This window comes from Triturus cristatus, chromosome 8, assembly GCF_964204655.1.
Source record: "Triturus cristatus chromosome 8, aTriCri1.1, whole genome shotgun sequence".
Taxonomy (NCBI): domain Eukaryota; kingdom Metazoa; phylum Chordata; class Amphibia; order Caudata; family Salamandridae; genus Triturus; species Triturus cristatus.
This window is the reverse complement of record NC_140591.1, coordinates 1,598,724,538-1,598,868,716: the sequence shown is the minus strand read 5'-3', so window position 1 is coordinate 1,598,868,716 and position 144,179 is coordinate 1,598,724,538. Positions and strand designations below refer to the sequence as shown.

The following is a 144,179-nucleotide window of genomic DNA, read 5'->3' as shown; positions in this document are numbered from 1 at the left end:
AACTTTGCAGCACACCTGCTTTTGATCTTAAACATTCCCGCCCCACGTGGGCTTTCAGGGCAAGTGCATTATGGTATCGGCAGTTCTGCAAAGTCCGTAGCTTGGAACATCATTTAAAACATAACATACCCCAGTGGGTTGATTCAAAGTCCCATGCTGCTCCATTCACCATGCTGTAACTTCAATCCGGGCTCACCCATTCCGACCGCGCCTCTATTAGACGCACCAGATCCGCTGTTGCTCGCGGCAAAGCATTCACGCGACCGGGGCCGGCCGCTTATATGAGAAGAAAAGGTTGCCCTTGCAGTGAGAACGCTCAAATAGGTGAGTAATCCTCTCTTTATTGAAGTCAGAGAAACGGAACAGCACTCCACTTTGCTTCAAATTTCATCAAAGCCTGACCGGTTTCGGACTCCCCGTCCTTGTTCACAGGCAAAATCAAGTAACAGAAACTTTGCAGCACACCTGCTTTTGATATTAAACAGTCCCGCCCCACGTGGGCTTTAAGGGCAAGTGCATTATGGTATCGGCAGTTCTGCAAAGTCCGTAGCTTGGAACATCATTTAAAACATAACATACCCCAGTGGGTTGATTCAAAGTCCCATGCTGCTCCATTCACCATGCTGTAACTTCAATCCGGGCTCACCCATTCCGACCGCGCCTCTATTAGACGCACCAGATCCGCTGTTGCTCGCGGCAGAGCGTTCTCGCGACCGGGGCCGGCCGCTAATATGAGAAGAAAAGGTTGCCCTTGCAGTGAGAACGCTCAAATAGGTTAGTAATCCTCTCTTGATTGAAGTCAGAGAAACGGAACAGCACTCCACTTTGCTTCAAATTTCATCAAAGCCTGACCGGTTTCAGACTCCCCGTCCTTGTTCACAGGCAAAATCAAGTAACAGAAACTTTGCAGCACACCTGCTTTTGATCTTAAACAGTCCCGCCCCGCGTGGGCTTTCAGGGCAAGTGCATTATGGTATCGGCAGTTCTGCAAAGTCCGTAGCTTGGAACATCATTTAAAACATAACATACCCCAGTGGGTTGATTCAAAGTCCCATGCTGCTCCATTCACCATGCTGTAACTTCAATCCGGGCTCACCCATTCCGACCGCGCCTCTATTAGACGCACCAGATCCACTGTTGCTCGCAGCAGAGCGTTTTCGTGACCGGGGCCGGCCGCTAATATGAGAAGAAAAGGTTGCCCTTGCAGTGAGAACGCTCAAATAGGTGAGTAATCCTCTCTTTATTGAAGTCAGAGAAACGAAACAGCACTCCACTTTGCTTCAAATTTCATCAAAGCCTGACCGGTTTCGGACTCCCCGTCCTTGTTCACAGGCAAAATCAAGTAACAGAAACTTTGCAGCACACCTGCTTCTGATCTTAAACAGTCCCGCCCCACGTGGGCTTTCAGGGCAATTGCATTATGGTATCGGCAGTTCTGCAAGGTCCGTAGGTTGGAACATAATTTAAAACATAACATACCCCAGTGGGTTGATTCAAAGTCCCATGCTGCTCCATTTACAAAAGTTGCAGGTCAGGCGCGTTCCTCCAGACCGAGTGGGCGTGTCACTTGGCCAGCACCTGCAAGCTGGCAAAAACACAATGTCCAGCCTCCCTTTTACTAAAAAAAAGAGTGTGACACAGCTCCGGGGGAAAAAACAGCAGCTTTATTGATTTTTGATTTTCTGCGCTGGTAATGCAATGTCCCTAAAACGCTGGGCAGACGCATTTCAGCCTTTGATGGCCTCATCAGTGCCCGTTTCAGCTGCCTCGCTGTTCCTGGGGGTCCCTTATGTCGATGTAGAAGACTGTGGCCACTCCTACTCACGTGGTCACTTGCCCCTCCTTCGCCTCACAGGTGTAAGGCATTTCGCGCTGCCTGCAACACCAATGCATGCTGGGCAACTGAGTCCTCCCGTTGGAACCTCTACAGTGAGAGAGTTACCAAAGCAGCAAGTGATGCCTCCAAACGTTGTTGGACGGTAGTCCCACGCCGCAGTAGCCGGATTGCAGGTAAGTCCGTTCTTTGTCCCCCTTCTCAGGCAAACGCAATTTGCCTCCTCTCTCCCCTTGTGTCAGTTGCCTCCAAATGGGAATCACACACCGGGGGGGGGGGGGTACGCGCTGTATTGAATACTACCACAAAAGTTGCAGGTCAGGCACGTTCCTCCAGACCGAGAGGGCGTGTCACTTGGCCAGCACCTGCAAGCTGGCAAAAACACAACGTCCAGCCTCCCTTTTACTCAAAAAAGAGTGTGACACAGCTCCGGGGGAAAAAACAGCGGCTTTATTGATTTTTGATTTTCTGCGCTGGTGATGCAATGTCCCTGAAACGCTGGGCAGACGCGTTTCAGCCTTTGATGGCCTCATCAGTGCCCGTTTCAGCTGCCTCGCTGTTCCTGGGGGTCCCTTATGTTGATGTAGGAGACTGTGGCCACTCCTACTCACGTGGTCACTTGCCCCTCCTTCGCCTCACAGGTGTAAGGCATTTTGCTCTGCCTGCAACACCAATGCATGCTGGGCAACTGAGTCCTCCCGTTGGAACCTCTACAGTGAGAGGGTTACCAAAGCAGCAAGTGATGCCTCCAAACGTTGTTGGACGGTAGTCCCACGCCACAGTAGCCGGATTGCAGGTAAGTCCGTTCTTTGTCCCCCTTCTCAGGCAAACGCAATTTGCCTCCTCTCTCCCCTTGTGTCAGTTGCCTCCAAATGGGAATCACACACCGGGGGGGGGGTACGCGCTGTATTGAATACTACCACAAAAGTTGCAGGTCAGGCGCGTTCTTTCAGACCGAGAGGGCGTGTCACTTGGCCAGCCCCTGCAAGCTGGCAAAAACACAACGTCCAGCCTCCCTTTTACTAAAAAAAGAGTGTGACACAGCTCCGGGGGAAAAAAAGCGGCTTTATTGATTTTTGATTTTCTGCGCTGGTAATGCAATGTCCCTGAATCGCTGGGCAGAAGCGTTTCAGCCTTTGATGGCCTCGTCAGTGCCTGTTTCAGCTGCCTTGCTGTTCCTGGGGGTCCCTTATGTCGATGCAGAAGACTGTGGCCACTCCTACTCACATGGTCCATGTCATGAGTGATGTAATATGTGACGTCATCAGCAGTGCATTGCGGGGGCGCGAGTTATAGTTAGCTGAACTAACTATAACCGGGGAATTTCTAGGGTTTTGTACGAGGGAAATGTCCAGCTAACTATAACGCCCCTGAAACCTATGGTTTTTCCAGTGAATTTCTAAGGTTTTTTAAATGCCAATTCCTAACTATAACGCCCCTAAAACCTATGTTTTTTTCAGTGAATTTCAAAGGTTTTTAAATGCTAATTCCTAACTATATCAGGCCTGAAACCTATGGTTTTTTCAGTGGATTTCAAAGGTTTTCTAAATGACAATTTTGAATGTATTAATTGTTATACTGATTTTTGTTATACTGATTTACTACATTTTTAAACTATTTATTTTTATATATATATATTTTTTTATTACATTATAATTACATTATACATTACAATACAAAATACACTTTCTCAGAATGAATTACTTTAGTTTAAATACTTTGCAAATAGGCAACAGACTTTTAAGTACAGTAGTTACAGTTGTTGCAATGGGCAACACAATTTCAAACACAAAGCAACATTGAGCTCAATGTGAATTTCTAGTTAAATGCAATTAGTTACTTTATGGATTACTTTTCTAACCACAAGACTGGATCCTAGATTCAGTCCTTGGACATCTCCTGTAAACAGTTGAGTAAAAGCGCTTTGGTTACAGTAGTGATTTTTAAGGAATATTATTGTTGACACTTAGAAACTTTTTCCCATAGAATCACCAATGTTATCCTATGGCAGAAAATTCACTTAGCAGGTAAGTAGTGTTATCGTTACTTTTTCTTACTCAGTGGTGGATCCTGGATCCAGCACTGGCCAACCTCCTGTAAACAGTTGAAAGAATGTGTTTAAGTCATACAGACGATTTTTTAGGAATATTTTTAGTTTGTGAAAATAGACACTTAGAAAATTTTCTGGTGGAAACCACACAATGGATTCCTATGGAAGGAAATACAAGTTACTGGTAAGTACGCTTAGAATTACTTTTCAGGGTCAGTGCTGGGCTAAAAGATGCAGCCCTGGGTTCTCTCCTGATAACAGGTGAATAAATTGGAATTCGTAGTTAGGCTGATTTTAGAGGAATATTTGTACATTTCAAAAATGGACACTGAAAATTTTCTGGGGAAAACCACACAATGGATTCTTATGGAAGGAAATACAAGTTACTGGTAAGTACGCTTAGAATTACTTTTCAGGGTCAGTGCTGGGCTAAAAGATGCAGCCCTGGGTTCTCTCCTGATAACAGGTGAGTAAATCGGAATTCGTAGTTCGGCTGATTTTAGAGGAATATTTGTACATTTAAAAAATGGACACTTTAGAAAATGTTCTGGTGAAAACCACACAATGGATTCCTATGGAAGGAAATACAAGTTACTGGTAAGTACGCTTAGAATTACTTTTCAGGGTCAATGCTGGGCTAAAAGATGCAGCACTGGGTTCTCTCCTAATTACAGGTGAGTAAATCGGAATTTGTAGTTCGGCTGATTTTAGAGGAATATTTGTACGTTTCAAAAATGGACACTTAGAAAATTTTCTGGTGAAAACCACACAATGGATTCCTATGGAAGGAAATACAAGTTACTGGTAAGTACGCTTAGAATTACTTTTCAGGGTCAGTGCTGGGCTAAAAGATGCAGCACTGGGTTCTCTCCTGATTACAGGTGAGTAAATCGGAATTCGTAGTTCGGCTGATTTTAGAGCAATATTCGTACAATGGTGAAGGAAGGGGGAGGGGCCTGAGGTGATGTGTGCAAACACGCCCTGTGGCGCGTTTTAAGTTGGGGAATTAATTCCTCTTCAATCCTGAGGTCCCCTGGGGGCCAACTAGCCCACCAGGTACCTCCAGTATGCGCCAGGGAGCTGCATTGCAGAGAGGTATTCAGAGGCCACGGCCCTTTTTACAACAGTCTGCAACACAGCTCCGTGGCGCTTACTGGAGGTACCTGGTGGGCTAGTTGGTTCCCAGGGACACTCAGGATTGAAGAGGAATTAATTCCCCAACTTAAAAAGCGCCACTGTGCATGTTTGCACAGATCTCACCTCAGGCCCTGCCCCCTACGTTCACCACTGTGCAAACGCGCCCCGTGGCGTGTTTTAAGTTGGGAGATTAAGTCCCCTTGAATCCTGAGGTCCCCTAGCGGCAAACTAGCCCACCAGGTACCTCCAGTATGCGCCAGGGAGCTACCTTGCAGAGAGGTGTTCAGAGGCCACACCCCTTTTTACAACACTCTGCAACGCAGCTCCGTGGCGCTTAGTGGAGGTACCTGATGGGCTAATTGTCCCCTAGGGGACCTCTGGATTGAAGAGCAATGAATAGCCCAACTTAAAACGCGCCACAGGGCGTGTTTGCACAGTATCACCTCAGGCCCCGCCCCCTACCTTCACCACTGTGCAAACGCGCCCAGTGGCACGTTTTAAGTTGGGAGATTAAGTCCCCTTGAATCCTGAGGTCCCCTGGCGGCCAACTAGCCCACCAGGTACCTCCAGTAAGCGCCAGGGAGCTGCGTTGCAGAGAGGTGTAAAAAGGGGCGTGGCCTCATTACACCTCTCGGGCACATACTGGAGGTTCCTGGTGGGCTAGTTGGCCCCCAGGGACCCCCAGTATTGAAGGGGAATTCGTTCCCCCTCTGCAAACGCACCAGGTGGCGCTGTTGCAGAGTGATGAAAGGAGGGGGCGTGGCCTCCGGCCCGATCACGTCGTTTTATTTCTTTTAGGAAGGGGGGCTGTATAGCCCCCTTCTTTTTCTTATTTTTTGGCCCTGGGGACCCCATCCCCCAGGGCCTGCCCCCAATTTGTTTTTTTATTTAAAAAAAAAAAAAAAATCAGGAAGGGGCCGCGGGGCCCCCCTCCCGAGGCCATAATTTGCCCCGGGGACCCCATCCCCTGGGGCATGGCCCTTTTTATTTATTTATTTTTATGGAAGGGGGCTGCGTAGCCCCCCTCCTGTGGCCCATTTTGGCCCCGGGGACCCCATCCCCCGGGGCCGTTTTTTAACATTATTTTTTTATTTATTTTGGGAGGGGGGCTGCGTGGCCCCCCTCCCGGGCCACTACTGTCCCCGGGGACCCCATCCCCCGGGGCCTGACCTTCATGTTGGGGATCGTGGGGGGGTCCCAATCCCCCCACGGCCCTGCCGGCTCCCCGCGTCCTGCGGGAGCCGGCATTGCTTTTCCACATGGGGAGCAGCTAACATGCTGCTCCCCGTGTGGAAAAGCAATCGTCTTTGGTATTTGGAAGAGAGATCTTCCAAATACCAAAGCAGTTTGCTATGGCAGGATGGGAGCCGCGAGGCTCCCACCCTGCCATAGCAAATAGCAGTGTCCTGGGGGTGGGCACCCCGGGACACTGCAGGAGCCGGCCCTGGGGGCTGGCGGTCCCCAGGGCCACGACAAGGCTCCAGGAGGGGGGTCGCGCGGACCCCCTCCCACTGACTTTTAAACCCCGGGGGTGGTGGTCCCCGGGGCTTGTGGGGGGGGCTCGAGCCCATCCACAATGGTATATATTTTTTTTTTCAAAACAAGCCCCGGGGGGTGGCGGTCCCCGGGGCTGGGGGGCCCCTCTAGGCCCCCCATTATGTTAAACACATTGCCCCCGGGACATGGCCCCCCCGGGGGCTAAATAAAAACGAAGCGCGGGAATCCTATGGAAAATAGGTCCTAACTATAACTACCTACTGGCGACTGTCAGTAGGTAATATATACATATATATATATATATATATATATAGTTATAGTTATAGTTAGGACCGTGTTTCCATAGGAAATCTCAAAATTCTATTTTGAATAACTTTGGCACCGGTTGACGAATCCTCGCGAAAATTTCAAAACTAATGGGGCGCTACGCTCCGCTCCTACCCTGAAAGTCTCGGGGTGATTCGTCAAGCGGGGGCTGAGAAAAAAGGGGGTCCCTAAACGCATTTTCCCCATGCATTTTTCCATAGGACCTTTAGACACAGCTACAGCCCGAACGGCTGAACAGAATTACTTGTAATTTGGCAGAGAGGTAGTCCGCAGGTCAAGGATGTGCCTTTTGTAGGTCTGGTGTAAATCTGTTCAGTAGTTCCTGAGAAAATAGCATTTAAATCAATATATATATCTGTAAGCTTGCTCCGTGCGCTTACGGTATGCTTACCGTACGCGTACGGTGACGTGCGCGAGCTCAATTCTGATTGGTGGTTACATGACTGTAAACATTCGAATCGGTCGAAATCAGGAAGTATCGGCCGCCATTTTCTGTCTCTCGCAGTGAAAAACAAAGGCTGATAACATGAAAAGGGGGCAACGAAGAGAATTGCAGACCCCCTAGCGTTCGTCAGGGGGTTCACAAAGGACCAAAAAGTATGACAAATAAATTTAATAATTTGAAAAAAAAATCGCGGATTGCGCGTACGGTAAGCTTACCGTACGCGTACGGTAAAAAAAAAAAAAAAGAATTAACAATCACATTTAATATATAAATCTAAGGACCCCCAGGGGAGGAAAAAACAATTGATATTTTGTAAAAAATGGCGAGGCGTGCACGGTACGAAATGCGCAACGTGGGCGCTCGGTGCGCGAAGCGCACCGAGGGCCAACAGCGCGCGCACGGTGCGCGAAGCGTACCGTGCGTGCAAAAATTACAAATAAATACATAACTTGGCATTTAAAAAACCGTACAAATTCACTGAAAAAACCATAGGTTTCACACACGTTATAGTTAGGAATTAGCATTTAAAAAACCTTGCAAATTCACTTAAAAAACCATAGGTTTCACACAAGTTATAGTTAGCTGTACATTTCACTCGTAAAAAACCAATGAAATTCCACGTTATAGTTAGATCAGGTAACTATAACTTGCGCGACCGCAATGCACAATGTGTCATTTCAGATGTCATCATTGATGTCATGAGTGATGTCACTGACCATGTCAGAAGTGATGTAATATGTCACGTCATCAGCAGTTTATTGTGGTTGCGCAAGTTATAGTTACCTGATCTAACTGTAACGTGGAATTTCATTGGTTTTTTATGAGTGAAATGTACAGCTAACTATAACTTGTGTGAAACCTATGGTTTTTTAAGTGAATATATATATATATATATATATATATGTCTTTGTGAGGATATGCTCTGAGAGTTCCCAGAAAATAATCCAGCGGCACACCCAGGACAAAACAATACGTTTTTTTATTGCTTTAAACGAACAGAACTCACAAAGACGTAAAAAGCGGAGTTGCGACTGTGGCTGGCACCGGCGTCGATAGGAAGGAGAGCGGGGATTTCGCAACAATTTTCTGGAAACGATATATATATATATATATATATACATATATACATATATATATATCTACATGCGCAAAGTTTTACCTCAACGAAGGAACCCAAACCACGGGTGAGTGCTGCTATTCAAATTTTAATCAGGGCTGCAGCACAAGTTTGGTAGGATCACAAGCGGCATGTCTATGAGCCAACGCATTTGAGGCCTCTTCCCTTTGTCACAGACTGGTGGTACTGGCATAACAAAGCGAATGGTGCACCTGTGGTCTATTAAGTATCTCGTCTCAGTGGTCGTGGCCGCATACACGGCATCTCGGTACTTGAAATGCTGTCCGTTTTGCTCGAGTGAGCCGCCTTGCTGTCAGTGAATAAAACATATTAAAACCCATGTGGGTTGCTTGGAGTCTCCTTCACTTGCAAATACACCTTGTTGCCCTGATTATTCAGATCCCGTCCTGTACTGATGTCGACCACTGGCGTCATCCAGGTCTGCTTTGATGCAGCGGGACTCCTCCATGGCTAGGCAATAGCCGTTAAAATATATCCGCAAAGTCTCACCTCAACAAAGGAGCCCAAACCATGGGTGAGTGTTGCTATTCAAATTTTAATCAGGGCTGCAGCATAAGTTTGGTAGGATCACAAGCGGCATGTCTATGAGCCGACGCGTTTGAGGCCTCTACCCTTTGTCACAGGCTGGTTGTACTGGCATAACAAAGCGAATGGTGCACCTGTGGTCAATGAAGTATCTCGTCTCAGTGGGCGTGGCCGCATACACGGCATCTCGGTACTTCAAGTGCTGTCCATTTTGCTCGAGTGAGCCGCCTTGCAGTCAGTGAATAAAACATGATAAAAACCCATGTGGGTTGCTCAGCATCCTCCTTTACTTGCAAATGCACCTCGTTGCCCTGATTATTCAGCACCCATCCTGTACTGAGATAGATAGATAGATAGATAGATAGATAGATAGATAGATAGATAGATAGATAGATAGATAGATAGATAGATAGATAGATAGATAGATAGATAGATAGATAGATAGATAGATAGATAGATAGATAGATAGATAGATAGATAGATAGATAGATAGATAGATAGAAGACAGACAGACAGACAGACAGACAGACAGACAGACAGACAGAAAGACAGACAGACAGACAGACAGACAGACAGACAGACAGACAGATAGAGTCACACCATTTTGGTCCAAGATGGAAGGAAAGGCTCTCTATATGACTTCTTTTATTTTATTGTTGTGAGTACAAGCACCCAACGCAAATCAGTCTGATCTCAGACTTTTGAGAAATTAGCAGCAAATAATATATATAATAACAATGTTCCTGAATGAACTACTTAAAGGACTGCATTTCCCAAAATGCTTTGGACAAGTGTGTAGCTACAGCATTGGAAAAAGATGTGAACTATATTCATTTCAGAACGCTGGAAGTCAAAACGCGTCATAGGGCTCTGAAGTAAAGACGTAATGTACCAAGTTTTCGGAATACAAGTTGTTTTAATGTGCAGGAATGCCGGATCTGCTTCTATGGTTACCCCCACTTTCTGCTTGATGTGATGTTGTTTTTGACTAGTCTGACTGGGATCCTGCTAGTCAGGACCCCAGTCTATCTGCTTTCTCCCTAAACTGTTGGTGTTAATACCTAAGTACAATCACAGATTGGATACTGGGGTACCCTTATCAGTCCTGAGTATATAGTACCCATGTACCCCAGAGGTCTCCCATGGGCTGAAGCATGCATTATGCTACCCATGAGAGACCATGCACAATGGAACTACAGGCCTGCCATTGCAGCCTGTGTAAGTTTGTCCTGCAGCACTTACTAACGGTATAGGTTAGGTTAGGTTAGGTTAATGACATTTGTTAAGCGCATGGTTGCACAGAGAACAGTGCGTCCCCGCGCTGACAGCCCTATCTACATCTCATCAGCTGGATCACAGAAGGAGAGCCTGGCCTGCTATGCTGAAGTTAGCTTGGGGAAGAGGTTGGTTTTCAGCCTCTGTCTGAACCTGGTTTCAGACGGCTCCATCCTCAAATCGATGGGTAGGTGTTTCCAGTCATTGCTGGCATGATGTCTAAAGGAACGACCTCCCATCCTTGCTCTATGTATACGAGGCGCCACTAAAAGCATGCTGCCCATCGACCTCAGAGGACGTGAGGGACGATAGACTGGAAGCAGGTCCTGAAGATAAGGAGGTGCTTTTTTGTGAGCTATACGGTGGGTTATACACATAGTTTTAAATTTGATTCGATTGGTTCTAAGTGAGAGAGTGCCCCTGCATGAGCAGGGCACCCCTGCAGCCTACAGGGTCTATTCTCCTATTTTGTTATTGGAGCAGCCATATACTATATAGAGGGGCACACAGTAATTACGCAATGACCATCTAGAAAATAGCTGCAATTAATCCTATCATGTTTGGTATCAAACATGTTAGAATCATACCCCAACAACGTAAGCGGTGTGGGAGGTATGATTTCAAGCACCAGGAAGGCCCTTCATGGGGCCCTCTGTGTTCCCGGTACTAGCCTTCTTGACCCAGACTGCAAAAAATGGTTGCTGCCGACTAGAGACACATTTCTGCCCTCCTGCTGCTGAGCCAAGCTCGAGCAAGGGAAGGCAAAACAATAGGCATCTTGTCACAGGAAGGTGTGACTACCTTCCAGGCAGGATGTAGTGTATTAGGGCTGGGTGGGTGCACTTGCAGAGCACCTGAAAGTCTGGATGAGGAGCACATTTTGTGTCCCTGTGCATATTCCAGTTCAAACCAGTCCTGGGAGCCATTGGCTCCTGCTCTGGAGTAAAACTGGACAAAGAACATGGGAGTAACATTTCCCTGTCCAGATCCTCCCCTGGGGGGGTCCCTTGAATCTTTCCAACCCTTCCCTAGGGTACTTAAAGGCTTACCTGGTTGTAGGTCCCTAGATTAATTCTGGGATAAGATTCACATCAGACACCACTGCACTTCTACCGTCTGGGCACTCAGGACTTCGCTGGACTTCGTTTAGCCTGACTTTGTCTCCCTTCCAGTCTGTTTCATCGTCTGTGCCTGCACATCATACAGGAACCTTCCAAGGACTGTGAAGTATCGAAGACACCTGAAGTAATCTCCCATGGAGTGAAGGAGTCACTCCCCTGCATTTGCAGGCACCGCAACTAAGTCGACTGGTCTGCAGATCCTGAGCTCCTCCAGACTCCATGGGCTCTGCAACACAGGTGATGGTTTTCCACAGCTCCCGAGAACTGCCCTGCCCTCTCACCAAGTTTGAGGCCAGTATCCCTTGTGGGTTGCAGTAATTGAACCCCTGTGAACTGCGTCCAACTTGCAGTTGCAAAGACTTGTTGGCTTCTTCGCAAGAAGATCTTCAGGCTCCAAGTAGCCCCAACCTCGAGCACCTCTAGTGACCAGAATGCTCAGCTTCACCGCATGGTGTGCAATGCAGCCTGCATCTTTTGGTGAGCTTCTTGAGGTCCTCTCGCAACTCCTGTGTCTCCGGCCTGTGGGTGTTCTTGAAGGTCACACATATTACCTCCAGTGATTGCTCAGGGCTTGACCTGACTCCCCTACCTTTGGTGAGTCTCTTGAACCATGATGGTCTCAACTTTGCACATTCTCGACTTCCTGCGTGGGTTTCATTTGCCAAGGCTGGTTGATGCTCCTGCTGGACACGGACCCCTCAGCACTCAACATCCTTTAAGGGACTGCTCATACCCAGGACCTGGCCTTCCTCAGCATCACCTGGTCCTCACATCTGCAGAGTTCAAGGTCATTGTCATCTTCCCTGAAGCACCCGACTTCGGAGGGCATTCGTCTTCCCAGTCTTCTGGTCACTCCTAAGTGACATAGACTCTGTCCTCTCTGCTTTAGGTACGCCTCTTCAAAAGTCCATGTTTGGATTCCCACGGACACTTTCTCCTCTTCCAGCAGTGGCACTTTCCTGAAGTCCTCCATTGGGTCTGACGGCGGTTTCTTACACCAGTTCACACATATGCACCCGGCTTCCCAGGTGTAGGTAACGTGGGTACTAGGATATCCATGGATGGGGTGGCTCTCCAACATTCTGTTTTACATGGGGTTCCTCCAGGGTCCACTGGGAAGGGTCCTTAATCCAACCACGACGTGCACATAGATTTCTACAGAGCACACGGTTGTGCTCACACACTGATCACGCTCTCCATGGGGTCCCTATCTACACACCTTGGGTGATTCTGTGGGTCCCCAGCAGATCTACGTCCTCTCGACATTGTGCTGACTCAAGTCGTGGTTCTTATACCACTTTCCCAATATATGGTTTGGCCCCCCGGGGCCCTTTGTGTATTTCATGCTATTTACTGTATTTCTTGCTAAAGCATTGTGTGCATTGTGTTTATCTCCATATGGGAGGTACTTGAACGTACTAGAGAGTATTCCATAATAAAGATATATTTTTATAAATACTTGGTGTTGTTCTTTTCACTTAATCTATACTATAAGATTGCATTCTGGTAAAACAAGCTGTTTTACACTCCTTCTGGACTAAGCCTGAAGGCTGATCACCACAGCTACCACTTAGAGTGCTTTCTAAGGTTGTCTAAGACCACTTAATTCACCATAAGGGTTGTCTGGACTGGTGCATGGTGCCCACTTACATTAGTGCACATCATATACTAGGCCAGCTTCTCACATAATGGAACTCATTGGATGCAGTATTATATGTTTGACAAATTACAATATGAGGGGTTTGTGGTCTTTGTCCTATAAAAGCCGCACCAGCATCCAGAGTGTGCTACATTTAAGGACCACTTTGCATAAACTTTTCAATTCACTGAAAAAACGAAGGGTTTCAGCAGTTATTTGACAATTATAGTTATCTGAGCTAACTATAACTTACACCCCTGCAATGCACTGCCTATAACGTCACATATTACATCACTCATGACATGGTCAGTGACATCACTGATGACATCACTGATGACATCTCAAATGACATCACTGATGACATTATCCCCAGAACCACTCACACACCTACTCACACCCCCTTACCACCTCTTGTATGCCCACTCAACCACCCATACAACTGAAATACCCATTCCAGACCTATAACAGTACTCACACACCCACTCACTTCTCCATAGAGCCACTCCGATCACTTCTTACCAATCCTGCTGTGTGGGAATTTTTTGGGGGTAAGTGGAGGGGTAGTTGACCCCCAAGGACATCTTTGGGGTCCAACTACCCCTCCTGTTACCTCCAGTAAGTCCCACACAGCAGGATTGCTGAGATATCATAGGAGGCCAAGGCGCCTTTCTCCATCACTCTGCAAACGTGCCTTGTGGTGCACTACTGATAGGTGGATAAAGTCCTCTTGGCTATTGAGGGTCCATGGGAGCCAACTACTCCTCCTGTTGCCTCCAGCAACAGGAGGAGGTTTTTGGTGGCCAGACCCTCATTCTCCACCACTCTGCAAACACGCCTCCTGGCACACAACTGGTTGTGGGATGAAGTCCCCTTGGCTCTTGAGGGTCTTTTGGGGACAAATACTCCACCAGTTACCTCCAGCAAGCCCCATACAGTGGGTTTGCTGAGACATTTTCAGTGGCCACACCTTCTATCTTCTCCACTGTGCATATTTGGGGGATGAAGTCCCCTTGGCTCCTGAGGGTCCTTGAGGGCCAACTAGCCCTCCTAGTACCTCCAGTAAGGCCCACATAGCTGTATTGCTGAGAGGTGATCAGAGGCCACCCCCCCCTTTCACCCACCGTGACACTTTTTTAGCAAAATTTCATGCAGATAGGTCAAATGACACCAGTGTTATAGCCAAGTCAAAAAATGCTTTGCCTATGGAAACTAGGTCCTAACTATTACTACCTAGGGGCAACGTTGTCTATGCCGCAACTCTTGGAGCAGTTAGGTACGAGAGTGCCAGAATGACGAGACCCTAGATCTTTAATTGGAAAGAGGAATTGGAGGCATGGGTCACGGTGAAGGTGAAGGTGAGGACACGGCGCAGGAGAATCTGGCAGTTCTTAGCACAGGAACATGGTACTTCGCATTGCACCTCTGACCTCAGAATGCCAAAACGAAGATCTGGAGCTGGGCACTGCGCAACTTTCCAGTGGTGCGGGGTGCTGTTTTTATACGCTATGCTGCTGGGGGCATCCCCCGACCTGATAACTAGTGGTTGATGGCTGTGCCGCTTTCCAGGGAGGAAAAGTGATAACCTCCGATAAACAATGGACTTTTATAGATTCACCATTCTCTGGGAGCTGGGATTATGGGTACGTTCTTCAGTGGCACCTATTGTAGAAAGGAATACAACCGCGGCGTCTTTGTAGCTACTGCAGTCGGGTGCACGTTTCTGTTGCTCAGGCATGAAAGTCACACGACAACAGAATTATACATTTAAATGAAGTGCTGCCAGGAAGCCATCTGTACAATTGAACAACTTCAGGGATATTTCAGGCTTGTGATTAATAAGGGGGCCTGGGACGTTGAAATGAACTAAATGCTTGTCGAAGTCTCATCACAATTACGGCTTCACAATAACGCGCAGTCAGGAGTTACATGAATCAAAGCAGGTTTTGTTTCATTAAGTGTTTCTTTTGCGGTTTTATAAAGGGAGCTTTTCAGTCCTGACGGCAATTATGTCTGTATTTATTAGAAAACTGTCCGTGTAATGTGAAACACTCAATTATTTGTGTATATATCTGACATTTAACATATTTATGAGACTACTGACAGGGTTTGGAAACAGTGAATGGCGCAAAGTATTTTGTCCATGTTCATCATATGGTGGGGCATATATTGGCTTTTTAAAATGGCGCTCAGTGGATTGACAAAGGGTGCTGTGCAGCCAAAACGCGTTTCTACATTGTGCTATTCGATGAAGGGAGGCCCCATGCAATAAAGATTTAATTTCCTTGCATCATCGGATGGATCGGGAGGCCAGTTAAACAGTACCTACACTCTCTGCATGCACGATTTCTTTTTAGCCCTTTGACTAACTGTCTACCTAGATAGCCATATTATGAACTGAGTGGGGTGAGGTGCTGTGAAGCAGCAGTAGTTGCAAAGGGTACTGATTTAATAACCCCTATCTGATAAGTTGATTCCACTTGTCGTGTTTCCTTGCCTCAACGCTTATTCGTGTGTTGCAGAAGGCTTTAATCGCTTTAAAAGTAATGGCATACACTAGAAAATAGATAATTCATTTACCAGTCTTTGAAGTTCCATTTGAACTAAAACTCCCTTTAGACTGAGGTTGCTCATAGCATCTAGAAACTGCTCTTTATTTAGTCAAGGACACTGTCCTTCTTCAAGCGACAATATCATAGAGATCGCACCGCTATTGCGTCTTATCAGAACACACTGTTATCGATTCTTAGTGCTGGGAGTGACAGATGTCACTACTACATCTGTATTGGCACCAATTTACCATCTGAAAGAATGGAATACTGATTCTGGCATGCTGGGAATTGTACAAGTGGCCTTCACATTAGAGCTGTGCTTAGTTTCTACTATGCAAGTGTAATGTCACTACAAACATCTTGAAAGATTTACCTCTCATTTTCAGAGTTAATCCATTCCCTGCTGTTATGCAGTCCAGTAAGGTTTTGTGTAATTGGTGTTTGTCAAACTTATTCTGGTTTATGTCATTGTCCCTGAGTAGAGTTCAGATACAGCATTTTTTTTGCGAGGATTTAAATTTTCTGTGTCACAGGAGTCATTTTATGTCATAAATAGATGATCAGAAAACAAACTGTGGTCTGGGAATCACTGGGTGTCTGTGATAAGTATTCAAGGGGGTCCACAACTGCTTAAAATAACATTAAATGATGAATAAAGTGTATATAGAGAAGGAAGCAAAATGTAAAATTGAACATTTTAAAGCATTCTGTAAATATGAAGGAATTGGAGGCTAAACATTAAGTTGGTATCTTCAGATTGATTTGTGGGAGCAGTGCAAATGCATTAAAAAGAATAAAATAGAGATAATGGGTGGCTTCAATTGAATTTAGAAAAGCCCCAACCTTCCCAATAAAATGTAAGTTTTATGTGGTATATTTATTTGCAAATATCTGTGGTACAAGTCATCAAAATTACTAAGGCAGGGGTCCCAGGATTCCAATAATAACCAATTGGGGGGGCGGGATTCCAATAATGATAATGTGGGGTTCCAAAGAAGTCAGAAGCTTAAGAACTAGTTCGGGAGACAAAATAGGACCCTTATTTTTAATGCCACAAAAGAACGCTAACAAAAAAAATGGAGTAAAAATGACCACCTTACAATATGATCAGGCACAACATTAGAGGAAAGTGTTTGCACCACAAGACAGATTAAGTATTCATGCCCAAGGACCGGTGCTTCTATATGAGGTTTGCTGCTGTGTAGGGAACATTTATACTATTCTGTCATCACCAAAAGAAATAGTTTTGGGACATGTGCAAGCCATTCATTCCTGAATATACATCTCTCTTATGTAATGGTGTTATCTTTGACCTTGAGGGCAGTGGGGTATATTCTGAGACCTTGGAAGTTCCCAGCCGGCCATCTAAGTGAAGCATGCATTTGGTTGTGGAAAATATAGTGAAATGAATGGCTAGAAAGAGGAGGAAGAAATATAAATTATGTAGAATAAAGTTAGCATAAAAGTGGAAGAAAATGGTAGAAGAAAAAAGTATAAGAAATGTAGGGTAGGGGCAAATGAGTGAAAGAGGTCTGGTAGTATGTGGAGGTGCAAACAACATGGAAAGTGGAAAATGGATTTGTAGAGCAAAACGGGAAGAAGATAGATGGCAAAGCAAATAGAGAAGGCAAGACATGAAGAGACAGAGAAGATGGAGGGAGAAAGAGAGAGAGAGAGAGAGAGAAAAGAGAGAGAGAAGGAGAGAAAGAAAAAAGAGAGAGAGAGAGACAGAGAGAGCAAACCATTAAGGTGAATCCTATAGTATCTGGCAGCATAAGACCTAATTATCTTTTAAACCAACAAGCTGTGACATATTTCTTAGTGAACATGTGGTGTACAATACACTACTCTTCCTTCTATTCTACATTTTCTTGGGGGAAGGTGGGTGTGAAAAAGTGGTTTATTAGTTGGAGTGAATTGAGCTCCCCTACAAGTAAAAAAGACAGTATCCTGTTAGGCCAAGTAAAATGGTTCAGTAATTTAAACCTTAACTCTAACCTTGGTAGCTCTGGTACAAAGCAGACAGGCTTAACATAGAGCAAATGAGCAAGGCATTAAGTAGTACAAAAGTAGTTAAAAAGTAAAATATAAAACGCAATAAAATCCTACTCTAATGTATGGAAATAGAAAATAGTTTAATGAACAAAACAATCATAAAATTCCAAACATCCAATAACGGGAACCAGAGATAAGAATTATTGAAAGATATAAGTAAATGCCAAAAAGTGCAAAGCGCCAATGGTAGTCAATAGTCACGTTAGACCCGCACTCAGGTGCAATTTCAAGCAGGCTGCATTGGATACACCAACCACAATCAACCCAGTCAGAGGTTTTACCTTGGGACTTAGGGCTTAATTTAGAGTTGGTGGAGAGGGTGCTCTGTTGCAACATCTCCACCAAACTGTAGGTCTCCCTTCCTCATTCAGAGAGGACCTTCATTGTATCGACAGTGGAGATTGGTCCATCTTCCCCGCCGACATACACCTCTGATGGCCTGAAAGAGTGATGGCCTTAGAGGTTTTGCAAGATGTCCTACCACCCTATTTAGAAAGGGCAGAAACATGGCAAGCTTTCACTATCCAACAGTGCCAGGTATACCTGACAGTAAGGGACACTGAAAACTGTAAAATAAAGAAAACTCGCATTTGGGATTGTGGTGCAATTTTTTTAAAAACACTGAAGGTTTGATGTATAGCGCCATCATGTTGATGATCTGTCTGTCAAACTTTAAATACATTTTCGGGGACTGACTTGACAGCGGTTTCTGTAAATGAAATAGATATCTACCAGGCTGGCAAAAATCTTTACATTTGGTTGGTGGAGTACAGTCACCATGGTGGAAGTTAAGTTCTCCATCATTGTAATGGTGCATACACCCTCCACCAAAATATAAATCAAGCCCTTAGTCTCAAAATGGAATTCAAAATCCTTCAGAATGGCAAGGCATCAGGTTGTAGATGGGGTCGGCTCAATGATATCAAAGAGACCTTGGCCAAGGTCCCGGTGAAACAGATGGTTTTGGCGGGAGACGCTCAGAGCAGATAAAATTAAATGCCACACCTAGGGAAGTCCCCTCAATGGTCGGATACGTATGATGCCTTCTCCTGGTCAACATTCTTACCTTAGGACTTAGTCTCTTTTTCGGAATCCTTCTGTGGAGCAGGCTGATCACTGTGTCCAATGAGATGCAATCCTTCCTGTGCTCTTCCACAGGTACAGTATTGTTCTGAAGAAGGTACCTTGGAGTGCCTGTCCCTAGCATGTGCATAGGGGGTGTTGTCTGACCCCTCCCTAAACAGTGGGGTACATTTTCTAAGGGATAACCGTTCGCGCTTTTGCAGAAGTTCCAATGTGGCCTGCTGCAAACCATCTTACAGTGCCCCTCACTCAATAAATTCAAGATTGACAAACCCTTCTCCATTTGTAGAGAACATGTGTGCCCAGGCAAATGTATGGCCAGGGTCATTAGCATGCTCTTCTCAGTCGTCATGCCAAGCCAGTTCTGGGGTTACTTTTCATGGCACTGGGGTTTGGTGCTTGCCTGACTGGTTCTGACAAAAGAAGAGATCTGAGCAGATTTCATCTGACATCTGCTTGTGACAAGGGAGGCCCAGTTGAAGTAAATTAAGTTCCTCAGCACAGTCCAACTTTCCTTCCTGCCAGAGGAGTAAAAACACCCAGGCAATTGTCTTTGCTTTGCTCTGGAAGATGTTTTCAGATCACATCAGGGCAATTCACCTGCTGGGTGAAATCTGGAGGATAAAGCTGCATACAAGGAAAGTGTAACTTTCTTAAATTTGCTTAATATTTCTAAAATTCAGAGTTTACCATTAAGTTGGGTGCCTAATAGATATTTTAAAATTACTTGAATTATGTTTTATTTAGTTCCTAGTCTGAGATATCAGAATTCATGTTTAATATTGCTTCATAGTGTTTCCATATGTGTCAGCCACCCGTCCTACAGTGAAAATAGCTTTTAGGGGCTAATCACTATACATTTAAATATCTTCATGTAATACTATAAAATACAATACACCCTGTCTTGTGGGCTACAAGGCATACATAGGAGTAAGATAATATCATTCAAAAGGAATGTTTTCTCTTGTTAAAAAGGGTTTATTTTAAAACTTCAGGTTGCAGTTTTAAAACAGCAGTAACTAGGCAACAGTGGCTAGCCTGGAATCAGGTTTATATTGGTACACTAGTGGATGGCTCAGTAGTGCTTTATTCCAAAGGTCCACTAGGTGACATTTAAACTTCCACGTCACAGGAGAATTTTGGGGCACCATTTACTAGGGCCTTATGAGAAAGTTAAGAATGGCAGTTAGAGTTTAGCCAATTAAAAAAAAATTAGTGGTCAGAGCACATGCACTAGGGCGGGGTTAGTAGTGTTCCAGTGCACAGAGTAAAAAGAACAGCAGCATTAGTCCACTAATAATAGAGGTTGCATAAATTATTTTAAACAACTATAGTCCTAACGGTACCGATAGGAACTGCTGGGAGTTTACAATCCAAACTGGTGCTGATTTCAAACTCAAACTTTCTGGTGGGAGGCAAGTGCAATCAACTAATAGACCAGTTTATCAATAGAAGTTTTAAACAAAACATAATTAAAATAAAATGCAAAAAGTATTTTAAAAATCAATATCTTGAAGAGGGTTGCTTAATGATTGGTGAATTTACAAGCCAGGATCTAAATAAACATGTTATTTTCCTGTTCATCAAACCAGATCAAGAGTAGATAATATCTTTTTAAGTAAAAATATCACACAACCCTTGGCATACGCTGAAGTAGAAGCAAATTCTAATCTATGATCATGCTTCTGTTATTGCAGTTGTAGATTTGTTGTTAGAGTTCACATGGTGAAACACATGGAGATTAAATAACTTCCTACTTCATGACCAATTAAGAAAATTTGCTAAGGAACTATTTGACATAAATACCACTAAAGATTCTAAACTCAATATTATTTGGTACTCCTTCAAATAACAGTTAGAGGTTTTATAATTGGTTATGTTGCTGTTAAAAAGAAAATAGCCAGGAAAGTTTTTTCATGTCACTTTCAATTTATTAAAAAATTGTAACACAAATAATACTCTTCTAACCATTAAGACACCCCCTGCATATCGCACCCATGCAAAGCTATAATTCAATGATGGGTGAGCTACATTTTTGACAATTAATGCTAAATATTATGAGGATGTGAAAAAAGTTAGGAACAGTTAGATAATTTTTTTAAAAATCAAAAAGAAAAATCAAGCATTACTGTTATTACTCATGCAAATGGAAATGAGGTATAAAACGATTCTGAATTTTTCAATTGTTTTGCAGATTATTATAATGTTTTTTACATATCTGAGGACATTTCATCAGAGTTTTTTTTTAGAACACAGCTATTTGATCTCTACTTTCAGGAAACTGATATGGGCATGAATGACATAATACATGCAATTTCTAATATTTTAGTTTTAATCACATTTTTCTCGATAATTCTGATTACTGCTATTTGAGGACTTCAGTGCTGGGGGAATTACTATTAGTTCATTTTTAGAATGCAATTCTAGGTCTGATACCAAAAAAGATCAGGACTTTCTGAATATAAACATTTTAGACCTAATTTGCTAATCAATACTGATTGCAAACTATTTGCCAAATTGGTTGATATGTGAGTAAATGCACACATTCCTTTATGGATTAGTCAGGAACAATTCAGTTTTGTAAAAGGCACATACATTAATGTCAACTCCAGAGATCTTTTTTGAATGTCATACTTTGGGCCTCAAATTATTGGATCCAATAGCAGCATTAGCACTTGATGCTGATAAAGTATTTTACCGATTAGGCTAGGAATCTATGTTTAAGGCACAAAGATGGCATAGATATGGCCCTAAAATTATTTAATATATTCAATTATTGTAGAGTGCTCCTAAAAAATCAGTTTTTGTTACTGACATTCGATCCTCATAACTTGAACTTCAAAGAGGCACCAGCCAATGATGCCCTCTTTTGCCACTACATTTCATTTAATCCTTCAAACTATTTGGGAAATAAAGAGTTTATTGGCTATATGTGAAAGAAAGTTGAGATAAAATTCACTGTCTATGCGGATGCTTTTCTGAGGTTTCAGGTTATAAGCTGAACATTAAAAATTCTGCAGTTATGCCACTTAACAATCTATGGAAATCTAATAATATTAGGTGTTTGGGCATCCTTTACTCTAAAATTTGAAAGAGACAGTAATTGTTAACCTTGAGAGATCAAATGTAAGATCACTATGGTATCTGGTGAAAGGTCTCCTTGCCTCTTATTTTGGCATGGTAGGCTTAAGCACCATTAAACGTATGTTTTACCAATTGTTAACTTTGCTTTGTCAATGCTTCTGATTAATCTTCCACGATGTTTCTTCAAAACAATTGATAGTCATTGAACCAAAGTTCTTTGGAATGAAAAGAAAATGTATATACCTTTAACAATGTTAAACAGAACCAAACTGAATGGTGGAGTTAATGTCCCAAATTGTAATAATTATAACTCTGCATTTACAAGTAAGCAAATTTGCCTCTTCCTATTAGACGAATATGCAGAAGATCTCAATATCTGGCAAAAGAAAAGGCATTCCATTACATAACCTATTTACCTTTAAAGTATTAATTTATATAACACAAAAACATTTTCTTTCCTCTCCTATAATAATTTTTTTACATTATGGACCAGGCTGTTCTTACAAAATTCCGTCTCAGAAAAGGTAAAGTGTGACATAATTTTCTTATCCACAATTGCATATCCAGCAATTGTTTGTTTTCAGCCTTTGTCTTTTTAGTGATCTCTCTAGCAATTCTCAAATTAAGTCCATGACTCAATATTGGCAGTAGCATGTTAAAAAGGCATTTAGTCATTTGTAGGAATCAAAGCACATTCGGAATGACTAACCTTTGGGTCATAAGCAGTTCTTCTACATAAAAAGCAAGTATTCTGTCACTTGAACGGTACCTGTATGTGTCACTGTGTTACATTAGGTCGATTCCTGGGGTTCATATCTCCTTTTAAGAGCAACTCCTATTTACAACAAGAAGTCTTTTAAAACCTGCATTCAAATGAAGTAAAACAGGGTACTACCTTGACATCCAAGCACTCAATTCACGTAGATGCATTCTGGCAAATGCCGTTCACAGTAACCCTTACTCAATTGAAAAACGCTTTGGGGCAGATTTATGTTCCCTGGCGCATCCCTGCAAATCAGCATGGATGCACCAGGGAAGATGCGTCACGCAAGTTTGCCCTTGCGCCACCGCAGATGCGCCGCATTTACAATGCGGAGCATCGTGGCGCAAGGACAAGCAGATACGTGACGCATCTGCCGGCGTAAGGTTGGCACAGTGCTGAAGTTGCGTCACAAGCACTGTTCCAACCTTTCCTATCCCTAACATGGCGCGTCAAGCCTTACGCCTGCTTCAAGCAGGCGCAGGGTTTTGACGCATCAGCGTTGGGAAAGTGACTCAGTGAAATCTCATAGATTTCACTGAGTCACTTTTCAGGGGCGTTCCTGCGACGGAACGCCCCCCCCTGAGTTGGAACACCCACATGAAACCTGACGCAGGTTTCATGTGGCGCAGGGCTTTACAGAGATGCGTCACGATGTAAATGGGGCGCAACATGGCGCTGAGTTTACGCCACCGCTGCATCACAAAAGTGACGCAACGGCGGCGTAAAAGTGGCGCAAGTCCGATATAAATCTGCCCCTTTATTTGCACCATGGTTGGTGCAGCCAGTGATGAGGATCTCTATACACAAGCTCATGCTTCAGCAGCGGCAGCTCCTCGCTAAGGCAGAGGAGTGTCACCCCACTGCTTTTCACAGTGAAAGAAAAGGAAAAATAAAATTATAATCACTCAACAATATTATCATTTTATTTGTTCCCGCTGCCGCATCTTGGTGGGCGGATCTGCCAAGCTCGCAGAGCAGGAGGAGGAATGGTTGGGCCGGCCAAACATTAATGCGCACTTTGCATGTTACCCACCCAGGCTGCATTACAGCCTGGGTGGAGAATATGCCCATGCTCCCATTCCCTGGGTGAGCGCTGAACCACAGTACTCAGACAATGCACAATGCTGCATTGCAGAGTTTTGATTGACTATGGGGAGCCTGGGAACCCTGGTGATTCCTGTTTGCAGAGAATACGCTAGGAAGAGGATGGAGAATAGCTGGTGGCTGGCCTGCCAGCTGGCCGGTAGGTAAGTGCTTTTTTTACCCCATCCCATTTCCCCCTCTTCCCCCCTTCCCACCACACTGCTGCTGCCCGGGGGCAGCCGCCACTGTGCTCCAGGCTAGTTGTCCTTCATTAATAGAGAGTAACAGCTACAGTTAGAGGTGCTGGAAATGCTGTTCAACAGTCTTCAGGTCTGAGGATCAATCTTTGAGCACAGGTGCATCACTGAGAGTCCAGTTCACTCAGATGCATTCTGGTACATGCGGTGCATCGTAACACTTACTTCTAAGAAATTACTTTTTGTTTTCACCATGGTTGGGCAGGTACAGGGATGTCAAGGCAGTGTGCTCCCACACTGTTCTTGTTTGATAAGACTCACTTGAACTGATTGAGCTGAAGAGCTCTGACTTTAGGAGAAACAAACCCCGCAATAAATGACTGCTGAAGCATAACAGTATAGAGCTAGTTTGCCTATATGGTCTTTTTTTCATGTAACGGAGGTTAGTGGTTATAACCTAGATGCAGTAACTGCTAGCCACACTTTTTATAAGTTGTGATTGTTGTAATACTTGTTGATCTCACTTTACAGCCATAAATGCCCACAGGAGTCCAGGTTGTCAACAATCCAGGAAAACATTCACATTTTTCTATGTTCAGAAGTTACGACTTTCCAGTCATCTCCTGCTTCTTGTAGAGAACTTAGTAATCTTGATATCCATCAGTCTGCTCTACCATTCAAAATAACAAAATTCCCTTTGATTTGACAGTAATTGAAGGAGCACAAAGTGGAAGAAAATGCCAGTGGAATGAGGTGTTTATTATAGTGTTACATCACAAGCTGTCACATCATCATATATCAAAATTATACACTTTTATCTTTCATTAATTCATATTTCTATTATTTTTTTCTAAAACAATATAATATTAAATCACACATTTAAATATAATCAAAATATTTTAAAAGCAGCAAAGCAAGAAAAAAACCAATCGCTCTTGGATGCACTAACTCACAAACATAATAGCCAATCACTCTTACAACAGTTCACATGGATACTCTGCTCTACTTTATCAATGCACAGAATATAAGTTATTCCTCATTAATATATTGCACAACATAAGAGTGGTAGTACATCTATATGTGTTGATGCCGCAGTTTGGTGTTTCTATTGATTAACTCCACCTTCTTTAGAACCCAAAATAAATGCAAACCTGTGTAGATAGTCTTACAAGATTACCACACAATAATGGCTTCCAATATTTTCCTTTGGCTCTACAAAAACATATGACACCATTGATACATCTACAAAACATAGTATATTTATTAAAAATCAATACCTTTTTTTTTACTTGTGCCCCTCAATTATTCTACCTTGAAAATGTTCTGATTCAAAAATCCTGCATTGGTTTATGTCCCTCACATCATGTCCCTCCACGAATCATGGGAAATGTTTCTATAATTTGTTTCTGTTATAATGTTTAACTAAACAAAGCTGCTCTCATTAAATAAAGCTTCAATGTATTCATATGCATGCGTTTTTAAATTGCCCATCAGCCTATAAACATCATGGCCAGCTATAAATTATGGAGTATCTTTTCCCTGTCATTTGATAATGTTCTAATGGTTTAACTAAAAGACCTCTTATTATTAAATAGAGCATCCTTGTTTACACAGGACCAGAGGGATGTACACAGTCTGTATGGAGATATGATTCTGCACATTAGAATTTTGTGTGCTGTGTTAAAAAGAAGGATTTTAAAAAACCAAATCAGAAGGGAGGACGCTGGGAGCGACTCATCTAAATGCTGTGCAATTCAATGGAAAAGAACTCCTCCAAGCCAGGATGGAGTCCACAAACGGATCCACAAGTATCCGTGATGATACGTCCAGAATTCAACAAGGGGAAATCATACTGAGGTTCACTGTGAGATAGAAACAGGATTATACAGTGAGCGGTAAACCTGTATCACGTTTAATGCTTAAAAAGTACTCAGGCAGGGCACTAATTGCTCACCTTTCCAAATCTTACCATGAACTCTGTATTAAATGCATCAACAATTATGAGGAATATTTTTTTCCTGGCCCCCAAGTTATTTTTAAAAATTAAGTAATACACTGTAATAATCAAAAGGATGTTACATGGTTGGAACATTAAAAACATTTATAACTCCTGTGAGTCCATGAAGATCAACTACCCAAGGTTTCATCCAAAAGCAAAGTCTTCCTGCGCCGCGTGAAAGACAGCCCAAGAGATTTGCTTTGTCATTTAAATAAGAGAAAGGGGGCACTGCTTAGGCATGCACATCTAGTCAGGCAAATACGTGAGTTGCCAAAAGCCGTCAAGTAACTCATCTGATACATCATGATATAGAATTTATGTTGAACTATGGATATGAGAGAGACCAACATTTCTTAAAATAATTTCTCTATGTATATCATGTTCAAATCAGTCTTTGTCTACATTGTGTAATAATAAATCTATTTTTTCACTGTATGTCACTTTATCAGTCTGGGCCTGATTACGAGTTTGGTGGTCTAGCATTGGGCCGCCACGCCAGCGCCTCGCTGCAAGGTCGCCAAACCCGTAGTCAGACCTCCCGCCGAAATATGACTTTAATTCTTGCAGGCAGTCCCAGGGACGTTTTAAGGATTGTGGGGGCCCTGGACCAAACATATTTTGGGGGCCTCTATTCGGAACAGTTTTGAATTTATGAACCAATTTCTGCTCTTTCATGCCCTCTTTAACTAGGTCACTGACAGTGCACGGGTGCACTTGTCCAAATTAAAATTGTATTTCCATCTAATATTCAGGGATAGTGATGTGTGTTTTCAATATTGTAACACAGCAGCAGCTCACTAATATTACAGCAAATAATCTATGTGACTCCCTCCCACTTCTCATATGTGAGGACCTAAATTGATCTAAAAGAAACGTTTGTAATAGATGTTAAAAGAAACATAACTACAACTTTTCTTTGCAAAATGTCTGTAAAAGAATGTCACATATCACCCACATTAAAAATAAATTAAAGGAAAGTGGTTGTTTCAAGGAATCTGTTTAAGAAATATTCAAGGTCATCAGGGCAAGACTGCAGAACGGAGCTGGCTCTATCAGGGGGCCCCCATGAAAGGCTTGGGCCCAGGGCCAGAGCCCACTTTGCCCATGCCTTAAAACGTCTCTGGGCAGTCCTATGGCGGCAATCCCACAGTGATGTCTTTCTAAGGCTCATAGGAGTGCCTTAGAAAGGCACCCCCATGGAAGCACCACAGCCCATTCCTACATGGACAGAAATGCACAGTTCTATGTATTTCAGTCCGTGCAGGAACGGGGGGTGCATAAATGGTGCAAAGACAGAATATTGATGCAAAAATATCGACTTGCATAAATATCGAGGTAAAAAAATTGTGGGTCAGAAATATCGACAGACAAAAATATTGATGTTTAAAATATCGCAGTGTTTAATATTGTTTGCAAAAATATAGTTGTTAAAAATATCATTTTTTTATTAATGTTATGTATTTTAGTATATATTTTATATGTATGGGATGTATGATTTTTGTATAAGAATTAAATAATCTTAAAAACAAATAAAAAATATTTTAAAAATATACAATTAAATATGTTAAAGGAACACATTTTATAATGTTAATTACATATAACAAAAAGGTACAAATATTATATATAATAAATCAATAAATACATTTATGAACAATATTTATTTAAAAGAAGCAAATATTAGCATTATTTTAAACATAAATCTATTTATTTTATGTCCTACACTATAACACCACACCAATAACAAGACTTCAACATCTGTATTTACATTCATTTCCATAATTAACATAATTAATAATGAATTTAAATTAAATTTGAATTAAAATGTTGCACTCAATAGAGTGGCAATAGTATATTTTACCCCTCCGCTATCCAACACGTTCCCTACTGTTGCACTCTTTGTAGTGGGAATAGTAATTTTACCCCTTCTACTATCCAGCACTTTCCCTACTTGCAATCCCTGGAGTGGGACTTGTAATTTTTACCCCTCCGCTATCTAACACTTTCCTTTCTGTTGCACTCTTTCAAGTGGGAATAGTAATGTTTGCCCCTCTGTTATCCAACACTTACCGTACTGTTTCACTCACTGGAGTTGGAATAGTAAATGTAATTATTTTGCTATCCAACATTTTCCCTACTGTTGTATTTATTGAATTGCAAAATATACATTTTAATTTTGTTTTTATAGTTTAAAGTTTTAATTAATTAAAGAATGTTTTTTGTATTTTGAATTTTTGATCTATGTATATATGTTTATATAATTTAAGTGTTAAAAAATGTAATAAAGATGATAGTTAATAAATTATTTTAAAGTAAATATATGCATATGTATAAATTATTATATTTATGTTTTATATTTAGTTAAAATGTATATTAAATGTAATTTATTTCGTTAAAGATAATATTCATATGTTTTATATTTAATATATATAATTTTATATTATTTATATTTTAATCGATATTTTTTACATCTATATTTTTAACTTTGATATTTTTTAATACATTGTTTGTACTTACAGATTTAACTATGAGTCGATATGTTTGCATTCTATATATTTTTTTCGATATTTTTTACATCGATGTTTTTAGCATCTATATTCCATCAGTGAACCTGCAAAAATACAGGAGGGAAAAACATGTGACCCCCTGCATGCACCCTCATGCACAGAGGCACAAGGGAGTCCTGTAAGGACCTCCTGAGTTGCCTCACTGCAATCCTTTGCAAGGTGAGGCTTACTGCCGTGGATAGGGTAGCAATGAGGTTACTCGTAATATGTTCAGTGGTGCCGCATCAGCACTGCCAGCATACAGCCTCTGACTGCTGCACCACCACTGCAGGATCTATGATCCCCAGCAGGTGTGGGAATCCTGAGATGATCCAACTGCCAAACTTGAAATATGGCGATTGGACCAACGGTGCAGTGGTTGCAACACCGCCACCATGGGTTTGACGGTCTTAAGGACCACAAAACTCGTAATCGGACCCTAAGTCGCGACTTTTTATTGATTTTTGTGGTTTTTGACAGCTGTATATGAATAAAACATGTGAACATATTATTTATATATTTATATATAACTTCAAATATACTAAATATTCATAACTGTTTGTGTGTGTTGTTTACATAGGTGTTATGTGTTGTTTTTTAAGTGATGTACTGTGGGGATGTTGAATAATGATCAATATAGGCACACATTCTCCCTGCCTATTGGAGAACATACGATCACTTCTCATATAGGTGTGACATTTTAGCACCTATTTTTCATGCAAAGAAATTGCGACACCCAACAGAACTCATTGTAGTTTGTAACATTGAATACCCAGGGTCCGAGGACCACAGGGTAACCACATTGTGTTTGATGGCTCATCATTTCACACAGCACAGCAAGGTGTCTTGTTGCATTGTTTTGAGTGAAAGTTTGATACATCTGGGCCTTAGTGTTTAGGAAAGATAACTGAAACTAGGAAATTCTGACATAGTGCTTTATGTAGCCATCTTATTTGTGACACATTAGCAATCAAGACTTTAGTGAGAGATTGTATCCAAATGTCTGTACTTTTGCTAAATTGATGAATGATACACCTAGTTCAGCTCTCCTAATCTTCTTTGTTTTTGTTATAGCAAGTCTGTCATGTCTATGCCTATGTAATCAATATAGAGAACAGTTGTTAGAGGTTAATTAACTGAACACTGCATGGCTGTATCAATAAAGTGTAAGGTATTGCTGAATAGGGTGAGGGAACTCAGTGGTACAAGGCATTGAATAATGTTGTTGAAATATATTCCCTCTGGGCATAAGCCATGGAGTTAACTGGAAATGGCAAGATGATTTTCTTTCAATCTCCATAAGAGGAAAACATTTATTCTTAATCATCTTGCATTACCATCATACGTTACTACTTAAAATCCACATGTAGTGTTGCAGTTGTTTCAAGATATGTGTTTTTTTTTTACCTATCAATGTAGATCTGCCTTTATTGGTTAATAAATTGATTATTGGTTTGATTGTGATTTTACAACCCAAACGTCCACCATTTATCATAAGTTTACTATCTTTCTTCATGGAGAAACAGATTCTATTGTGGGAAAAAATTAACAAATATAGTGGCATATTCACCAAACCTTTTTAAGTATGCAAAATAGTACTCAAAAGTGCTATTCACTAAGGAGATAATTTACAAAATAGCCAAATCATAAAGGCATTTTTTAGTCTATGAGGTTGTACTCCAGTGGCACTACTGTATTTAGATTGACTGTTTACCTCCATATGTGCATACCTAAATGCTATATGTATTTCCAAGGTATGATGTTGAGTATATCTATGCTTGTCTCTTATATGCCTACTTTCATCATATATTGGTAGATGATATTCTAGATCAAATGTTTTTTGTAGATTTATATTTCTATTGATGACATTTTGACATACCTTGTTATTTATGCACCACATACACTGCTGAATTGCTTCCTGATGCCACTGTTGATATTTTTGTTTCTAACGCCATACACAATGGGATTCAAGGCAGGTGGCACATTGAAAAGGAATACACTGAGCACAACTGCCTGGTAGTTCATCATTTCATCTTTTGAGCCATGTGTAATAGCTAACACAACTATAATTGCATATAAAATGAAAACAACTATTAGGTGGGAGCTACAAGTTCCCAAAGCCTTGACAATGGCTCCTGGAGCATTGAGCTTCAACACTGCACGGAGAATCAGGCAGTAAGACAAGAAGATCAACATCAGGTCTGTCCCTAGCAGTGAATTTGCCATGGTCATTTGGTACATGCTATTCAAGCTTATGTCATCACAGGCTAGTTTTGTTACAGCCAGATTGTTACAATAGGGGTATTTAATAATATAGTCAGAGCAATAATTTAACCGGGCAGCAAGCAAAGGCACTGGCCCAGCAAAGGAGATGGACCTCAGAGTGATTCCCACCATAAATGTAACCACTAGCTTGTTATTGAGAATTGAACTGTACCTTAGAGGACTATAGATTGCAATGTAGCGGTCGAAAGCCATGGCAACAAGAATACCTGACTCAAACAGGAAGAAAAGGTGGATAAAGAACATTTGAGTGAAGCAAGCTGTCCAGCTAATTGAGCATGCATCAAACAAAATGATTGCTATAATTTTAGGGGCGGTGACCATGCTAAAAATAAGGTCCACTACAGACAGCTTGCAGAGGAAGTAGCACATTGCATCATGAAGACTTTTCTCCTTGTATATTGTTATTATCAGAGTAACATTGCCTATTACTGCTAAAAGTAAGAGAAGGGCCAAAGGAATGGAGAACCAATGCTGCCAATGCTCGAAACCTGGAAAACCGTAGAGGATGAATTCTGCAACCTGCTTGGTCGTCGAGTTGATACTCAGCAACTTCATGGTAACCAGCATCATTTTAAATGCTGAAAAACAAAGACAAGGCAAAAAGTCATGCATAACACGTAATATTTAAATGTAACCACAGTTTAGTGTGTGATGGTGTATCCATGGTCACACCATTGCAATTGTTCAGTTCTGCCTTTGACAGGACTAAATGCATATGCATTTGATGGTGACAAATCGCTCTCAAATATGTGCTGAATACAAAATGGTGCACTAGTTTTGGTTCCAAAATCTGCTGCTGGACAAACCAAGGAACATTCTGAATCCTGCCCCTGTAACTAAATTTGCGCCCATGAAATATCACAATCAAGGCAACATTTCAGAGTCAGCAAAGCCAACTTGTAACAGTAAAGTCCTCTTTCCCCTGGTCTCCAGGGGCCATATGTATCAAATGATTTTGTAGTCGCAAACGCTGCGAATCGCAAAAAAACAGCGTTTGCGAATACAAAATCGCAAAATGAGATGTATGAGGCATTTCAGCAGCGCATTCTTAAGGAATCGCTAATTTTGCGATTTCTTAAGTTTGTGTAAGCATTTAAGAAATCGCAAATTGCGATTCCTTAAATGCTATGTAACACGCACTCAAGTTGTGCGATTTCTCCTTAAGAAATCACAAATTACCACCAACTTCAAGTTGGTAGTAATTTGCGATTTCTTTGAAAAATGCACTTTTTGGCATTTTTCAAAGTGCCATGTGGCGCACATACATGCCCTTAGGGCATGTATGTGCGCCATATGCGCACACATGCTGATTTCAGGGGTGCATCAGGGTGTCATCATGACACCCTTGCACCTTTGAAAATCTTCTCAATTTGCGATTAGCAAAAAGCGAATTGAGAAAGACTTCCCATTCATTGCTATGGGCCTCCTGGCCCATAGGAATAAATGGGAAGGTATTCCTTAATTGTGATTTCGCAATTTGCTAATCGCAATTAAGGAATTTTAAGAAATCGCAAAATTTGTGTGAATTTTTAGATACATCCCGTTTTGCAATTCTCAAATAGCGATTCTCAAAAAATCGCTATTTGAGAATCGCAAATGGAGGTGTTGATACATATGCCCCCAGGTATCCAAAAGTGAAGGTGAACTCACAATAATTTTCACCTGCACTTATTGTTATCCTAAGGACAGAAATTGATTTATGGATTTGACTCTATGGTCCAGATTTACCAAGGCTTTGGTAAAGCAGGTCTTGGAATTTTCAGCCCCAGTATCACCCCTTCAGTTAATGTCAATCTCATACAGTGGGCATGTGTGCTGTTTACCCATATTGATGAGAATAAATGTAATGTCTAAAAAACTATCAGTGGGTGAAATATTTCAAATTTCACAGGTTTTCAACAATTACACACACAGTTTATAACAATGCTACATTTGTTATAGAAGTAGTGTATTCAAAAATCGCTTTTCAGGTTTGTGTGAAACACCTTACCTAACATAGAACATGATCAAAGGTAGATGATAAACAATCACTGTGAACTAAATACAATACATGGTGCAATTGTCCCTTAGAGTGAGGCATGAAAGTAAGCACTAGTTGAAGTAATGACATCAATACCAAATCTAGGATTCTGAATGTCTGCTTCTGTGTAAAACCATTATTTTGCCTTCCTATTCCCAGTCTATGGGAAGCATTAGTTAGATCAGTGCACCCAGGTCAGTATGGACAAAGATGAGGAAAGACATTATTGCCTTCATTACTCATAAACCATTGAATTTTGATATCTGAAGTAACTCCTATTATAACAGATATCAAAAGTATGTGTTTGGCATATTTTACTCCACTCACGAAATACTGGAAGTGAAAAGAATCAGTGCTGATATTTGTGGACAGAAAAATGGTTGGTAATGAAAGGCACATGGGCATGTTAGCACGGTGAGCAGCAAAAACAACACATTATTCCTCATTTTTGTGTAAAACATGTAAAATATGCTGTTTATTTTGCACAATAAATACCATACACAGAGACAATGACATTAAATATGATATATATTGCCCCTAACACCTAGCCACTCATTCTGAGGGCCGACTTGCTTTGAGAAGAGTCCGTGTTTGGAGTGTGGTTCACAATATTTATATGTTTTGGCAGAATGACACTTACAAAGATTTCAAATCTTTCTAGATATTGGTAGATACTACAACATAATTTTTTAAGAATATTGCATTAGGCTTTTTACAGGGAGTTTCTCACAGACTTTCTTGAATTTGAATTTCCACATGCCAAAGGTGTGACTTAACCAAAATCTGTCATCTGGAAATCAATATCCCTGGCAAATTGGCAATGCTGGATGTTACTTCAACCACAAAAAATACCCCAATAGACCAGCAAGTGGTCAGTAAAACAGATTATCTAACTGTGAAAAAAAGGGGAACTCTCTAGTGTAAGGTTGCACCTAACTCAACCTGAGAGGGCGGAAGGAAAACACTCTTTGTTTTATTCCCCTCACACACCCTAGTGGTGTCATGCTTCATCATCGTGTCACCCCGACGCCTACAAGTCAGGGTGGGCTCAACAACAGTGTTGGGAGCTCTTTTGATAAATGAAAACTAGGGGGATTAAAGATTAAAAAACCTCAGGTAGACCCCCGGTATCCCTTTTATTTTTGGGTCTGTCTGGGTTGTTAAAAAATCTTAAAATGTGTCTGTAGGAGTGTTATGGTCCTAAGACCCTAGTGCCAACATGTTTCAGTCCTGGGTTGGCCATGTAGGTCCTGGACTTTCTTCAGGGCAAAGAATACCCCCCTGGGTGAGACAGAGATGAGAGTCCCTATCCTGTCAATGAAGCGAGGGCAGAGTAGCTGCTCCTCGTGTGCATGTAACAGATAACTTATCTGTTATGTGTGATCCTCCATCTGTGAACATAAGAAAGGACAAAGACAGACAACACACAAAATTAAAAATAGCATTTATACAGTATTACTGTTGTGCTTTTTACCATATAGGTGCGTGGTAGAGACCAGACATATAAGATGCCATAATTATGTGCACGTCCATGTCACCAGAATCATCCCCTTGTGAGCCACTCATCTCTTTTTCTGTAACACACATATTCTATGTGCCAGGTTATAGTGTGGTGGTGACTTTAATTGCATGCTAACACTATCTGCGTGTTAGGATGTGTACATTCCAGTGTGCCAACACCGTGTTGCAGTCTCTACAAACTGCTAACCGCATCTGTCCCTCCAAGAGTGTACATTAAAAGTGCAAACAACTCAATGCGTTCCTCAACACTCACACATCGACTAAATGTATTCGAAATCATTCATTCAGTTTTTACTCTTCTTGGAGAGGTAAATCGATTTGCACAGGACTGGTAGAATACTGTGGGTGGTCCTTTGGTAATTATCGTTGTTAAGAAAGTTTTTGAAAGGTGCAAGAAAGGAGATCAAGTAGAACCCTTAGTAATGGGGATATGAAAGAAGTCGATCCTTTTTCTTGCCAAGTTAAGTAGACACATGGTGTGCCTGTGCGCATCGCATAGTACTTACTTCTTTTTAAGTTTTCCCCCCGCTTCTCATACCTAATTGGTACTGGTCCTCTGCTTCTGCATAGAGCCCCCGGGGATTGGTGTTTAAATATTGAAAGGTAGCGCGGAAAGAGTTACGGATTGATAACAGAACGCCCACACTCTGCAGCGGGAAATTACATTGCGGCGTCATCGCTTGAGCACCGCGATGCGTTAGTAACATTCTTGGGTATTGTTTTTTTTAGCAGGACCTTGTAGTTCTGTATGCCGCTATAGTGATAGTGTTCATTTCTATACCGCTGTCTCATTCATGTTCGATCTTCTTGTTGCGCGACTTAGACCTCATTATATAGCATATGAAAATATATATATACCAGGCATAATAGAGTTTTTTAGAATTTAAACCAGGAGATCTGATTGGAATTAGATTCATGGGATCTGTAGTTCCTTGAGCAAAGTAGGTGTCTCAATAAAATTGGAGTGTGTACAAATCTATAACAGTTATTGAGATAGTTAGTCTAAGTGGGCCAGTCCGACCCCGCTACTTTACTTGTCTCGATTTTGTGGAAGCACTCTTGGTTACAAAAAAGAGAGATGTAGTCTTCTTTTTGGTGATATTACTCTTATGAGCCTGGGTCTAATGGTGGCTATTTCGTAAATATAGCAGTCAAAGGATATCATGTTTCTTTCATTTGCTTAGTTGACTCCAAGGAATGGAGTCATTCAAGCAATCCTCATAAGTTCTTAGACGGTACACCCAGCGTTGCTCTCAATCCAAGAGTTTTTTCTGCAGGTTGCCAATGCCTTTCACTTTTTCTATCACTGTCCATTTTATGTCTGTGTCCTTATGTTGTCTCTCTCTATAGTGTGCTGTGAGTTTAGTTGCTGTTACAGCACGTCTGATCGTGCTCCTATGTTCGCTGATACGAATGTTAACCTTTTGGCTTGTCATGCCCACATAGAACAAGTCACATGGGCATTTTATAAGGTAGATCACTGAATCCGAATTACAATTTGTGTGGGACCTTTGTTCCCTTGGGGAATGTAGGTCTAAGTCAAGACTTTTAGTATGTTCAGTGAATTGGCAGACAACACATGCTCCACAAGGATAATGTCCTGTGACTGAGGGAGTGTTCCACAATGTCAATTGGTTGTTATCTCTAGATTTATATGTGTCAGTGTGTACCAATGTATCTTTCAGGCTTTTATTTCTTCTAAATGAGAACTAGGGTTTCTCATAGGCGAGTTTTTTTGATGTGAATATCGGCCATTTCTTGTAAATTATTTTCTTTACATCATTAGAAGAATAGTTGTATGTAGTGACACAGACTATTTGTTCCGGTTGTGTCTTCTCATGGGTTTCAAGTAGGGCATCTCTTGGGGTATTGGGTGCTCTCTTTCTTGCTTTTTCAATGATCTTTACAGGGTACTTTTTTTGTTTCAGATACCTGTGAGTACCCAAGCCTCTTTCTTGTAATCTTGGAGATCAGAACAATTTTTCCGTATTCGTAAAAATTGGCCTAACGGAAGGTTCTTCTTGAGGGCACGTGGGTGTGCGCTGTCAAACCTTAATAAGCTGTTTCTGTCAGTGGGTTTAGTGTACAGGGAGCTGACCAGAGTGCCATCACTATCTGTTAAATTGATGTGTAAAAAACAGATCTTCTCTCTGTTCATGTTCATGGTAAAGCGTAGATGTGGGTTCAACCTGTTGATCCAGTCTGTGAATTGATTGAGCCTGTGATTATCGCCTTTCCAAATTAAAAACACATCATCGATGTATCTGTACCATTTGCGAATGTTACTTGTGCATGGGTTTGTTGTCCAAAAATATTGGTCCTCGAAGTGGCTCATATACAGGCAGGCAATGCTAGCAGCAAATGTACTGCCCTTTGAAGTACCATGTACTTGGAGGTACAGCTGGTTTTCAAACTTAAAAAAGTTTTCAGTGAGTGCAAAGCGTATCAAAGCGACAATCCAGTCTATTGGTGCAGTCCATTGCCATTCTTCTTGTTTGAGGAGATTTTCTATTACCTTAATACTCTCAGTCTGTGGTATACTGGTATACAGTGTCCCCACGTTTAGACATACCAAGATGTTTTCTTCTGGGTCATATTCAATATTAGTCAGAATAGAACATGTGTGTTACAGAAAAAGAGATGAGTGGCACACAAGGGGATGAGACTGGTGACATGGACGTGCACATAATTATGGCATCTTATATGTCTGGTCTCTACCACGCACCTATATTGTAAAAAGACAACAGTAATACTGTATAAATGCTATTTTTAATTTTGTGGGTTGTCTGTCTTTGTCCTTTCTTATGTTCACAGATGGAGGATCACACATAATGGATAAGATATCTGTTACATGCACACAAGGAGCAGCTACTCTGCCCTCGCTTCATTGACAGGATAGGGACTCCCATCTCTGTCTCACCCAGGGGGGTATTCTTTGCCCTGAAGAAAGTCCAGGACCTACACGGCCAACCCAGGACTAAAACATGTTGGCACTAGGATCTTAGGACCATAACACTCCTACGGACCCTTTTTGAGATTTTTTAACAACCCAGACAGCCCCAAGAATAAAAGGGATACCGGGGGTCTACCTGAGGTTTTTTAATCTTTAATCCCCCTAGTCTTCATTTATCAAAAGAGCTCCCAACACTCTGGTTGAGCCCACCCTGACTTGTAGGCGTCGAAGTGACCCGATAATGAAGCATGACACCACTAGGGTGTGTGAGGGTAATCAAACAAAGAGCGTTTTCCTTCCTCCCGCTCAGGTTGACTTAGGTGCAACCTTACATGACTAGAGAGTTCCCCTTTTTTTCACAGTTAGATAATCTGTTTTACTGACCACTTGCTGGTCTATTGGGGTATTTTTTATGGTTGAAATTCTGTCTTGGGGGGGCATACTCCGACTGAGAAACCTCTCAACCCTCCAGGTAAGGGGAGATTTCCCCAATACCTTTTTGTACATACATAATGGTGGATGTTAGACATTTCAGCCCTGGGGTGGTCTTCCCCCTAACATGTTGCCTCACATTTTGCTGATCTGTTTTTGCTGGTCTTATGACTGGTAACCTTTGCTAAAGTGCATGTGCTCACTCCCCTAAACATGGTAACATTGGTTTATCCACAATTGTTGTATTTAATGTACTTCCCTAGTAAAATGCACTATATGTGCCAAGGGCCTGTGAATTAGATGCTTCTAGTGGGCCTGCAGCACTGGTTGTGACACCCACCATGTCTCAGGCCTGCCACCACTGAGCATATGTTTGCAGTCTGACTGCCATGTCGAACTGGTATTTAAAACCCCTTGCCAAGCATTAATTTTTCCTTTTCTTTCACATAAGTCACCCCTAAGGTAGGCCCTAGGTAGCCCATAGGGCAGGGTGCTGTGTAAGGAGTTAAAGGCAGGATATATGTTTTTTAGTTTTCTTGGTAGTAAAACACTCCCATATTAGTGTTCTACTACTTTGAGGCCTATACCTATAATAGGTTAACATTGGGAATTCCTTATTACATTTAATACGCATAATTTCTGATTGAAAAGGAGTAGATCTATCATGATTTGGCACCTATGACCTTTTAATAATTAACACTCTTTAGTGTAAAGTGGGATTTATAATTACAACTTCAAAAATGCTACTTTTAGAAATTAGACATTTTTCTTCTCCTAAGATCTGTGTGCCTGCTTCCTGTTCTCCTAGAAATTAGGATTTTTTTCTGCTCTTAAGTTCTGTGGGTCTGTCTCCAAAACACGCCTGGGGTCGGTGACAGCTGGGCTTTGTGCATTCCCTCCATACAGCCAACACATAGGAAGTTTAGGTGATGGGCCATTTATAATCCATATCACACACAAAACACTGGTAAACCCCTGTAGTGAGTTTGGAGCCAAGGCAGGAAGAGAGGATCTCTGAGCACTTCAAAGTCCTCTTTGAAGTGTACCCCACTTCAAAGACACCACTGGGTATACCAACTCAGCACACTTCTGGACCTGTCGATTTTCTGCCAGGAAGAAGGATTGCTGTGCAGCTGGAGGACTGTTGTGCTGACATGCCTGCTGCCTGCTTCCCTCTCTTTCTGGGTGAGCAGGACTGTACCTACATCACTTGAACCCAGAGTGACTTAAAGGGCTTCTATGCTTGCCTCTGGTTCTGAAGTCTTAGAGACATCAAAGATTTCCAGCTACCCTGTAACAGCACCTGGACTCTTCCAAACTCTAATTCTTGCCCTGCCAAGTGGTGCCAATTTAGTCCTGGGCCCTTAGAAGTGGTTTTATCTATGCTGTACCTTCAAAATCCATGCATCACTATCATAACGCCGGTCAGAACTGAAGCATCTCCTTTGGCGCCAATGCATTGCCTGCTGCATGGACATCCCATCACCAACTGCGTGGCTTGCTGATGATGCATTGCCTACATCAAGTGCTGCTGGACAGCAACACATCTCCATGGGCACGGCTAGATGAAAATGTAATGCCCACGAATCCTAAGGGTTGGAACAGACGCATCACCTCCCTTCTCCCTGAATCTCGCCCTCGATGTTGATGCATCCTCCAACCAAGGAACGTTTTCAGAGGGACAAGGTTGGTCCCTGTATACGACCATGTTCCACCGCATTTGGCCTGATTTTTTTGATTTGTCGCAGTTAAGAGTGACCAGATAGCCCCATTGGCGCTTTTTGCTTTTGAGCACTACATTTAAGTTTAATCTTTACAAATTCATTACTCCGGTTATACTTATGGGATTTCTGTGGTTGTAATTTTGTTTTATTTATTAAATTAATATTTATGTTGCTAAGCTGATGTGGATTAATTATGTTTGTGTTGTTTTCACTGCTTTATTGTTTTAAGGGTTGCACAAATACTTTACACATTGCTTCCTAATTTAAGCCTCACTGCTCTGTGCCAAGCTACCAGAGAGTGAGCATAGGATACTTCAAGGTGTGCATCTGACTTACCCTGACTAGGATTGTGGTCCCTACTTGGACAGGGTGCATACCTCAGCCAACTAGACACCCAATTTATAAACTTTCCTAATCCCAAAAAAATCAGATATCTAAGATCAAGCAAGTACATTTTCTGTTTCCAGGACTACCATGATTACAACACAATGACTTTCATTGTGGCACATGACCTAATTACTCCAGTACAGCAATTACAAAAAATGCTGACTAATACAACAAAGACCTAGTTGTATGTATGAAATAGATGCTGATCTAATAAGAATGTTGCACTTGTTCATGAATGTCTACCAAGAATATAAGTCACTGTGCCACATTTCCACAGTTCCGGCATATAGCAATTAACGCATCAATTGGAGACTTAGGCCTAGGTGAAATACATTTTCATGAAATGCAGTACAGCTATCTAATTTGCTACACTGCTTTACACAAGGTTAATTATGTAGAGGCATATTCATGAACTACATTTTGTAGTAGGTTTATTAGTAGAATAAAATTACTACAAATTTACCACACATTTATGTTCACTAAACTACTGAGGGCGGTCTACGCCTCTGCTGCTTCGATCTTGGCTCCGACTGTGGAGCCCTCTGCAGGCATAGGTATATGTTTTAATAACAAATGTCAGAAAGACTGGGGACTGGCAGGAATATGGGTGCATTGTACAACTAAATGAGGCGGGTTTATGGGGAAGTACGTATGGATTAAGAAGGATAGGAAGGGGCTTAGTAAAGGAACATACATCCTTCCATAAAAACTAAGCCCATTAATATTCATAAACTGACCTTCTATTGCTCCTATAGCCAAAAAAGACCCAAAACATGTACACCAGACCAGAGTTGGAGTATATCCAGCCCCACGGATTACAACAACAGGTCCTGCAACGCCTTTCTTACAAATTATTGAGGTAGGGGCTTAATATAAACTATTATGTACTAGTGTTTAAATAAATTAACAAATATTAGTTTCCCCTCAAAACAAAAAACAATATATATAAATATATAAATATATATATATATATATTCACTGAAAAAACCATAGGTTTCAGGGGTGTTATAGTTAGCTGGACTTTTCACTTGTACAAAACCATTGAAATTCCCCTGTTATAGTTAGTTCAGCTAACTATAACTCGCGCGCCCGCAATGCACTGCTGATGACGTCACATATTACATCACTCATGACATGGTCAGTGACATCACTCATGACATCACTGATGACATCTCAAATGACATCACTGATGAGATCACTGATGACATCATCCAGTGAATGTTTGTTTTTCTGAAAATTAAATATGTTTTATATATGTATATCTCAAGGTCGATGGAAGAATAAATGGGTATATAAGTGTCTAAATGGATGATTTGTTTTTGAAAAATTGATTGTGTAACTGACTGATTAAGTGTATCATAGTGAATACATGGCTTAGTGAGTAATGTTTAAATATGTAAATATCTGTATCAGTCTCTCACTTTGTGTATAAGTGGCTGCATGGGTTGGTGAGTAGCTACATGGGTGTCTATATAGGATATTAGTTGGTTTTTTGAGTATCAGTCTGAGTGTCTGCATGGTTCGGTGGGGGGTATTACGTAGTGCATAGGCGCATGAATGAGTGACTCACTGTTTGTATGTGTTGAAGACAGCATGTGTGCAGGACTGTATGGGTGGATGAGTGTGTGTATGGGTGTGTTAGTGAGTGAATGACTGTCTCAATAGTGTCTTTATGAGTAACTACATATGTTTTAAACTAGTATATGTGACTATTGGTGTATATAAGTGAGTATATGTGAGAGTGAGAGATTGAAAGAGTTCCTGTATGAATAAGTATGTGTTTCTATAAGTGATTGTTTAAAAGACTAAGTATGTGTAAGTTTCCGTAGAAGTAAGTGTTGTGGTGTGTGTATAACTGTATATGCACGTAAATGTATGTTTGATTCTTTATTAGCATGAGTGACTATGTGTGTGAGTAACTCTATGGATGAGTGGCATTGTGTAACAGGATGTATAGGTGTATGAGTACATATGATGAGTGAGTACATGTATAGGACTGTTGGTGAATGAGTGGATGTGTATGTGGATCTTAGAATTACTGAAGAGGTTGTTGTAACCTATATTGGTATGTCCATTGTTTTCAAAATTTTAGTCTCTATTTTTGAATGTGTGTATCAAAGGTTATATTAGGGTGAGAGGAGGTCTGCCACTCTATCACAAGGATGATGTAATCAGTGATGTCATCAGTGATGTAATTTCAGATGTCATGAGTGATGTCATGAGTGATGTCACTGACCATGTCATGAGTGATGTAATATGTGACGTCATCAGCAGTGCATTGCGGGCACGCGAGTTATAGTTAGCTGAACAAACTATAACGGGGGAATTTCAATGGTTTTGTACAAGTGAAAAGTCCAGCTAACTATAACACCCCTGAAACCTATGGTTTTTTCAGTGAATTCCTGAGGTTTTTCAAATGCTAATTCCTAACTAGAACGTGCCTGAAACCTATGGTTTTTTCTGTGAATTTCAAAGGTTTTTTAAATGCTAATTTCTAACTATGCCTACAGAGATAGGACATGTGAAGAAAGAAGAAAAAATGCACAGAAAGAAAAAAAAGAAGTGCAGAAAGAAGCAACAGAAGTCCTCAAAGACGAAGAAAAGTGCAGGAAGAAGGATAACGTGCAGAAAGAACAAAAAGAAGAGCAGAAAGAAGCCTTGTTGCAAAATCATCCTGTACCCTCAACTTTTTCAGACGGATACTGGTGGTAACTGAGTCTGACTAACCAGTCCTAGAGCCAGTGCTATGTTAAAAGACACTTAGAATACAATGAAAACACCTACATACACTAGGGAACATTATGCGTTGGGGTCCCCCTGTGATTAGCATGACCTCCTCTGTAAGCCCCTAGTATATAATAGGGCAGGGGGATTAAAACTACCTCTTAAAACAGGTCACAGGGCGCTTTTGCACACGTTAACTCAGGCCCCGTTCCCTCCCTTCACCACTGTGTAAACACGCTCTGTGTCCGTTTTTAGTTGGGAGATTAAGTTAATTTAAATCCTGAGGGTCCCTAGGGTCAAACTAGACCACTAGGTACCTCCAGTAAGCGCCACAGAGCTGCGTTGCAGAGAGGTGTAAAAAGGGGCTTGGCCTCAGAACACCTGTCTGCAGCGCAGCTCCCTGGCGCATACTGGAGATGCCTGTTGGGCTAGTTGGCCCTCAGGGACCCTCAGTATTGAAGAGGAATTAATTCCCCAACTTACAATTCGCCAGGGGGCGCGTTTGCAGAGTGCTGCAAGGAGGGGGCATGGCCTCCGGCACGATGCCAGTCTTTTATTTATTTTAATTTTTTAAGAAGGGGGGCTGTGTGGTTCCCCTTCTTATTCTAATTTATTGGCCCTGATGACCCCATCCCCCAGGGCCTGTCTCCTAATTATATTTTTTTGACCCCAATCCCCAGGGCCGGCCACTGTTTTTTATTATTTAAAAAAAAATTATATTAATAGACACACCTAGGACATGCTGGACAAACCGTACGTACCTATCACCATGACGATTTGCGTGATATTCATTAAAAGGCGACTATGCATACAATGAATCCACGTTGAATGTATTTACACCACCAGTGAAGCTCTGACATGTCTGATGCCCTACCGTGCCTAATCCCGGTAGACACCCTTGTCGTTTATTGATACAAACATGGGTAGCTATTGACGGGCACATTTAATACACATGCACACCAAGCCATTCAAAGGGGATTCGACAAAAATTCGACCAAAACTATGCAAGAAACCCCCCTCACGGTTAATAAAACACACATCCACTACCGGATGTGTAATACTTTTTATTTTACTCTCTGGAAAGGGGACGAACATCACTTGAGAGTCACAGCGCGCTCCTGGCAGAGCCCAATGCTGTGTTACACCCACCATTGCCTGCTGAGTGCCACACACCTCTGTGTTGTATTCCACTAGCTAGTGCATATGCTATGACACTCTCTAGCCCATGTGCACTGTAACACCACCCCGTGAATATTTCATGCCACACTTGCCTCCTCCCTCCTGCCATGCATGGTCTGATGTGCCGCCACTGCCCTCAATTTAGTATGATGTACCAATCCACTCCTCCTGCCCTCCATTGCCAATTCTATGCCCCACCATTGACCTCCTGCTTAAACTCTGTGCTTAGCTTGCTGCCCCTATTCTCCTTCCCCCTGCCCTCCGATGTCTTTGTGCATGCCCCTGCTCCATCCTTTTTGCCCACCATGTTCCATGGACCTGCCACTCCTATCTACTCTGAGTGTTCTGTTGAGCTGCCACTCCCCTCCCAACTGCCTAGCATTGTCAGATGACTGTAACCTGTCCCTGCCACCTCCACCCTGCCTGTCCACATGCCATGCCCCTATCCTCTTCCTCCTGTCCTACATGGTCCATTGTACTGCCACACCCTTCTGCCCTCCCTGGTCTGTTGTGCTGCAACTGCTCCTCCTGCCTTCCCCTGAGCTTTCTTGTCTGTGCACAGGTCCTGACCCTCCCTTCTATCCTCCATCGTCCTTTGTGCATGCCCCTGTACCCTCCTTCTTGCCCATCATAGCCATTGTGCTGCCACTGACCCTCCCACTTGCCATGCATGGTCTTCTGTGCTGCCATGGCCCATCCCACCTTCCCTGTGTGGTCAGTTAGCTGCCCCTGACCCCCTCCCACCTTCCCTCCATGGTCTGTGTGTATGCCATCACAGTCTCAGTGTTGCTCTTCATGGTGAGTCTTGCTTCTAGTGCCCATCCTGCCTGACCTCCATGGCTATCTTGCTGCTCCTGCCCTGCCCCCTTGCCCCCAGCTCTCTGTTTACATGTGCAGACCCCTACTCCCTCCCTCCTGGCTTGTCTGTTCCATTGTAATGCCCCTGATCCGTCCCTCCTGCCCTTTATGGTCTGTTATGCTGCAGCTTTCTCTCCTGTCTGTCCATTATGGTCAGCTAGCTACCACTGCCTCTTGCCCCTCTGTTCTCTGTTGTCCATGTGAATGGTCCTGTCCCCTCCCTCTTGCTTTCTATGGATTGTTGTGCTGCACTCCCGTCCCGCATGCCCTGTGTGGTGTATTGTGCTGCTGCAAACCCTGATGCCTGCCCTGCAGGGTCAGTTTGGTGCACCTCTCCATGTCCCTCCTGTCCTCTGTTATCCAAGTCCATGTCCCTTCCCCATTTCCTTCCATGATCCAATGTACCATACTTGCGAACATTTTGAACTTGGTAAGAGGGAGATTTTTAAAAAAAAAATGGGGTATTGATTTTCCCCTTTCAGTTACATTGAAAAAGAGGAGATTGTAGACAGGAGACAGATCAAATAAAGCCCATTTGAGCTTAAAAACATTGGACGTTTCCTGGCTGAATCGGGTCTGTTGGCATATATGGTTGTACTACCATTGCCTCTTCCTTCTGCCCACAATGGTCTATTACATTGCCACAGCCTCTCTTTCAAGTCCTGTATTGTTGGTTTGTTGCTCCTGCCCCCCTTTCCACTGCCCTCCATAATCTGCTATGCTGCCACGGCCCTTCCTGCCTGCTTAGTGTGGTTAAATTGTTGCCTTTGCACCCTCCTACCTGCCTTCAATTTTCAGAGTCCGTGCCCCTGGCCTCTGCCTCTCAACAGTATCCTAATGAACAACTAGATTGCTAACATTCTATATTTATTACAAAAGTGTGGAACGTCTGACGTCATCTTGATGCAAGCAAAACTGTAATACCTAGAGCATTTCCTTTAGAAATTACATATATGAGAGGGTCTTATTGGCATCAAAATTATGGTTAGTGCTCTAAAAGACTAAAATAAGGACATATTTTCTGAGTTTTCAAATAGCGACAAAGCACTTTTAAAATATTTGTTATCTTTATGTTTTTTTATCCAGTTGACCACTTGATTAAATGTTGCACTTAGGGGAGAGGATGTGGTGTTACTTCCAGAACTGCAGACTTTGCAACTGGTGAACCAGGTTGGAGTTTCTGCTTCACCTCGACATTCTGTGATTCTGGTCAAATCACTTAGTCTCCCCATGTCTACAACCAAAATGAATTTGTTCTTGTGTGATGTAACCAATGCTTATGTAAAGCACTCCAATACCTGACAGTCTGCACTATATAACACTGCAAAAACACAAAATAATAAGTGTTTTGCACACTTCTGTCATTGGGCTATATTTGGGCTACATCTGGGTGATTTTGGGCTACATTTGGGCTCTTTTGTCTCCGGTGGCCATCTTCGGAGATTTATTTGTTATGAAGTTTCCTAATTTCCTCATGTACTGCAGTCTCCTCAGTAGGAAATGCTTTCGGTTTTTTACTTTGATTCCATCATGAAGGTATTTAGATATGTCACACATTTGCCATAAATTCTGAATGTTAGCACTCTAGTTGCTCATTAGATCACTGTAGTAAAACTACTGTTCAGCATGGAAGTCTGCTCCTGGTATTAAAAGTGCATGTTTCAGTCTGCATGTCAGAAGTTTTTAATGAAATAGAAGAGGATTTGAGAAGTCACTCAAAAGGTGCCCTCATTTTCTTTCTTCAGCATTAATCATAATTTCTATGCAAAATGAACCCCCTCATTGTGTTCCTTTTTAAATTAAATGTTTTAAGTTTTACCAGTTTATTCCAATCAAGATGGCTTCAGGTGTGCCATACTTTTGTCATAATGAAGACAGTAAGCGCTCTAGTTGTTTTTAAGAACACTCTGGGACATTCTGTCATTGGGCTATACTTGGGCTACATCTGGGTGATATTTGGGCTACATTTGGGCTCTTTTGTCTCTGGTGGCCATCTTGGGAGACTTATTTGTTATGAAGTTTCCTAATTTCCTCATTTACTGCAGTCTCCTCAGTAGGAAATACTTTCAGTTTTTTACTTTGATTCCATCAAGAAGGCATTCAGATGTGTCACACATTTGCCATAAATTCAGAATGTTAGTACTCTTTTTGCTCATTAGATCACTGTAGTAAAGCTACTGCTCACCAGGGAAAACTGCTGCTGGTATTGAAAGTGCATGTTTCAGTCTGCATGTCAGAATTTTTTTATGAAATAGAAGAGGATTTGAGAAGTCATTCAAAATGTGCCCTAATTGTTCTTTCTGCAGCACTAATCATACTTTTTTTGGAAAAATGAACCCCCTCATTTTGTTCCTTTTTAAATTAAATGTTTTAAGAGTTACCACTTTAATCCAAGCAAGATGGCTTCAGGTGTGCCATATGTTTATCATAAGTAGGACTGTTAGCGCTCTAGTTGTTCTTTGGAACACTCTGGGAAGCTGCAGTAGAACACAAAGGAATCAACTGACAGTCTCTGCCCTTGTTGGATGTACATGTTTTACTGAGAATGTCAGACTTCATTCTCACATGACTGTGAAAGATAATGTGAATTTACAGAAAATAAGCTCTCAGTTTAGCTTATAGATCACCTTCCAAACCTCTGTGGGAAAAGCATGAGAAAATATTTTTCTCTCAATCATGATATCCCAGCAGAAGGCTTTTTCACATGGTGAAATCACCTTAGAACATACCACAATTCCTAAAATGAGTATGGTACCATCAACAAATGATTTATTTCTACTGCAGCTTCCCAGAGTGTTCCAAAGAACTACTAGAGCGCTAACAGTCCTACTTATGATAAACGTATGGCACACCTGAAGCCATCTTGCTTGGATTAAAGTGGTAACTCTTAAAACATTTAATTTAAAAAGGAACAAAATGAGGGGGTTCATTTTTCCATAAAAAGTATGATTAGTGCTGCAGAAAGAAAAATTAGGGCACATTTTGAGTGACTTCTCAAATCCTCTTCTATTTCATTAAAAAATTCTGACATGCAGACTGAAACATGCACTTTCAATACCAGCAGCAGTTTTCTCTGGTGAGCAGTAGCTTTACTACAGTGATCTAATGAGCAAAAAGAGTGCTAACATTCTGAATTTATGGCAAATGTGTGACACATCTGAATGCCTTCTTGATGGAATCAAAGTAAAAAACTGAAAGTATTTCCTACTGAGGAGACTGCAGTAAATGAGGAAATTAGGAAACTTCATAACAAATAAGTCTCCCAAGATGGCCACCAGAGACAAAAGAGCCCAAATGTAGCCCAAATATCACCCAGATGTAGCCCAAGTATAGCCCAATGACAGAATGTCCCAGAATGTTCTTAAAAACAACTAGAGCGCTTACTGTCTTCATTATGACAAAAGTATGGCACACCTGAAGCCATCTTGATTGGAATAAACTGGTAACACTTAAAACATTTAATTTAAAAAGGAACACAATGAGGAGGTTCATTTTGCCATAGAAATTATGATTAATGCTGAAGAAAGAAAATGAGGGCACATTTTGAGTGACTTCTCAAATCCTCTTCTATTTCATTAAAAAATTCTGACATGCAGACTGAAACATGCACTTTTAATACCAGGAGCAGACTTCAATGGTGCAGTAGTTTTACTACAGTGATCTAATGAGCAACTAGAGTGCTAACATTCAGAATTTATGGCAAATGTGTGACATATCTGAATACCTTCATGATGGAATCAAAGTAAAAAACTGAAAGCATTTCCTACTGAGGAGACTGCAGTACATGAGGAAATTAGGAAACTTCATAACAAATAAATCTCCCAAGATGGCCACCGGAGACAAAAGAGCCCAAATGTAGCCCAAAATCACCCAGATGAAACCCAAATATAGCCCAATGACAGAAGTGTGCAAAACACTTATTATTTTGTGTTTTTGCAGTGTTATATAGTGCAGACTTGTCAGGTATTGGAGTGCTTTACATGAGCATTGGTTACATCACAAAAGAACAAATTCATTTTGGTTGTAGACATGGGGAGACTAAGTGATTTGACCAGAATCACAGAATGTCGAGCTGAAGCAGAAACTTCAACCTGGTTCCCCAGTTGCAAAGTCTGCAGTTCTGGAAGTAACACCACATCCTCTCCCCTAAGTGCAACATTTAATCAAGTGGTCAACTGGATAAAAAAACATAAAGATAACAAATAATTTAAAAGTGCTTTGTCGCTATTTGAAAACTCAGAAAATATGTCCTTATTTTAGTCTTTTAGAGCACTAACCATAATTTTGATGCCAATAAGACCCTCTCATATATGTAATTTCTAAAGGAAATGCTCTAGGTATTACAGTTTTGATTACATCAAGATGATGTCAGGCGTTCCACACTTTTGTAATAAATATAGAATGTTAGCAATCTAGTTGTTCATTAGGATACTGTTGAGAGGCAGAGGCCAGGGGCACGGACTCTGAAAATTGAAGGCAGGTAGGAGGGTGCAAAGGCAACAATTTAACCACACTGAGCAGGCAGGAAGGGCCGTGGAAGCACAACAGACTATGGAGGGCAGTGGAAAGGGGGGCAGGGGCAACAAACCAACAATACAGGACTTGCAAGAGAGGCTGTTGGAGGGAAGATCTATTACGGGTCAAGGAAGCTAGGGGCGGTCCCCAGATCCCCGGGAGCCACCACAGAACTGAGCAGGAGAGTGAGTCAGGGACAAAAGGGGCACCTTAATTTGAGCCGGGGTGCCTAGGAACGCTTGCTCCAAAAATGAAGAAAACAGACATATGAGACATGGAATTGGAGGCAGAATACAATGGCAGTTTAATGAGAAGATGCAACTTCAAAGAAACCGCAGAATAGAGACATAAAGTACAAAATACAGAATCCAGATAATCATACAGCTGTCATAATATTCTCTGTATCTCAATTAATGTACTGACAGAGAGAGAGAGAAAACACATCTATAAATGCATCATGGGAAACAAGTTACACCAAGGAAAATGTTACCTAGGAACACTCACGTTTACTCTTAGAGCAAGCATTCCTGCAATTACAATACAAAATCTTTTAAATGCAAAAGTAAAGAGAACAATGGTTAAACATAACATGACATTTCATATAGGTAAAATAGAATAAGATACTTCAAGCAAAGCAGAGCAAGACATTTTAAGCAAAGGAAGACAAGAGCTCCCAGCTCTTGGGGAAAACCTGCACTGCCTGTTAACCTACATACAGACGGCGAGGTAGTCCGTCGATATCTGTGGGTGCTCCCTTTTTATATCATTTTGTGGGCTCCTTTGCACGCTACATCTACCTACGTATGCAACCCAAAAGCTTCGTCTGCAGATTTTACCAGACATTTCGTCATTTACCCACTTAATGCTGACAATGGACTGGGTGAAAAGGTCAGTCTCTCAGGCCAATCGCTTATCGTAAGTTCCATAGAGCAAGCAGAAAATAATGGGTATTGTACGGGAATTCAATATATTCATGTATAAAATCTCCTCAGTTCTCCTAACTTGACGCTCTGCGGTTGTCACTTCCTTAAAAGCGGGAAACCTGCCCAGGAAGCAAGTACCAATCCAGGATGCAGCCTACTGTATGTCGACAGCTTCAGGGGGATGTTGAACTTTGATACCGAGCACGGAGCACTCGGGTAGGGTGGGGGCTACTAGTTTGGATCAGAAGGCCTCGCAGACCTGCCTTCAGACTGCTATACACTAAAATTGCAGAGCTATGGTCAATTTAACAAAGAGGCCTACATATTGAACAGAAGGGCCTACACAGGGGTTTTATGCTGGCTGAGTGGTAAGGATGTCTCAGGATAATTATATAGCAACACAGGACCCACTGGTCAATTTAATACGGCCTACAAATGCAGCTGGCAGGGCAAGGACAAGGGTCTCATACTTCAGGTGTGGACAGAACGGGCCAGGGGCCCCCTGTGATACAAAATCTACCCTCCTTTAAGGCTGTGGCAATGTAATAGACCATTGTGGGCAGAAGGAAGAGGCAATGGTAGTACAACCATACATGCCAACAGACCCGATTCAGCCAGGAAACGTCCAATGTTTTTAAGCTCAAATGGGTTTTTATTTGATCTGTCTCCTGTCTACAATATCCTCTTTTTCAATGTAACTCAAAGGGGAAAATCAATACCCCAGTTTTTTTTCAAAATCTCCCTCTTACCAAGTTCAAAATGTTCGCAAGTATGGTACATTGGATCATGGAAGGAAATGGGATAGGGACATGGACTTGGATAACAGAGGACAGGAGGGACATGGAGAGGTGCCCCAAACTGACCCTGCAGGGCAGGCATCAGGGTTTGCAGCAGCACAATACACCACACAGGGCATGCAGGACGGGAGTGCAGCACAACAATCCATAGAAAGCAAGAGGGAGGGGACAGGACCATGCACATGGACAACAGAGAACAGAGGGGCAAGAGGCAATGGTAGCTAGCTGACCATAATGGACAGACAGGAGAGAAAGCTGCAGCATAACAGACCATAAAGGGCAGGAGGGACGGATCAGGGGCATTACAATGGAACAGACAAGCCAGGAGGGAGGGAGTAGGGCTGGGGGCAAGGGGGCAGGGCAGGAGCAGCAAGATAGCCATGGAGGTCAGGCAGGATGGGCACTAGAAGCAAGACACACCATGAAGAGCAACAGTGAGACTGTGATGGCATACACACAGACCATGGAGGGAAGGTGGGAGGGGGTCAGGGGCAGCTAACTGACCACACAGGGAAGGTGGGAGGGGCCATGGCAGCACAGAAGACCATGCATGGCAAGTGGGAGGGTTAGTGGCAGCACAATGGCTATGATGGGCAAGAAGGAGGGTGGAGGGGCATGCACAAAGGACGATGGAGGATAGAAGGGAGGGTCAGGACCTGTGCACAGACAAGAAAGTTCAGGGGAAGGGACGTCACAACAGACCACACGGGGCAGGCAGGAGGAGCAGTTGCAGCACAACAGACCAGGGAGGGCAGGAGGGTGTGGCAGTACAATGGACCATGGAGGACAGGAGGAAGAGGATAGGGGCATGGCATGTGGACAGGCAGGGTGGAGGTGGCAGGGACAGGTTACAGTCATCTGACAATGCTAGGCAGGTGGGAGGGGAGTGGCAGCTCAACAGAACACTCAGAGTAGATAGGAGTGGCAGGTCCATGGGACATGGTGGGCAAAAAGGATGGAGCAGGGGCATGCACAAAGACATCGGAGGGCAGGGGGAAGGAGAATAGGGGCAGCAAGCTAAGCACAGAGTTAAGCAGGAGGTCAATGATGGGGCATAGAATTGGGCAATGGAGGTCAGGAGGAGTGGACTGGTACATCATACTAAATTGAGGGCAGTGGCAGCACATCAGACCATGCATGGCAGGAGGGAGGAGGCTAGTCCATGGATTCACACAACAGAGGATAGGGAGGAAGGGGATGGGGCAGCAAGCTAACTGTTCAGAGAAGGCGGGTATTAGGAACTTTATTGTTTTTAAAACATTGTGTCTGTGCGAACTACTTAAAATATGAACAAGTATGCAGCATAATCTCACTTTTATTCAGGAAGAAGAGGACGTTTGTGACTGTGACTCTGGGCTCACTTGGCAGAAACACCCCCTGACCCTCCACCCCCTATCGCAAAATGTAATGCCCGTGAAAAGGGTAGGTGAACACAGTGTTATATAGAACATAGTCCTGAGAGCACGATTGAAAATGAAAACTAGATATAGTGTATGGTATAAACTATGCACCAAAAAGTGTGATATAAGATGAATCGGGCGTGAAATATAATATGCAATACATTGTGCGCAATGACAGATTCATTGGAGAGCGCGAGATAGCACAGGCACTAGCGCGTGCTATGCGATATGCGCCTTGGAGTGTAATATGCACAGGGCAGTGTTGTGTAACCTAACTAGTCTCTAAAGTTGTAATATAAAATATGTGCTGGGGAGTGTAACGTTGCATATGCACTGTGACAAAGATATGGATCCCAGATTGTAATATGTATGGCATAGCACTGTGCGTTATAACATAGGCATCGAGAAAGGCACGTTAGATGGGGCAATATAACCCGTGCGAAGACAAGTGTGGCATGACATATTCACGGGGTGGTGTTACAGTGCACATGGGCTAGAGAGTGTCATTGCATATGCACTAGCTAGTGGAATTCAACACAGAGGTGTGTGGCACTCGGCAGGCAATGGTGGGTGTAACACAGCATTGGGCTCTGTCAGGAGCACGCTGTGACTCTCAAGTGATGTTCGTCCCCTTTCCAGAGAGTAAAATAAAAAGTATTACACATCCGGCAGTGGATGTGTGTTTTATTAACCGTGAGGGGGGTTTCTTGCATAGTTTTGGTCGAATTTTTGTCGAATCCCCTTTGAATGGCTTGGTGTGCATGTGTATTAAATGTGCCCGTCAATAGCTACCCATGTTTGTATAAATAAACGACAAGGGTGTCTACCAGGATTAGGCACGGTAGGGCATCAGACATGTCAGAGCTTCACTAGTGGTGTAAATACATTCCACGTGGATTCATTGCATGCATAGTCGCCTTTTAATGAATATCACGCAAATCGTCATGGTGATAGGTACGTACGGTTTGTCCAGCATGTCCTAGGTGTGTCTATAAATATATATTTTTTTAAAATAATAAAAAACAGTGGCCGGCCCTGGGGATTGGGGTCAAAAAAATATAATTAGGAGACTGGCCCTGGGGGATGGGGTCATCAGGGCCAATAAATTAGAATAAGAAGGGGAATCAAACAGCCCCCCTTCTTAAAAAACTAAAATAAATAAAAGACTGGCATCGTGCCGGAGGCCATGCCCCCTCCGTGCAGCACTCTGCAAACGCGCCCCCAACAGGCATCTCCAGTATGCGCCAGGGAGCTGCGCTGCAGCCAGGTGTTCTGAGGCCAAGCCCCTTTTTACACCTCTCTGCAACGCAGCTCTGTGGCGCTTACTGGAGGTACCTAGTGTTCTAGTTTGACCCTAGGGACCCTTAGGATTCAAGGGGACTTAATCTCTCAACTTAGAACAGCCACAGGGCGCGTTTACACAGTGGTGAAGGGAGGGGACGGGGCCTGAGGTGACGTGTGCAAACACGCACTATGGCACGTTTTAAATTGGGGATATAATTTCCCTTCAATACTGAGGGCCCCTGGGGGCTAACTAGCCCACCAAGTGCTTCCAGTAAGCGCCACTGAGCTGCATTGCAGAGAGGTGGTCCAGGCCGTGCCACTTTTTACACCTCTCTGCAACGCAGCTCTGTGGCACTTACTGGAGGTACCTAGTGGGCTAGTTGGACCCTAGGGACCCTCAGGATTCAAATGAACTTAATCTCCCAACTAAAAATGGACACAGGGCGTGTTTACACAGTGGTGAATGGAGGGGACGGGGCCTGAGTTAACGTGTGCAAAAACGCCCTGTGGCCTGTTTTAAGAGGTAGTTTTAATCTCCATGCCCTATTATATACTAGGGGCTTACAGAGGAGGTCATGCTAATCACAGGGGGACCCCAACGCATAATGTTCCCTAGTGTATGTAGGTGTTTTCACTGTATTCTAAGTGTCTTTTAACATAGCACTGGCTCTAGGACTGGTTAGTCAGACTCAGTTACCACCAGTATCCGTCTGAAAAAGTTGAGGGTACAGGATGATTTTGCAACAAGGCTTCTTTCTGCTCTTCTTTTTGTTCTTTCTGCACGTTATCCTTCTTCCTGCACTTATCTTCGTATTTGAGGACTTCTGTTGCTTCTTTCTGCACTTCTTTTGTTTCTTTCTGTGCATTTTTTCTTCTTTCTTCACATATCCTATCTCTGTAGGCATAGTTAGAAATTAGCATTTAAAAAACCTTTGAAATTCACAGAAAAAACCATAGGTTTCAGGCACGTTATAGTTAGGAATTAGCATTTAAAAAACCTCAGAAATTCACTGAAAAAACCATAGGTTTCAGGGGTGTTATAGTTAGCTGGACTTTTCACTTGTACAAAACCATTGAAATTCCCCCGTTATAGTTAGTTCAGCTAACTATAACTCGCGCGCCCGCAATGCACTGCTGATGACGTCACATATTACATCACTCATGACATGGTCAGTGACATCACTCATGACATCACTGATGACATCTCAAATGACATCACTGATGACATCACTGATGACATCATCCTTGTGATAGAGTGGCAGACCTCCTCTCACCCTAATATAACCTTTGATACACACATTCAAAAATAGAGACTAAAATTTTCAAAACAATGGACATACCAATACCAGTTACAACAACCTCTTCAGTAATTCTAAGATCCACATACACATCCACTCATTCACCAACAGTCCTATACAGTCACTCATACATGTACTCACTCATCATATGTACTCATACACCTATACATCCTGTTACACAATGCCACTCATCCATAGAGTTACTCACACACATAGTCACTCATGCTAATAAAGAATCAAACATACATTTACTTGCATATACAGTTATACACACACCACCATACTTACTTCTACGGAAACTTACACATACTTAGTCTTTTAAACAATCACTTATAGAAACACATACTTATTCATACAGGAACTCTTTCAATCTCTCACTCTCACATATACTCACATATATACACCAATAGTCACATATACTAGTTTAAAACATATGTAGTTACTCATAAAGACACTATTGAGACAGTCATTCACTCACTAACACACCCATACACACACTCATCCACCCATACAGTCCTGCACACATGCTGTGTTCAACACATACAAACAGTGAGTCACTCATTCATGCACCTATGCACTACGTAATACCCCCCACCGAACCATGCAGACACTCAGACTGATACTCAAAAAACCAACTAATAACCTATATAGACACCCATGTAGCTACTCACCAACCCATGCAGCCACTTATACACAAAGTGAGAGACTGATACAGATATTTACATATTTAAACATTACTCACTAAGCCATGTATTCACTATGATACACTTAATCAGTCAGTTACACAATCAATTTTTCAAAAACAAATCATCCATTTAGACACTTATATACCCATTTAATCTTCCATCGACCTTGAGATATACATATATAAAACATATTTAATTTTCAGAAAAACACACATTCACTGGATGATGTCATCAGTGATGTCATCAGTGATGTCATTTGAGATGTCATCAGTGATGTCATGAGTGATGTCACTGACCATGTCATGAGTGATGTAATATGTGACGTCATCAGCAGTGCATTGCGGGCGCGCGAGTTATAGTTAGCTGAACTAACTATAACGGGGGAATTTCAATGGTTTTGTACAAGTGAAAAGTCCAGCTAACTATAACACCCCTGAAACCTATGTTTTTTTCAGTGAATTTATATATATATATATATATATATATCGTACAGTCCCCTGAAAAGATCCCAAGGATGACGACGCCTTGTCCTGGCTCAAACTTCTTTATTAATCAGTCAGCCGGTCGAACGCGTTTCGCCTGACCTGCAGGCTTGTTCACCAATAGTCAATATAAACTTGAAGGCATTATTTACATATTTTTGTGCTCGTGATGTGTCACGTGATGTGACTACATCCTTAGTGTAATGAAAAACAGACTCGTAGTTTCAGCGGGAGATTTCGCCGTTTTGGTTGTGACTTGTTACCTAAACAGTGTTAATAAATTTCGTAACTTATTCAATTTCAATAAATGAACTAGCATGCAAGTTATCTTGAATCATAACATTTTCGTGCAAGAGAACAATTCATTCCACAATTGTCCGTCTATTAATTAGAGAATATCTAACCAACAATAACATATAAACCCCTGTGGGTCTTATCACACGGACAAAATGTAGATTGTCTACAGCACGCTTACTATAATATGCGTGGTGGTCAATTATGCCCAAGTGGGCAAAAGTTCATTTTTGATTGGACGGTTCTCCCATTGCCAACAACAAAAGACTAAAAATAATGTGTACAGTGCACAAACTAACAACAAACAAATCAAACATTAAAAACAATAACGCGGGGGTTACTGCTATTGTGCTGCATCTACATTCATCAGGTCTTTAAAGATGTGTTATTAAATCTTCCTCCATATTGAGACCTGTGGGGGTTCGTGTATTGAGTACAAGAATGTAACATGATTCAAGTTTCCTTAATTTTTTCTCTCGGTTGCCCCCTCTTGCATTTGGCGGTATACAATCAATGACAAAATACGTTAGACCCTTCTCATTTTTCTCATGGTGAGATTCAAAATGGAGTGCCACAGGGTAAGACCTGTCCCCATTTTTGATGGCCCTCAGGTGCTGCAAGATCCTCTTGTGAACCGGATGAATTGTGCTACCCACGTACCGCTTGCCACACGGGCATTGCAGGACATAGACAGCAAAATCTGTCTTACATGAATAGCACCCTTTGATCTTCTTTGTTCTTTTCGAAAGACCTAGTGTGAAAGAAGTGGTGTTTTTGCCACAACTACAGGCCTTGCATTTGGTACATTTCATAAAACCAATTCTTCTCGTTAACCAGGCACTTCCTATTGAAACCTGTTTCTTAGAAGTTAACAAATTGGTCACTAGCATCTGTTTGAAGGAGTGAGCTTTCCTAAAGGTCATCGCTGGTTTTTTTTGGACAATTTTACCCAGCAAGGGGTCATTGCGAATTAGGTGCCAATGTTAGGAGAGAATGCCCCTAATTTGTTTGTGGCTTTTATTATAAGATGTAATCATACGTATTTGGTTATTTTTACCTTGTTGACGATTGGTTTTACTACGACTCTCATTAAAGAGAATGTCCTCTCTAGTTCTTTTTTTGGCTCTTGTTATTGCATGCTCAATGACCTCGTCTGCATAACCTCTAGCTTTAAAGCGATTATGCATACAGGTAAGCTCTTGTTCAATCACTGCCTCCTCACTGCAATTTCGTATTGTTCTTAAACTCTCACCATAAGGGATACTTCTGATCAGACTGTAGGGATGGAAACTCTTTGCGTGCAGTAATGTGTTACTCGAAGTAGGTTTCCTAAACAGTTTAGTATGTACTTTCTCCTGTTTGATGTAAATCGTGAGGTCTAAAAAATTCACCGCAGTTTTACTGATTGTGCTTGTAAATTTAAATTTAAGTTTAAATCATTGATTTGCAATTTATCAATGAAATTCTGTGCTGTAAGTTCCGACCCTTTCCAAATAATGAAAAGGTCGTCAATATAACGACTCCAGAGCAGCACATTTTCCTCCCATTCTCTCTGATAGTTGACCCTGACCACCTGCTCCTCCCACCAGCCCATATGCAAATTCGCATAGCTGGGAGCGAAGCAGGTGCCCATCGCTGTGCCGCAGATCTGATGGTATAGTTGGTCATTAAAGAGGAAAAAGTTATTTTTCAAACATGTGGAAATCATTGACAGCAACATCTGGGTGTGTGACCATAATTAGATTGGGCGATTGCCCAGGAAATGTTTGATAGCCTTAAGGCCATCCTCATGCCTAATGCTGGTATACAGCGTGGAAACATCTATTGTAACCAGCAATAGATCTTCTTCCCAAGGGAGGTCATAGATATTTTTCAAAAAATCTCCCGTGTCCTGGATAAAAGCTGGAAGAGTTTGCACTAAGGGACATAAAAAGGAATCAATGAATTTGGATGTGTTTTCAAAAGCCCCTCCTATGGCAGAAATAATCGGATGGCCTGGGGGGTTCTGAATGCTCTTATGTACTTTAGGGATCAGATAAAATACTGGTACAACAGGGTTAACAATTTTGAGGAATGCTAATTCGTCTCGTGTTAACAAACATTGGCTGTACCAGGAATGAAGCTGTTCATTGAACTCTCTGTAGCTTGAGTGCATCACAGTTTCCTTAATCTTGGCATAGTTACTGGGATTGTTCAATTGTTTATAAGCCTCTGTGAGGTAACTACTCCTGTCCCACAGGACAATATTACCCCCTTTATCGGCATTACGAACTATGCAGTTGTCATCTGTGGCAAGTTTGTTGATCAGCGCAGAATATTCTTGTTGGTGTTTAGTCAGCATTTTGTATTTAGTACTCGTACATTTTTCTAAGTTCTTTAAGTCATTAATGACTAATTCATTGTAGACATCCACTGAATCTCTAGTAGTTAGCGGAATGAATCTGGAGGGTGGTTTAAACTTTGTCGGATCGCTACCCCCAATATCAACTTCCTGCTGTCTGGCTATGCGGCGAAATGGGCCATCGAGCATTCCAGAGGCCTACTAAAGGAATAAATATGCTTTTAATAAAGGATGTGCCAGAACCTACAAAGGTATCATAATAATGCTCCTTTTTTGGACTTCATGTCCCAGCATGCTTGAAAGAACTTCCGTACCACACGTGAACTCAATGAGGGTAGCATGATAATAAAAAGCGAAAAGGGAGCTCTCTGTGCACATCCCAAGCTGACTGTGACAAAGAGGCTTGTTGCCTCGAAACGCGTCGGCGAAGATTTACAGAAATACCTATACTGGAATGAAAGCTGGCCGCCAGATGTACTTACTTTTCCTGTCGAGTGCGCCTTCAAAATAGCTTTGGGCATTTGGAGAAAAAAAAAAAATATATATATATATATATATATATATATATATATATTCACTGAAAAAACCATAGGTTTCACACACGTTATAGTTAGGAATTAGCATTTAAAAAACCTTGCAAATTCACTGAAAAAACCATAGGTTTCACACATGTTATAGTTAGCGGAAATTTTACTGATAAAAAACCTGTGAAATTGCCCCGTTATAGTTAGTGCTGGCAACTATAACTCACGTGACCGCAATCCTCTGCTGATGCTAATACTGTATTTAGACACTTATTTGCCCATGTCTTCTTCCATACATTTTTAGCTATACATATATTACAAATATTTTTTTTTCATAAAGACACATATGTCATCAGCAGAAGATTGCGATCGCGTGAGTTATAGTTGCCAGCACTAACTATAACGGGGCAATTTCACAGGTTTTTTATCAGTAAAATTTCCGCTAACTATAACATGTGTGAAACCTATGGTTTTTTCAGTGAATTTGCAAGGTTTTTTAAATGCTAATTCCTAACTATAACGTGTGTGAAACCTATGGTTTTTTCAGTGAATTTGTACGGTTTTTTAAATGCTAAGTTACTTTACGCCATTCGAGGCGTGCGCGCCCACTTAACGCAGTTCGTTCCGTGCACGGTTTTTATCAACTTTAATAAGCCCTGTACATTTGGTGGCCTTCGGCCACCAAAAGCACAGGGGGTGGGGTCAATGTGGATAGTGTTTTTTTTATTTCGATTTTATAATTTCATGTTGCCAAAATTTAGTTTTTTTTACCTATTAATAAGCCCTGTACATTTGGTGGCCTACGGCCACCAAAAGCACAGGGGGTGGGGTAAGTGTGGATAGTGTTTTTTTACTAATCAATAAGCCCTGTACATTTGGTGTCCTCCGTCCACCAAAAGCACAGGGGGTGGGGTAGGTGTGGATAGTGTTTTTTTTATTTTTATTTTTTTACCGTACGCTTACGGTAAGCGTACGGTAAGCGTACTCGGCGAAATTGCCGAAAAAAAAATAAAAACGTTTTTGCACTTGGGGGATGTTTGGGGACTCCCTCAACATGACTATGTGGGAGGGAGTTGTCAAAACAGCCCCGTAACATGTTTTTTGCCATCATGTTTGTTAAACAACACTCAGTGCGAGAGACAAAATGGCGGACGCCGCTTCCTGGTTTCGGCCGATTCGAATGTTTACTAAGATCTAAGAGCCAATCAGAATCGCGCTCGCGCACGCCACCGTACGCTTACGGTAAGCGTACGGTAAGCGTACGGTAAGCGTACGGTAAGCGGGCTCAGATATATATATTGATTTAAAGGCTATTTTCTCAGAATCTACTGAACAGATTTACACCAAACCTACAAAAGGCACTTCCTTGACCTAGGGACTACCTCTCTGCCAAATTTCTAGTAATTCTGTTCAGCCGTTCGGGCTGTAGCTCGTTCTAAAGGTCCTATGGAAAAATGCATGGGAAAAACGCGTTTTGGGACCCCCCTTTTATCTCAGCCCCCGCTTGACGAATCCCCCCGAGACTTTCAGGGTAGGAGCGGAGCGTAGCGCCCCACCTATTTTGAGAAATTCGCGAGGATTCATCGACCGGCGCCAAAGTTATTCAAAATAGAATGTTGAGGTTTTCCTATGGAAAAGGGGTCCTAACTATAACTACCTACTGGCGACCGCCAGTAGGTAATATATATATATATATATATATATATATATATATATATATATATATATATATATATATATATATATATATATATATATATATATCCACAATAAAGAACCTGTTGGTAACTGCTGCGAATGCGCCCTTTGAATGCTTGGGACTGCGCCGCATGCTGGAACTTTGCGAGAAAGGCCACGATCAGTGCAGCAGTTTGGGAGACACTAAAGTCATCGTGCCAATTGGGGGCCTACAAAGGTAAACAAGACTCATTTACAAGCAGCATCGCATGTAGCTCACTGTGAGCAACAATGTTCCTCTGATTGGGACTCAAGATCCCAGCATGCATCATACTAGTGAACGCACTGCGCATGACCTACTGGGGGTCCCTGCATGTTTAAATAATCTAATTGGAGCCATCTGTGCGGTGCTGGAGTTTGCCCATGATGAAGAGGCTTGTCCTCGAAACGCATCGGCGATGAACTCACCTGAATTGGAGATGCTGACTTTCCCTTAATAAAGAACCTGTGGGTAACTGCTGTGAGTGCGCCCTTTGAATGCTTTTGGGCCATTGTTGAACAATAAAATTCCACACGGCTGCCCTACCGTGAAAGGTCGCACCGTCTCCCAAGCGTGGAGGGACTGCGCGGCATGCTGGAACTTTGCCAGAAACGCCACGATCAGTGCAGCAGTTTGGGAAACACTAAAGTCATCGTACCTATTGGGGGCCTACAAAGGTAAACAAGACTCCTTTACGAGCAGCATCGCATGGAGCTCACTGTGAGCAACAATATTCCTCCAATTGGGACTCAAGATCCCAGCATGCATCATACTAATGAACGCCCTGGGCATGACCCAGTGGGGGTCTATGCATGTTTAAATAATCTAATTGGAGCCATCTGTGTGGTGCTGGAGTTTGCCAATGATAAAGAGGCTTGTCCTCGAAACGTGTCGGCGATGAACTAACCTGAATTGGAGATGCTGACTTTCCCTTAATAAAGAACCTGTTGGCAACTGCTGTGAGTGCGCCCTTTGAATGCTTTCGGGCCATTGTTGAACAATAAAATTCCACACGGCTGCCCTGCCGTGAAAGGATGCACCATCTACCAAGTGAGGAGGGACTGCGCCGCATGCTGGAACTTTGCCGGAAACGCCGTGATCAGTGCAGAAGTTTGGGAGACACTAAAGTCATCGTGCCAATTGGGGGCCTACAAAGGTAAACAAGACTCCTTTACGAGCAGCATCGCATGGAGCTCACTGTGAGCAACAGGGAACCTCTGCTCCACTTTAGGAAAAGAACACGCACACAAGGGATATTCAGGTAAAGGCTCTTTTATTCAATTTAAGCCTCCTCCGACCCAGCGGAGAGACGCGTTTTGGCTGTCGCAGCAGCCTTCTTCAATCTGATACACATATATATAATAAAATAATACATATTAAATGTATTAGATAATAACATTAATTAAAAAATAAATTATATTTAATATACATTTTAACAAATATAGCAAATAAACGGTATTGAACAAAGTAAAAACATATATATAATAATGAATATATTTATATACTTTAAAACAATTAATAAACTATTAATTTAATGTATTTTATAATTTTAAAATTATATGAAAATGTAACAAATATATATATATATATATATATATATATATATATATATATATAAAAAACATCGCTTCTGCGCTTAAGGACGCACTCCAACCAGCTGGTGATTCTCAGAATCTTTTATTTCAGGAAACAGGTTTTCTCCTCAGAGCACATATAATCCTTTTGCCGACGCGTTTCAGAGCTTCGCGCTCCTTCTTCAAAGGCATTTAGCGTGCACACAATTACTGGCTCCCACAGTGCCCTGCCCTTTGCTTCATTTTATAGACCTCTGGTGTGTCTTACAGATGGAACATATTGCTATGCATGCCGGTATCTGTGGTTCATGCCCTATTTTCCCTCTGGTGGGTTGTGTGCATACTAACAATTTCAAGGACCGATAAAATAAACCCTTCAGTGGGCCTCTGATTTGAAGTCCTATTTCAAATTGATTTCTATGCTGCGTCCTTAAGCGCAGAAGCGATGTTTTATATATATATATATATATATATATATATATATATATATTTTTTTTTTTTTTTCACTGAAAAAAACCATAGGTTTCAGGAACGTTATAGTTAGTTGGACATTTGACTCATATAGAACCAGAGAAATTCACCCGTTATAATTAGTTGAGCTAACTATAAATCGCACGCTCGCCATTCACTGGTGATGATGTCACATGTTACATCACTCATGACATGGTCAGTGACATCACTGATGACATCTCAAATTACATCACTGATGACATCACTGATGACATCATCCAGTGAATGTGTGTTTCTGTAAAGTTTAAATATATTTCATATATATCATATATATGCCAAGGTGTATTGAAGAAAGAGTGAATTTGCAAGTCCCTGAATGGATTATTTAATAGGTGCATGACTGACTGTATAAGTGAGTGATTGAACATGTGTTACTGAATTTATGGGTTAGTGACTAAACTGTGTGAAAGTCTGTATTAGTGTCTTAGCTGGTGTATAAGCAACTGCATGGGTTGGTGAGTAGCTACATGAGTGTCTATATGGGTTATTGGTTTGTTGTCTGAGTATCTGTATGAGTGCCTGAGTGTCTCTGTGGGTGGGTAGGGGGCTTTGTAACTCTGGACATACATGGCTGAGCGGGTGATTCACTGGTTGTATGGATTCAAAAATACATCTGGTAAGGGCGGTATGGGTGTGTTAGTGTGTGTATGGGTGTATTGGTGAGTGAATGAATGTCTCACTGGTATATGTGTGAGTAACTACATATGTTTTAAGGCAGAATATGCGAGTGTTGGAGTATATAAATGACTATACGTGAGAGTTAGTTATTTGAGGAGTGGGTGTATAAAAGAGTGTCTGCTTGTATCAGTGATTGTATAAGACAGTAAGTATGTGTTAGTATCTGCATAAATAAGTGATGTGGTGTGTGTATAAATAACGCAGTTGGTGTGTATAACTGTATACATGAGTAAATGGGTATGTGATTGATTCTTTGCATGACTGACTATGTGTGTGAGTAACTCTATGGATGAGTGGCGGACTGTGACTGTATGTATAGGTGTATGAGTACACATTATAGTACTGTATTGATGAGTAACTGCATGTATAAGTGAGTGGATGTGAGTGTAGACCTAGGAAATAGTGGGTGGTATGTAGTATCGGGCATTGTTGTGTGTATGTTTTCAAAAATAGTAGTCTGTATTTTAGAGTGCGTGTATCAAAGTTTATATTAGGCCATCAGTATGTGCATCACATTATCAGGTGGATCATGTCATGAGTGATGTCATTTGAGATGTCATCAGTGATGTCATCAGTGATGTCACTGACCATGTCATGAGTGATGTAATATGTGACGTCATCACCAGTGCATTGCGAGCGCGCGATTTATAGTTAGCTCAACTAACTATAACGGGCAAATTTCTCTGGTTTTATATGAGTCAAATGTCCAACTAACTATCACGTCCAGGAACCTATGTTTTTTTCAGTGAATTTCTAAGGTTTTTTAAATGCTAATTCCTAACTATAACGTCTGTAAAACCTATGGTGTTTTCAGTGAATATATATATATATATATATATTTGCATATTTCCTCACGAAGGAGAAAGGTGAGCCGCACTCGTAGCGTTACTTGTTGATTGATATTTATTTCATTTGTGTATCAGCATGGCAATCCTGACGCGTTTCGTTCTGCTTAGAACTTTTTCAAAGGCAGCCAACACCATACACACCGCTGCTGCTCCCACGTTAATGTCCATTTTGCTTTCACATCCTCCAGTGGATCCTTTTATAAGTGCATTCTGGGACATGTGGTTCGGCTTGCGGTGCGTAACTCTTACCCTCCAGTGGGCGGTGTTTTTTTCTTTGCTGTTACACAGACTTTTCTTTTCAATTTGACTTTATTATTCCTAAACAGTAGTTCGCTACCCCCTCAACAAACCCATTTTCAAGGCTAGTAAGGGATCCAATACCGGAGATAGTCTTCGGCGGCACCGCATTGCCTTATGACGTTTTCACGAGCTACAGAAGAGGTCCAAGGCGGGCAATGATGGCGCTCTTGTGGTGGTGCGTCGCTCTTCGGTTGGACCAAACCGATGTATATATATATATATATATATATTCACAGAAAAACCATAGGTTTCAGGTGCGTTATAGTTAGCTGGACTTTTCACTCGTACAAAACCATTGAAATTCCCCCATTCATCAGTGATGTCATTTGAGATGTCATCAGTGATGTCATGAGTGATGTCACTGACCATGTCATGAGTGATGTAATATGTGACGTCATCAGCAGTGCATTGTGGGCACGTGAGTTATAGTTAGCTGAACTAACTATAACAGGGGAATTTCAATGGTTTTGTACGAGTAAAAAGTCCAGCTAACTATAACGCCCCTGGAACTATGTTTTTTTCAGTGAATCTCTAAGGTTTTTTAAATGCTAATTCCTAACTATATCGTGCCTGAAACCTATGGTTTTTTCTGTGAATTTCAAAGGTTTTTTAAATGCTAATTTCTAACTATGCCTACAAAGATAGGACATGTGAAGAAAGAAGAAAAAACGCACAGAAAGAAAAAAAAGAAATGCAGAAAGAAGCAACAGAAGTCCTTAAAGACGAAGAAAAGTGCAGGAAGAAGGATAACGTGCAGAAAGAACAAACAGAAGAGCAGAAAGAAGCCTTGTTGCAAAATCATCCTTTATACTCAACTTTTTCAGACAGATACTGGTGGTAACTGAGTCTGACTAACCAGTCCTAGAGCCAGTGCTATGTTAAAAGACACTCAGAATACAGTGAAAACACCTACATACACTAGGGAACACTATCCGTTGGGGTCCCCCTGTGATTAGCATGACCTCCTCTATAAGCCCCTAGTATATAATAGGGCATGGGATTAAAACTACCTCTTAAAACGCGCCACAGGGCGTGTTTGCACACGTCACCTCAGGCCCCATCCCCTCCCTTCACCACGGTGTAAACACGCCCTGTGGCCGTTTTAAATTGGGAGATTAAGTCCCCTTGAATCCTGAGAGTCCCTAGGGTCCAACTAGACCACTAGATACCTCCAGTAAGCACCACAAAGCTGCTTTGCAGAGAGATGTAAAAAGGGGCACGGCCTAGACCACCTCTCTGCAATGCAGCGCAGTGGCGCTTACTGGAAGCACCTCGAGGGCTAGTTGGCCCCCAGGGTCCCTCAGGATTGAAGGGGAATTATTTCCCCAACTTAAAACGCGCCACAGGGCTTGTTTTCACACGTCACCTCAGGCCCCGTCCCCTCCCTTCACCACTCTGTAAACACACCCTATGGCCATTTTTAGTTGGGAGATTAAGTCCCCTTGAATCCTGAGGGTCCCTAGGGTCTAACTAGCCCACTAGGTACCTCTAGTCTAGTAAGCGCCACAGAGCTGCGTTGCATAGATGTGTAAAAAGGGGCGTGGCTTCACGACACCTGTCTGCAACGCAGCTCCCTGGCGCATACTGGAGATACCTGTTGGGCTAGTTGGCACTCAGGGACCCTCAGTATTGAAGGGGAATGAATTCCCCAACTTACAACTGGCCAGGGGCCGCGTTTGCAGAGTGCTGCAAGGAGGGGGCGTGGCCTCCGGCGCGATGCCGGTCTTTTATTTATTTTATTTTTTTAAGAAGGAGGGCTGTGTGGCCCCCCTTCTTTTTCTAATTTATTGGCCATGGGAACCCCATCCCCCAGGGCCGGATGTATGATATTACAACGCGGGTTTTTACCACGCGTGCAGTTACATCGCATGCGTTACAACGCATGCGATGTTACAACGCTATGCCATTAGAACGCAAGTCTTTACATCGACTTGCGCTAGATGGCGTGCTGACATTAAAAAAGTGTAATTTACTATTCCAACTCCAGTCCACTTAACAGTAGGGAAGGTGTTGGGATAGTAAACTACACTATTTGTAATGTTAGCATGCCATCTAACGCAAGTCGATGTACAGACTTGCGTTGTAATGGCATAGCGTTGTAACATCGCATGCGTTGTAACGCATGCGATGTAACTGCACAGTGTGGTAATAACCGCGTTGTAATGGCTGTTCCCCCCCAGGGCCTGCACCCTAATTTCTTTTGTTGAAAAAAATTAATTTGGCGCTCCCAAGTCCTTAATCGGCCCCGGGGACCCCAACCCTCGGGTCATGGCCTTTTTTATTTTTATTCTTTAGGAGGGGGGCAAATCATGGCCACTTATGGCCCCGGGGACCCCATCCCCCGGGGTCGGAATTTGTTTTTTATTATTTAAAAAAAATATATATTTATAGAAACACCTAGGACATGCTGGACAAATCGTATGTACCTATCACCATGACGATTTGCGTGATATTCATTAAAAGGCGACTATGCATACAACGTGGAATGTATTTACACCGCTAGTGAAGCTCTGACGTGTCTGACGCCCTACTGTGCCTAATCCCGGTGCCCCCGCCTGTGAGTACTCTCCAAGTAGACACCCTTGTCGTTTATTTATACAAACATGTGTAGCTATTCACGGGCACATTTAATCCACACGCACACTAAGCCATTTAAAGGGGATTCGACAAAAATTCGACCAAACTATGCAAGGAATCCCCCTCACGGTTAATAAAACACACATCCACCGCCGGATGTGTAATACTTTTTATTTTACTCTCTGGAAAGGAGACAAACCTCACTTGAGAGTCACAGCGTGCTCCTGGCTGAGCCCAATGCTGTGTTACACCCACCAGTGCCCGCCGAGTGCCACACACCTCTGTGTTGTATTCCACCAGCTAGTGCGTATTCTATGACACTCTCTAGCCCATGTGCACTGTAACACCACCCCGTGATTATGTCATGCTACACTTGCCTTCGCACGGGTTATATTGCCTCATCTAACGTGCCTTCCTCGATGCCTATGTTATAATGCACAGCGCTATGCCATACATATTACAATCTGGGATCCATATCTTTGTCACAGTGCATATGCAACGTTACTCTCCCCAGCACATATTTTATATTACAACTTTAGAGACTAGTTAGGTTACACAACACTGCCCTGTGCATATTACACTCCAAGGCGCATAGCACGCGCTAGTGCCTGTGCTATCTTGCGCTCTCCAATGAATCTGTCATTGCGCACAATGTATTGCATATTATATTTCACGCCCCGGTTCATCTTGTATCAAACTTTTTGGTGCATAGTTTATACCATATACTATATCTAGTTTTCATTTTCAATTGTGCTCTCAGGACTATGTTCTATATAACACTGCGTCCACCTACCCTTTTCACGGGCATTACATTTTGCGATGGGGGTGGAGGGTCAGGGGGTGTTTCTGCCAAGTGAGCCATGAGTCACAGTCACAAACGTCCTCTTCTTCCTGAATAAAAGTGAGATTATGATGCATACTTGTTCATATTTTAAGTAGTTCGCACAGACACACATTTTAAAAACAATAAAGTTCCTAATAGCCACCTTCTCTGAAGAGTTAGCTTGCTGCCCCATCCATCTCCTCCCTGTCCTCTGTTGTCTGAATCCATGGACTAGCCTCCTCCCTCCTGCCATGCATGGTCTGATGTGCTGCCACTGCCCTCTATTTCGCATGATGTACCAGTCCATTCCTCCTGCCCTCCATTGCCCAATTCTATGGCCCATCATTGACCTCCTGCTTAGCCTCTGTGCTTAGCTTGGTGCCCCTATTCTCCTTCCCCCTGCCCTCCGATGTCTTTGTGCATGCCCCTGCTCCATCCTTTTTGCCCACCATGTTCCATGGACCTGCCACTCCTATCTACTCTGAGTGTTCTGTTGAGCTGCCACTCCCCTCCCACCTGCCTAGCATTGTCAGATGACTGTAACTTGTCCCTGCCACCTCCACCCTGCCTGTCCACATGTCATGCCCCTATCCCCTTCCTCCTGTCCTTCATGGTCCATTTTACTGCCACACACTTCTGCCCTCTCTGGTCTGTTGTGCTGCAACTGCTCCTCCAGCCTGCCCCGCGCGGTCTGTTGTGAGGCCCCTTCCCCTGAACTCTCTTGTCTGTGCCCAGGTCCTGACCCTCCCTTCTATCCTCCATGGTCCTTTGTGCATGCCCCTGCACCCTCCTTCTTGTCCATCATATCCACTGTGCTGCCACTAACCCTCCCGCTTGCCATGCATGATCTTCTGTGCTACCATGGCCCCTCACACCTTCCCTGTGTGGTCAGCTAGCTGCCCCCCTCCCACCTTCCCTTCATGGTCTGTGTGTATGCCATCATAGTCTCATTGTTGCTCTCCATGGTGTGTCTTGTTTCTAGTGCCCATCCTGCCTGACATCCATGGTATCTAGCTGCTCCTGCCCTGCCCCCTTGCCCCCTGCCCTCTGTTTCCATGTGCAGACCCCTATTCCCTCCCTCCTGGCTTGTCTGTTCCATTGTAATGCCCCAGATCCGTCCCTCCTGCCCTTTATGGTCTGTTATGCTGCAGCTGTCTCTCCTGTCTGTCCATTATGGTCAGCTAGCTACCATTGCCTCTTCCCCTCTGTTCTCTCTTGTCCATGTGCATGGTCCTGTCCCCTCCCTATTGCTTTCTATGGATTGTTATGCTGCACTCCCGTCCCGCATGCCCTGTGTGGTGTAGTGTGCTGCTGCAAACCCTGATGCCTGCCCTGTAGGGTCAGTTTGGTGCACCTCTCCATGTCCCTCCTCTCCTCTGTTATACGAGTCCATGTCCCTACCCCAATTCCTCCTGCCTACCATGATCCAATGTACCATACTTGCGAACATTTTGAACTTGGTAAGAGGGAGATTTTGAAAATAAACTGGGGTATTGATTTTCCCCTTTGAGTTACATTGAAAAAGTGGAGATTGTAGACAGGAGGCAGGTCAAATAAAGCCTATTTGAGCTTAAAAACATTGGACGTTTCCTGGCTGAAACGGGTCTGTTGGCATGTATGGTTGTACTACCACTGCCTCTTCCTTCTGCCCACAATGGTCTAATATATTGCCACAGCCTCTCTTGCCAGTCCTGTATTGTTGGTTTGTTGCCCCTGCCCCCCTTTCCACTGCCCTCCATAGTCTGTTGTGCTGCCACTGCCCTTCCTGCTTGCCCAGTGTGGTCAAATTGTTGCCTCTGCACTCTCCTACCTGCCTTCAATTTTCAGAGTCCGTGCCCCTGGCCTCTGCCTCTCAACAGTATCCCAATGAACAACTAGATTGCTAACCTTCTATATTGATTACAAAAGTGTGGAACGCCTGACTTCATCTTCATGCACTCAAAACTGTAATACCTAGAGCATTTCCTTTAGTAATTACATATATGAGAGGGTCTTATTTGCATCAAAATTATGGTTAGTGCTCTAAAAAACTAAAATGAGGACATATTTTCTGAGTTTTCAAATAGCGACAAAGAACTTTTAAATTATTTGTAATCTTTATGTTTTTTTATCCAGTTGACCACTTGATTAAATGTTGCACCTAGGGGAGAGGATGTGGTGTTACTTCTAGAGCTGCAGACTTTGCAACTGGGGAACCAGGTTGGAGTTTCTGCTTCAGCTCAACATGCTGTGGTTCTGGTCAAATCACTTAATCTCCCCATGTAAAGCACTCCAATACCTGACAAGTCCGCACTATATAAAACTGCAAATACACACAAAATAAGTGTTTTGCACACTTCTGTCATTGGGCTACATGTGGGCTACATCTGGGTGACATTTGTGCTGCATTTGGGCTCTTTTGTCTCTGGTGGCCATCTTGGGAGATTTATTTGTTATGAAGTTTCCTAATTTCCTCATTTACTGCAGTCTCCTCAGTAGGAAATGCTTTCAGTTTACTCAAGAAGGTATTCAGATATGTCACACATTTGCCATACATTCTGAATGTTAGCACTCTAGTTGCTCATTAGATCATTGTAGTAAAGCTACTGCTCAGCACGGAAGACTGCAGCTGGTATTAAAAGTGCATGTTTCAGTCTGCATATCAGAATTTTTTAATGAAATAGAAGAGGATTTGAGAAGTCACTCAAAATGTGCCCTAATTTTTCTTTCTTCAGCACTAATCATAATTTCTATGGCAAAATGAACCCCCTCATTGTGTTCCTTTTTAAATTAAATGTTTTAAGTGTTACCAGTTTATTCCAATCAAGATGGCTTCAGGTGTGCCATACTTTTGTCATAAGTAACACAGTAAGCGCTCTAATTGTTCTTAAGAACACTCTGGGACATTCTGTCATTGGGCTATACTTGGGCTACATCTGGGTGATATTTGGGCTACATTTGGGCTCTTTTGTCTCTGGTGGCCATCTTGGGAGATTTATTTGTTATGAAGTTTCCTAATTTCCTCATTTACTGCAGTCTCCTCAGTAGGAAATACTTTCAGTTTTTTATTTTCGTTCCATCAAGAAGGCATTCAGATGTGTCACACATTTGCCATAAATTCTGAATGTTAGCACTCTAGTTGCTCATTACATCACTGTAGTAAAGCTACTGCTCACCAGGGAAGTCTGCTGCTGGTATTCAAAGTGCATGTTTCAGTCTGCATGTCAGAATTTTTTTATGAAATAGAAGAGGATTTGAGAAGTCAAAATGTGCCCTAATTTTTCTTTCTGCAGCACTAATCATAATTTCTATGGCAAAATGAACCCCCTCATTTTGTTCCTTTGTAAATTAAATGTTCTAAGTGTTACCACTTTATTCAAATCAAGATGGCTTCAGGTGTGCCATACTTTTGTCATAAGTAAGACTGTTAGCGCTCTAGTTGTTCGTTAGAACACTCTGGGACATTCTGTCATTGGGCTATACTTGGGCTACATCTGGGTGATATTTAAGCTACATTTGGGCTCTTTTGTCTCTGGTGACCATCTTGGGAGATATAATTGTTATGAAGTTTCCTAATTTCCTCATTCACTGCAGTCTCCTCAGTAGGAAATACTTTAAGTGTTTTACTTTGGTTCCATCAAGAAGGCATTCAGATGTGTCACACATTTGCCATAAATTCTGAATGTTAGCACTCTAGTTGCTCATTAGATCACTATAGTAAAGCTACTGCTCACCAGGGAAGTCTGCTGCTGGTATTCAAAGTGCATGTTTCAGTCTGCATGTCAGAATTTGTTTATGAAATAGAAGAGGATTTGAGAAGTCAAAATGTGCCCTAATTGTTCTTGCTGCAGCACTAATCATAATTTCTATGGCAAAATGAACCCCCTCATTTTGTTCCTTTGTAAATTAAATGTTTTAAGTGTTACCACTTTATTCCAATCAAGATGGCTTCAGGTGTGCCATACTTTTGTCATAAGTAAGAATGATAGCGCTCTAGTTGTTCGTTAGAACACTCTGGGACATTCTGTCATTGGGCTATACTTGGGCTACATCTGGGTGATATTTGGGCTACATTTGGGCTCTTTTGTCTCTGGTGGCCATTTTGGGAGACTTATTTGTTATGAAGTTTCCTAATTTCCTCATTTACTACAGTCTCCTCAGTAGGAAATACTTTCAGTTTTTTACTTTGATTCCATCAAGAAGGCATTCAGATGTGTCACACATTTGCCATAAATTCAGAATGTTAGCACTCTAGTTGCTTATTAGATCACTGTAGTAAAGCTACTGCTCACCAGGGAAGTCTGCTGCTGGTATTGAAAGTGCATGTTTCAGTCTGCATGTCAGAATTTTTTAATGAAATAGAAGAGGATTTGAGTAGTCACTCCAAATGTGCCCTAATTTTTCTTTCTGCAGCACTAATAATACTTTCTATGGCAAAATGAACCCCCTCATTTCGTTCCTTTTTAAATTAAATGTTTTAAGAGTTACCACTTTATTCCAATGAAGATGGCTTCAGGTGTGTCATACGTTTGTCATAAGTAGGACTGTTAGCGCTCTAGTTGTTCTGTAGAACACTCTGGGAAGCTGCAGTAGAACACAAAGGAATCAACTGACAGTCTCTGCCCTTGTTGGATGTACATGTTTTACTGAGAATGTCAGACTTCATTCTCACATGACTGAGAAAGATAATGTGAATTTACAGAAAATATGCTCTCAGTTTAGCTTATAGATCACCCTCCAAACCTCTGTGGGAAAAGCATGAGAAAATAGTTTTCTCTCAAACATGATTCATGATATCACAGCAGAAGGCTTTTTCACATGGTAAAATCACCTTAGAACACACCACAATTGCTAAAATGAGTATGGTATCATCAACAAATGATTTACAATGTAACTAAAGTCTTAAAACCTTCTATTAACTGCAATGCTTTTTAATGAGGTGCTATCATGTATATTGGTCCCAAGATGGCTGCCAACACTTCTTGGATGAAGTACTGACAGCCAATCAGACCTCACAATGAGATGTGTGGTTAGTCTCTGCGCAGATATATCTATCTTTTTAACTCTAATTTTCTCAGGAACTACTGAATGGATTTACACCATTTAAGCAAAAGGCATGAGTCTGAACTGAGGACTACCTCTTTGCCAAATTTGGTGTTATTCCGTTCAGCAGTTCGGGCTGTAGCTGTGTCAACAGGTCCTATGGGAAAATGCATAGGGAAAACGTGTTTTGGGACCCCCCTTTTTTCTCGGCCCCCGCTTGACGAATCACCGTGAAATTTTTAGGATAGGAGCGGACCGGAGCTGGCCAAAAGTTTGGAAAATTTCGCGAAGATTCGTCAATCGGCACCAACGTTATTCCAAATAGAATGCTGCGGATTTCCTATGGAAAAAAGGTCCTAACTATAACTACCTACTGGCGACTGCCAGTAGGTAATATATATATATATATTCACTGAAAAAACCAAAGGTCACAGGGGCGTTATAGTTATATAGTGATGTAATATGTGACGTCATCAGCAGTGCATTGCGGGTGCGCTAATTATTGTTAGCTGAACTAACTATAACAGGGGAATTTCTAGGGTTTTGTACGAGGGAAATGTCCAGCTAACTATAACGCCCCTGAAACCTATGGTTTTTTCAGTGAATTTCTAAGGTTTTTTAAATGCCAATTCCTAACTATAACGCCCCTGAAACCTTTGGTTTTTTCAGTGAATTTCAAAGGTTTTTTAAATGCTAATTCCTATCTATAACTTATCTCTGAAGATATCATGAAAAGCATTTTTTTTTAAAAGTAGGGTGCACATTAGTTTTGTGGAAAAGCATCTTTGTGATTGGTGAAGAAAAAGCAGTTTCAACATGGAGTACATATCAAACGATAACATTTGCTCAGATCAACCACACCTGCTACTTGCATTTGGAAGGCACTGTTCGAACTTAAAACAATCGTCAACTTTTAACCTGCACGTGTCGTTAAGTATTCAAGAAAATGTTACAAAAAAATATCGTTAAGTTGTTTAAAAAATTTGAACTTTTAACCTGAACGTGTTGTAGAGTGTTCTAGAAAGTGTGTTGATAGAATACGTTGCAATTCTGACTTTTATGTGTTGTTGAATATTAAAAAAACGGTTTATATGGAAAATTAAAAAGAAACCAATAGAGAAGTTTTGAAACCTAAAAGAATCAAGGAAGTATTCTAATTTATTCTTTACATGTATTTATGTGTGCAGCAACAAAATTATAGACACAACAGCACTAGGAAGAGGAAGAAGCAGGGAGTGGGGGGAGGGGGGGAGATGGGCAGAATGGCACACATGCACAATTAAGTACAACACACATATAGACTAACAATGGCCAAAATGAAACACACCAACAAGCAGCACAAGTCACACAACCCGCCAACATCACACCACTGAACGAGCATAGAAGTGAAAACCACGCTGCATTCATACAGGATGTGTACAAAGGCCAGTCGTTGGTGTTGTGGGATGTCTGCGAACGTGGTCATCATGGATGAGATGCCCAGCATGTGGCACATGGTCGAGTTCACTGTGTGTTATGTTGCCAAACGGCTGCACCTCCCTCCCACGAGCCCCCACACTTTTGTACGGTGCGCTGTTGTATCTCGTGCACTCGTACGGCACACCATTGTAATGCCTATTTGCGCATGTCCTGCTACATTCCAACTACAACATCACAGTGCCGTTTGGAGGTGGTGCATGCCAGTTTACAACATCAACTGCTGCGGCTCTTGTAGCAGGCCACGCCAGAACACAGAGACACACTTACCGCACTTCCTGTACACGGACATGTCCGAGACACCCCATTCCCCTTGCCGGATAAGCACACACCAGCACTGACCTGTGAATCCCAGACCAGCACACGCCAGTTGTGAATGCAGGAGGATGCGTGCGTAGCTACACATCCAGGCTCACTACCAACGCTGAGGTGACAGCACACTGTGATGTTGCAGGTCTCGTGCCTATCATGCTAAGACAATGACCACAGGGACACACTTACTAAGATGTGGGTTTGGGGGTCATTGGCGGTCCTGGAGTTGTTGAGATGAGTCTTCTGGCCCTCATGGGTATCCCTGTATCATGCTCATTGACTCTATGGTACCTGTGGGTGTTCTGGTGTGGCTCTTGGCTGTGTTCCCTTTCATGGTGCAGGTAGTTGTCCTGCTTATGTCAGGATCCCTAATGTGAGTTCCAAAATGAAGCGCAAGGAATTAAGTTCTATGGGCGCTTCAGTCTTGAATGGGTTTCAATGGTCGAGTTTGTGGCATGCCCGCATTTCCAAGATGGCCACGCAGACGCTGGGGTCAGCGGTCTAGTTGCTAACAGATCTAGAGGGAGACGATGTGACGCGCGCGCACCTGAGGTAGTGCGCACTTCACCAAGATTTTTCCTCAGAGAAGACGTGCTAGAGAGAGTTCCCAGTTCTGAAGAGAATACTTAGTCGAAGAAGTTTTCCAGAGTGACGCAAGAGAGTTGTGTCGATACTTACCGAAGAGAACAGAAAAAGCCACAGAGTCCGTAGAGGCAACTTACTGAGAGTAGAGTTCGGAGTTTTCCTCGTCGGTCCAGGAAACGAGATACGACTTCAACAGCGCCTGAAGAGAAGACGGAAGAATGCTAAGTGAATTATTGATAGATAATCTAAGGTCACATAAATGATAAGTAGTGTTGGGTGACGCAATAAGTAAAGACTTACCAGGGACAGCAGAGAACAGTATACCGAGTCCTGGAAGGAAAAGAAGTATAATGCAATTTTACTGAAGAGGTTAATAAGGGAAAAAAGGTTTTAAAGACTATAAGAACAGCCAACTAAGAAAGTAAGGAGTAAGACTTACCTGAGCCAAAAACAATTCGCAGTAACCATAGGAGAGGAAGCAACTGGAGAAGTTAAAGCACAAAGAATCATCTAGAAGTCAACAGTTAATAGTATAGCTAGAAGCAAGAAAAGGAAAGAAGAGAAACCACGAGAAGAAAGATTGATGGTAGGTCAAAAGAGAGAGTTAAAAGATATTAAGACTACAAGATAAATAGGTATAATAAAAGAATATATGTTTTACAGATAATTAGTGACAAGAAAGAAGAAAAAAGGCAGAATTGAACAAGAAGAGAGGCACAGAGTTCAGGATACTTGGGTAGGTAGGAAATACCATTAGAGAAAAGAAGAAAAGAGACAGCATAGAGTAGAGGAGGAACAATAATGTAATGTTGTGTGCTTAGTTACCTCAGGAATCTTCAGTAGCAGAGAGATAGCTGAAGAAGAATTCCAGATAGGAAAACCAGAAGGTCCAGAACCAGTCTCTTCTCTCGTTTGTTATTTTATCCAATTCCCCCTTCCCCCTTGCTGATCAGTTAGAGCCAAAGACTTATCTTGGGGCTGAGTGATTAGTAGTGGGAGTCGGGAAGCTAGCAGCTTCTGTTCCTGTGCAAGACAACGGCAACCAGCGGGAAGCTGAAGGTGAGCCTTGACAGAGTGAAGTGCCCACGTATTAATCTTGCACCCGAACAGAAAAGAAAATGGTTGAGGGAATAAATTTACAGACTTTAGGGTCAGTCCTAGAGGCGATACAAAAGGAATTGGTAGGAGTTAAGGAAGAGAATCAAAGTCTAAGGCAGGAGGTCATGAATTCTAGGAAAGAGACGGCAGAATTAGCACAGAGGATAAGACAACCGTATTCAACTGGAAGGGAGGGTCCCACCACTTCAATCAATCAATCAAATGATCTTTATTCGGATATGTTAGAAACATCCATAAAAGTACATAAAAATTATTTCATATATTCTCATACAAAAGTGCAGAGTCAAAGTGTAAATGTGCAAAGGATACTTCAAAAGCTGACAGGCCAGGTCCAGTTTGTTCACATCAGAAGCTCAATAAATACATCTTTAAAATTTATAAAAAGATCATCCCAATGGATAATTAAAAAGTTAAAATATATGTTCAACACGTATTGTCGTACACCTGAAGAACAGGAATGCAACATACAGATAATATACAAGCCGTTATACAAAAATCTAAAATAATGGGCATAATTCAAATCGTATTCATTGAGGCACGAGAGCGGACAGCAGTTTGGAGAAAATGACTGACTCTATAAATTACATCCTCATTGCTTAGTGTCCGCAAAGTTCTAAAGGCCTCTTTAAAGTCTGTCAGGGCATTGACTTTAAAATAAGGGATGAGAAAATATTTAGTATATTTTTTATAAAAACCACAAAACAGTGTAAAATGCATCAAACTTTGCTTGCCACCTTGGTTACATGGACAGGGTAAGTCTCTTAAGTTATGGGAATAACCCAGGGGGAAACAAAGTAAATTTACCACACTCCCGTCCCTAAATCTAAACAACAGGCTCCTATTCCATCTGCCCAATACCTTACACAGATAACCTTGGGGTTTGGTAGATGGCCTAGTGCAGTGTTCTTGTATGTGTAGGTAGCCAAGGATGGCTGGCTTTCTAAATTCAATATTTTCTCTATTTAATCGGTATAAGTCGAATAAGGCCCTTTTCACTATAAGCTTGTGTGATGAGTTTATTGTGTCAGGTGCTGAGAAAAGATGCCCCATTTCTACGCTTTCTAAGCTCGCCTGTACCGCTTTAAGCCAAGGGATGTGATTTGCCCGCTCACATTTTAAACAATCTGAGATTATATCGCGGGTCAATGAGGCAGCTTGGTTACGCCAGATTTTTAACCAGAATAGAGCGGGTCTTGATTTTATAAAATCCTCTATGTAGGGGAGGTTCAATTCTCTGTGGCATACGTATGACGGAGCCGAGAAGACTCCCCCCAGTACCTTCCTACAGAACTTATTTTCTTCTACCTGAAGATTGGTGCAGCTCGAGTATCCCCACACCTCGGCGCCATACGTTCCTGTAGGGACGCACTGGGTTTTATAGATTTGTAGTAAAGATAAGGTGACCTCGGCGTGCCTTGGTTGGCGTAAAGTAATTAAAGAATTAATGGCTTTACCCAGTTTATTCCTCCCTCTGGCAACATGTGGTTGCCAGGATCCAAAATCAGAGAACAACAGGCCCAAATAAGGGAAGGTGCAAGTGCTGTCTAGGGTATTATTCCCTGCCATTATATGTCGAATTTTATGTTTCTTTGGCCCACAGGACATTATATAAGATTTTTTAAAATTTGTACATAAGTCCAGGTCGGCCATAAAAGAAACAAAGCCTGAAATTAAAGTGCGAAGTGCATTAGGTGTACGGCCTATGAGTACCGCATCGTCGGCATAAAGAAGTACGGGTAAAGGATTGCCATTGACGAGCGGGACATCAGTGGTTAGTTTATCTATTGATGAACTTAATTCATTTATGTATAAGATAAAAAGTAGGGGAGCCAGGACGCAACCCTGTCTTACACCCCTACCAATTAAAATCTCGTCCGAAACCTCACCATCATTATTGATGCGAACACGGGCCTTTAAATCTCTGTGTAGATAAGCCAGAAATTGGACCAGAGATTCATCTAAACCGTAGCTCAGCAAAGCAGTCCATAGGCGAGATCGGTTGACAAAGTCGAAAGCAGAGCTTAGGTCCATAAAACCCAGATAAAGTGGGGATTTTTTTGCTCTAATATATTTATCTAAAACTAGGTTTAGGTTCAAGCACTGCTCAACCGTCCCTACGTTATTTCTAAAGCCTAGCTGGCAAGGGTGTAAGATTTTGTTTTCCTCGGCCCAAGTGCTTATCTTATTAAAAATGACCCTGCCCAAAATCTTCAATGTATTGTCAATCAGTGATATTGGGCGATAACAGCCAGGGTCGAGTCTATCGCCTTTTTTAAAGATAGGGACGATTGTACTATTTGACCAGGTATCGGGCAATGAGGTAATGGACAAGTTGTTAAAAACATTACACAGTAATGGGGACCATAGGTCGGGCTCTGATTTTATTAAATCGATGGATACCCAGGCGCCTTATTTCCTGCGCTCTGAGAAATTGCATCCTCCACTTCTGTTATTAAAATGTTTGGAAGCTTAAAAGGTTGACGATTTTCAGTGGGAGGAGTCGATGACAAATAAATGTTAGTGAAGTGCTTCACCCATACATCCCCTGATATACTGCAATTTGTGGGGGTAATATTGGAACCAAACGTTTTCAGGTTTTTAACCTCTTTCCAAAACCCAGCAGCATCCTTTGTTGCTGCAGTACGTACGAGTGATTCCCAATGAGTTTTTAATAGCTCTTCAGATCGTCTTCTTAGAGTACGTTTATAACTGATCCTCAGGGACCTCACCAATATTTGGTTGGGTGGATCGACTTTTAGGGCGGCTCTCAAATCTCTGTTTGCTCTAGAACAGGAGTTATCGAACCATCTAGGGTTAGTATCAAAGTTGATTTTAACTGGCTTAGATATCTCCTTTTTTATGGTCCTACACAGCTCCGTAAATGCTTCAATAATCGCATGATCTGGGCGTTCAAAAGATAAACAGGTGAGTACTAATCTTGGTTCGGATTTGATGACTCGGGCTAACACCCCCTTGTTGTCGATCCCCTTCCAAACCACCCTAAGTTTGTCTGTCGATGCGACTAGGTTTTTTGCCCCTATTTCTATCCGGTTCACCCTCTTAAGGGGGAGTTTCAGAGTGGATAGAATCGGGTGATGGTCACTGTGTACAGACCTAACTACTTTGGCCTCTAATAAAAGGTCCACAAGTGCGGAGGTCACGAATACATAATCAATTGTCGATGCACTCCCATGTCCGACATAAGTGGCCACGGGACATTTATTTTCCATAGTGTTAGCCTTTTCCATAACATTAATTAAGTCCCTTGTGGCCAGATGGTTGGATAATTCTTTGCCTCTTTTGCAAGGAGGGGTTTGTCGGTGAATGTGTGCGTTAAAATCTCCTCCTACACATATCCCATCAAGTTTCCCGAATTTTTGTCCCTCTAAAATATCGTCGATAAAATTAAACAACCTAATAAAATTCATATTGGGATGTGTTTTAAAATCATTGTTATAAAAATTTATTAAACATATTCTGACGCTACTGATGTGGAGCAGAGCCTGGAAGTTCCTGTCGTGTGTTGCCAATGGTTCAATTTTAATATCTGCGCCTATTTTAACCCATATGGATAGTCCCCCACTTGGTCTACCTAACGCAGGAATTGGTGCGGTTTGGTTAAAACAACAGTATCCATCAAAAAACAAAGGAGTGGTGCACCAGGTTTCCTGAAACATCAGGATATCAATTTTGGAGACCCAGTCCACCCAATCCCCATTTGTTACTTTAGTATTTAAACCTGCTATATTCCAGCTCAGGATTGTCAAGTTATTGATAGATGTTACCGAGGGGGAGACATAACACCTGTCCTTGACCGCCTTAGGGGCATTAGCAGTCGTTTTAGTTGGATCCAAGAATAGATCCCCTGCTGGGTCAAGTATATTAGATTGATTTCTACCCAATGGGTCAAAGGAGATAGTTGATGGTCAGTCCAGAGTACCCAGGTCAGACAATGCACTATATCTATTGTGTAGGGGAAGAGGTGATAAAGAAGGGCTAGGTAATCTATGATGCGGTCTATAAAAATAGCCCAATTGCAAAGAAATTATGTCACTCGGAAGGGGGAAGCGCATGTTAGTACTGCCAAGGATATATTTAACTATAGAGGGATTTCTGAAGTTGATGACAATACAGTCCCCTTCTATATTCTTGGGTGATGGCCCAACCCAACTCACCCGTCTAGTGGTTAGAATGTCTCTCATGATGTTGGGGCCTACTCCTTTGTGTTTACATAGCCAGTCTGTGCATTTGTTGTTTAGTTGCATCCATGACTCGCTCTGCCCCTCTCTTAACTGTGGTACGCCTGCCAAAATTATTACATAGGGGCAGGCGTCGGGGGGCAGATGAAGGACAGGCCCAGGATGCGTTGTTGGCCTAATAGTAGATGTATGGCCCTTATCTAATCCAATGGGAGCAGAAGCCTTCCTCCCAGTGGATAACAAAGTGGGGGCATCATTTGGCATATTACTAGCCTGACTGGTATAGCGTATTGGTTCTGCCTTCCTCCCTAAAGATGACAAAGTGGAAGCATCATTTGTCATATTGCTGACCTGACTAATATGTGGTGTTGATTCTATAGCTTTGTTAACACCTCTGGGTATGGTGCTAGGGGTGGTCGTTTTATTAAGAGCATTTTGTCTTTCAATCAGAGTGCCCCTATTTGCAGCTTCTAGATCTTTAATGAAGCGCTCACCCCTTGTTAAGTCAAGACTAATAGCCCCCTTCCTTTTTGCATCTTCGTTTTTGATCATAGTTTCAATACGATCTAGTCTTTTAAAAACATTATTAAACTGTTTGATCATTTGAGATTCTAGCTGTTTAAAAATGGTGTCCACAATGGTTTCCATAAAATTAGCATTTGACTTGTTATGTGTGGAACTTTCACTCACTGGATCAGTCTGTGTACAAATGCAGTTTATACCATCCCTGGGGGGTGTAGTATTCAACGGTCCTTCAGCCAAATGTGTTTGTTCAGTCCTGGCGTTACTACCCTCTGTTGTTTTTTGTTTCCCTCTAGTCCACATGCTCTGTGGTGTGGGTTGATCCTTGTTGCATGTGGCTGGTTTCCTTTTGTTAGTTGACTGTTTTATTGGGCCTTTTTTCCTTGTCCCTCCAGTGGGTTTGGTTTTCGAGGGTGCCTGGGAAATAGGGACATATTCAGTAACGTCAAGCTGAGAATCAAGGATAATAGTGTCACCTTCCTCCTCGGGGGTGATAGTAGGTGGATGACACGTATTGGGCTTGGTGACTATCACAGTTGGAGATAGGGGTAAGGTGTGTTCTGTACTGGAGTCCCCGGGCTCCGGGTGTGTACGTAAGAGGCCCAATGACATCCGTCTCTCGGTGCTCGCGATTTCATTTGCGACCATATTAAAGGCATTATCCAACATGCTTTCTAATGATGAAGGAATGATAGGATGTGCCATTATCGATTTGCCGGTTTGATTTACAGGGCACCTCCCACTGACAGGCATTTTTTCGTTTCTCTCACCTGGTAATCCCCGTGAAGGCAGCTTAGATGGGTGGCCCGCCCGACCACTGTTGACCTCTGAGGGCCTCAGAGGGCCCGCCCTTTGCCCGGGCTTAGCCCGGCGCCGACCCGCGCGCGATCCCGCGTCGCGGGGGCTCTCGCTGGCTTTATGCGCCTTCAGCGCGCTCTGCTTGCGTGGGCGGGTTCCTCCCGCAAGGGTTGCTGGGAGCAGTAGTCTCCCTGCGCACAGCGGCCGTTTAGGTGGGAGATACGGTGGCGGCAGGGAGACGCTGTGGTGTGCAGGTGTGGGCGTCCTCACAGAGAGCAGGTAGGCTGCGTGGCAGGTAGCAGCAGACTGGAACAGTGACCCCCGCTCTGCCGGGGCTCTCGCTGGCTTTATGCGCCTTCAGCGCGCTCTGCTTGCGTGGGCGGGTTCCTCCCGCAAGGGTTGCTGGGAGCAGTAGTCTCCCTGCGCACAGCGGCCGTTTAGGTGGGAGATACGGCGGCGGCAGGGAGACGCTGTGGTGTGCAGGTGTGGGCGTCCTCACAGAGAGCAGGTAGGCTGCGTGGCAGGTAGCAGCAGACTGGAACAGTGACCCCCGCTCTGCCGGGGCTCTCGCTGGCTTTATGCGCCTTCAGCGCGCTCTGCTTGCGTGGGCGGGTTCCTCCCGCAAGGGTTGCTGGGAGCAGTAGTCTCCCTGCGCACAGCGGCCGTTTAGGTGGGAGATACGGCGGCGGCAGGGAGACGGTGTGGTGTGCAGGTGTGGGCGTCCTCACAGAGAGCAGGTAGGCTGCGTGGCAGGTAGCAGCAGACTGGAACAGTGACCCCACTTCAATGGGAGAGACAAATAAGCTAACAACGCAAGTAATACATTCCTTGTCGCCAGTAATACCGTTGGCAGCGCCAGAGAGGTTTAGTGGGGACCCACAAAAGGCGCAGGTGTTTATTACACAATGTTCACTACATTTCTTGTGTCGCCCTTCTATCTTTCCTGATGCGCAGTCGAAAGTAGCCTTCATTTTGTCATATTTAAGAGGAGATGCAGCAGCATGGTCGATGCCGATAGTCTCACGAGATGATCCATTATTGCAGAATTTTGATGAGTTCAAGAAAGAATTTTTGAGAATCTTTGACCGAAGACGGATCTCTCAAGCAGTAGATAATGAGCTCTTGGAATTGAAGCAGGGAAATAGAGACTTAGTGGCTTATCAAGCTCAATTCAACAAACTTGTAATGGAGACTGATTGGCCGGATAACAAGAGGACAGCAATATTTTATCGAGGGTTGCGAGATGAATTAAAAGATGGCTTGGCTCAAATACCGAATCGTCCAACTGAAATTTCCGCCCTGATAGACCTAGTGCTAGAACTGGATTTCCGGCAGGGAGAGAGAAGAGGAGAGAGAAGACGAGAGTACAGAAGTACGGTTCCGCGATTTGATCGAGCTAAGGCTGAGACAGGAAGGAGTACGGAAGGAACCACAGGATCTGAACCTATGCAAATAGGAACCATTCGAGGACCGCTCACAAAGGAGGAGAAGGAGAAGAGGCGAGCCAACAACTTATGCATGTATTGTGGATCTAGTGGGCATTTTGTGCGAAATTGTCCAAAAAAGCCAAAGGGTTCATTTAAGCCGAAGGAAAACTCGCAGCACCACCTGTAGAAGGAGTTGTGCAGGTGGATGCGAATCAGAAATCAACTCCTCAGGAACATCGGCTGGCGAATACATTACAGTCGTCTTCGCCTCATTTGATTTTATCATTGACAATCCGTTTTCGTGAAAAAATAATAAAAGGAGTGACCGTGATGGTGGACTCAGGAGCCACCGGTAATTTCTGCGATCAGAAATTCGTGACTAAGATTGGGCTGCAAGCAATTGCCAAGGCTAAAAGTGAACCAGTTCGAGCAATCGATGGTACCAATCTATCCTCAGGACCAATCACGAGTCACACAGAGTTGATAGAGCTGATTCAAGAAGATGGGCATAGAGAAACTATGCACTTTAATTTAATTGATGCCCCCCAATTTCAACTTATATTGGGGCTTCCTTGGCTCACAGAGCACAATCCTTCAATCAATTGGAGCAACAGAACAATTGAAATGAACTCGACATATTGCAGAGAGAACTGTTTTGGGGCCTACGAGGCAACGAGTAAACAGAACCCGGCTCATGCCTTATGTTCAGCGGAAGTCTCTGTGTGCGTAATAAATACTCAAACAATTCCACAAGAATATCAAGATTTCGAGGACGTTTTCAATGAACAGGAAGCAGAGCAACTGCCGCCTCATCGTGTTTACGACTGCAAAATAGACTTGGAGCCAGGGGCAAATTTGCCTTGCAGCCGAGTGTACGCCTTGACAGAACAAGAGAATCATCACCTAAAAGAGTATATCGACAAGTATCTGGCCAATGGATTTATACGTCCTTCCCAATCGCCGGTGTCCTTGCCACTATTCTTTGTGCCTAAGAAGGAGCAGGGCGAGTTGAGAACGTGCATTGATTATAGAGCCATAAATTGAATAACAAAGAAGAACAGGTATCCTCTTCCCCTTATCTCCGTCTTGTTGGACCAGATCAAAGGAGCACAGATGTTCACGAAGTTGGATTTAAGGGGAGCTTATCACCTTATTCGAGTTAGAGAGGGAGACGAGTGGAAGACGGCCTTCAGAACACGCTTGGGGCTATTTGAATACCAGGTGATGCCCTATGGGTTGTGTAATGCACCTGCAGCGTTCCAACACTTCATAAATGATGTGCTCAGTGAATTGATTGATCAATGTGTAATTGTGTATATCGACGATATACTAATCTACTCAACGAATACGCAGGAGCATCAAACACAAGTTCGAGGAGTTTTGCAGAAATTGCGAGAGAACAAACTATTTGTCAAGTTGGAGAAATGTGCTTTTGGAGTTCCACAGGTAGAGTTCTTGGGCTTTGTAATCTCGCCAGCAGGCATTCATATGGACAAACGAAAGATTCAGGCCGTACAAGAATGGAAGTCGCCCACTTGTGTGAAAGAAGTCCAAGCGTTTATTGGGTTCGCCAATTTCTATCGGAGATTTATTGGAGAATTTTCCCGACGAATACTACCTTTGACGCGACTACTGAAGAAAGGAACACGATACGAATGGTCGGAGGAAGCAGAGCAAGCCTTTAAAGTTTTGAAGATGGAGTTCACCACTGCGCCAATCCTCCTTCATGCCGATCCGATGGAGCCCTTTTATGTCGAGACAGATGCTTCGGACCTCGCAATTGGTGGGGTTCTATCTCAAAGGAATAAGGAAACGGGCCAGTTACACCCGGTGGCTTATCGGTCCAGGAAGCTGACACCAGCAGAAATCAATTATACGATTACGGAAAAAGAGTTGCTGGCGATAAAAGACGCCTTCAAGGAGTGGAGACATTATCTAATGGGGGCCCACCACGTGGTAACAGTCTACACGGACCATCGGAACTTAAAATTCCTGAAGTCAGCCAGAACATTGACACCTCGCCAACTCCGTTGGTCTCTGTACTTTGCCGATTACGATTTTGTGATAACCTATCGGCTGGGGGCACAGAATGGAAAGGCGGATGCCTTGTCTAGGTTGGGAACCGGAGAAGAAAGAAGTCCACTAAGCGCTCAAGTGATCATACCTGATACCAAGATTATAGGCGCCACTGATATATTGAACTTTAAAGAAAAGGTAATCCAAGCTCTAACCCCAGAAGAAATGCAGAGATGGGCGCAACTAGAACCTGGAAGAGAAGTTCGCGACGAATTACCATTTAAAGAAGGTGCATTGTATTTGCCGACTATAGCATTGCAGAAGCAAGTCTTGCAGGAATGCCATGATCATCTGTTGGCTGGTCACAAGGGAGAGTCCAAGACAGCCGACCTAATTAAAAGAAAGTATTGGTGGCCACAGATGAGTAAAGACATAGAACAATATGTAAAGACTTGTGAGATATGCGCTCAGGGAAAATCAGAACGGCACGCACCACATGGGCTGTTGCAACCCCTTCCCATTCCTCCTCATCCTTGGCATACAATCACCCTAGACTTAATTACAGACTTACCATCCTGTCAAGGGACAAATACAATACTAGTAATAGTAGATGCATACACGAAAATGACACACTTCTTGGCCTTAAAGGGAATCCCTACAGCAAAACAGTTAGCAAGACACTTTAGTACACAGATTGTCAGATTACATGGAATACCCAAGATCGTAATATCAGACCGGGGAACCCAATTTGTTTCACATTTCTGGAAGGCTTTTATGAAAGGGTTAGGAGTAGAAACTCGTTTTTCCACCAGTTTCCATCCGGAGACGGATGGACAAACGGAAAGGGTGAACCAGGAATTGGAGCAATATTTACGATTGTTCTTGCTGAAACAGGAGGGAGAATGGCCGGACTACTTGTGGACAGCAGAATTCGCTCATAATAATGCGAAGAATGTGTCCACTGGATATTTCCCGTTCTACTTAAATTATGGTAGACATCCAAATTCCGCAGTACAAGATGTGGAGCTCACAGTCCCAGCAGCCAAGGATTTGGTAGCTCATTTAAAGTCAGTGCATGAAGAAGCGTCAAAGAATCTAGTACAGGTTAAGGAAAAGTATAAGAAATACGCAGATAAGAAAAGAAAGAAACCCCCTCCACTAGGAATTGGAGATAAAGTCTGGTTGAATACAAAAAATTTAAGGTTAAAAGGGAACCGAAAATTTCAGCCACGATTTATCGGCCCTTACTCAATTGCAGAGCAGATCGGTCCAGTGACCTATAAATTGACCTTACCCTCCCAATTCAAAATTCACCCAGTATTTCATGTTTCCCTTTTGAAGAAGGCAGTTTCTGATTTGAGAAAAGAACCAATTCCAAAACCAATCCAGCTAGATACAGGACTAGAGTTTGAGGTGAAAGAAATTCTGGACTCAAAATTAGTCAGAGGTGAGCTGTACTATTTGGTAGATTGGAAAGGCTACGGTCCAGAGGAGCGGTCTTGGGAAGCAGATTCAGATGTTCATGCTCCTAGGCTAATAAGACTTTTTTATCAACGCAATCCAACCAAGCCCAGAGTGGAAGGACCATCCTTGGTGGGGGGTACTGTCAGGATCCCTAATGTGAGTTCCAAAACGAAGCGCAAGGAATTAAGTTCTATGGGCGCTTCAGTCTTGAATGGGTTTCAATGGTCGAGTTTGTGGCATGCCCGCATTTCCAAGATGGCCACGCAGACGCTGGGGTCGGCGGTCTAGTTGCTAACAGATCTAGAGGGAGACGATGTGACGCGCGCGCGCCTGAGGTAGTGCGCACTTCACCAAGATTTTTCCTCAGAGAAGACATGCTAGAGAGAGTTCCCAGTTCTGAAGAGAATACTTTGTCGAAGAAGTTTTCCAGAGTGACGCAAGAGAGTTGTGTCGATACTTACCGAAGAGAACAGAAAAAGCCACAGAGTCCGTAGAGGCAACTTACTGAGAGTAGAGTTCGGAGTTTTCCTCGTCGGTCCAGGAAACAAGATACGACTTCAACAGCGCCTGAAGAGAAGACGGAAGAAAGCTAAGTGAATTATTGATAGATAATCTAAGGTCACATAAATGATAAGTAGTGTTGGGTGACGCAATAAGTAAAGACTTACCAGGGACAGCAGAGCACAGTATACCGAGTCCTGAAAGGAAAAGAAGTATAATGCAATTTTACTGAAGAGGTTAATAAGGGAAAAAAGGTTTTAAAGACTATAAGAACAGCCAACTAAGAAAGTAAGGAGTAAGACTTACCTGAGCCAAAAACAATTCGCAGTAACCATAGGAGAGGAAGCAACTGGAGAAGTTAAAGCACAAAGAATCATCTAGAAGTCAACAGTTAATAGTATAGCTAGAAGCAAGAAAAGGAAAGAAGAGAAACCACGAGAAGAAAGATTGATGGTAGGTCAAAAGAGAGAGTTAAAAGATATTAAGACTACAAGATAAATAGGTATAATAAAAGAATATATGTTTTACAGATAATTAGTGACAAGAAAGAAGAAAAAAGGCAGAGTTGAACAAGAAGAGAGGCACAGAGTTCAGGATACTTGGGTAGGTAGGAAATACCATTAGAGAAAAGAAGAAAAGAGACAGCATAGAGTAGAGGAGGAACAATAATGTAATGTTGTGTGCTTAGTTACCTCAGGAATCTTCAGTAGCAGAGAGATAGCTGAAGAAGAATTCCAGATAGGAAAACCAGAAGGTCCAGAACCAGTCTCTTCTCTCGTTTGTTATTTTATCCAATTCCCCCTTCCCCCTTGCTGATCAGTTAGAGCCAAAGACTTATCTTGGGGCTGAGTGATTAGTAGTGGGAGTCGGGAAGCTAGCAGCTTCTGTTCCTGTGCAAGACAACGGCAACCAGCGGGAAGCTGAAGGTGAGCCTTGACAGCTTAACACCAGCAGAAAGCAGGTGTAAAATCCCTGGTGCTAACGTGTCTTATCGCCAGAATTTGTTTCGCATTGCAATTGGTGTGAAAGTTGTGATGTGATTTTTTTCATGTGCAGAACAATATACGAACTGAGCAGTGTATCTCATCAAGATCCAGCACCTGACGCACTGTTCCCAATCAATATAAATACAATAGGATTTCTTAATAGATTTTGTGTGTACACTGTAAGTGCAGCCAATTCAATACAGGATTTTAGTATTTAGAATAAATCGGAAAGGTGCACCTCGTGTCTTTTTGCACGGGAACGCCTACTCTCCATTTCATTATCAGCACTTTAACGGGAGTAAAGTTGAGATAAATCTAACACATTATTCAGAAGTTGGTGCAAACTGCAGATATCACCAGTATTCCAGCGATAAGTGCCCCAAAATTTAACATCATGGTGGACTCCATCAAATAACAGTAATAAGAACAAGAAAGAGTCACACAGCAGTTAAGAGAACAACCAAAAACGTTATTAACTTTTTTTTCAAACTTTATTTTTTATAATAATAAATATATAAACGAAAAACTATTTTCAAACTTTAATTTTTTATTAACATATATATGAACAATAAACTAATAAACAAAATGTAACAACAATAATGAAAAACAACAAGGCGGAACACTACTGTGGGGACAATGGATGTCGACGACAGACCTGGAAAATAAGAAAGATTGTTAAAAAAAAAAAAAATGGTATTCTCAACAAAATACCACAAGAAACAAATCACAGATATATAAAATGCACACAGCTAACAAAAATTTATAAGTTTAACTTACAAAAAATGTAAATGTTGCCGCTTTAAAATATTTACCGAATCTGAAGAAAATGTTTTGCAGAAGGCACCACACCAACGTTTTTCTTCAGTGGTGAGGAAATTTTTTACTTTTTCCAAGGAGCAAACAAAGACCAATGCCAAAGAGTTCTGTTACGTGGAGATCCTAACAAAAAATACTTGTGCGGCACAGCAAGTATGATGAAACACCTAAGGACCCTTCATCCAAACAATCTTGCACGAGAAGAGTACAAACAGATGAGAAACACTCCTGTTCTGTATCTGTAAAAAAGAATCACAAATAAATGTATATTAATAACTTTCAAATTTATACTATTCCATTACTGTACAAACACATTTTATATAAAAACTGACTATGAAACTATAGCCCTGAACCGCAAGTGTGACGATCATTAAAACACTACATGCATAGTGCAGTTCATGCCCTAAAGCCTACCTCACTAATAGACTACATGCTAACTGACTAAATGATTACAGTACTATAAGGAGACACACTGGGTGACTCACAGGGTGTTTGCTAGAAGAGTATAAATACTAACTAGGGAATAGAAGGTGTGAAACACAACTGTGTAGGTGATTAGAGGACTGCATCCATACTGCATAGACATTTAAAGCAGTCCATATGCTAAGGCCTGGCTCACTGCATGACTACTTGGGTACTGACTGAATGATTATTGTACAGCAAGGATAGTGCCTAGGTGAATTTATAAGTGCTAGGCTTTTCGCACAGGGAATAGATTAGTACTTGGTACTGAATGGGTCACTAGAGGAGTGCAAAGGCAGTGACAAGTGCTGGACTGTATGGATACTGACTAGGAAATTGAAAGTGTGAAAGACAAGTGTCTAGGTGGTTAGAAGACTGCATGCATAGTGCATAGGGGTTTGAAGCAGTCCATGTGCGAAGACCTGGCTCAGTGTATGAATTCTTAGGCACTGACTGAATGATTAGAGTACTGCAAAGATAGTATCTTGGTGAATTTATAAGTGTTTTGGTTTTAGCACAGTGAATGGATTAGTACATGGTGCTGAATGGGTCACTAGAGGACTGCAAAGAGAGTGACAGGGTATTTCCTGGAAGTGTATGGATACTGACTAGGGAATTGAAGGTGTGAAAGACAATTGTGAAGGTGGTTAGAGGACTGCATACATAGAGGATAAGGGTTTGAAGCAGTCCATATACTAAGGCCTGGGTCACTGGATGAGTACTTGGGTACTGACTGAATGATTAGAGTACTGCAAGGAGAGTCCCTGGGTGAATTTATTAGGGTTTGGCGCTGTGAATGGATTAGTACATGATGCTGAATGGGTCACTAGAGAAGTGCAACGGCAGTGACAGGGTGTTTGCTGGAAGTGAACGGATACTGACTGGGGAATTGAAGGTGTGAAAGACAAGTGTGTAGGTGGTTAGAGGACTGCATGCAAAGTGGATATGGGTTTGACGTAGTCCATGTGCAAAGACCTGGCTCAGTGCATGAATACTTAGGCAGTGACTGAATCATTAGAGTACTGGAAAGAGAGTGTCCAGGTAAATTTATAAGCGTTTGAGTTTTGGCACAGTCAATGGATTAGTACATGCTTTTGAATGGGTCTCTAGAGGACTGCAAAGGAAGTGACAGGATGGTTCCTGGAAGTGTATGGATACTGACTAGGGAATTGAAGGTGTAAAAGACAAGTGTATAGTTTGTCAAAACACTTTTATTTGAAGCAATCTATTTGGTACTTAGAAACTGACGAAATAATCAGACTACTTCTAGCACAGTGCTTAGGTAAAACTTTTAAATTTTCAGTTCTGCCACAGTGAACAGAATAGTACATGGTACTGCACCTTAGTGTCAAACCCTGACTCATTTTATCAATGCATAAGCAAAGACTAGCTTCTAATGCTACTAAAACTTGACAACATGAGAGGTTTTAAATTAGTTATCTGTCAGCAAATACACGATGTTACCAAATGCTTCTCTCACAGTGGTTCCCAAATACACACAGACTCACAGTGTGATTCTAGACAAACAACACTATCTCTAGCAGCTTACCAAAACTCATTCACTACAGTGGAAGTGGTAAGGGAACTGCACACAATCTACATATTTCACGACTGCACTTTAGTGTCAATGCCTGACTCATTTAATCAACGCATAAGCAATGACTGGCTACTAATGGTACTAAAACTTGACAACATGACAAGTTTTAAAACAGTTTTCTGTCAGCAAATACACAATGTTACCAAAAGCTTCTTTCACAGTGGTTCCCAAATGCACACAGACTCACAGTGTGATTCTAGACAAGCACCAGTATTTCTAGGAGTTTACCAAAACTCATTCACTACACTGGAAGTGATAAGGGAACTGCACACAATCTACATATTTCATGACTGCACTTTAGTGTCAATGCCTGACTCATTTAATCAACACATAAGCAAAGACTGTCTTCTAATGCTACTAAAACTTGACAACATGACAAGTTTTAAAACAGTTTTCTGTCAGCAAATACACGATGTTACCAAACGCTTCTTTCACAGTGGTTCCCAAATGCACAAAGACTCACAGTGTGATTCTAGACAAGCACCAGTATCCCTAGGAGTTTACCAAAACTCATTCACTACACTGGAAGTGATAATGGAACTGCACACAATCTACATATTTCACGACTGCAATTTACTGTCAATGCCTGACTCATATAATGAAAGCATAAGCCATAACTGTCTTCTAATGCTACTAAAACTTGACAACATGACAGGTTTTAAAACAGTTATCTGTCAGCAAATACACGATGTTACCAAATGCTTCTCTCACAATCCTTACGCAAATGCACACAGACTCACAGTGTGATTTTAGACAAGCAACACTATCCTCGGAGTTTACCAAAACTCATTCACTAGTCTGGAAGAGCTAATGGTACTGCACACAATCTACATATTTAAGTACAGCACATCAGTGTCAAAGCATGACTCATTTAATCAACATATAAGCAAAGACTGGATTCTAAGGCTACTAAAACTTCACAACATGACAGATTTTAAAACAGTTATTTGTCAGCAAATACATGATGTTACCAAATGATTCTCTCACACTGATCCCAAATACACACTAACTCACAGTGTGATTCTAGAGAAGCACCACTATCCCTATGAGCTTACCAACACTCATTCACTACAGTGCAAGTGGTAAGGGAACTGCACACAATCTACATATTTCACGGCTGCAATTTACTGTCAATGCCTCACTCATTTAATGAAAGCATAAGCCATAACTGTCTTCTAATGCTACTAAAACTTGACAACCTGACTGGTTTTAAAACAGTTATCTGTAAGCAAACACACAATATTACCAAATGCTTCTCTCACAGTGGTTCCCAAATGCACACAGACTCACTGTGTGATTCTAGACAAACAACACTATCCCTTGCACTATATCCAAACACATCTAGAAGTCGTACTACATTTTAGTATAGAAACATAACATAACTCATTTCACAAATTCATAAACAATGACTGGTTTCTAATTCTACCAAAATATAAAAACTGCACAGTTATCTGTCTACAAACACATGAAAAACACAAATGCCTATCACAGAATGGTTTCTACATGCACACACATTGTAGAGAAAAAAAGTACTCTCTACACTTTAGCAGGAAAAATACATTAGTCTGATTAAAATCAAAATAGTCTACATACATCCCCTCACAATTAAATAACTCATCTTTCAAGTTCTTTTGTAGATTAAGGAGTATATCAATCACTCACCATATTTTCTTTTACAGAATCTCTGCACTGTGCACCTCTCAGCAAAAGCAAAGAATGGAAAAGTTTCCCTTTCATTTTCCACACATATACATGTAAACATCAAATCACAATCCTTTGCACATAAACTCAAAAGCAAACACACATTTCTATTGGTTAAACATTTCAACCCTTTCCAACTGAAATACATGTCAACCCTTCCCCCAATCTGCCTTCTGCCTGTTACCATAGAAACCGGTCATGGAACACTGCACTGAGCTCACAGGTCACAAGTTCAGCACACAATGTTCCTACACAAGACAGGAAGTGTGCTTGACTTTTCAACATATCAGCTTATCATATATAATGTTCCTTACAATCTGTTTTTGTTAACCAATAACAATCATACCTTTAAAAAACAAAAATATACACCCTACCTTTCAGTGTAGAAAGTTGTTATACAACCAATGATTTCTTGTCGTTTTTCAAAAAACGTTGCCGTGGATCCGCGCACCCACCGCGAGAGAATCCGTGCATCCAACGCGATAGGATGCACGCACCGTGCGCGCATTTCGCCGCTTTTTAAAAAAAAAAAAGGGGGGGCTACAGGGGGTCCTTCTGGGACCCCTAAGCAGATCTAGAGGGTCAGAGTATTTCCACACTGCCCCGCTGACCACGCCCTGGCAACGGTCCCACGCATCCGCAGAACCACATCCGGAGGCAGGTCCTTCTCCCACCGCACCGCCAAAACCTGGAACACCCTCCCCCTCAACCTACGACAAACCGAAGACCTGCTGACCTTCAGAAGACGACTCAAGACCTGGCTCTTCAACCAGTATCAGCAGCACCTCCCCCCCACCCCCTCCCCCTCAGCGCCTTGAAACCCTCACGGGTAAGTAGTGCGCTTTACAAATGATTTGATTGATTGATTGATTGATTATTTGGCATTTTTACTAACTCCATCCCCTGTTTCAGTGTGTGAGGACATATAAGCCTACACTTTTAAGTACCTTTCCACCCATAAACAATGAAAACCCAAAGGTAGTAAATGTGCTCAAAAGTGTAAGAGTAACTTTACATGTGTAGATTAACTTGCATGTAAAGTTACTTTATAAGTAGCCCCCATTGTGTAGAGTAATCTCTTCTAATATTGGCCTGCTGCTGCTCTCACCTCCTGCACCAGCACTCCAATAAGTATACCTTAAACATCGTACAGCCTTGTAACAGTTTACAGCCATTACCAGCTGCAGGCCTGATGCTTGTTGTTCTGGTGTGGCCAGGACTTCAAAGCCCAGGCTGCTAAAGGGATGAAGAGTAGACGGGCCCCCCATGCACCGTCCAAGTACTAAAAAGAGCATTGAAGTTATCAACTGCCAGAGCGCGCGATGTTCTGATGGACGTCACGGATCATTCCGCTATAAACAAAAGGCCTGCAAGTAAAGGAGGGCTGCTTGAGGGAGGATGCCCCACAATGATTTTGGAAAGATATTAGCTCCATGTATGTTAAATCTCTTTCTGTCCCTACACTGGAAGCCCTGATTTCTGCAGAAAGGTGGGTGGACCATTTTAGTAGCATTTATTATTTTCCTCACTGGAAACAACATTTGCTAATGATGGGTCTATTTCTTCAGATTCTTTGAATACTTGTAGATCATTCGATATTTCGGAGGTTACATCTGTCATCATTAAGCAAGCAGCTTACCTCTGTCTTGGTCTCACTCTCCTGTTGTCCCCATTATTAAAAAAAGGCAGTAGGGCGGATCCTAGGTGGTATTGCCCCATTTTGCTTTTAGACTCTACAGTTATGGTTTTTTAGACTCTATGATAAGGTTGTGGGTAGAATTGTATTTCTGTTTTTTCGGAGCTCAGTTTAGTCGTTGACAAGTGATGGGTACCATCTCATAGTGTCTGAACTTGTATTTATTGACAACTTAATATAGCAAAGTGAAGAAAGGATCTTTACATCTTGCATTTATTGACCTACGCAGTGCTTCTTACCGCATTAATCACTCAAAGTTTTGGTTCAATATGCTAACTATGGGGGTTGTGGAACCAATTGCCTGTAATCTCCACATGTTTCAGACAGTGCTTTACTGAGACCCAATGGCGAGTATTCCAACACTTTCAAGATCAAGAGATATGTTCGACAGGGAAGCATGTTGGCTCCATTTGTTTCTACTTTTTATGTTAATGATTTAGAGAAGTTTCTGATGGCCAATGGCTGCAATATGCCTCAGTTGGACCCACAATCTATTCCTGTACTTTTGTATGCAGATGATGCAGTTCTCATAGCAAGAACTAATGAGCTCCAGAACCTCTTTGATTTTTCTGCCCACTTTTTGGACCAACTAGGCCTCACAACGAATTTGACTAAAACGTTAACTTTGACTTGTGGGCCCAGAGGTATGGTAACTTTGTTGTAGACCATTTGTGGTGTGCAAGTCATGAGTGTTCACCCTTCTGTTCACCCTTCTTTAATGTAGAAATGTGCTGTGCATCCAGCTGGAATCATTTGTGTAATGTTAAGCAGTGAAAATCTGAAGGGTCCATAGCAGCAGTTTTTATATTTGCTTCTAAATTAGGTTTAGATCCCCTGAAAGCGATTATCATTGTCTATAGAAATAAATGTTTGTCTGTGGCTAGCTATGGTGAGGAATTGTGAGGTTATACTGATTCAAGCAGTATACAAATGTTTGGAAAACATGTTGCTAAAAAGGTTGCTAGCTGTTATTATACGGAGCCTACTATAAAAAAAAGTAGGACTGTTTATTGGGAAGACAGGACGTCTGTCTGTAGGGAATGAGTCCTTCTACACCATCAGAACCTGTCCACCTTTTTCTGACTAACTCACAGTGCCTCACCTCAACTCCTACCCTGTCCAGATTAAGAAGTGATTTTGGCAATCTCGAACATGATCCCCAAGAGGATCGTGGGAAGAGATCTTACCCCTTTCGTTGTTCGCCCATTCCTGTCCATGGTAGACACATCAAAGACACAAGGAAGGTTTGCAATATATTTAGTGAAACTATTGAATTCTTGCAAACAAGATATATGCTACAATGATTAGGCAAATGATGCTACGCAATAGAACAAGCATGGAAAACATGACAATAAGAATATATATCCTGACCATGGCAAAGGTGCTTTCATATCTACCTCTATATCTACCCCTACACGGAGAGTGTGGTGATAGAACAAGTATTATTTACATGATCTCTGAGATTAGTTTTAGGCTACTTACCTAGATAATATGACCAGGCAGTTAGCCTGCTGGAGATTGGTGAGAAGGTTAGCTTCTGCAGGGCTGCATTTCAAATACTAAGGGGCATATTATCAAGCACTGCGTTAAACTTATCGCCGCTTTAGCGGCAGAAAACTGCCGCTATAGCAGCGATAATGGGCTTGATAATATGCCCTGGAGAATTCCCATAGAAGCCCATGTTGACACCAGAACATGGGCTTCTATGGGAAGTCTCTGCGGCATATTATCAAGCCCATTATCGCCGCTTTAGCGGCAGTTTTCTGCTGCTAAAGCGGCGATAATTTTAATGCAGTGCTTGATAATATGCCCCTAAGGTCGTTCCCAAACAGTCATTACCTCCGGAATGCTCTTCTCTGCCCCCCAAGAACACAGGGCATGTTTCATATAATAAAAACCACTGAGGTATAAATGCAGCTGTGCAACTATTTTATGTCTAAATATTAGAAGCTTGTTGCTGAACGAACAATGAAAACTGTACACCACCTCATCTAACCTTATATTACATGGGCAGACAGCATAAATACAGAAATAGCATAACAAGCTCGAAAAACAAGTGACATGTACAGCGTATTCCTAGAATAATTTTGCAGGAGTTAAAGGTGTAAATATACAGCCTTTCTGAGCAAACTCTGCCTATTATGTCGAAATTAAGGGGGAACCAAATGAGTCCAAGAGGGAAATCACCACACTGTCCCTTTTAGCTACTCTACACACATTTATCACTTGGAATAAATTGAAACTCTCCTAGTTGGAGCACTTTCTGAAACGTTGCCATTTGTTGTTATGTTTGTCAATCTGTGCAAGGTAGAGACTGGCTTCAATAGAACAGTAATTTGTGACTGCTTGGAACCCAATTGTGCCCTACAGTAAAAAAAACTATGTGATGAACTGTGTAATCAATCATGATTCCATCAAAGCTTCCACCAAAGACATTGTCGAACTCTTATTTTTTAATGATGCTAGGGCAATGAATGAGTAATGTAAAACTCCGGTATGAACTCCTTCTTTGCTTTTAACTGCTGGTGCTATGGAACTGATGTTACTTTGCAGTAAACACACAACACATAACTTTTGATTTATTTTAGGTAAAATAATGTTCATGCCTTTGATTCATTTCTGAATGTTGGACTCTGGATGGAAGAGCTCCCATCGGCGTCCTATCCATTGTACTTTACATTTTATTTTCTGTAAATTTTAAAGTACATCTCTGAAACGTAACTTGAAGCTGTGGTGTAGCAGTATGTTGTTGCCCTAAGTAGCATCCGTATGCATAGACATGGGTCCCATGCACACTGTGTCAACATGTATCTAGCTGAGGAGCCCATAACTAGAGTGAAACTGGTCCTGGGATACGTACATTCTGGCTCAGGGCAGACATCACTTGGCAGTTTGGGATGGGCTGTTCCTACTGGAGCAGTGTCAATACTGCTTTGCATATAGCTGGGTCCAAACTAAGGTGGCATAGTGTGCTAAATAACAATGGATTAAAGTGACAACCCATGGCTGGGATTTATTCAAGCATTCCATCTATCATTGTTTTGCACACTTTATGAAAGTGGCATTTTTCAAATTGTAATTTAATATCTGACTTTACCATTAAAGAGTAACTTTCATTACCATTTCATAGATGCCAAACATGAACTGGTTGCCTGGTCCCAATCAACAGTTAGCATTTATTAAATGTAATAAGTTAACCCAATGTTATCCTATGGGACAGGTAGGCATCACGAGTACTGAAAAACAGATGTAGGTGTTTTTCACTACTAGGACATATACAACTTAAAAGTACATGTCCAACCTTTTAATTATAATGCACCCTGCTCTTTGGCCTTCCTAGGGCCTACCTTAGTGGTGAATTATATGTAGTAACATTGGAGTTTAAGGCTTGGCACAGGGTTATATTGCCAAGTAAATTTGCCAGTTTAATACTGCATTCAGGCTGCAATGAAAGTCCAGGGACATGTTTTAAAGTGCTACTTAAGTAGGTGGCACAATAGATGCTGTAAGCCCACTAGTAGCATTTAACTTAATGTGCAACTCTACAAGCAACTTATATGTAAATTAAATATTCCAATCACATGGCAATCATGTGTAAACAAATTTAATTATCTTTAGTGAGTGAGCCCAAGCTCTTTAGCACTGGTCAGCTGTGGTGAAGTGCAGAATCCAAAGGCCAAGACAAAATGGAGGTAATTAGGCAAATGGTTTGGAGGAAGGCCACCCTAAGGCTGACTGATCTAACACTGATGGACACATTCACCTACAGCTATAATGAAACACAAATGTGCAGACATCATCGGGTTACCTGGAACGGATAAAACATTGAGGAATCTGCATGTGCCTCACAAGCTGCTGTCCACTGTGCATGTTCCTTGATTCACTGTTGTTCTTTGTGGATTCAAGTCATGGCCTTCGCCAAGATAAAACCCAGGGAATAAGGGTACTTTAAAGAACCTTTGGTTCATCTACATCCCAGATGAATATCAGGGGTCTCCAGCCTCTTAAAACTATTACAGTAGTTTCCACATCAGACATGGTCACAAGAAGTCCTCACACTTCAACTTCAACTCTTGCGGTACCACACTTAAGATGGTCTGCTCTAACAACCAAGAGTAGGGCGTACACATTGTGTGACTCACAGTGCTGGGTCCCACTTCCACAGGGTCTATGCTGCATGGTGGTTGATGATGTTGCAGACATCATACTGTTGATCACATTGTGTGCTTTAGTGTGGGACTTTGGGATTGGTTAGGCTGGCTGTCACTTCTAGGTCTTTAATTTAGCACTGCTGACTCCTGCACAGTACAGAAGGCAAAAAGGCAAGTTTCACATTCATTTAATTATATTTTAGGCTGTGCTCCATATTAAAGAGCTACCTCCAGGCAGCTGGTGAGCTACTAATAGCTCCTGAACTACCTATTGATGACCCCTTGTCTAGCTGCTTTAACTACTTGTTTTTTTGATTTAGGGCACCCTGAATTTTTTACTGATCCCTCAACTCTAAATAACATACCAAGAGTTGCGTTAAAACGCCTTGTTTTAAACCACTTGAGTAGTCGCCGGTGGTCCTTAGAAAAACAAAAGAGCTCCATCGTCGACTATCATCAATTCACTACCATAAATGAGATTCAGCAATATTTACTTTTAGAACCATCGCCCTTTATTCGTATGCTCTTGACTCGTTTTCGCACTGACACTTTTTTCAGACTTTTAACATTCCCCAACCCAAATTGCTGGTCTAGTACTTTGGAGAAATGCCCCTGCGACGATTTGTCAAAGCAGTCTAATATTCACTGCATCCTATTCTGCAGATTTTATCAACGGCCAAGGGCTATCTTCTTGAAACCTCTGCTTAAATCATGGGGACTATATTCATGCAGAGCAGCTTACCATAAATTAAAATCTTTGGAAACCCCTTTAGCCTTGGCTGCCGTTTCATCTTATTTACAAATGACTGTGAAATCGAGGGCATCAATGCAGATTTAGTTGACATATGTCTTAATGTCCTCTCATGCACCTGTATTTTAATTGATCTTGTGATAGTCGAAAAATGATTGAAACTCTATCCGTCCTATTTTATCAATTATTTTAATGAATTCTTTTTTATCTATATTTATGTACATGTACTTTTATGATATTGTTTTTACATATCGAATAAAGTTCATTATGATTAACTACTAGAGTACCTCACAGTAGTTGTGTAGTCTACAGTCCTGCTCTGTAAACCCAGGGCCGTCTTCACATTTAGTTTCATATTCTAATGTTTTATACAAATTTACTAATATCAGAAATGACATGCATTTCTGTAATCAGATTACAACATATTTTATTTTCTCATTTTCTACTTGTATTGTCGTTCATTCCACCTGTCCTTGCCCCACAGACTTCGGGCTCAAAGATTGCCTGTATTTCTGACAACAATAGAAGAACCACTTGTTCAATGTTGGGATCCTAGGGCATTATTATCAGCCATCCTGTTACAAAGGGTCTCCCAATCACCCCTGTTTGTTATATGATAAAGGGCCTTAACTAGAGTTTGGTGGACAGGGACTCCATTATAAACATGGTGGATGTCCCGTCTGCTATAAACAATACCCATTGACAGTAATACATGCGTACAGAACATCTGCCATGTTTGTGACAGAGCACCCTGTTCATCCAATTGTACTAGTGAATATTGACATCAACAATATCGAAAAAAGTAAAACATTTTATTTTCTGTAATTGACTCTCTTTTCGAGTGCTCATAATTCTGTCAGCACCTAGATACTTTTAGGCTTGTGGTGTGAGCTCCATAAATAATTTGATGCAAACAGAATTTTTTTCTTATAATTAAGAGCCAAAATCCTGCACTTCTGCGTCAGAAAACATGGGGCAGATTTACAAGCCTGTTGCGCTGCCAGTAGGTCATTTTTTTTTTACACACCGGCACCGCATTTCTCTGCCTCATGTTTACAAGGACAGGAAAAGCCAACCTGCGTGGCTTTTCCTGTCCTTGTAAAAACGGTCCCTTTACACACATCACTTTGCCTTAAAAGAGGCAGTCCATGGGTGTTGCTGTGGGTGTTCCCACGCAACACCCCTGGAATCAGACACATTTCCAGATTTACGAGGAAATGTGTCAGTATACTGCGCCACCCTAGGGGGTGGCGTAGCGAGGTGCAGCGAGGAGCAATGTTTTGATTTTTCCTAGTATTTTTCCCTCTTTCAATGCGTGCTGCATTCTACAGCACACACTGAAAGAGGAAAATGCCTGTAGTGATTGTTTTTTAGCAGAAAGCTGCCCCTTCCTGCACAAAAACAATCTCCCCATGACACAGGCATCCTTGCACCATGGTGCAAGGGTGCCTGCTCTGGAGAATGTGCAGCTGTTTGTGCGTCAGCACAGGGGAGAGCACAGGAATTCAACATATCATTGTAAATATATTGCGTTCCAGTGCTCTGAAAGTGCTGCAGAGTGGCACAGCCAAAGGGCTTGCACTGCAGCGCTGCAGTACTTTCTTGTACATCTGCCCCCATGACTTTGCAAAAAATCAAAAAGAAATAACCCCACCTGCAACGTGTTGGGAAATAAGTAATAGCTAAATATGATAGCTGTAACAAGTACATGTAGAAAAATACCCAGGTAAAGCCCATTTAAGGATAATATATGTCTTGTCTCTAGCTTCAAGAACAGGAAAAACAGTGGACAGCAAGGGTAGAAAGTGTTAGAACGAATATTACGTTTTGGTGTCACTGATAAGAGTACCAAAGTTTAGGCGGCAGCCTTCATGGGTGGGACAGCAGCATCAAAGGAAAACTCAAAAGATAACCCCAGAAATATGAAGGGAAAGAATAAATAAAGGAATGGACCCCAGTGGGAACCCCCTGCCAAGAGTCTGTAAACTCTAAAAACAGCAATGAATGGCCTGTTTGAAGAAGAACGCCGGCAAAAGGTCAGATCCACTCAGTGTTTAATAAAAAGAGTTTTAGTTTATGTAAATGAAGGTTTTGCTGTTTATGTTTAATACTTTTTTTCTCACATTTGTAAACTCCTTCGAAAGAGTATGAAAGGTATTCCTTTAGTTATCCTACTGTATTTACCAAATAGTGGTTTAATAATATGTGTAAATTCCAAATTGATCCTATATCGTAAGAATTTATTGAGAGGTTACAAACCTTTTTCCATGAATAATCTTTCGCAAAGACCAAATGTGATAGGGTTTTGCACCTTATTTCACTTACTATTTTTGTTTATTACTGTTGGCAGTGTTTATAAAAAGAGTCTTCTCTTAGTTGGCAATTGCCAAAGTCTCACAAAAGCCTAGTATTTACGTGGTATATTAGTCATTGCAATGACAGAGTGCATTTTTATAGAGGATGGATAGAAGTGATGACCACAGATGTAGTAGAGATGCTCCTACTACAACCTTGAGGTGCAAAATGGGTTTCAGTAGCTGGACAGTTCAGGATGGCAGGGACCAATAAGGGTGAAATACTCATCGGCGGCTGCAATAAGTCCATCTGCGTGATTATAATCAAAAATCTTGTATATAAAACATTATGGTCTTCTACTCTTAGCTACAACTTCTCCCACATTTAGAGCAAATGCTACTATAGCCATCTACAACAATGAGACAATACTAATTCAGGCCAACGATCACAACCTACACATCTTTGATGATAGATTTGCCCTTCTTAAAAGATCGTTGGTCACTAATGTCTCCCCTATTCAACCTAGAAGCGGGTGTCCCCTTACCCCGTCTCAAGACGATCCTGATCCCTCTCCAATGGGTCTCAACCTGAGGATTGCCCATCATACCTCTACCAACACACACAGGACCTTAGCTCCCCCTACCCTAGGTGCTCCAAATTCACCCAACTTGCACCGACCTAGCCAAACACCTGCCACTAACTCGGAGCATGGCTTATTCCCTGCTCCGACCTCCTCTCTGACGCCTCCCCCTCTCCCACCAGCTCCCTACTACTGAACTCCCTCAATCGATAGACGGCTTGCCCACGCTCCAGCAGAAACTCGTCTAACCTTCTTTACTCTAACCCCCCTTCCCTAACCTAACCTCCCCTCCCATAACCCCCTTCCCCTAACCTCCCTCCCATTGCCCACTCTCCTGGCACTCCCCTACATCACAGTGGTAAATCTCCTAACCCCCCCTTCCCCCAACCTCCATCCCATTGCCCACTCTCCTTGCACTCCCGCTCATCACAGAGGGAACTCCCTTCTAGCTGATTTCACCCTTGCCCTCATCCCCCAGCCCGGGTCTCCCCCCGCCCTTCCCACTGTCCACCCCTACTCCTTCCCTCCCCGTGATACATAATCCACATTCAGAGCCTGCTGCCAAACTCAAGGAAATAAAAAAGGAACTTCAATCTCTCAAAATTGTCATTCAAAAACGTATTGAGTCAACTGAAGAGCTGGCACTTGATGTCACCTCCAACAAGACCTCATAGGAGACCCCGCATTTGATCCAATTGAAACCCCCAGTCCAGAACTGGAATACCACTTCCTACCCTAACGCCCCATCTAGACCCTCCAGGTCCAAGAATCCATTTTCAGAACCAGATATTCTCTCCCTCCCCCGATCGTATACCTCTCTGCACTCATCCATCTCAGTCCCTTATAGATCAGCACAAACAGACCCACTTTCTGCCCCTAGCACGAACTGTCCTAAGAAAGGCTACATGGAACCCATCCAAAGCATCACACCCACCCTCACAGAGCACCCAGACTCAACGCCAATGTCCTAAAAATTAATAATCTCATGCAGATCCCCGCCACACAGCCACCGCTCACTGACAGCCTGCACAAATCACACCTGAACTGCATGTTACTTAACTGCAGATCAGTGGTGAAACATGCCACAGACCTTGCAGATCTGCTCCTTGCCCAAGAACTGGACCTTGTTTTCCTCACAAAAATTTAGCTCAACGACTCCTCTGGTCCTATCCTTGACACACTAGTCCCCCCAGCCACAATATTATCAGACAAGACCGCGTTAAGAAAACAAGAGTTGGCATAGCCTGCATCTTCCGCAACCCTCTCACAGCATAACAATCCTCCTCAGCTAATCTCTCTTCCTGTGAATACTTAGGCATAGACATCACCAGTGCACACAGACCCTTATGCAGCCTTCACATCTTCTACCACCCCCAGGCGATAACCTCCCTCTAATTGAACAAACTATGTGTTGGACAGGCCACACAGAGGGCTTGCTCCCTCCCCGCACGACAGGGCCCGAGCTCCGGCCCACCAGGCATACCCCCGCGACAAGCACCTGTACCCCGTCTCCCGACGGATCTTCTGCCCTCGGACCACTACTCATCACGGGGTCCAGCCCTACCGGCTTCCCCGGCCGGGTCAAGCCTCCATCTTGGGCCCTGCACCACGCGGCCGCGTGGCCTCACCCCGACCCCAACCCCGGGCCTGGCCGGCCCCAACATTCCGGCACCACCATCCACCCAGGAGGTGAGCGGACCACTTGGCAGGTCAATGGGAGAACGAAGTGTCAAGAGCTCTTCCCCCGCCAGGTGCCGATCGCCTCCAGCTCCCCCAGGCACTGGCTCCACCCCCTGCTGGGTGTCTGGACACCTTCATCCCGGACCCTCCGACCTCCAAGTGCGAGGGTCCGGACATCAAAGGGCACCAGCCCTATAACTGGGGCAGCTCCGGAGCAGGAAGGCAGTTGTATCCTGGAGTCGAGAGACACCGAGTGAACTCAGCCTTGACGGTCTACTGGCGCTGCCGTAGCCCGCTCTTGTGACCCATCGTTCTGCCTGCTGGCGCTGCCGCGGCCTTCTGCAATCTCCATCTTCCTGGGACCTGCTGGCGCTGCCGCGGCCCGTTGTAACATCCATCTTCCTGGGACCTGCTGGCGCTGCCGCGGCCCGTTGTAACAACCATCTTCACCGGGACCTGCTGGCGCTGCCGCGGACCGTACATCGACCATCTTCCTGGGACCTGCTGGCGCTGCCGCCGCCCGTTGTAACAACCATCTTCACCGGGACCTGCTGGCGCTGCCGCGGACCGTACATCGACCATCTTCCTAGGACCTGCTGGCGCTGCCGCGGCCCGTTGTACCAACCATCTTCACCGGGACCTGCTGGCGCCGCCGCGGAACGTACATCGACCATCTTCCTGGGACCTGCTGGCGCTGCCGCGGCCCGTTGTAACAACCATCTTCACCGGGACCTGCTGGCGCTGCCGCGGCCCGTACCACCTAACCACCAAGCTCGAGGATTGTGAGCTCATCATCTCATCCGAACTACCTGACTGGTAAACAGACTGTCCCGCTACCCCCTTCCCTACCTTGCAAGACTCGAATCGAGGGGACCCCTGAGTCCAGACCTCCTTGTACCATTCAACCGTACCTTAAGAAGTGCTTATAAAGAACACTGAACCTTATCCGTGTGTGGTATCTGTCTGTGGGGGGGAAGTTACTTGTCTGTACGATCGCTGGAGACGGTTCTCCCCGGAGACCTCTCCTCCCGACCCCGGCCGACCCTCCCGGTCCGTCTACCTTTTCTAACATTGGTGGCCAGCGGCGCGATCCGAATCAACGCGTAATCGTACAGAGAGTAGCTCACCCCACGACAAAAACACGATGTCGACCAAAGATAGCAGCCCCACCGAGAAATTCCAAATGGAGAAATTAGAAGAATACAACCACCGCGAACTGAGACAATTTTGCATAGAACTTGGCATTGCTACCACCGGCCTAAGTACCAAGGATGATCTCAAGCGCGCCCTTGAGTCATGGACAGAAACTGGGGTCGCAGGACCCTCCGACCAAAGCAGCGTCACACCAGACCAAAACAGCATCACACCCGAGGGGAACGCCACGGCTCCCGAGGAGCGGGGAACGGGCCTCTCACAGGAGGAGATCCGAGAAAGAGACAGAATCAGATTACACGAGTTGGAGATGGCACGACTCAAGATGGATGGGGAACTCAAGTTAGCTGAACAGAAACTCAACCTCGAGCACATGCGGGTCCGAGATGAACGAGAAGAGAAGCAGAGACAGAGAGAGCTGGAGGAGAAAAAAATAACGCTCGAGCACGAGCGCCGACTAGCGGAGATAGAACTGCGAAAACAGAATAAGGAACTGGGGGTGCCTGAGCGACCACACACCCCGGGGCCAATTGAGAAAAAAGTCCATATCCCCAAAGATGTTGTCCGCGAGTATGTCCGAGAAGACGACATACAGCAATGGTTTAAAGCCTATGAGATCGCCATGACCTCCCACCGGATCGACCGGAGTGATTGGGGAGCCGGACTTTGGGGGAGGTTTATCAACGAGGGTCGCGATGCCCTACTGCAGCTCCCAGATCACCAAATGTCGTCCTACGACCACATGAAGGCTGCTCTCCTCACCCGCTACGGCCTCACACCCGAGATGTACCGCCAGAGGTTCAGAGATTGCACCCGGATCCCAGGTACAACTTGGGTAGAATACGTGAACTATTTCAGCCGTGCCTTCGAGGGTTGGATCAAGGGGAGTCAGGTCACCACCTACGAACAACTCTTCAACCTTATGGTATGGGAGCACCTGTCAAACAACTGTTTCGTCGAGCTCAGGCAGCACCTCCTCGACAGTAAGCTGACTGACCCCCGGCAGCTCGCCGCCGAAGCTGACCGATGGGAAAGCACCCGAGTGGGCCGGAAAGGGCCACACGACCCGAACAGAAGCAGCCAAGGCCAGCACCGTCCTCGGGGAGGAGGAGGGGGCCAGGGTCGAGGGAGAGACGCCTTGCCAGCAACACCCGTGGCCAGCACCCCGCCTCCGGCCGGCCGGGGCAACCCCCCGTTGCGGCCCGGGTTCCGAGCCAACGTCACGTGCCACCGGTGCCAGCGACTAGGTCACTACGCCAATGACCCGAGCTGCCCGCTAAACCAAACACCCAAGCCCCGCCAGGTAGCGGCCGCCGCCCTGGGGGAAGAGCGATTATCGGAGGAACCCGAAGAGTATGAGCCGGCCCAGCAAGGGTGGGAACCGGCCGCCATGGTCCTGGCGTGCTTAGGGGGAAGAGACATGGTCCCGCGGGCTCCCCTACCCGCCAACACCAGGAAATACGGTCAGTGGGTGACCATTAATGGACAGAGGGCCGAGGCCCTACGTGACACCGGCGCCAGTGTGACGGCCGTCCGCTGTCACCTGGTGAAGCCCGAGCAGATCCTGCCGAACATTCTCTGCCCCGTCCGCTCGGCAGATAACTCTGAGAGTATGTGTAAAATGGCCTGCGTCCCATTCGAATGGGGAGGGGTCTCCGGCCTGCTGAAAGTGACGGTCCGGGACGATGCCCCCGTGGACTGCCTCCTGGGGAATGATCTCGAGAGTTCCCCGTGGGCCACCGTCGAGAGAAGAGAGCACCTGGGGATGCTGGGCCTCCCGGACTGGGCCTGCATAACCACCCGGTCCATGGCCGCCCGTGCCGCCCCCCGATCAGAAGAACCCGAATGGCCAGCACCTCCGCCCCCGGTCGCCCCAGTAGAGGGCAACGGCGAGGCCGGCCTCCCGGACCCGACAACCGAAGAGGACGCGCAACCCCAGGACCTTCCGGATCTGGCTCAGTGGCGTCAAGAAGGGGGGCCCACCCAAGAACAGTTCCGCCAGGAACAAAAGACCTGTCCCTCCCTCGAGGGACTCCGCCAACAAGCCAGCGCCCAAAACGCAGGGGACGCCACCGGAACTCACTGGGTCTACTGGGATAACGACCTGCTCTACAGCGAGCAAAGAATCGCCGAGCTGGGGGCCGGTCGAGTTCTGGTGGTACCTCTCCGCTTCAGAGACTTTCTGCTCAACTTAGCCCACGATGTCCCCCTGGCTGGACACCTGGGCCAGGACAAAACGTACAGTCGCCTAGTGACCCACTTTTTCTGGCCAAAAATGAGGAATGACGTCCTGAACCACTGCCGATCTTGCCCCACATGCCAAGCCAGCGGGAAGAGTGGTCGGAAGCTGAAAGCCCCTCTGCAACCCTTCCCTGTGGTCACCACCCCGTTCGAGAGGGTGGGGATAGACATTGTGGGGCCTCTGGACCCCCGCACGGCACAAGGACACAGGTTCATCTTAGTGCTAGTGGACCATGCCACCCGCTACCCCGAGGCGGTGCCCCTACGGACCGTGACAGCTCCGGTGGTTGGCCGGGCCCTAATGGGGATCTTCTCCCGGGTAGGCTTCCCCCGAGAAGTCGTCAGCGACCGAGGCACAAATTTCATATCCAAATACATGAAGTCCCTCTGGCAACAATGCGGGGTCACCTACAGATTCACGACCCCCTATCACCCCCAAGGGAACGGACTAGTGGAGCGTTTTAACCGCACTCTCAAGGGGATGATTGGGGGATTGGAAGAGCCCCTCCGTCGCCAGTGGGATGTACTACTCCCGTGCCTCCTCTTCGCCTACCGGGAAGTTCCCCAGAAGTCCCTCGGTTTTAGCCCTTTCGAACTCCTGTACGGGCACCCTGTGCGAGGGCCCCTCAGCCTAGTCAAGGAAGGTTGGGAGATGGCCCCCCTAACAACCCCTCCAGACGTCTTCAAATACATCCTGGCCCTACGAAACCAGACCCGGCGCTTCAGGGAGATGGCCAAGGCGAACCTCGAGGCCAGCCAGGAGGACATGAAGAGGTGGTATGATCACAATGCCTCCTCCGTTGAATTCGAGCCTGGTCAGCAGGTCTGGGTGATGTCCCCCACCGAACCATGTGCCTTGCAAGATAAGTGGACGGGGCCCTTCCAAGTGGTCGAGCGCAAAAGCCCCGTCACTTACCTCATCGACATGGGGACCTCCCGGAACCCCCTTCGGGTCCTCCACACCAACCGACTCAAACCACACTTTGTGCGCTCAGAACTCAGCCTCCTGATGGCTACGGACAATGGGGCAGAGGAAGACTCCGAACCCCTCCCGGATCTTCTGAAGACTCAGGAGAATGACGGCTCCGTGGACCAGATCGGGTACGGGCCTGCATACAAGAGGAAGTAGCCAAGATGCTCACGATCGGGGTCATCGAGCCCTCGGACAGTCCCTGGGCCAGTCCGGTTGTATTGGTTCCCAAAGCCGCTGCCCCCGGCACCGCACCGGAACTGAGATTCTGCGTCGACTACCGGGGCTTGAACGCTGTCACCCGGACCGACGCTCATCCCATCCCCCGAGCAGACGAGCTGATCGACCGGCTGGGGGCCGCCCGCTACCTTAGTATCTTCGACCTAACAGCGGGCTACTGGCAGATCGGCCTCACACCCAGGGCTCAGGAACGGTCAGCCTTCTCTACCCCCGATGGCCACTATCAGTTCAAGGTCATGCCCTTTGGCATGAAGAATGCCCCCGCCACGTTTCAACGCCTTGTGAACCAGGTCTTGGCGGGGCTCGAAGAGTTCAGCGCTGCCTACCTGGACGATATCGCTGTATACAGCCGCCACTGGTCCGACCACCTCCGTCACCTCCAAGAGGTCCTACAAGCCCTCCAGCGGGCCGGCCTCACCATTAAGGCCGGCAAGTGCCAAATTGGCCAAGGGTCTGTGACCTACCTTGGGCACCAAGTGGGGAGCGGGCTGGTGGCCCCCCTACAACTTAAGATTGCGGCCATCCAGTCCTGGCAGCCCCCCGTCACCCAGACCGAGGTCCGAGCCTTCTTGGGGCTCACCGGCTACTACCGGCGGTTCGTGAAGGACTACGGCAGCATCGTGGGGCCCCTCACGGGTCTCACGTCCAAGAACCAACCGAAGCGGATTAACTGGACTCCTGATTGTCAAGCGGCCTTCGAGAAGCTGAAGGCCGCCCTGTGCACCGCCCCTGTGCTCCAGGCCCCCGATTACAGTCGGGAATTTGTGGTGCAGACCGACGCCTCCGACCACGGCATCGGGGCCGTCCTCTCTCAGTTGAACCCCGAAGGTCATGACCAGCCGGTGGCCTTCATCAGTCGACGTCTCCTGGCCCGAGAACAGCGTTGGAGCACCATCGAGAGGGAGGCATTTGCAGTAGTGTGGGCCCTCAAAAAGCTCCGACCCTATCTCTTCGGTACCCACTTCCGGGTACAAACCGACCATCGACCCCTGCAATGGCTGATGCAGATGCGGGGGGAGAACCCAAAACTCCTGCGCTGGTCCATTTCCCTGCAGGGAATGGACTTCTCCGTGGAGCACCGACCAGGCCAAGACCACGCCAACGCGGATGGCCTGTCCCGCTTTTTCCGCCTCGACGAAGAGAGTCCCCAAGGAGATGGGTGACTCTCCCCGCCTTCAGCTGGGGGGGACGCATGTTGGACAGGCCACACAGAGGGCTTGCTCCCTCCCCGCACGACAGGGCCCGAGCTCCGGCCCACCAGGCATACCCCCGCGACAAGCACCTGTACCCCGTCTCCCGACGGATCTTCTGCCCTCGGACCACTACTCATCACGGGGTCCAGCCCTACCGGCTTCCCCGGCCGGGTCAAGCCTCCATCTTGGGCCCTGCACCACGCGGCCGCGTGGCCTCACCCCGACCCCAACCCCGGGCCTGGCCGGCCCCGACATTCCGGCACCACCATCCACCCAGGAGGTGAGCGGACCACTTGGCAGGTCAATGGGAGAACGAAGTGTCAAGAGCTCTTCCCCCGCCAGGTGCCGATCGCCTCCAGCTCCCCCAGGCACTGGCTCCACCCCCTGCTGGGTGTCTGGACACCTTCATCCCGGACCCTCCGACCTCCAAGTGCGAGGGTCCGGACATCAAAGGGCACCAGCCCTATAACTGGGGCAGCTCCGGAGCAGAAAGGCAGTTGTATCCTGGAGTCGAGAGACACCGAGTGAACTCAGCCTTGACGGTCTACTGGCGCTGCCGTAGCCCGCTCTTGTGACCCATCGTTCTGCCTGCTGGCGCTGCCGCGGCCTTCTGCAATCTCCATCTTCCTGGGACCTGCTGGCGCTGCCGCGGCCCGTTGTAACATCCATCTTCCTGGGACCTGCTGGCGCTGCCGCGGCCCGTTGTAACAACCATCTTCACCGGGACCTGCTGGCGCTGCCGCGGACCGTACATCGACCATCTTCCTGGGACCTGCTGGCGCTGCCGCGGCCCGTTGTAACAACCATCTTCACCGGGACCTGCTGGCGCTGCCGCGGACCGTACATCGACCATCTTCCTGGGACCTGCTGGCGCTGCCGCGGCCCGTTGTACCAACCATCTTCACCGGGACCTGCTGGCGCCGCCGCGGACCGTACATCGACCATCTTCCTGGGACCTGCTGGCGCTGCCGCGGCCCGTTGTAACAACCATCTTCACCGGGACCTGCTGGCGCTGCCGCGGCCCGTACCACCTAACCACCAAGCTCGAGGATTGTGAGCTCATCATCTCATCCGAACTACCTGACTGGTAAACAGACTGTCCCGCTACCCCCTTCCCTACCTTGCAAGACTCGAATCGAGGGGACCCCTGAGTCCAGACCTTCTTGTACCATTCAACCGTACCTTAAGAAGTGCTTATAAAGAACACTGAACCTTATCCGTGTGTGGTATCTGTCTGTGGGGGGGAAGTTACTTGTCTGTACGATCGCTGGAGACGGTTCTCCCCGGAGACCTCTCCTCCTGACCCCGGCCGACCCTCCCGGTCCGTCTACCTTTTCTAACACTATGGAAACCATCTCCTCCAACCTGGGTCATCACTGCCCACAGATCTTCCTTGGTGACTTCAATCTCCACTGGAATGACCAGCATGATCAGGCGGTTAACACTCTCAAGAACTTCCTAACAGACCTCTCTCTGTCTCAATTCTGTGACAGCCCATCACACACAACTTAGGCTCGACACTTGATCTAATCATTTCCAACCCAAACACCATTCATCTCAAATCTATTCTTCCCTGTGACTGGTCGGACCATCATATATATCAACTTCCTTATCCTCAAAAGCTGGATCCCCAATAGATCACAACCACTAAAATTAAAACATTGGAAAAGGTTGCTTCACAACACAAGCGCTAGTGAGCTCATAGCACTCTGCAATGACTCCCTTCTGCTGCCTGGAAACATGAACAACGATCACGACCTCACTGAGCACTATAACAATGCCTTGCTCTCGGCCCTGAATGCTACGGCCCCCCTACAGCTAAAAAGAATACCTATCAAGGACTCCAAACATTTCAACCCTGGCAAAACTACTGGAGAAATGTGTTCATGAACAACTGCACAGACACATTGAACAATTCCAGCTCCTCGACCAATTCCAATCTGGCTTTCGCACGGGCCACAGTACCGAAACAGCCATCACTCACATAGTGGACGAGGCTCTCACTTTAGAGGACCAGAATGAAGCCTGACTATTAATTCTTCTCAATCTCTCATCTGCATTCGACACTGTCAAGCATGACAATATTCTCCACCTCCTGGAATGCAGGATGGGGCTATCAGGCATGGTCCTTAAATGGTTTGCCTCTTTCCTCAACATTAGAACACAAAGAGTCAAATCCAATCAGACTCCATCCAACCCCAGTCCCTGCGCGCTGGGTGTTCCACAAGGGTCCTCACTCTCCCCCATGTTCTTTAACCTTTTCCTGGAACCACCGACGGCAATTCTTAAAGCCTCCAACATCCAACGTCACATGTACATTGATAACACCCAACTGTACATGAAAATATCCTCCCCTGAAGACAATAATGCTCTCAACGGAACCCTGCTCAAAACCCTAAACTGGCTTACCTCCAACCATCTCAAACTAAATGCTCTCAATACGGAATTCCTCATCATTGCACCGGCTAGGCAAACCCCCACTGTTGTGAAATATCTCTCTAATCCCACCGTGCTCAACTGCACACCACGCCTCATTGCCTCCACAAAATCAATTTGAATTCTGCTTGATAAGAACCTAAACATGCAAGAGCACATCAGAGCATCTACCAAGGAGCGAACTTCCAGCTGTGCATCCTAAGAAAACTCAAACCCTACCTTCCCCAAGAGGATTTCAAATCGGCAGTGCAAGCCCTGGTCATCTCCAGACTAGAATACAGCAGTGCTACTTTATGTGGACTGCCAAAACTCAGTTTAGCCCCCATCATAGCATCTCTAAATGCCACTACGAGACTCATCCCAGGTTCCAAGAAGACCAACCACATCTTGCCAGATCTGAAGTCACTCAACTGGCTTCCTTTTGAGGCAAGGATCCAATTAGAGATTGCTTGTATGACCCATAGAGCTCTTCACTTTAATACCCCACTCTACCTGATAAATAAGCTGGAATTTTCTTGGGGTTCCCGGTCCACAAGGAGCACCGTCACACTGCTGCTCAAGCCAAAGAAATTCAATAAGCTTAAAACCTACAATCGTACATTCTCTGGCATTGCCCCGAGAATCTGGAACTCCCTTCCAGTGGAAACAAGGTTGATTCCATCCACATTTGCTTTCAAAAGGGAAGTGAAAGCTCTACTAATAAACTATGCGTGGATCTAGAAGCTTTGCTCCTCTTACCTCGAGACTTTCTAGCTATCTTAACTATTACATGTCATTTGTTGCAACCCACTGTCGCCTGCCATAATGTCATTTTTGCTCTTCATGCACATTGTCCTACTTGTAGCTTGATTTGTTTCCTTTAGCTGTGTTCCTAGGTCTTCTTCAACCGTATGTAAAGCGCTCTGTGAGTGGCAGTTATGTTATTTTAGAAGAGCGGAAGCGCGGTATAAGCAGTTGTGTAACACAGGCCCCTGCAGCCCCCACGGTGTGGGGGACTCTCAAGCTCTAGGGGGCCCCATCAGCACAGTACTCTGGTCAGAGAGCTACTGATTAAGTCCAGAGGGGGGCCCTTCATGTACCTTGCAGGGGGGCTCCCTCAAGGTTTGTTATGCCAGTGGGTTTAAGACCATGATATGCAAACATGTGGGGGTCCAACTCCAACTTTGACCCCACTGGTTTCCTGCCCTTTGAAATGCAGGTCCTGTTCACCCCCTGAACTTCCCAGTTTCAATTAGGCCCATTGAGGTGGGAGAAGTTTCTCCTTCTCCGCATGTAAAAGGTGGAATTCTGAACCCTTTAAACTGAGGGCTCAATCGGATCCACAACAACTTAGGAAAAAACTAAAAAACCTGGCTCTTCGCACAATCTCCCTCACTTTAGACTCATCTACTGGGCCTGTTGTCTCATGCTAGCATCAAGACGACTTTGAGCATTTGCATGCGCTATAAATCTTTTACTTACTTACTTACATACTTCTTTATATCCAATATTGCTTAATTGTGCTCTCCTGTGACCCCATCAACCACCTTCTTGGTGCCATACAGTGCTGCCTCTCTTCACCAGTGGAGTGTTAACCCACCAGTCAGAGACCCTTAAGGGACAATGGCAGTACTAGCAAACGTTGATCGAATGAAAGTCCCACTCAAGAAAGTGTATACAAAGAGTCTTCTTTGTACCGGAGCCAGAGTTATGTACAGTATTCTGCAAATACTTAAAAGCATTCATCCATTTTACCCACCAGTGTACACAGTCTCTTTATGACTCTCTCACATGTGCATATTTGGCCAAACCAGGGAGCCCTTGTCTGGCTGGGAATTTCAGGACACTGGCAGGATTTTCTGGATAATGGTAGAGGTGGTTAGTAGCTGAAGGAGGGGCACATAAGACATTTGAGGAGTTTTTTAGACCAGAACAAGGGGATCCTTGACTGTCATCTCTGACATGCCGTTAAAAAATAACCTTTAAACCCCTTAGAAAGCAAGAATTATATATCATTATAATACATAGGATTCTGCAATCCTTGCATAGAAACCCATCTCTAGCTTCTTTATAGCAGCAATTTGTGACGCACCTAGTCACCGATTATACATTACCTCAGAACTCAACTGTAATGACTTATCACAGATGAGTCCTGACATAATATCTGCTGCCAGAAGCTGAGGGGAAGGGCAGGTCAGGCCATGGAGCGTAATTAAAGGAGCTGTTTATCAAATGGAAATGAAATATTGTTTAATGAGAAAGGAGATATGTATAGGAACATGTTTATTTTTGCACTCTTTAGGTTTTTAAGAGCAAAACTTAAGTTTAGCTGATACAAAATTCTAACTTTACTACTCCTAAATGCCCTTTGTGAATACCGAAAGTCGTAAAGTTAGGATTTTGTCTCAGATAACGTTTGTGAATCGGGCCATTCAATGGCAGATTAAAAATAAATAAACAGCCTGTTATCGTTTTTATTTTTATTTTATAACACATGCATAATCTTGATTGTCTTTAATCCCATTAGGAAATGCAGTTTGTATTTTTTCAATTTGCTAACTTTCACTCTGTCGGAATCTTCTTCCGAAGTCACCATTTCTTAGAGGTATTTGCTGCCTGTAATTAACAGCGAGATTGTAGCAGTTGAAGAGAGACTGGTTGCTGTGTAAAGCCCTCAACAGGGGCTTTTAATACTCTGACCACCTCCTTGGCTTCAGAACAGAGTGAATTTCTCCAACTCCAGCAAAGAAAGATGTTTCTCGTAGCAGAAGACTAAAGCTGTATAAATGCTACTGATATTAAGCGTAGGAAAGAGACTAACTTGTTACTACAATCGCTGATCAAGGAGATGGCGACGCGTTCAACTATTTTTGAGGGTTTATTAAGAGTATATGAGATTCTGCTCAGGTTGGGTTAAAAGACAGCATCTAATTTTATTGAGTCTGCTAATGCTTCAAAAGTTATTTCCATGCCGAATTCGCAAATTCTTCCAGCAATTCTCTCTGTAGAGACTGCTTGGAGGTCTCCCCGACCCTGACTCTGCTTTCGCCTCCTTAACACACTCACACAAGCCAGTTTCTCTCTAGTTATCGCCAGAGGCCACTCTTCTTGCATCATTCTTCAAGCTCCTCATCCACGCACACAAGGCACTCCACAAGACCGGCCCAGCCTACCTCAACAGACGACTCTCCTTCTACATCCCCAACCGCCAGCTACGCTCCGCCGACATCTCACTCGCCACCGTCCCGCGCATCTGAAGAACAACCACCGGCGGGAGATCCTTCTTCCACCTAGCCCCCAAGACATGGAACACCCTCCCACTGAGCCTACGACAGACCCAAGACCTGCTGACCTTCAGGAGGACACTCAAGACCTGGCTGTTTGATCAGTAACGCCCCCCCACGCCTTGAGACCCTCGCGGGTATGTAGTGCGCTTTACAAATGACTGATTGATTGATTGATTGATTGATTGATTGATTGAAGATGTCCCACTTTATCAGCTGCTCAAAGCAAACAAAGGCACAAACTAAAATGAGGCTGTGGTATTCTATGCTTGTTATTTATGCCACTGTAATGTGCTCTGCTGTAAGTCTCTGTAAGTACATCTTGCCTGTGTCATCAGTGTCGTGGAATCCTGTGGTTCCTAATTTACAGCTGCCCATTGGCCGGTCACGCATGTGAGCCCTATCCATCGCATCCCTCAGGAATTGATCATGGACAGAAGGGTCCCTTGGTTGGGCCATGGGCTCAGCAGGATCGGGTGATTGGACGCTGGTCAATTTCACATAAGAATCTTTTTCTAGCAATTTGTGGCTCGGGCAAAATCATTTTTCTTTATGAAAACAGTAAGATGAAGGTGTGTGCACCTGGGTTAGTATTGCAGGCCAGCAGGCTGTGACAAGCCATAGCAGGGACATCCTGAAAGAGGGCGTCCGCGTGATGCTCCTCATGCCTTCTATACCCCAAGTGTTTATAATGTCGCCCTCCTTGAACTGAGGAAGAGATGAGCGACTCCAGAGCAGGGCGCCTGAGGACTGCACTGTGCTGGCTGATACAATACCCTGATGGGCAACTTTTATAATAACAACTTTCATCACCTCAACTTAGATATTATAAATGAACTTGATCGTGATTTGGGAAAATGTTTAGATGATGAGAACATATATGTTCCTCGTGCATTATTCATGGATTTTCATGCACATCTCTGTTCTGAGTCTCCAGTTCTCTTTCTAAAGTTTCAAACTTGAATGGGGAGGATCAGTCCCACTCACACCACAGACCCCAAGCATTTACCATGTTTTGGTTAAACACAATTTAGTTGTGCCTTCTTGTTTAGCCCCCTCACTCCTATGGCAGGAACCTTTACAATTAGGGGAGCATCTAGCACTCTGGGTATTGTCACTGTTTCTGAGGCTGTGCATCCTTTTGTATGCAGGTTGTCGGTTTCAGCCAACTGCTCTAGTTATCACAATCCTCTGTCAGTACCACAAAGGGATATATCAGCTCCTGACAGGTCACTGGAGACACGTTGCCTTTATATATGGCAAAGTTAATGCTCTGCCTGGATGAACATGCAGATGTTACAGTAATTATAGGATATTTCGACTCTGGGGCAAATTTACAAGCCCCTTACGCCAGATTTGCGCTGCCGTTGCGCCACTTTTGTGACGCAGCGGTGGCACAAAGCCAGCGCCATGCTGAGGGCTATTTACAACGTGACGCATCTAGGGAGATGCGTCACGTTGTAAAGCCCTGCTCCACATGTGGGTGTTCTTGCACAGGGGGGGGGGGGCGTTCCGGAGCAGGAACGCCTCAGAAAAGTGGCTGAGTGAAATCTACAAGTTTTCACTCAGTCACTTTTATGGCCATGCTGCATCAAAACCCTGCGCCTGCTTGAAGCAGGCGTAAGGATTGACGCAGCATGTTAGGGATGCGGGCACCCCGAGCCTTGCTGGAGCTGCGTCGCGCTTGAGACGCAACTCCAGCAATGCACCGTCTTTCCGCGGGGGGGGATGCGACACGCATATGCCCATCTGTGCGTCGCATTGTAAATGCGGTGCATCAGTGGTGGCGCACGGGTGGGCAGATGCGTCACAACTCTTCTGGCGTATCGCTGCTGATTAGCAGAGATGTGCCAGAAGTAGTAAATCTGCCCTAAGGTCTGCAAGACGGCACAGACACCGATGACTATCCCTTTGCGTTGCTTAAACGACAAGCCGCACAGCTGCTTTTATATCACAATCTCTCGAGCACACACAAATCTTATGATTGCAGGTAAAAAGATGCCACACAGTGCCGTATAGTTATAAGCCTCTAGACCAGGCTATAAAACAGCCCTGTAGGTTAGGAAGGGCTGCATAAGGGAGGAGGCCTGGGATTCGCTGTTGGCAGCTTACGCCAAAAATAATAACTACGATTTTTGGAAAGTTATTAACTCTGTTTATTTTAAAGCTGTTTATGCCCCTACACTGGAAGCCTTGATTTTTTAAAGAATGTGGGAGGACCATTTTTGTGGTATTTATTCTGTCCTTTACTCGGATAGGCATTTGCTGGTGATGGGGTAATATTTTCAGCTCCTTTGAATACTCGTATATCATTTAGATTGCAGAGGTTACATCTCTCAACATTAGGAGCCCTGAGGGCAAGGCCCCTGCCCTGAGTGATGAGCTGGGCAATCAATCCCGAGTCCATCAAGGCCTGCACCAAAGAGATTGTCAAGCCCTTATTATTTTTTAATTTTGTAGGACCCCACTTTGCTTTTAACTACTGACACTATGGAGCCTACCTTTCAATTCTAGTAAACATGCAACACACATTGTTTGACTCATTTTAGGTCACATAATGTTTATTTCTTAGTTTCATTTCCGAATGTTGTACTCGGAAGGAAGGGCTCCCATGTTGTGTTTGTTATCAGCGTTCTGTTCGGTGTACTTCACATTTTATATTTTATGTAACTTGTATAAGACATCCAGGGTGCGTAACGTGATCCCCTCCTAAGACAATGCAGACATACCTTTCTCTATGCACAGGGGCTGCAGCAGAAGCTATTGGTGTGGCAGGGATCCACTGTTGTTGGTGTGAGATTGATTTGTGGCTGTAGTTACCTGTTGGCCCATTTAGGAGGCGACGGGTGGGACAGGAGCAGCAAAGGGAAACGCCAAAGATGAGCTCAGAGATAAGAAGAGAAAGAATAAATGAAGAGGGGGACACCGGATGGAACCCCCGGCCAGGAAGCAGTCAACTCTAACGGCTCCAGAAAGTGCCGCAGAGCACATCAGAAGGGCTCGATGGAGAGAGGTGAGGGTTGAGGGGGATATTATCTCGGCAGCTGCAATGCACAGTCTCTCGTTTGCAGTCTGAGGTCAGTTCTCATACAGGTTAGCTTCTCCAAGCGAGTAAGACATATATTCGTAGTTATTTTACAGTGTATTCCTAGCGATGGTTTAATAATACTCGTCCGTTCGAAATAGAACCAACATTGTGAGCATTTATTGAGAGCTTAGAAACTTCACAACTTTATGAAGTTGCAAAGTTTGTCAGTTTCCATTAATAATTTGCAGCAAAAGAAGATAATTCTATATGTTTTTGCAGGTTATTTCTCTCGCTGTTTGTTCAAACTTTGTAATGTGTGCAAAGCTTTCGAAAAAAAAGTCTTCAGAAACTTCAGTCCCCAATTTCATACAACTCTAATATGTATGTACTATGTCTGTCAGTACCATTGCAAAGCGCATCTTTATACAGACCGGATGTGAGCGGCCGCGCGGATGCTGGTGGGCGGGATGCAGGAGAAATGCTCAGACGACAACCCACAGGCGCGAGACGGTGCTCAGCGCGCGGACAGTTCAGAGATCCTGAGGAGTTAACACACTCTGAAGCCTGCTAAATACCGGAGCATTTACATTAATTAGCGGGGGCTAATTAGCCTTTTCCCAAAGCCCTGTCACAGATGTGTTATCTTTTTATGGAAGCAGGAAGCACTTGTGGTCGTTGCTTAGAGATGAAATTGGACGGGCACACTGTGCTGCTGCAGCCCCAACATGCAGTTTATTTGTTTTGCCTTTTTAGGTCTCGCCTGAGACAGCGCTTCTGCTTCAGCGATCTGGAGGTGCAAACTAGTGCTTTTCAGGCCTCCAAATACAGTGCATGTGCGCCGGGCGTGCGCACCATTTGGCAGCCTGAAAAGCACTGCCTGATCACGTTCGCGGCCGCTTTGATGTCCTCAGTGAGCCGCGCGGCCACTGAGGACATCAAAGCGGCCGCGCACACCATTTGCCACCCCCTTCCTGCTTGTTTTTTTCTGTCGGAAGCAGCCTTGTTTTTTTTACATTTACTGTTTATTTCACATGCTCGTAACTCAAAACTCCGCCACACGCCACACTTTCAAGTCACCCATTTCCCATGTTGTCTTTAGGCCCGCCCTCCCCTCCTCATTCTTTACCAGTTGAAAATGTCCTGCTCCACTCCCCTCCTGTTGTTTCTGTGAAGTGCTGTTAGTGCCTCAGGCAAGTGAAACATGAGGCAGCATCTTGGTGCCGACTCCCTGCCTCCCACTCTCCCCTTTGTTTTTCACACTCACTCATCCTGCCCCCATTGCGCTGCATCACAGTTCCCATAGTTTGAGCACTGCAATAATGCTACCAGTATTGACAATATTAGGTGATTGAGACAAGAGGTGTTTGTTCAAAGGCTGAAATGCCGTAGGTGCAAGTGCCCTGGAGCGCCGCTGCCAGTGGGAATTAAACACGACGGCACCTAACTAAATGTCAAGTTTCAGTACATTTAAAGAAGGTCACACTGCTCCCACAGATAAATAACATGTTTGAAGAAGAGCGGGATCAGATCAAAGCTCATGCGAAATGCTGAGCTCAACTCCTGAACTCACACTGTGCCCCAATCCTCCCTCACTTTGCTTCACTATGACTCTATCAACCACCTTCTGCGTGTCATATACACTGTCCCTAATCTCCAGTGAAGCATCATTCTTCAACCCTATAGTACTGGTAATTACTAGAGGCTGCATCCCAACCCATTGTTATTTTGCACACCATTGCACCTCAGTTGGGATTCGGCTGTATGCAAATCAGTCTTGACCCTGCTCCAATGGGATCAGTCCAGCCGCAAGTGTCAGGCCAGGTCCTCCCTGAACTGGAATACAAGCAACCGTGGACCATTATCAGCTCAGTGAGGGCTCATCAGCCAGGTATATCTTGGTTCCAGATACATAGGGGCTCCTTTACAAGCCGTGTGCGCCACCGTAATATCATTTTTTTGTGACGTTCCGGTGGCACACAGGGCTTAGCCATATCTACCAGGCCACGTGAAGCCACACTGCGTGACTTTTCATGACGTTGTAGTTAAGGAGTTAGGCAATGCAGTGCAAGTCACACTATGATGGGGAGGCATGCCAAGGGCATTACAGTGGGTGTCCCCAAGTAACACCCATGGTTTTTGACACATTTGCAGATTTACAACAAGCTGTAAACCTGGGAATGCATCAAAAGCCTATGCCTCCCCAGGGGTTGTATGGGGAGGTGCAATGAGGAGAAATAACACAACAACCTCCATTGGTTGTTTTTGTACAGGAAGGTGCCCCTTCCTGCACAAAAACAAACACCCCTACAATGCAAAAACCCTTGTACCATGGCACAAGGGTGCCTATGATTGTGCATGGCAGACATTTTTGCACCAGCTCAGGGAGAAGGACAGGAATGTGCCATATCTGAAAGATACTATGCATTCCTGCCCTTTTCTTTTGACATATTGCAGCATAGCAGGAAGGCTTGTAGTGCTGCCCTACATCAAAACTTTGTAAAAGAGCCCCAATGGTGTGCACGCAACCCACATCTGGACGTACCTGTCCCACTTAGGGTGACACAGTATAGTACATACAAAAGTGATGGATGGAATGTGTAAATTAATCTCAGCCTTTGGTACTTACTCGGGCCACATTTCAAGTCATCATTATTTTACAACCCGTGCAGCTTCAGCTTGGATACATCCATGAGCAAATCAGTCTTGACCCTGCTCCAAAAGGAACAGTCCAGCCTGAACATCCATGCCAGATCCTCCAAGATCTAGATTTTGCCCTAGTTAGGGCTCATCAGCCAGGCATAGCTTGGTTCCACTGACACAGTGTGCACAAGACCCATGTCTGTGCATTACCGTCCCCTTTAGGGTGACAAATGATAGTACACAAAACAGTTATGAATGGAATACTTGAATTATTCCAAGCCACTGGAAATTGCTTGTCAGCATCCTGTGCATCAATAATTTGTACACCAAGTCACAATAATACTACTTGAGTGATCACTCGTGGCTGAGATTAATTCAAGCATTCTATCCATCACTGTTTTGTATATATTTTTTTAACTCTTCAACCCTGCAGAGATCCTCATAGGACCGAAACAAGATTAGCAAAAGGTGATGGGATGAAAGACCGAACTCAAGAAAGTGTATATGGGTAGCCTCTGTAATGTAGCCAGTGTAATGGTCAGTGTTTTACAAGTATTTCATGGATACATCCAGTTTAACCACCAGCGCACAGAGTCACTCCACTCCTCTCTCACAAATGAATGCTTAGCCAAACCAAGGAGCTCCTGTCATCTTGTGACCAAGTCACTTCACACAACTTTCAGGTTATCCCCAACTGGTGCAAAATAGATGCAGATTGGTGACAGGCCGGAATGATCTTGACAGTGCCATCTTCTTGTTGATAAAGTTAGAGGTGGCTCATGGCTGCAGAGCTCTTTAGATCTGAGCTAAGGGGTTCCATGACTGACTCTGCAGTCATGTTTGAAATGCCTCTCAAAAAACCCACTTTATGTGTTTAAAAGACTTTATTAATTTCAATATATATGGCATACCAACAAAACCAAAGAGAAACAATAATAATCCAAAGTGAATATGCAGTATTAGAAACCAATAAGAAAACCATAAAAGACTTTATAATTTTGTGGGATAGGGGAGAAAAGGGAGGAATGGGAGGAAAGAGAGGGAGGGAGGGCAAAGGAGAGATGATATGATGAATCATAAATATTTGGCAGCAGTGACAACAGTATGCCTGAAATTCAGCCTCACAGAACAAACATTATACCTATTAACATATCGGAAAATGTAATTAAATATAAAAGGAGAACAAAGAGATCAAATTCATGAAAGACACAACCATTTTCAGAAGATACAGACACAATACTTGGTACATCACTACCAATTTTGTTGAGATATAAGAGGTAATAATAATAATTGCACAATATGAGAAGATGTAAATTGTATAGCATACATAGTATCTAACTAATGATGGGAACTAACTTATAATGGGAACTCACCAAATCCCACCACACTTTATAGGATAACTTATCTAACTAAATTATGTTTTTCAATTCAAACTAATCTGGGGAAAAGCAATCGCTAATAGAATATTGAATAATTTATTTTTAGGTAAGGAAGGAATGAGCAAATCGGACAATGATCCCAAAAAGAGATAAAGAATGTTAAAAGAGCTACCAAAATAAAAAATCCTCTTAATCTGAGCCAAAATTTTGCACCAAACATTACGAGTTTTGAGACAATTGAATAAGATATACATTAAATCTGCGTCAGGAAAATCAAAAGACCAACATTTAGCAGATGTATCGGAGGAAAATTTGGAGCACTGCAAGGGAGTAAAATATAGGTGATGATAAAAAAAAGAGATTGTGTAATAACAGCAGGCGAGGAGATTTTATATATGCGTGCCTCTACCTTATTAAAAAAAGAGCTATTCCAAGAAACTTGCAAAACTCAAAGATATCTCTCCCATAAAAGCTCAGAATTGAATTTGGTTCTGGAGGGGCCAGGAATGGAGAAATACTTATAAATAGCCAAAGCCCTAGGGCCAGTTTTCAAAAATTCAGTAATGCCAGAAGAGACTGGAACCTTCTTCTGGGAATTCTGTAAAGAGGCCTATACATCAAGAATTACATTGATCAATAATAAAAAGGGAGTATAAAAGTATTTAGGGTGATGAGAAATAAGTTAAAATTGAGGAAAGGAGATAGGGGAACTGTTATAAAAAAAATTGAGATACCCACATTAAACCTTTATCCTTCCTGGTACGCCAAAAAAAGGGCCTATTATTTATCTTAAGTAAGGAGTTGTACCATATCGGTCTTTTAAAAAATAAGGCCATATCCAGAGTGAGCGGAAGAGAAGTTGATTTGAGCAGCGATATCGTGTTCCGTAAAATAAGGGAGTGAAGAAACTATATCTTAGCAGTCAGAGATAAAACTTCTATGAAGCTAAATGGGAGAAAAGAAGCACATTCAATATCTAGCCATAATGGAGAAAAGGAAAGGATGAATCCAGAGTCCAAAGAACTGCTTGGCGTAAGTTAAAAGCTCTGTGAAAACCATAAAAATCAGGGAAATTAACACCTCCCGCTTATTTCGGTTTCTGTAAGGTAACTAATGCTACTCTCTGCGTTTTATGTTTCCAAATAAATGTAATGAGTAATGTGTTAATTAAAAAAAAAAATAGGAATGTGTACTGACAACATAGAAAGAAGATATACCAATAAGGGGGAAATCGTCATTTTGATAACAACCCCATCATGATAAAAATAAAGGATTCCAAGAGGAAGGAACTCAATAATTTTAATACTAAGTCCTGTGAAATTGGTCTTAACCGTAGCTGGGATTGAATTTGTGAACCATATCTCCAAATACTTAATTTCTTCGGACATGGATCACTGATAACCGGTAAGAGAGTAAGAGCTACTAAAAGTGTATTTAGTTTGCTGGAGAATTACTATTTTATCCTTATTGATTTTATATCCAGAGACATTAGAAAATAGTGAAAGTTTGTGAAACTGAGAAGGTAGCGAATCCTCAGGTGAAGAAATAAATAGAAGAATGTCGTCTGCATAAGCAGAAAGTTTTAAATGCCAATCTCTATAAGGAAAGCAAGAAATAGAAGGATTAAGACGGACCCGAGGAAGAAAGGGCTCGGGAGCTAAGATGAATAACAAAGGGGTGAGCGGGCAACCTGGTCTAACCCCCTATTGAGAGGAAAATATGAGGAAATCATGCCATTAACCATTCCAGATGCTCGAGGAGCATAGTATAGAAGGGAGATAAGAGCTATAATCTTAGGCCCAAACCCATGCCATTTTAAAGAGTGAAATAAAAAATCCCAATTTACTCTATCAAATGCCTTCTCCGCATCAAGTGCTATAGCTGCAAGAGAAGACTTAAAAGACAAAGCTTAACTGAGAACATTCAGAAACAGTCTCACATTATCAGAAATAAGCCTTCTCTTGATAAAGCCTGATTGTTGTTTTCCTATACGATGTGGAAGAAGGAATTCTACGTGGAGAACTAAGAGCTTAGCAAAAATTTTATAATCAACGTTTACTTAAGATATTGGCCTGTAATTTTTACATTCGCGAGGGTCTTTACCCTCTTTACGAATAAGGAAAATTATAGCTTCTTGGGAGGTGCAAGAAGTAGAAGAAGATGCAGGAAAATGATTACATAAACAATACAAATAGGGAATAGGAATACTAGAGAAATGAAGATAAAAATCTAGAGTAAAAGCATCTGGACCAAGTGATTCCCTAACTTAAGCACTCTTAAGGCTGCAGCAATTTCTTCAGAAGGAGGGCCATTCTCTAAAGAGTCAAAATCCTAATCCGGCGGAACAGTGTAGATAGTTCAGAATTGTGGAGGAAGAGGAAGCTGATTCAGGCGTACAGAGAGATTAAAAAAATGTAATAAATTCTTCTAAAGTATCTTGGTGTTTAGTAGTAGACACCCATCAAACTGGAGATTGAATTGATAATGTGCAGTTCCGTTCTTCCCTTAAAATAATTCACTAGTAGATTACCAGCTTTCATTCTCCCTGCATGCTAATGCACACTCTGAAGAAGTACAGATTAGGCTTCTTTAGTAGAGATAAAGGTAAATTGCAATTTGGCTTTAAACCGAGCGTTAAGGTCAGAGGACAGTTTAAAGCAGAAATACTTCTTTTCTAAGGATTTAATCAATGAAAGAAGTCTAGTGTGTTCTTTTAACCACGTCTTTGTTGTTCAGAGTCATAATTTAAAAAGAAATGTCATGCCAAGGCTTTGAAGGTATCCCAGAGTAGGGAAGGAGAGATTACTATATTATCATTAATGGAAAAGAAATCAGAAGTAAAGACAATAAACAAACTAGAGATTTGAGCATCATGCAATAAATAGTTGTTACATTTTCAGTGATGCAAAGGAGGACTTAGGGTAACCAAATCCAAGTCTATAATAACCATAGTGTGATCAGAAAGTACAATTGGAGAAATATGTGACTGTATGATAAACTGCGCAAGAGACTTAGAGAGAAATACATGGTCCAGTTGTGAAATTGAACCATGAGAAGCAGAGTAAAAAGTACATTCCCAGGCAGTTGGGTTAGACAGTCTCCAAGAGTGCACCAAGGCTTCCTTATGAATAATAGAGCACAATTGTTTATGCATTTTGCGGGCTGAAAAGTGATCTGAGAATTGTCAATCTAAAAACGGCTCCATTGTTTGCAGTATCAGATTGTGTTGGGGCATAAACATTCATAATAGTGAGGGGGACATTATCTATGATAAGGCTTACTATAATCCACCTACCCATGTCATCTATTTGTTGAAAAAACATATTAACATTAAAGGATTATTTTAACCAGTATCCCAAATCCATTCTTCTTATTCATCAACGGGAATAAAAACACATAGTCAACCCAAGCTTGCTTAAATTTCAAAGCTTCAGATTGTGTAAGGTGAGTTTCCTGAAGAAGAACCAAATCAGGATCAGATGTACCTAGATGGGATGACAGCCTCTTTAGCTTGATCAGATTGAGAGATCCTTTAATATTCCATTATACACAATCAAGAAAAAAGTATTGGAAAACAATGAGGCATAGATGAAAAATCTAGCAAATAATAGAAAGAAGAGAGAGTGCTGTATAGGAATACAATCAGAGAGAAAAAAAAAGGAAAAGGAGGAGTGAAGAGGGAAGAGGAAAGGGGTAAGAAAAAGCAAGGGGAAAAAACAGTACAAGACCAAACAGGATGACTGAAAAAGAAAAAAGCATACCTGTAGGGGAACAGAAAAGGAACAGGGGGGTGAAAACAAAAAAACAGATGACATACCCTTGAGGAAGAAGACTACGCCACATCCGGAAACGCACATGGATGGGGACTGATGCTCTGTGCAGACAAATAGAATGGATCTGTGAAAAGGGAAGTGGATAAAACAACACGTTATATTACCAAATATGATAGCATAGCGACACGAACAAAGAAGATGGACATCATATTCAATTTACTTTAACATCAAATAACCACTCATGAAGAAGACAGAGAAAAGAAGAAACAGAAAATAAGAAAATAAGAAAAAAACAATATAACAAGCATAGGTACATCTATCGCTTCTTACAACACACAAGGGCCATCGGACAAAAAGAACGGATAAACAAAATGCTGTTAAAAGGGAAGTCAACTTGAAGAAGGAACACACGTATCCATAGTGCCCAGCAATCTATGAGATTGTATACATTTATTAAGGTCTGCTGGATCTTCAAAAGTGGAAGTCTTGTTTTGATAGGTGACTTTGAAAGTGCAGGGATGAAGAAGGCCATAACACGCACCCAAAGCCTTTAAAGAAGGCTAAAGACCTTGGAACTCCTTCTCCTGGCAGAGGTGGTATTAGAGACATCCTGAGACAAGAAGGCCCACTTCTCCATCCAGGACCCCTTCTGCTTAGCCTAGCATCAAATCTGTAAATTGTACAAATGGTATAATAACTCCTCTAGGTTTTGCAGGCATCATGGAGGAGGTTAGACTAGGTCCCAGTCTATGAGCCCTCTGAATATTAAGTGAAAGTAGAAGAGGCCATCAGACGGATTGCCTGATCTAAGTGAGATAGCTCACTCGTAGTGTTTTACCCGTTCTTAATTTCATTCTGAACCTATTTTACCTGCCCTATTTTAAGCCCCAGCTCATTTTAAAGTGGTGCATTGAGTCACTGAATTTCACACTTGTTTTAGATATCTTAGCCAGAAATGTCAAACAGTTTAAACTGTTAAAATTGAATTTGAACTGAATTGGAAACTGCCTACCTGCACGTAGCACTTTAGGAAAGGCGGGAGGGTTTGAGATCGTGACTCAGTGTCAGGTTAGTAGATACCACAAGCCACTAACCTTCCGGAACAACCTAGCAGGGCGATGCTAGGTACCCAGCTCCCCCATGTACAAATGCCCAGCGGGACAAATAACACAATCCCCTGAAAGTCTGTCCACAGGGGAAAAGGGATAGGGATAAAAAAACAAACTCTTGTGGAATGTACGAGAAGACCTCTCCTGCACGCCTGTCTTGAATGGGCTCACACCACAGCAGAAGATCCTATATGTGGGGAAAAAGAAGAGTGTGTTTTACCCAGAGAACAACCCTGTGTATACAATAAGAATACTATACATGTCTGCAATCATATATTCACCCCTCACTTCAATACTGTCCCTCTGACATTGGAGGGATCAGATATTCAGGACCCAGTCACTTTGACACCAAAATTGAAGTCTGTGAGAAAATTCAAACAGTTCAATTGACATAAGTAATAACACCACTGCAGGTGGAGGGAAACAGGAGACTACACATTTCTCTGTGTGTGATACTGAACTCCAATGTGCAGGGTAAAGTTGCACTCCTCGTGCATGTACCATGATCAAACAACTGAAGGGCACTCCATGGCAGCTCTCTGTGCGTGAGTGAAAATAAATAAATGACTGGGTAGTCGCACTCCTCGTGCGCAACAAAGTATCAAATAAAGAAACCAAATGAAAAAATAATAGTTGGTACTTCACCGCAGCTCTCCTTGCATGTGAGTCAAAAGCGGAAAGAGCGGTGATGCTCTCCTACGTAACACACCGTAAAACTAAGAGATCCAGCAGGAGTCTGTAGAGAGTACTTGCCTTGAGGGATTGCCCACCTTTGCGGGAATCGTGAATGCAGCCGAAGAACAGGAAACACAGGATCAAATCAAGGCGCGGTCATCACAGCGCTGCTCGGAGAAGGGAATGTTGGAAATGAAGGAAGCGGGAGAGAAGTGCTGGTGGATTCCAGCAGCACTCCTCCCGCGATGAAGATCCTACCGGAATCAAACAAAAAAAAAGGCAGGCAGGGGGCGTAGTCGATTGACAAGACCCAGCCTGCATGCTTGCCTGGGATGAAATACACATAGCTCCTCCCCCACGCTGGAGAAGCATGGAACACAGCATAGGAGCCTCTTTGGATTTGTAGTCCCAAAACCCACACTCATCCGGTCCCCAAACACACCCTCGCTCCATGCCACCTAATATAAAATGATCTTACAGGGGTGTGTGGTGCAGGGAAGGGGCCACAATGCGAGATAGCCATGACACTCAGGACCTGAATAAGCCATAAGTTACCAGAAGCAGTAGTGTCCGAGGTCAGCGGTCTAGTTGCCAAATGTTAAACACAGGCAGCCATAAAAATGGGGCCACAGCTCAGTGAACAATAAGGATTTCCTAATGTAAGTGAGATAGCACACTCGTAGTGTTTTACCCTTTTTTAATTTCATTCTTAATCTATTGTACCTGCCCTATTTTAAGCATCAGCTTATTTTAAAGTTGTTTAAAGTCGCCACATTTCACACTTGTTTTGGATATTCTTAACCAGAAATGTCAAACTGTTTAAACTGTTAAAATTGAATTTGAACTGAAGTTGAAACTGCCTACCTGCACGTAGCACTTTTGGAAAGGCAGAAGGGTTGGAGATCGTGACTCAGGCCCTGCTCAAGCCAAAGTTACGGGAAGCAGCAGTATCCGAGGTCAGCGGTCTAGTTGGCAAATGTTAAACACGGGCAGCCATAAAAACGGGGCTGCGGTGCAGCCGTAGCATGGCCGTACAGCAGGTGCGCCACTGGTGTACCAAAGGCAAGCCGTCTGCACCTATAGGTGCCCGAATGGGGCCAGGAGCCAGAACCCCTGCATCTCCTAACCTAGACTTAAACAGTCAGCTCTGCTACTCGAGAAAAATACTCACTGAATTAGTAGAGTGCATGCCAGGTAACAATGCACATTGTGCCTAAACCTCTTCAAAGCGTACAATGGGTCCCGTCTTGTGCCTCTGTTGCAAATGGTGTAGCCAGGTGTCCCCAGATTGGTCACATAGCTCAATCAATCAGTCTGGTCTTCAACTGAAATGTATCTATTTTAATGCTCGGTCAGTGCCCAACCACTCTCTCGAGATAAGGGATGTACTAGCCAAGATAAAGCCCGACTTAGCCTTCATTACAGAGACTTGGCTAGACGATAAGAACTCTCCAGATGTCGCTATTGCCCTACCAACTGGCTACAAACTATTAACACAGTACAGACTGGGCTGGAAGGCAGGCGGGATAGCCTTGCTTCTTAAGCACTGTTTCACATGCCTCCCTGAATCAGTGGTACAGCTGGGGAAGCACAAAATCCTAGTGTTCCAAGTATCCAACGGTGCCCACAAAACACTTGGGGCAATTATCTATATTGCCCCCGGATATAAACCAGATTTTAGCACTCAACTACTCACTCAGCTATTTTTCTCATGGTTAAAGCACAAGCACTTTGTATTAATAGGAGACTTCAATGTCCACTTTGAAGATGCTAACAACTTCGTGGCAAAACACCTAGTCAAAGACATGCCGATTTTGCAATTAAAACAGTGGGTTAGGGAACACACATACATTACCAGGTACACGCTGGACCTGTTATTTTCTAATATAGAATCCCCCAACATACTAGAGGTAAGGCCCCTATTGTGGACAGATTACTCCCTGATTCCCTTCACTCTCAGCCTACCGGCAAAATTAATTAGCCCTCAAACATCGTCAGCAGCGGTAAAAAGAGCCTGGAGGCTAGTTACCCCTGACAGATTCCAATTTCACTTTTCCCTAAATGACCCAAATGCCCTGAAGTGACAGCCTGTGCAAATTATCATGGATTTTTTTTTAGCAGAAATCTTGAATACACTGGGCCAATGTGCCCCCAGACTAGGGAACAAATCAAATAGAAGAACACCATCGTAAAAATGGTATTCACCCGATCTTAGGATACTGAAGAGAAAGTGCAAAGCACTAGAACACAAGTGGAGATTGTCCAAGCGGGATACGGATTGAATGTCATATAAAGCGGAAACGAGAACTTAAAATAATGCTGTTAAAAACGCCAAGAAGACCTACTTTGTAAGGCGTATAAACGACAACAGCAATTCATCTAGAGAGCTCTACAAAATAGTTAAAGAGCTGTGTATACCATCTAGCATGTCCCAAGTTCTGGCCCCCTCAACAGAGTGTTGTGAGGCAATTTTTTGCCGATAAAATCTCTGTAATTTATTCTTCATTCAGAAACCAGCCCCCATCAGATGATATAGATTGGTAAACCTTGGACCCTCATCATGAGGGCCAATCCTACCACAGCAACTTCGACCTATTTACAGAGAAGCAGGTTCCAAAGCAATGGCGGAAGTCAAATCAAGGTCCCCACTCGACCCATGCCCTAATTTTATCATCTCCCAGATCATACCAATGTTATGCCCTTATGCAACTCATATATTCAACCGATCCTTAGATATCGCCGTATAGCCAGAGATCTGGAAGAAAGCCATTGTAATCCTGCTCTTACAAAAAAGTGGGCACGGATGTTTAAAACCCGCCAAGCTACCAACCAATTTCTTAGCTCCCATACCAATCTAAAGTGATAGAGAAGTTGGTAAACAAACAACTGAAACCTATGAACTCTTGGACCCAGCTCAAACTGGTTTAAGAGCCACTAATAGCACTGAAGCTACTCTCCTGGTAATCCTAGATAATATTAGATCCTTAACTGACTGCTGGACTTATTGGTGGCTTTCAATACTGTTTCGCATGACCTACTACTGAGAACCCTTTGTGAAAAGGGTATACATTCTAAAGCCCATCAGTGGTTTTGGTCATTCTTAAGCAATAGAACACAGACAATACAACTGGGCGCGTTTTCCTTGAAGGCAAAATCCATCATCTATGGTGTTCCACAGGGAGCTTCCATTAGTCCCACCCTCTTTAATGTCTATGTATTTTCATTGGCTAATATCAGCAAAAAATGGGAAGTCAGTACCTGCTCTTATGCAGATGACACATAACTGCTGATAGCTCTTGATGGACACAATGAAACTAGGATTAGACTAACCAGCTGTCTTTCTGAAATGGTGGCCTGGATGGCTGACCACTGTCTGAAGCTGAATGCGGATAAGTCAAAGATTCTAATCTTTGGAGGAGCCCACCTAGTCTGGGATGCAAACTGGTGGCCCCCATCACAAGGAAATGCACCCACACCCAAACAGGTAGCAAATAACTTAGGAATTCCCATTGACAATGCACTAACCATGCAGGACCATGTCCATGCACTATGCGGGAAAGGATTTGCGACACTAAAATTGCTAAAAAGACTCTTTGTATGGATCCCCTTGGAGTGAAGGAAAACTATCATTCAGGCCCTGCTTATAAGTAACTTGGATTACGGGAAAACCAGGGCATGGGGTCGCTCCTTCTCCCATCTGGCAGCAACTCAAATTACCACTAAAACTACAGCTTACCAATGACTACATGGTATTTAGGAAGAAACTGAAAACATATCTGTTCCCTAGGGTTTGATTAGTGACCTAAAGACCTTTCCCCATTACCCCACTCCCACCTAGGTTGTGCTCTCCTTAGCGCCATGATAGCCATCCGGATGAATGTTGCGCCTAATAAATAAATAAATATATATGACATATCCATCCATTTTGGAAGGAAGGATGTAAAGAAGGAAACAGAATGATCACCTCTCAAGTGCCTCCGGAAGACCATAAATGTGCAAGTTATTCCTCCAATGTTCTGTTTTCCAAATCTTCTGCCTGTTTTTTGAGTTGGCCAATCTCCAAAAGCTGAAATTTAGCTGTTCCTTCAATCAAGTCCACCACCTGCTGTTCCACCATAGAAACACGATTTTCCATTAGTGTTCATTTGTCATCCAGGTTTTGGATTCGCTTGTTTGTTTCCTCAACAAAGAGTCGCAGTGCCCTAATCTCCTCCAACAATAATTCTAGAAAGATTGAAGATGTAGTTTTCTCAGGTGACAGAGGGTCTTGCATCAGTCTTTTAGAAGAAGAGGAAGGACATTGAGATTTACTCAAGGTGGATTGTTGAGATGGATTGTGTGACGCTGCAGAGGTAGCCATTTCTTCACAGGAAGCTATCGTTTTCAACAATGAATTTTCCTTACTAGAAGAACTTCCTGAGGAAATAGGCAGCTGTTTTTTAGTACAATTATGAATTGTGTTTTTTTTAACCTGCCCATAAAGGTAAAGACTGATATTTGATATGAGGTAAAGGGGTCATAAGCATCAGGCAAAAGGAAAACCCAAAACAGAAAGGTCATCTCTTCTTATTGACAAACATCTTCCAGGTTCTGGGGTTGTCAAAAGCAAAAATATAATGAGAAAAAAATAAACAGATACCCAATACAAACCGCTTTTCTAGTGATGTGCAGCGGTAAAGTCACAACTTCTCAAAATGGAGGCTGCTTTAGAAGAAACAGCCACAACATCAAAACCGAGCCAAAAGTGCTCGCATTCCAAAGAAAATTACCAGCAGGGCGACACACCGACCTCTGCCATCTATTCCTATAAAGTGCTGCAATCTGCACCTCCTCCAGACGTCTCAAGTGGTCCGTGAATGTTCTAGTGATGTGCAGCCGCAAAGTTACAGGTTCTCAAAATGGCGGTCACTTCAGCAGAAACAGCCGTGACGGTACAACCGAGCGAAGAGTGTTCATATCTCAAAGAAAATTACCAGTGTGGAGCTGCAGCGACTTCCGCCATCCTTTCCTATAAAGGACTGACGTCTGCACTTCATTCAGATGCTGAAAGTGGTCCGTGAATGCTCTGGTGCGGCGGGGCTTGGGATTCAGGACGCCATCTTGCGTGTCGGCTATGCCAGGCCTCTAATCCCTTAAAAATGTTAAAATGAAGGAATTATATAACATTATAGACCACTTGCAAAGGCTACAATTTTTATTGAAGACCTTCAACCTGGATTATAAACACAACCTCAGACATGGGCTTATAACAAGGTTAAGGGCTGTTAACAGGAATTATGCCCACAACTGAACTGAAGAGCTATAAAGCCATTGGATTATTACACCCACTTTGGGACAATGTTCCAAAAGAATAAGGGCAGGACAGAAAGACAAACTTTGGAGAATAAACTTTGTACCAGCCATTACTGGCCCTAAAGCTCTTCATTGACCTCATTGTTTAGGACAACATTTCAATGTTCTGATTAAGTGTCATTTCCCAAACCTATGGGCAATACAAATGTTAATTACCCTTCTTGTAGTTATGTCCCTAAAGCCATAGTAAGGGTACATAATGAAGAGGGAGTAGTTAATAGCTGTTATAAATCTGCAGGTGAGGACTATTAGGCAAATGCCAACTCCCCCCAACTCACCCACAATAAAGAGTGCTGTGGGATTGAGAACAACCTCTCAGTTTAATGTGATCTGTCCTCTTATGAAACTCCCTTTGCCTCTTCCTTTTCAAATGCCTGTGCACAGGCAAGGGTCTGAGCTCCATCCATTGCTTTTGGAGAGCTGGAGCCAGTCAACCAAAGAAAAGTACAACATATTTCTGGCATACATTATTTTCCATACTTGATTTCCTTCAACATACCATGAATATCCTTCCATTTCTGGATCTATTCACCCCTTCGCATGGAGAGAATGTAACTTATTGTACAACTTCAATTCAGATATGTGTACAGTCAAATTATTTTAGTGCACAAATAAAGCAGATTAAATGCACCATTCTCACAATAAAATCCTAACTAAATACCATCTCCCAGTATTACGGATAAAGCAATCAATGGTAAAATTCTAATATCCACATATGCACTCACCGTACCGCCCACTAAATCCCATAAGATAATTCACGAGTACCTTCCCCTCCCTACTGAGACTTCCTATGTTTCTATTGAAGTTCAAAAAGTCTAGCCAATTGATTAATTGTCTGTTAGTATTCAACAGCAATATAAGATGTTACATTCAAAATAAATATGCATAGTTTGTCATTTTATTTGAAAAAGGAACAATCTCGATGGTCTTTCTTCCCATTCATAAATGCAGTTTGTGGTTTTCAGATTCGCTAACTTTCATGCTCTAGCAGTCTTCTACCCATATCACCAATTCTCACAGGTATTTGCTTCTTGAATTAAGAAGATTTTATATATACTCATGGATGTTCCTTCTATAAATTCAAAGACAGAATCTATTGTGATGGTAAATATATTAGTAGAGACGATGCGCTGCATGTCCTAAATTGCATTAGAGACACTTTAGGATTCAGATCTCCAGAGGATTTCTTTCCCCAGCATGGCGAAGCACCACCTTCAGCCCTGCTGCTCCATGATAAACTTAAGGACTTGATTTTCTGAGAGTGAAGGTCTGTGGAACATTACAACATCCCTAGGATTCTGCAAAGGAATAAGTGCTAGAGAATACTTTGGAAGTTCTTCAGCATTACTAAAACATTGCTTCTAGGCTGGTGACCCTTATTGTGTGAACTTTGGTTAATCCAGAAGATTGTTCCCTTCTGATCTGGTTGATGGTAAAGTGTCTCTTTAAAATCCTCTACAACAAATATCTTGGTGCTGAGAGCTAGGACGTATTCTGCCTATTAGGCACAATGTTTAGATAAAGACTCTGCAAGATTATCTGGAGCAATGCAGAAAATTGAAGAATGTGCTGATCTTTTAATTCAGATAAAACAACATGAAATGTCCTGTGATGTCATTAGATCAGTTGCTTTGCTTCAAGGTGCATCTATCTTGACCAACAAATATCTCTAGAAGAGAGATTAGAGGGCTGACAAATCTTTTAAACCCTTTCTCCTGAAAATACCTACAGACGGAAGAAAAGTATTTGGAGTCTGGATCAACTTGATGTTGGTGTTGCTAAAGCATTTATAGATCAGAAGCATTTATAAACATCTGTTTTTGGCCCAAAATGGTGGATGCTGCCTCCCTAGGTTCTAGCTGCCTCCATAGATTCTAGTGTAAACGTAGCTATCTCACTCAGGTTTCCATCCTTTTGGACTAGAAAGCAACATTACACATTTTCTGGGTTGAAAACTGAGAGCTGGTAGGTAAATCCTTCAGTAATTTAATTATGTTGTTATGGTTTAAATAATCCTGGAGGCCATCTGTCTTATATAGATGTTTAAGTAGAATTATTACTATCTGCTCTATATCTGTTTCTTGAGGGATATTGAACCCCCAGTCTAGCCTGAGGAGCTAGTTCTGATGCTGGAAGCATCAGGAACATGCTCTATGAACACATACGGAAACACACTCTACTTAGGAATCACCGCACGCCTCCTGGAGAGACTACAGACAATACAAACTCAGTGGCAAGACTCATCCTTGACCTCCCCAGATGGACCCACATCAAATTGCTCCCCAAGAAGCTACACTGGCTCCCTTTCCAGAAGAGATGTCAGTTCAAGATGTGGACCCAAGCTTACAAAGCCCTGTACAACGAGGGGCAAGCATACTTCAACAAATGCATGACCTTCCACAAACCAGACACATATGATCTGCCTCCCTTTTCTTTGCAGACCCACCCCGATCTGTCAAGGCAACAGAGGAGGATGCTTCTTCTCACACCTGCCGGCCAAATCTTGAAACAACCTACACCTCCATCTCAGGATCACCTCATTGCTTTAGGAAGTCAGGTAAGGACTCAATACTGGCTGTTCGAGTGAACAGATAACCTCAAACATTTAGCAAATACAGGGCCTTGAGACCATCGCAAGTGATTTGCTGTGGTTTATAAATCTTTGATTGGCTGATTGATATGTTTGTGTGGTTAGAGAACCATTCTGCAATGGCTTTCTTATCAGCTAAAGGAGGTTTGGGGCTGCTGCAGAAGCACAGTTTGAGCCCATAAGCTGACTGTTATTCTGGTTGAGTGTGGTCTCCCGAGGCTGAAGACTTTCTTGTGTTGAAGATGAGCTACTTATCAGGCTTTTGGTAGTAATGATAGATTTTACTTGGGAAGCACTGAGTGGTGGACCCATAAGGGCTGGTGTTTTAACCAGCAGCACATTCTTGTGGTTAACAGGAAAAGACTAATCTAAATCCAGGGTTGAGATAGAAGGTGCAGAAATTGGCTGGTTTTGAATCAATGTCGGTCCTGTTCTGGAGAACGTGGAGAGTGGAAGGCACCTTTTTGGGTCACTGGTTGAATACTTGCATCTTTGTGACTGAGAGAAGATGGGAATTCATCATATTTCTCCAGACAGGTTGGTTTTTGATTCTCTAGCATTGTAACTGGCTTTTTTATAAACATCGAGTATAGCTTCTGATGCACTCTGGACACAAGCTCTCCCATTTGTTTTTCCATTGTTTAATGTTCTCAGCCTACTGCTTTTCTTTTTTGACAGAACTGGCAAAAACTCATCTTTGTTATTCAGATCATTGGTGATATTTGCTTGGTGAAAATTCTCAAGTGTAACTTCACTTTTTCCAAAAGAGAGTCACTTAATTTCTCTGTCATTGGATTTAATTCACCATCTAATGGCTGTTGCTCTGCCACAGTTGGAGCCTGGTTGATTGATGTTTCATTTGAATAGGTACTCTTACTTGCAGACCTGGTGCTGTTTCTGTAGATTTACAGTGCAATTTAAAGGACTGCCTATATTTCCCTGAGTTCATATCTGATCGAAAGGTGGCCTGTGTTGATATCCACACAGAGGTTTACACACCTCTACAGTAGTAATGATTACATTAGTTTGAGTGTCAATGTTAGTCCTACTCCAGCTGCTGCTCATCTGATTGGCCAGCCGATATGGCCTAGTTGCCCTAAAATCATATATTATTGATTCTAGGATAGTGGTACCATCTTCCAGTTTTGACATTATAGCTTGACATGACTCGGAGCATTCCAGCTGAGGTGGTGGCGGAGAAGACTGAGCTTTGCTGATTAGTGTATTCAAGCCATGGAGTTTTGCATCAAACCCCTTTACTAATGATTCCAGGCAGTGAGCAGATATCACTTGTTTTTCCATAATCACATTTTGCCTTGAAAGAGCTAACACAGCCGAGATCTCAAACCAGTTAGCAGACTCTGTATCATTTTTCACATATGGCGTGACATTGACTTCCGGCTTTGACTGAGTTAAGCAGTTCAATGGTTCAATAGTACTGAACTACGTAACTTCTTTTCTGAGAAACAATAGGGGCTTCTGCTAGTGTCCAGGTCAAAGGCCAACACTTTTTTGTTAACTGAGATGGACTCAGCAGTGCCAAAGAGAGTATCCATCCCTGGACTTTAGGACATCATGTAAATTTGGTGGACTCGATGGAGACACAGGAGTAGCGGACAGGGAGAGAGAAGGTCTTGCCGGAAACAATGGCTGCCTTATAGTGAAGCCTGTGCTGAAGCCAGTGTGGGCTTGCTGTACTTGATCTTGGTTGGCTGGCATCCACTCGAACCTGCATCCAGCACTGTGCTTTTCATTTGGAGAGGGACACTTTTTAAGCTTATCCGTTATACCTTCTCCCATTGTGTGCTTGCCTCTGCGCTTTAAGGCCTTTGGTTTCCAGTGCTTAGTATATTAGACATCAGCAGTGTCAGCGGTCGCACCGGTACCTAGCCCGGCTACCTTCCACTGGGGTGGGGGCTTGCTCACCTCTGTCCTCTGTTTTGCACACATTTTTCTAATGCAGAACCATCTTGTCTACTGGGTTCTGTTTAGCTGCCATTTTCCTGCTGGTGCTGCCACCTCCCGGGCTTCACTGAAGGAGCTGCCTTCCATATTTGTAGTCCTTTGGCCCAGATTCTCTCGCCTACAGATCATGAGACACATTTTCAAGCATCAGAAATCAATGTCTTCGGACTTTAGCCTTAACATTACTATGACTCCTTCAGCCTTTTAGCTGCTGAGGCTTTCCCATTCCCAGTGCGGAGCCTTTTTTATGTATGGGTTACTTCACACTTACGCCTCCATACCTCTTTTTTCTTCATAAGGTGCACGCCACATCTGTGTCCTTTTTTTCCAACATCCTAGGCATTCGGAAGCTTTCTACAGTTTCCGGCAGGAAAATAAGAAAATTGCCATAATATTGCAAAATTTTCTTTTTGGTGTGAAAAATAGGAAAAAAGTGAAGTGCAGGGAAGCATATGCTAGTTTTTAAAAACATACATCAATGAAATGTTTGCTGTGATAAGATCAGCGTATTCCCCTCTTCAGGAATGAGCAGAGTTGCACCCCAAAAACTATTGTATACCACTATTTGACTACTTTTGTAAAAGGTAGTTAATTTTTCCTAGTTTTAGTAAATTCTACCTACTTGCTGTTTGTAGTGTAAACAGCTGTGAAATTTGTGTGTGTTCTTGGAAAGCTATACCTTTTTAAAAAGTAGTCAAATATCTGAATTTAACAAGAGGTTATAGCTCCCTCAAGTATTTCTCAAACAAATTAACTATGGAAATAAAAAAAGTATTTAAAATGGATCTGAAAAAACAGCCATTTGTGGAAATTGTTTCAAATGTTATTGTTTGACTCAATGGCCGACTTACAAAAAACGTATTATTACATTGGATAGACCAAACAACTGAGCTGTGCCTTACAATGAATTTGTGTTGTGTACAAACTACACAGCAATTATTGTGTTTACATTCTGAAACATTCGAGATTCAATGAGGCAGACAGATTTATTATGGAACACCCCTCACTCCCTTTTGCATCCACAATGCCGAGATGCAATTGGAGATACACTAGTTGAAGCTCTCCATGCACTTGGGCTCTGCACCCTAAATGGCTGTCATAGGATCGCCCAACCAGTAGCATTTAGACGTGTCACTCCCAAGCACAGTGCTTTGTTGGATTACACGATTCTATCAGTTTCTCTTTTCAAACAGCTGATAGTGTTCCAAATAGAGCACCAGCAGTACCGTGACCACTTTCCGCAGAGGTTGGTGCTCTAGATCCAAGATTATATGGTCAATTTTTCCACTCCAATAGGAGATGTATGCAGCTGTCTCTAGAGCAACCCAGATCACTTGGACCTCCAATGTGGGAAAACAGCTGGTTGCCTCTGTCTGTTTGAGGAGGAATGCTAAAATAATATAAACAAAATATCCGTCTAAAAATAGCCTTTTAGCCTGGCAACCTGGGCTAAAGCAATGGACGGCCTCCACAGGGAACTAAAGGCATCTATGTGCAAACAGGACATTTGTCCAATTGCCCTTATTAATTGAGTGATGTCTTGGGTATACAACCAGCTTACACACAGAAAAACAGAAGATTACCAAATTGATCAGATCTGTTTCTAAGGCAAGGAAACATTATAAAAAGCTAGTTTGGGAAGCAAAACAATCTGTGAATGAAAAAATCATAATCTTCCTGCTAAAGGCTTCAACACCAGATAAAAGTCACCAATTTTGGAAACAGATAAATTCTTTAACAAGTGCAGCACAGTCAGAGAGATAAAATCAACTGAACAGCATCTTGTGTGGATGAAGGATTTACATCCTGTTTCACCTCCAAAATCAGTATTATTCTGGCCTCTGTCCCCTCTGCTCTTACAGCTACCTTCCTTTCACAATGCTCATGTCCTTTCCCCTGCCCATTTTCAGGTTGAGCCTGAGCCAGCGTGCAAGCGCCGCTCTGGGGATGATCTGTTGTAGTTCAGTACGGGAGAGAAGCCCCGCCCATATTTTTTTAATGGCTTGTGTCTTTGTCCTTCATAAATGCTGGTGTTTGATTCCTTAAAAGGCTTATTAGTCCCTCCTTAGAACGGCCATGTCATCATTTGTATCCTCCCATGGTTACTGGCTCCTTTACTTTGTTTCTTACATGTTAAGCACTATATTCTTTATTGAGTTTGTCCTACTTGAGGCAAGACGTCATGCTTTGTTTACATTAGCGCGCTGTGCGCTCTCTCACTTTTGGTGCTGCTGGGATGAACGCGACCGCTTGTTCTGTGTTTCTTTTCTTTTTCTCGTAGTGCGAGATCGCGTGTATTCCTCTCAAGGGAGCGTAGTTTTAACGTATTCTCACCGGGGCAGAGTGATTCACATCTTAGATGGTTTCCATAGACTTGAAATGAGCTCTTTTTGATTCTAACCAGCTGATTTTGGTCAGATTCAGAAAGATCCCTTGCGGAAAGGTGCAGTCGCAGGGGCCATCTTTAAGATCCACTGAGCAAAGCGTAAACTCCTTTTGCCCAAATGAATCCTAAAAATGCTCTGGGCACCTTCAGATTTGTACCAGTGGCAAACTTTGTAAAGTTAGTGTGCAACAGTTGGTGTAAATCTGCAATATTTCTAGCAGATCCTTATTAGCTCATAGCAAATCTCAGTGAATTGGGGGGCACCTGTGCAATGTCAGCCACCGGCATCATAGTTTTAGCACAAGATCAGCCTATATTTATTCTGAAGGCAGGTGGGGAACAAACCCACCCCACAGTGGGTGAGGTCAGGCATTGTATGTGAGTGCATCTGGCTGAAAGTGCATTGAGGCCTAACATATAAAAGTTGAACATTATGGGTCAGAATTAAGTGGGTGGGGTACATTCAGTTTTCAAGTAAAAACGTTATTAAAAATTGCCAATTGTAGACTTCAAAACTGGGATTTTAAGAGAGACCGCTGGGGGCAAACCCCGGCATTTCAGTGCATCCTGCACCCACTGTGTTGTGCCCCAGAAACCCAGAAGTTGTGTGTCCACCAATTCCACCATGTAATAGATATAGTATTTATATATAGCGCCTTTTAAAACATTTTCTACTTTATAGCGCTGCAAGCAACATGATATAGTTAAATGGCGCTTAATATATTGACCTCTCAAAGATTAAGGGTTGGCTTGCACTGCAGGAGTTTGAAGTTTTCACAGCAAATCGCTGGCCTTTCTAAACAACAAATTTCCCACGATGTGTGACCTTGGACAATTCACTTCACCTCTTAGGTCTGTTATCTCCTGAGTTAGGCACACTTAGTTAACTAAACTCAGCATCAACACTACATAAAAGCGATATATTTACTGAAGGAAGGATTTTATAACTCACAGCACAAACTGAATTATCTTCGTCCTTGGCAATAGATTGTTCTCTTTTTATTAAACAGCCTGCTGCTGTAGGGTGGAATGACGTTACCTCTGCTCGCATGTATCGCTGTGCCTGCAGGGCTCTTGCGACTTATTGAGGTGTGCTACACATGAAATCAAAGACAGTAGTCCAACCATGTGGGAAACAACCTCAACAAACCCTGTAAGTGAGTTTTTGAAGAGACCAATACCGCAGTCTTGCAACCCGTGATGTTTGGATCACTAGAGTGACCATGTTTACCACATGTGTACCGTTTATGTTGTGAATGACTCTGCTCTGCTAAGTTCAGGACCTTTGCCCTTAAGGGTCACACACATATCTCTGCGTTGTCTCTGCGGCAAATAACTCACACAACACATGTGTACAGGTGCGGGTGAGGCGTGCCTACCTGGCAGCTTCAGAGCTTCTTCTCCTGAGCCTCAAGGGTTGGGGTCCAGTCCTGGGGCCATGCCGTGAGTGTCTGTCCTTGAGGCCACAACCATGGTCGGTGCCTGGGTCCTGTGAACTGTAAATCCAGAGGAGCCAAGGTGAATGCCCGTTCCAGAGGCGAAACTTTCCGAAAGTTCAGAAAGTGCAGGACCCGTTCCCGCTGGCTCCTGTGCCAGGGAGGACTCGCCTGCGACCCCCACGAAAGCCAGGAGGGAGCAGCTTGCCAGCGGTCCCCGCTCGAGCTCCTCTGCACTGGCAAGAGAGTGTAGCTGACTGGAGAGGTCTTGTCAGGAGGGAGCCTGGCTCGTGGTTTTCCGCTCGGCTTGAGCGCGAAGGAGCAGGTAGGGGGTGGGCAGCCGCATCTGTCGCTCCCCTCCTACCCACAGGAACGTGCATGCAGTTTTCCAGCTTCACTTGAGAACGCCCCTAGCCCCCACCTCCCTGTTCCATGGGATGAGGGTGGGGTGGGCCCGTGATGGTGGCTCCAAAGTTTGTAGAAAAGGCGGGGCCGGCATCAGACACACTGATAATATGGCGATCCTGCCGGCCCCCGACGACCTGGGAGGCGGGCCTGCCGCATACAGCAGTGACACAACAGGCACGCCTCCACCATAATTGGTTATCGGCTACGGGTCGTGACCTGGAAGTGAAGTGAATCACTTCCGGGTCGCGCAAGTGGCCAGCACCAATCTGGTTAGAACCGCTCTGGGCTATTGGTGGCCATAAAAGGCTGGGGAGCAGAGGAATCTTCTGGGGGGTCCATCGGGAGTGGTTCCCCTGGGATGTGTTCCACTGGGTGCCCCTGTATCGGTCGTTCCTGCAGGGGTGGGTCCGGTAGGCAGCAAGGCACAGGTCCCAGAGGCTTTGGAGGGTGGGGTGCCAAAGGATATCCTTGCGGGGGCTAACTCTGTCCCACCAGATTTAGTAGCGCATTTAGCGACAGTTCTCCCTTGGTTGGGGAGTGCAGGGATGTTGTCAACATCGGTGGGAGACCCGGAGGTAGAAGCAAGGAAGTTGGTAGCTCGGTTTGTGGCAACACCTGGGGGGACACTAGGGGCAGGAAAGGGTACTCCTTCTCTTCCCAACCCAAACAGTGGGGTTACTCCACTGGATGCCAACAAGGAAGTGCCAGTGGTCAGCCAGGCGAGAGAGAAGTTGACAGAGCCTGCTGGAACGACCACAGCAAGTAAGCAGGTGACACTGCCAATGCTGGGCGTGGGGTTATCACGTACCAGGAGGTCGAACGTGGCTAGGCATGTGACGCGAAAGTTAAAATAACTCATTTGGTCAGGCAGCTATGTTAGCATGTTCTCTTTGCTCGTGGATGAAAGAGAAAGAGAGGAAGCTAAGAAACAGAAGGACTGGATGCTCCCGAGAAAATGGGCAAGTGAGTTGTTAAAATTCAGGGTAGAAGAGAACTTGAATAACTGGATCAGGGGTTTCTCAGTATTCATGGCAGTAATGGCTGAACATTTTCCTAACATACAGGCAGAGATGGCATGTTACCATTACCACATTACTATGGCTCATGACAAATATGGGGGAGGTGGTTGGAAGCAGTATGACATAGACTTCAGGAGTGCAAAGTCATCTGACCAAGCCCTTTCCTGGAACCAGGTCGACACGATCTCTTGGTTGGATCAGTTTGGGGCAGCACAGTCCAATAATCAGTTTAGTACAGCGCAATCTAATAACAGGGGACAGACAGCCCAATCCTTTCATCCTTATCAGCCCTTTCGGCCTTCCCAAAACACAGGCCCTGCAAATAGCCCAGGGGGTGGGGGAGGACGGAAAGGGACTTGTTGGATTTTAATAGGAGGACATGCACCAGGACACCAGGCACATGTAAGTCCAAACACGCCTGCTCTATCTGCACTAACCCATCACACCCAGAGTCCAAGAGTCTCAAGAAATCTAGGGACAAAGGTAAGAGAAAACAAGAATGAGAGTAGGATACACCAAGTTGCACACTCACCCATTGACATAACGGCTATGACACCTTGGCTAAGCAAATACCCATGTCATTCCACTGCTAGGACTCTGCAAGAAGGTTTCACGTATGGGTTTAGGATCCCTGCACCTGACTATGTTGGGGCACCGGAATGCAAGAATCAGCTTTCGGTTAGGACGAACCCAGGCGTGGCGGCAACTAAGATTACTAAAGAATTACGCCTGGGCAGAATAATGGGCCCATTTGACTACATCCCGGTTC

General features: G+C 43.5%; 1 protein-coding gene across 1 annotated transcript; it reads right to left on the bottom strand.

Moving 5' to 3' along the window:
- Positions 1-30,231: 30,231 nt before the first annotated feature.
- On the bottom strand, positions 30,232-94,270 carry LOC146806288 (olfactory receptor 56A4-like). Its single transcript, XM_085623934.1, has 8 exons — positions 94,140-94,270; positions 87,747-87,789; positions 87,608-87,637; positions 87,445-87,506; positions 75,834-75,876; positions 75,695-75,724; positions 58,208-58,646; positions 30,232-31,208 (listed from the first exon to the last, which is right to left on the bottom strand). Exons 1-8 carry the CDS (start codon positions 94,268-94,270, stop codon positions 30,232-30,234), a joined length of 1,755 nt encoding a protein of 584 aa, XP_085480060.1.
- Between the last annotated feature and the right edge of the window lie 49,909 nt (positions 94,271-144,179).

Bases quoted from the DNA above. Each gene is read 5' to 3' on its own strand.
- LOC146806288 (XM_085623934.1), bottom strand. From the start codon at position 94,270: ATGGGGGGCCCGTCTACTCTTCATCCCTTTAGCAGCCTGGGCTTTGAA. The intron at 87,507-87,607 runs GTAAGTCTTTAC...TCTTCTCTTCAG, and splicing joins ACTGTGCTCTGCTGTCCCTG to GCGCTGTTGAAGTCGTATCT. The intron at 75,725-75,833 runs GTAAGTCTTACT...TTTTCCTTCCAG, and splicing joins GCGAATTGTTTTTGGCTCAG to GACTCGGTATACTGTTCTCT.